Genomic DNA, 138,712 nt, shown 5'->3' with positions numbered 1-138,712 from the left:
CAATGAAGCCAGCCAAAATTATCAGAGCTATTTCACCCACACATCCAGCCCAGATGAATGTTTGAGCTGAGCAGAGTTATTGACATTACACTCCCATCTAGTGGACAAATTGAATTACTACACTGAAATTAATGTACATACTATATAGTTTATCTTTAGGAAGCTTTGGCTCAATCATTTTTTCACACTTAAAAGAATAAAAAGGTTGGAAGTAACAGTAGCAGTACTGATGAAAAATGAAGTATTCACAATAAAATGTGAAGTCAATAACACAAGGTACTGTTGCAAATTTCCCAGGCTTCCATTGTGTTCCAAACTCTAATATTGAACATTCTATGATTTTATACTTATCCCTGGTGAAGCTGCATGTTTTACAACCCCACAGGCTTAGTGTACACTCATCCTTTCTTGCTTATCTGATTATTGATTGCTTTAGATTGATGCTGAACTATCATCCACACATTTATCTGTATATCTACATACGTGATCACATTGCGCATAAATGTTTCTGTACATACAGATTTGCTTATATTTCCTGCTGCTTAGATAATGATTAACAATGCTAATTCTGTAATGTAATCATTTATTTGCCTCAGAACTTCCCCTCTTCTCGTCTCTACTCTCCCCTATAAGCTACTGTGAAGAAATGAGTTGTTATAAGCAGGGCGTTCTCTTCCATAGGGCACGATGGGCAGGTGCCCGGGGGCCCTGCAGCCCAGGGGGCCCGACAGAGGCAGCTAAAAAAAAAAAGTTCCTGAAAAAAAGAAGAAGAAAATACTTACCTTGCTCTCAGCTGGCGATCCGGCTCCCTCCCTGGTCCCCTCCCCTGTGCGGCGCTCGCAGTGCATGTCGGGCGTGACATCATCACGCCCGCCCGACATCCATTGCGGAGCGCAGCACGGAGGAGGGGACCTAAATAGGGCAAACCTGAATTTATCTAGCATAATAATGCCTAATACCCTTGCTGCTGTTTCGACCAGCCTATAAAAGGTTTGCTAGGTAAGTATTACATTTTACATCTTAGGTTGTAAGTTGAATGTACATGACTTTTATTGCGTTTCTATGATGTTTGAAGTACAGATGTGAAAGTATGGACAAGTACTGACAATAAGTCTTCTGTTTGTATAGATATTTATAGTCACACTAGCCTTTCTGAGCATTGCATTGATGCAGCCAGGGAATCGGGACATTCTGAAACGGAAGACACCTATGCAGGTGTTCCGCCACATGGAACGATGATCCTAAATAAGCATTTGCACAGTGTAAAGCTGTGTCTTGGTTCAAGATCAAGACTTTTCTGTGGCAACGCATACAATACATTGCAAGCATGGATCCAATAGCAGCCCTTCTCCATGACATTATTACCAAGCTGGTTGGTTGACTCCTGAGAGCTAAAACCTGCAGAGAAGTAACACAAAATGAAGTTTACTATAGGCAAAACCTAAAGGCAGAAAGGGACGGTAAAGATGTAACAACGGTTGTAGCAAATATATGTAGAGTGTGAGAGCATGTAAAAGGGATACAAACGAGAAAATGATACAAATAAATGAATAAGCAAATGAATAAACATACAAGCAATATTACTAAGTATACTGTCACTGGAGCAAGAATACGGATAAATAATGGTTGAGGTGAGGATTAGTGCGGTTAGTGTAAGCGGTGGTAATCTTACACCCGATGCTGGGAACTCCGACAAGAGTGACGACGACATCTTTAGTATGAATGTTGAGGAGCGCGGCCTATTGTTCAGAACGACTGTTTAGTATACAGATTCCAAGGAAATGTGATTAATGATTAATCCAAAAATGCTTGAAAACCATGTCTCAAATACATTTGTAATTCCAAAGTCCAGCTTGAATAGTCCAAAATAAATTGCAATTCCAAATGTCCGCTTGAAAAGTCCAAAATAATTTGTAATTCCAAAGTCCCTGCTTGTAAATATTTTCTGTTCTTGGCCAAAAAGGCCCCCTTGTTGCTTGCGGTTTTCTTTTCTTCAGCCCAGGAGGGGCCCCATATTTGTAATCCAAATCCGAAACATGATTGAGAAAAATAATAAATCCAGTTTACAGACAACGCAACTTCTACTTGTACACTATACAAGCAGACCGACGCTACTGAATAGAATCCAGCCGCAAGGTCTATTTATAGTCTATGGGGAATCCCCACGACAGTGTGGGAAATCCCACGCGGTGAGACAGTCAGACAGTGTAACAGTGATATGTTTAGTAATCACCCTGCTAGGATGCAGCATGTTGTATTTGGCGATTTTTAAAGCAAACTCAGGAGAGTTCGCTTAATCGCAGCTTCATACATTTGAGACTTGTATAGCTAGAGTGGCAAACATTCGGGACTTTGATCTCTATTGATTTTGGAGATAGCAATTTTGACAGAAACGAATCTATGGCGATTTTACATGAAATCTCAGCTTCATACATCAATGCTGACCACAGTATGTAAAGGCTGGTCTCCCAAAGAACCTATGTGTCCGTAGCCTAAGTAAAAACCCTACATCAGGGTTGTAAGATAGAATCACATTGTAACCTAGACCTAATACCTCTCTTTTGTGGACAGTCATACCCAGTAATCAGGCTGTTCTTTTTGCACCTGTATGCTTTTCAAGATAGCTGCCACAAACTGTTTATTTGACACATGAAGAGGAAAATGATATGTATCAGTGTGTATTTGAACTGTTAGGATTCCTACACAACCGTTCAGTTGAAAGCCTGGAAGAATAAGTCGTCAAGAGGAAGCTTTCGGCCAGTCTGTACTGAATATATAAAAGTCTGTTTATGTCTACAAAAAGACTACTTATCTGGTGGTCTAGTAGGGTCAGCGAAGGCACAACCCTGTTACCAAGCCCTGCCTTGCATCCAAGTCTGGGGATCAAAGAGTGCCAGCAGGAAGGTTCTAATGAATGGAGCCCAAGAAGGAAAATCACTGAAGATGAGCTGAGTGAGCTCCAGTTTCCGGCAATTCCAGGCTGCAGGTCTGGAGTCAAATTCAGCTCAAATGTGGCACTAGACGCTGGGGACAAAGCCATGAAGATAGGTCTGGGTGGGAGATCCGACTGTACATTCTCTACATCCGTAAACCTCTTCCCACCCCTGTTCCGTCCTTCAAGTTGTAGACCGTCGTAAGTGTCATTTGTATTCGGACATGAATTGCATGTTCATTGGCATAAGGTCCATTGTTGAGCATGTGCAGAGCTATTTCATGCAAGATACGACATGTAAATGAACTTACTTAAAGGGGCTGGGGGCTGGTGTACCCACCTATCTTCTTATGTAGCCCCATGTATCCTGTATTAAGTAAAAGATTATAAAAGAAGGGCTAAAATCCCCGAGAAACCTTCTAACACCTCTACCTCCTTGTGGTGTGTATATGTGCTTAAAGGAACAGCTGTGCCTAAATTAAGAGCTGGTTAAGCCAATAAATAAAATTGTCATTAATATCCTGCTTGTTCCTGTGATCAACAGATTACAGTGCACACTTTAATCAATCCCATGGTTGTCCTGTGTTGAGCACAATATCCTGTGACAGCCCTCTGCCAGCTACCTATCAGTGTTTAGGAGAAATTCAGCCAGAGCAAGCAATATAGAGCTACACGATGCCCATGAAGCATACTTGGTTCCAGGTACAGAGGAGGCCTGATGTGGAAGCAGTATATCCTCCTACAACTGGCTCATATTGTTGATTCTCCATTGCTGAGTAGGAGACTTGGCTAAATTGTACCAGTAGGAGTAGTCAGTGACAACTTGTTGCTGACAAGCAGAAAAACCCTATGAAATGTGGCAGAGTATTATTGTTGCGGAGTAAGCCCATACCCTAACAATATTATAGAAAATGGAAGTTGCACAATCAAATTACAAGTTGACAGTAGGTGCTAGAAAGGGAGGGAATATTTAGAAAAGAAACATGCACAGAAAATCCCCCAGTACACAGCCGAGACCAGTAAGAAAACCCTTCTATTCTATTTGTACATAAAATGCAGGAATCTTAGTTACACACATTTGCAATTATATAATAAGTCAGCAGTCATTTCATAGTGCTCTTGCTAATAAAGTGGCCCAATCGGAGTCCCTATGTCAGGTCACATATTCATGTATATTTAAATTGAGAGATAACTTACCTAGAGGTACCCCAGGACTCTCAAAATGGTAATAGAAGAACCAGCGCTCCCTGTCAGCTATTAATCTCTTGGGATGTGGTCATCCCATGACAGTCAGAATGTCGACAGGCTCAGCGAGTCTACGTGGTTAAAAAGGCCTAATTGTGATTGTCGACAGCTTCAGCATCAACAAATTGACTACATCCCACAATGTCGACATTCAAACGGCAATATCATCGACAGCTGGTGTCGAATGTCAACATTGTGACTGTCGACTTTACTACCTGTCGACAGTCACAATGTCACCATTTTAACCCCGTAGACATGCTGAACCAGTCAATATTCTGACTGCCGACAGGTTCAGTGTCGATAGATAGTACCCAACCCAATCCCATACATGCCTCATATCACAATACAGGGGGAAGAATGAACAATACCATTGGTGTTTCTTGAGTTGTGCTATACATTATACTGAGAGCCACCTCTTTTGGGGTCCCAAAACAATGGCACTCTGACACTTGGAGTACCAGTTTATAAAGCTAGACATAGTTTTATGCTATCCCTCTGCACTGGCTAAGAGCAGATTAAGAAGGTGTGTCAGCTGCTTTTTCATTTGCTATCTGTCATATCTTCAGGGTTAGACATGGTCCCAACTGATATCATACTTCACCCTAAAATATTTTATACCCCCACCCCCGCCTTTGCTGCTAGTTCCTGCACCAAACATTTGTACTGTGACAGGATTATCATACATCAATAAGACTGACCAGAGACCTCTTGCAGGGCATAAGAGGACTTTGCGACAAAGAAAAAGAACGGCATTCTGCTAGACGATGAGATCTGCAATCAAACTTAGTAACACTTTCAGGGGAAAAAAAGATAATGTGTATTAGAAGAGATAATATTATACATTCGTTGCTAAATATTTACATTTGAAAAATGCAAAGAAAACTTTCACAGTGGAAGTATCATGTCACAAGAAATAATATAACAGAATGGCAACTATAAATGTTGCTTTGTAAATTGATAAAGAATAGGGACTCTGCCTTTCTGCCCTGCACTAATAATAAGGCTAAATGAAAGTACTTACGAAATTGCTTTTATCAGTGATCTTATCTGCCACTGATAAATCAACATGACACTTAAAACCAGTGAAAAAAAAGAAGGCTGTTTTCTGTTCAGATTCAATCCCCCTCTATTTAACACTTGTGTCCTAAAAACATGTATTTTGTAATACAGGATATCTTTCGGTGCTTAGCGGTATTAAATGGAAATGCAGACTTTTCTTTTAATGCTGTTTAGAGATAATTCTTTTAAAATACGGAAGCAAATGAGCCAATTATTGCAGTTGCCTAACCTCTGTATACAACAGCTCATACATAAAAGATTTCGGCTGCTAGTTCATCCGTCACCTTCTCATGAGCACCTCGTCTATCATCTCAATGAAAACGTACCATTAGCCTTCCAGAGTCATCCAGCCCTTTTGTTTATGACAATCTCCGAAGAATATTAACCGTTTCCTGAAAGGAGAGCGTATGAAATGCGCGTGAATGTGCTTATTGTTTGGATTCTACAATATTTTATGCAAATTATTATTGATAATGGGTCTCCAAATTTTGCTCACACATCATACTACATTGTCTCCCCAATTAATTTTAATATTTAATACTTATCACATTTTTGCAGACATCTCTCCAACAAATAATTCAAAATATGTGCCTCTATGTAATCTGAAGGTCTAGCAGGGTGGTAAGGTAGATAGAGAACTCCAGAACATGTTAGGGTGAAAGATAATTTGTTTCAATTATATATTTTCTGCTGATGTAGAACATACCTTTTGGGGTAGGCTGCAGACAGTGTTCGAAATTTATTGCAGATACAATTATCTTGGTCTACAATTTTATGTTCATTCAGTAACTTCTAATATAATCAAGGTGGTGATATGCGCCATGTTACTTACAAACATCTCATCCAAATATTGATACAATTATGCAAACCTGCCATATATTGTTTTTGACACCACAACAAAAATAATATGTAATTACATCTATAACAAAAAAAAATAACTATATTACTCATAGGCATTGACAACATTGACAATCATTTCCATTCTGGGGTTTTTGTTTCTAATCATGGACTACCCTTTCTTGAGTTAATATCCAGAAAATGATATGCTATATCCTAATTGCAGACCCATAGGTAAGTGAATGTAGAATGCAATAAATAATATAGGCGAGTCAAAGCTGTAATTTATGCTGAACTACTTCCACTGGACATGAGCATAATAGAATGGTATTACACTATACAGACATAGGGCACTACACTTATGTAAACATACATGACCACTGGATATGAGCATAATAGAATGGTATTACACTATACAGACATAGGGCGCTACACTTACTGTAAACAGACATGACCACTGGATATGAGCATAATAGAATGGTATTACACTATACAGACATAGGGCACTACACTTATGTAAACAGACATGACCACTGGATATGAGCATAATAGAATGGTATTACACTATACAGACATAGGGCACTACACTACTGTAAACATACATGACCACTGGATATGAGCATAATAGAATGGTATTACACTATACAGACATAGTGCACTACACTTACTGTAAACATACATGACCACTGGATATGAGCATAATAGAATGATATTACACTATACAGACATAGGGCGCTACACTTACTGTAAACAGACATGACCACTGGATATGAGCATAATAGAATGGTATTACACTATACAGACATAGGGCACTACACTTACTGTAAACAGACATGACCACTGGACATGAGCATAATAGAATGGTATTACACTATACAGACATAGGGCACTACACTTACTGTAAACAGACATGACCACTGGATATGAGCATAATAGAATGGTATTACACTATACAGACATAGGGCACTACACTACTGTAAACATACATGACCACTGGATATGAGCATAATAGAATGGTATTACACTATACAGACATAGTGCACTACACTTACTGTAAACATACATGACCACTGGATATGAGCATAATAGAATGATATTACACTATACAGATATAGGGCACTACACTACTGTAAACAGACATGACCACTGAATATGAGCATAATAGAATGGTATTACACTATACAGACATAGGGCACTACACTGCTGTAAACATACATGACCACTGGATATGAGCATAATAGAATGGTATTACACTATACAGACATAGGGCGCTACACTTACTGTAAACAGACATGACCACTGGATATGAGCATAATAGAATGGTATTACACTATACAGACATAGGGCACTACACTTACTGTAAACATACATGACCACTGGATATGAGCATAATAGAATGGTATTACACTATACAGACATAGGGCACTACACTTACTGTAAACAGACATGACCACTGGATATGAGCATAATAGAATGGTATTACACTATACAGACATAGGGCACTACACTACTGTAAACTTACATGACCACTGGATATGAGCATAATAGAATGGTATTACACTATACAGACATAGTGCACTACACTTACTGTAAACATACATGACCACTGGATATGAGCATAATAGAATGATATTACACTATACAGATATAGGGCACTACACTACTGTAAACAGACATGACCACTGGATATGAGCATAATAGAATGGTATTACACTATACAGACATAGGGTACTACACTACTGTAAACATACATGACCACTGGATATGAGCATAATAGAATGGTATTACACTATACAGACATAGGGCACTACACTTACTGTAAACAGACATGACCACTGGATATGAGCATAATAGAATGGTATTACACTATACAGACATAGGGTACTACACTTACTGTAAACAGACATGACCACTGGATCTGACTTTGTACAATTATTTTGTATTCTATACAGATGCAGGAGATTACACCTACACAGCATGATCTGACCTCTGGTCATAATACAAATCTGTTAGACTCTATACAGACACCGGTCACTATAGACATGCCCAAAGTGGGCATGATTATAATACAATTTATTTCACAATAAGCAGATATAAGACCATACAGCTACCTGATCAGGGCCGGCACTACAATTAGGTGAACCTAGGCGGTCACCGATGGTTAGAAGGCGCTTAAAACACATAATGTCACTGATCCGGTGTTTTGAATGTCCCTGCAACGCAACCAAACGGAGCAACAGCTGCTCCTCACTCTCAGTGATACGCTGGGAGTGTGGGCAACACTGCTAGTCCGTGGAGCAGAAAATGCCATCATCATCATCTACCTGCTATGGTAGTTAACATCAACAACATTCCGGGGGGGGGGGGGGGGGGGTGTGCCTAGGGTGCTAACAAAGCTTCCATTGGCTCTGGGCATAACCTTAACACAATTCAATAGGAATTCCACTATATCCTTTTAGAGAGTCCCTCCCTACAGAGATGGTTGTGCTGAGCAGAAACTCCTGAACGGCACTGGTGAGCCATGGGTAAAATATGCGGTCCATGGGGGGGGCTTCAATTGCCCACAAAGTGACTCCGGATCGTCCGTGAGACACTCCGCAGCGGAGATTTGAAAGAAATCTCTGCTCATTTTCCTCACACCCCACAGAGGTGCGAGGAAAAATGAGCAGAGCTTCCTACTGTAATTGCCGGCAATGTGTGTGGCTCAATGTCTGCGCGTCACATCGCCGGCAATTGAATTACCCCCCATAGGTGGAAATTCCAAAACCTCACCAAGTAAAGAAATGAATCACAGGGCAGCTAAGTAAGAGGCAATCCCAAAAGTCTGATCATCTGAATAATAGTGTCTTATTTACATATTAGCTATCTGGGAGTAGCTTTAAGATTTCATCATCATCATTATCATCAGTTATTTATATAGCGCCATTAATTCCGCAGCGCTGTACAGAGAACTCACTCACATCAGTCCCTGCCCTATTGGGGCTTACAGTCTACATTCTCTAACATAGACACACACACAGACAAAGAGAGGGACAAACAAGGAGACTAGGGTCAATTTAAATAGCAGCCAATTAACCTACCAGTATGTTTTTGGGGAAGATTTCTCTAAATCTTCATTGTTTAAGTGACACAGTGCACAAATAGTGCTTTACCTTATTTTGGTATGATTGTTATGTGCCAGAGGTAAAGATTTAGGGCTAGATTTACTAAACTGCGGGTTTGAAAAAGTGGAGATGTTGTCTATAGCAACCAATCAGATTCGAGCTGTCATTCTGTAGAATGCACTAAATAAATGATAACTAGAATCTGATAACCTTCACTTTTTCAAAGCCGCCGTTTAGTAAATATACCCCTTAGAGTCAATGAAACCATACACATACAGCTATTGTCTATAAACAATCTGGAAGTCCTTTATTAAATCTATATCTGTATATAAATTTTAAATTCTGCACTTAGTGATTAGATACGAGCTCTACATGCGTCAATGCATTAAAACTGAAAACTGATTTCTAAATCTGAAAGTTAGCCTTCAACATTGTATTTTTACACTCAAAATAATTTCAGTGATTCATTTTGATAGTGGATGACTCAAAATCATTTTAGTGAGTCATTTCATAGTGGACAAATGTTTGCCAGAAAAAGGCAGAGTGCACAGAAATACCCCAGCAGAGGGCGCCAGTAATATACACATATTCCACTGAACACAGGCTGTGCAATATTTCTTTTTTTGCAGACACACCAGGAATGAACAGCTGGTAATGTAGAAGTCACTTCTCTTGTATTGAGACTGCTGGAGCTGTCAGTTTCACTGATGAGTTATGTCTGCTTTGCAGAAAAAATATTAAATCAGAATTAAATTCAAAATGCATTTTACTGTGCTGTTGTATATTATTTAAAATGGTATTTCAGAAATTTTGGTAATTTTTTATTATGTTTATATAGATGGTTCTATAGCTGTATGTAGCTGCAGAGATTCACAGGGCAAATTTACTTAATGGAGTGTTATAACAGGGACACCTCCAGGGTTATGAAAAACAGGCTTATCACATCTCCACTTCACCAGTTCTCCTGGTAGGGGTCATGGGGGCAGGCTAGCCCAGACTTCCCTCCTCCCAGCCATGGAATGTCGCTACTCCTGGGGGACTGCCAGACATTTCCAGGACAAATGAACTTCGGCGTGTCCTTCACCTTCCCCAGGGAATCCTCCCAGTTGGATGTGCCATTTGCAGCTCCAGTGGGAGTCAACCAGTGGACATCCTCACCTAGCTCCTCTCAATTTAAAGTGTCAGTCACTATACACTAAGTACTCCCATATTTACGAACTTCTCATGCAATGTGACTACAGCAACCTTTAATTTTTTGCATGTACACAAAACAGGATTTGTTATATCCATATTAGAGATGTTTTTCAAGCTTTATTGATGCTTAATAGTGAATCCGTATTTTGCCAACAAAACAAATGGATGGAATAACCAGAAGACACTGGTGTGAATGGAATAACCAAGAACACACTGCTTTGGATGGAATACCCAGGAGCACATTGGTGTGGATGAAATAACCAAGAACACACTGCTTTGGATGGAATACCCAGGAGCACATTGGTGTGGATGGAATAACCAGGAACACACTGCTTTGGATGGAATACCCAGGAGCACACTGGTGTGGATGGAATAACCAGGAACACACTGCTTTGGATGGAATACCCAGGAGCACATTGGTGTGGATGGAATAACCAGGAACACACTGCTTTGGATGGAATACCCAGGAGCACACTGGTGTGGATGGAATAACCAGGAACACACTGCTTTGGATGGAATAACCAGGAACACACAAGAATGGATGAAAATGAAGCAGATCACTGGAGCAGAATTTCCAGGAACACACTGAACTAACTAATCAGGACTATTGACTAAACATTCAGGCACCATCATGCTGCAAGAGTTGCCTTATATAGTGTGGATGCAATAGGGGGGTGAAGAGGCAAAGTCCAATAGGACAAGAGCAGATTTTATAAATAGACAGTGAGCGCGCTCTACTGCTCCTGCCTAAGAAAACCAAGATGTTGCCATCGGTAGTGTCGGAGGAGAAAGAGATCTCTGCACCGTCTCAACAAAGAAGAGGAGCTCGCTGGACCCTGGTCAGTGCATCCGAGAGTCCTGTGTGTAACACCTTGTATTTTGAGGCACAGTTTTGGGCACCACATTTTATAATAATAACGGGAAGTCAGAGTTAGTACTCGTCCCCATCAATCCCATTAAGATGTCTGATTGCTCTTCTACATATGAGAAAATTATAATTTCTGAAGTAGAGGCTGCACCAGATTACATTTCTTAGGATGTACAAATCAGTCTGTTGTTTTCCCTAGAAAATAATATATAGTTAGCTCATTGTACACTGACATTTCTGCAAAATGTGTACCTCATATTTTGCTCGCTCAGTTTAGAAAACTCACCTAATGTGCTTTAGGAGTTTACTTTTGTGAGCTGGAATTTTGTCTCATGATGTTTTGGGGCATACAATTGGCCTGTCTGGCACTGAAAAAAGGGTGTCTATCTACACATGGGTGTAAACAGCTTATATATTGGGTTTTAGGAGTAATTCTTCTTTGGAAGGCCACCACTGAGGATCCCAATGACAGCCTCCAAAGAGACAATGAAAGGTAATTTGTATACCACAACGGTGTAACACCTTAAAACAAAACTTTATTGTAACAAAACACTGCTTCTTTGCACAACAAGGGGAAGCTCATGGATTCATGTGCCAAGGTGGGTATGAAAGTTGACATTGACCAATCGGAGGAGCTGATCGATTAAGAGCATTCCTTGCTATATATTGTATATTTATGTATAAATTACCCTTTAGCTAACTTTGTCACTCAATATTTAGGGCCTGATTCATTAAGGCACGCAAAATGAACGTAGTGTGCATTGTTTTATTAACACTAATAATTGCCACTGACCAGTAGCTGGTGCAAGTGATATAACAAAAAAAACACGTACCCATATCACGTGAGATGCCCAAAGCTTGGATTGAATGTTGCTATGTGCATTCAAGCTTGGCACACCTTACTGTACCGTGACTACATGCATACGCTCAGTCCACCTCCCAGCTAATAATCTTCTTATGCTGTTTATTAATACACATTAATTTTATAATTTTCCAATTTTCAAAATGAGGATTAAACCACATTGATTGGCAGCACAAGCACCTACTTAAGCAGATAGAAGCCATCCCCCAGGGCCTGAGTAAGGGTTCTGGTAGCCCAAGGCTAATACACTTATAACACCCGTCGCCTTCCACACCAGGCTGATACACCGTAGGTAAAAACAAACTTGAAACTTGTCCTTAATTTAAAACCCTACTTCCTTCACCCCCTCCAATGTTTATGTGCCAGTGTTTTGACAGGGTCACGGTAATCCTTGTCACTCATTTTGTTTTCATTAAAATCACAACTATATAGCAGAGCGGAGGAATGAACGAATACTAATGAGAGTGAAGATGTGAAAGGGGAGGGTCTGTCATGTCTGCGCCTGTTACCATCCTGGTCTCTCCTACTTGCTTATCATCAAGTGCTCACATTGTCTTTATGCCATAGGAAGATGTCAAGATTAAAAACTTATTACATTATTTTTTAATTTGACTTTGGAGACCAACTTTTCTCTAATATTTTAAAATGAATTTAAGTTTACATCTTTCCCAGTCCCAATTTTGCACCCCCCAAAAAAACCTTGTGCCCTAGGCTGCAGCCTAGTCAGCCTATTGGATAATCAGGCATGCATACCCCTGATGTAGTTGTAGAATGAGATGCATATGGTGGCTTCCTCCAACACAGCTTCTTCCCACGGAGTCTAGGATAGGAAGAATGTTCAAAGCTTTTGATCATTTCTGGGTTGCTTTGCTGTGCACAGAGATCCAGGTGGTGTCTGCATCCTCCCTAATGATTTACTGTGCACCAGTAACATTTAGTCACATTCTTGTTATTTTACCTAATGTGTGAGTTTTTACCTCTGTTATATTAAAATATGTTTAAATACTTCACTGTGGGGTGGTGCTTTGATTGTTTCAAAGTCTGGTTCCTGAAAGTACCCATTGGGTTCCTGTGAAGCCCTAATTGTACAACAGAAAAACCAATCTACTCGTCTTTATATTGTATGCATCATAATCATTGAACCTACCATCCACCACATACAATATTACAATATTACACTCTTCTTTTTACTACTTTGTGTTAAATGGCTGGATCTCTTGCTGTGGTTGGATAATGAAGGGAACAGCAAACTCATACTGCAAAGTGTTTTATGTATTTATATGTGATTTTTTTTTTTTTTTTAAAGATGTATAGTATTATTGGTGATATCGATAGAATGTGCTGTGGATTATTATGGTACCTTATATACTTTTGTACCATTCACCCGTTTCTCCTCCAGGCTGTACATAGAAGTATTTTTCTTGCAAATGAAATATGACTTTCAATCACTGTATACTTGTATTTAACTGCATGTTGTTATATCAGTGTGGTAAATAGCAAACAATCCTCAACACTGGTCCGGCCCCTCCACGTGGAATGTTGCTTGTTTTGTCTAAGAACCATTTATTATCAACAGACGCTGCGTTCAAGGGGAACTCCTATTCTCCTCGCAACGCCTCCAGCTGTAACACTTTCTTCTCATGCACAGAAACTGCTTACAAAGTGAAACTGGCTGACTGCCTCAATGGAGCTTGTTTAGTTGTTGTATCTGAGCTATTCCCTTACAACATAACCATGACACCTGAAGAGTACAGGGACTTTAAAGGCCTTGAATAATACTTACTGCTAGTCAGTAAGTGTCAATTGTGCGCCTTATCGTCACTTAGCAAGAAACGCCCTTGATCCACCCAATTGTCCCATTAGCTGGTGCAAACGTTTGCACCCCCACAGACACATCTATCCCAGGCCTACAAACCTCTGCACCAACCTATAAAACGTAAAGTACTTGCACAAGTGACAATCACAAAAGAGCATTGTACATGGTGTTACATATTTATGTTTAGTAAATGACCCTTTCTGTAATTATACAAAGCAGCTATTGATTGGCACTCTATAAGGAACTCTAACACCCACCAATAAGACAGCATTAGCTTCTTCTATATCTTACTGTATATAATGACTAGGTTCTCCCTGCTGATCACAGTTATTTGTTTATTCCTACTGCTGAAAGATGCTTATTCACAAATTACACAGGAATCAGTGAATGTTTTATTTTAATGACAAGTGCACTGCTATATAATAGCCTATTGTTATTGTTGTCTAGGCAGCGCATTTGGTTGGTGAATAAGCCTTTTGGAAAAAGCAACAGTGTACAATCCAGTTTATTGAAGATAAAGGTTATAATACATAAATATAATAAAGTGTTGTTAACTAATAAAATTATTTTGCTGGTGGCTAAAAGTTCTAACTGAAAAAGAGTACATAAGCCTACTACTGGGCAGGCATCAAGGCATTACGTATTATTTAACTACATATAGTGCATTAAACAACTGTGTTCAGCAGTATAACTAATACCGGAGTAGCAGTAACGACCCTCATTGATGGGGGGGCCGACAATAGTGATCTATCTGGAGGCCCCCTGTTTGGACTTTCAATTCCAGAAAATAAAATCAACGGACCAAATTTTGCTGTGCAGCCTGTTTATTGTTACATCCCTGATTATTGTAGATTATAATCGTAAAGTTTCTATATCTAAGAGTAAACAAGACTTATGTACTGCCTATAAGCGAAACCTTCACTATTTGGAAACATATGTCTCCTGGAAGTCCCAGCTGAGTTCTCCTGCACCTTACCATGCAGTAAGCAATGCCACAAGCAATCTGCAGGGAAAACACAAGTAAACATAGTTTATGTGGGAAATTCCAGTTCAACTTCAATGACTGCGCCTATATGTAAATTATACATTGATGATATTCTATTCACAATCTGTTACAAACACAGGTGTTTTTGCCATTCTCTGTCACTAATGAGTCTCAGTTTCCTTTAAATAATATAATACATTTTGCTTCCTTTTTTTCATTTCCCACTATCAGATTCCTTTCTAGAAAACGAAATACGATTAAAACATTTAGGGGTAAATTTATGAAGTTGCGGGTTTGAAAAAGTGGAGATGTTGCCTATAGCAACCAATCAGATTCTAGTTATCATTTATTTAGTACATTCTACAAAATGACAGCTAGAATCTGATTGGTTGCTATAGGCAACAGCTCCACTTTTTCAAACCCGCAGCTTGATAAATTTACCCCTTAGAATCTGTCTTTGTATATCCAGATAACATGAGGTACTTTTTTTAACATTACATTATTACAGTATGATGTAAAGCATTATTTTTTTTCCAGTGTGGTGCACACATAGGGCAATTATCCTGGGGCTGAGCTTCAGAGAGTCTCCTTTGACCAGAATTTGACTATTTAAAATTAATACTCCCCCAATCGCTCATTCACCATATTATTGTACTCTTTATAACAAAGGGATCATCTTCTGTCACCTTTTTTTTCCATTTTAATCCATGGAGAGTAAAAAGAAAAACATATTAGTAATGTTGAACTGTTCCTTGTGCTGCACCAATGACTAGCCGGGACGCCTGTCTGCAACTCACCAGTCCTGAGCTGCTTTGCTCTGATTGGTTACTTAGACCCCACATGGGTCTCAATGAACTTTATTTTAACAATAAGGTTTATTGATAACATGTATCAATGATGAATGATACATTTGATCAATAATACAGTATGCTCTGGGATCCATGGATATGCTGGCACTTGTAGTTCCACAAGTGCACAAAAGCAGTTTGTGTCTGCCAGGGCTTGTTGGGACCAGTAGTGCCACATATATTAGACTTTTGCACTCTACTACCCCAATACCAACCACACAGAGGTGTTGTGACCAGCGCAGGTGTTTTCAGCACTGAGCTGTTTTTCCCATGGGTACCAAATTTTATTTTGCTGGCCCAATTCTCCTAGACAATTCAGCTCTGTACTAAACAAACTAAGGCTATGTCCCACCATAACCAGGGACCCCAAACGCTAGGTTTCCCTGCGACAAGCCCAGTCTGTTATAGCCCAGTTTTTTTTGCAGGGGGACCCCACCCTGGTGTGGCACCTCGCTTAAACACACACCAGACCAGGCTATTAGCCCTGGTGCCTAGGTCACTCTGGCAGGGAAGGGGGCATGCTTCTTTTTTATGTATTCCCCCCCAAAAATAAGGAAGCAAAAACTAATTACAAAAATGCAAAAGGTACACAAGACAAAGACTTTTGTTACAAGGACAAGGAGTGTGGTAATTTCTGGTACAGTTTCAATGTCCTGATTATGTAAGTTTACATTTACATATTGTACCTAAAGTATGCACATTATAAACTATAACTGAAAGAACTGTAAATATTTATTTATTCATCTACAACAATTTTTCGAATATTAGAGAGCACTATTCACATCAAAATCCAATATACAACCCCACATTCAATTAATATGCACCCCATAATTAAATTAAAGGTCCTGTCACCCCATCTTAAATTAATAAGCCCCACTATTAACTTAAACTGCCCCACCGTCACTTCACAAATAAAATAGCACCTATTAAATAATTAGCCCCCACCTAAACTCCACCATTAAATTAAAATCCTTGCTCCCACCCACATTATATTAATATCCCCCCTTTCACTTCCATCACACATTATATTAACACCCTCACCCCTTCCATCACAGATTTTATTAAACACCCCCCCTCCATTCCCTCAACTGACACTTTATATTAAGACCCCCTCATCTATTACATTAAGACCCCCTTTTACACATTATATTAACACCCCCCCCCCCACCTTCCCTCACACTTCCCTCAGCCGTGATGTGTTGGAGAGGCAGACAGAGGAGTATTGCAGCCTGGACACATTGGATGGCACCTGTCATGTGGTGCGTGTCCCATGTGACCCCAGCCTCTTAAGTTGATAGGATGAGTGCAAACAAAGGTTGGAGGGTGGGAGCGAGTTACAGGTTATAAGATCCATGACAATAGAAGGAAGATGGATGGTTCTGGAGGAGAGGACAGCCACCTAGTACCACACTGTCCCCGCACTGGCTCCAGGTCCGGGGAGTACCCTCGACAGTCGGGGGCCCGTGCACATACCCCCAATGCCCTCCCACCTTAATCCGGCCCTGTAGACGTGTGTTTTCTCTTACAAAGTATTTTTCGAAAATACAGTTAAACAACACAACCGCTAACCATCTTTCATCTCTCTTATTCCCAGGTATGTTCATCAACTGCTATTACTCTCATCGTCTCCTTTTTGAAGCTCATCTCATTAACTTGTATCTCTCATCTGTACAACAGTGGTTTTTAAGAGTAAGTTACAGAAATGTATTAACTATTATTTCAAGCTGTGTTGACTAGTGATCATTGATGCACAAATTATGATGGTGTTCTGGCCTCATCTAGCCTAATAAGACAAATAGTTGCTGGTTCTGTTTTTCATCACAGAAAATGCTCCACTCTCCCCTTACCTATCATAATAAATACTCAACCTCCCTTACCTATCATAATAAATGCTCCACTCCCCCCCTTACCTATCATAATAAATGCTCAATCCCCTCCTTACCTATCATAATAAATGCTCCACTTCCCCCCTTACCTATCATAATAAATGCTCAACCCCCCCCTTACCTATCATAATAAATGTTCCGCTCCCCCCCTTACCTATCATAATAAATGCTCCGCTCCCCCCCTTACTTATCATAATAAATGCTCCACCCGCCCTTACCTATCATAATAAATACTCAACCTCCCTTACCTATCATAATAAATGCTCCACCCCCCCTTATCTATCATAATAAATGCTCCACCCCCCCTTACCTATCATAATAAATGCTCAACCCCCCCCCTTACCTATCATAATAAATGTTCCGCTCCCCCCCTTACCTATCATAATAAATGCTCCGCTCCCCCCCTTACTTATCATAATAAATGCTCCACCCGCCCTTACCTATCATAATAAATGCTCCACCCCCCCTTACCTATCATAATAAATGCTCCACCCCCCCTTACCTATCATAATAAATGCTCCACCCCCCGTTATCTATCATAATAAATGCTCCACCCCCCCTTACCTAACATAATAAATGCTCCACCCCCCCTTATCTATCATAATAAATGCTCCACCCGCCCTTACCTATCATAATAAATGCTCCACCCCCCTTTACCTATCATAATAAATGCTCCACCCCCCCTTATCTATCATAATAAATGCTCCGCTCCCCCCCTTACTTATCATAATAAATGCTCCACCCGCCCTTACCTATCATAATAAATGCTCCAACCCCCTTATCTATCATAATAAATGCTCCACCCCCCCTTACCTATCATAATAAATGTTCCGCTCCCCCCCTTACTTATCATAATAAATGCTCCGCCCCCCCCCCCCTTACCCAGGGCCGGATTTACCGCTAGGCAACCTAGGCACCTGCCTAGGGCCTAGCGGCTCTCTGGGGGCCCAGATGGGCGAAACAAGGGAGGAGAAAAAGAATAATAATAAAAAAAATTGGCCCTCCCCCGATTCGCGGCACCCCCCTCCCCCTCCTCCCCGCGAGCCGCGAATCGGGAGCTAGGGTTAGAGGCTGTAGTGGCTATATCCCCTTCTGCCTAGGTACCTTGGCGCGGCAATATGACATCACGGGGTCATGTGATCGCAGTGGTCACATGGTACACTGTGTTAGGCGGGCTGCTGGAAGTCTATGGCAGTTGTGCAGGAACTTCATTTCTGTTCCTGTAAAAAAAGGTAAGAACAAGAAGGTGTGTGTGTGTGTGTCTGCAGGGCACAGGGGGGGGAGCATGTGTGTGTCTCTGCAGGGCACAGGGGGGGCTTTTGTGTGTTTCTCTGCAGGGCAAGGGGAGGGCATGTGTGTGGGAAGATGCAGGGCAAGGGGGGGCATGTGTGTGTGTGAAGCTGCAGGGCACAGGGGGGGGGCATGTGTGTGTGTGAAGCTGCAGGGCACAGGGGGGGGGGGCATGTGTGTGTGTGTGAAGCTGCAGGGCACAGGGGGGGAGGGGGCATGTGTGTGTGTGTGTGTGTGTGAAGCTGCTCTGGCACAGGGGGGGCATGTGTGATGGAAGCTGCTCTGGCACAGGGGGGGCATGTGTGATGGAAGCTGCTCTGGCACATGGGGGCATGCGTGATGGAAGCTGCTCTGGCACAGGGGGGGCATGTGTGATGGAAGCTGCTCTGGCACAGGGGGGGCATGTGTGATGGAAGCTGCTCTGGCACAGGGGGGCTTGTGTGATGGAAGCTGCTCTGGCACAGGGGGGGCATGTGTGATGGAAGCTGCTCTGGCACAGGGGGGGCATGTGTGATGGAAGCTGCTCTGGCACAGGGGGGGCATGTGTGATGGAAGCTGCTCTGGCACAGGGGGGGCATCTGTGATGGAAGCTGCTCTGGCATAGGGGGGCATGTGTGATGGAAACTGCTCTGGCACAGGGGGGAATGTGTGATGGAAGCTGCTCTGGCACAGGGGGGGCATGTGTGATGGAAGCTGCTCTGGCACAGGGGGGCATGTGTGATTGAAGCTGCTCTGGCACAGGGGGGGCATGTGTGATTGAAGCTGCTCTGGCACAGGGGGGGCATGTGTGATTGAAGCTGCTCTGGCAAAGTGGGGGAATGTGTGGCTAAAGGTGCTGGGCAGAGGGGGGGGCATGTGAATTAGAAGTCTGTTCCCCACATGGCCCCTCCTCAGCCAACAATACCCTTACAACACTCACCAGCTTTTCTTTGATATTCCCCATGACACGTGCTCATTATCTATTCCGTCACATGACCCGCTGCCTCAATCCTGACACCTCTCTTACCTCAAAATGAAAATAGGCACCCTTTATATTAATATAATATGTGTTTGTGAGGGGCCAGTGTATTTATATTATGTGTGTGTGAGGGGCCAGTGCATGTATATTATGTGTGTGTATGAGAGGCTGTTTGTGGGAGGGAAATAGGTTTATTTTTTAAATGTTAACACTATTAATTTAATGTTTTGTTTGGAAGGAGGTGTACTTATAAAATGTGGGTGCTATATTGATTTAACACTGGGGCTGGTTGAAGTTTACTAAATTTCGAGTACCCATATTTTTTTCCAAATAGGGCCTCCAACATTCCAGGATCCAGACAAGCAGCAGCTGATCTAAAGACACCAGCAGCCACAAGCCGTGAAAGTGATGAGAACAGGTAGGTGGGATTTATATTATGAGGAGGTCTGACTGCTTTAAATGTTGCACTATGGGATTCATGCAGAAGACTGACATATTAACATGATTATTACATTCCAGCACTTTTTCATGTTTCTGTAGGTAGAGGGCTGCAGTCAGTAACTGTAGTGGCGGACGGTCTGTGACGTGGTAGTGATAGGAGACTGCTGTTTTTTTATTACTGGGCTTGCTAACCATGAACTGCAGTTTCTTCACATGTTAATTATGATTAATACCTAAGATTAGTTAAAGATAAAGTGCAATTTGTGTGAATTGAAAGGTAAGCAGTGTTGGAAGTGGGGTGTATATGGTAGTATGCCATACTGCTACTTCTCGTACTGTCTTCATTGTAAAATAAAAAAATTCCATTCACTTGTTTACATTCTCATTACATTTCTCATACCGCCACTTCTAAACTTCCACTTCGACCACTGAGCTTAATATTCATCGTATGGAGTATAGGGCTAGTATAATTCCAAATTCTGCTAGATCCTTTGACAAAATATGGGGTCCATGGACATTATTCTTTAACTGCTGGGACCTCGTGGGGAGGGGGGTAGGGGGGGCCGGGGAAGGGGGGGGGGGGCGAACCAATATCTTGCCTAGGGCCCCATGAGGTATAAATCCGGCTCTGCCCTTACCTATCATAATAAATGCTCCGCTCCCCCCTTACCTATCATAATAAATGCTCCGCTCCCCCCTTACCTATCATAATAAATGTTCCGCTCCCCTCCTTACCTATCATAATAAATGTTCCGCTCCCCCCCTTACCTATCATAATAAATGCTCCACTCCCCCCTTACCTATCATAATAAATGTTCCGCTCCCCGCCCCCTCCCTTCTTATAATAAAGGTTCTGCTGTCCTCTCCTATCATAATAAATGCCCAATTAACTTACCTTGGGTTTGAAGCGATGCTGCTGCTCCTGGCCACTGATAGACTTGGAGACCGGAGCGCAGTGATGACGTCACCGTGCCGCACACTACCAGCCTATCGGTGCCTGGAAGCTGCAGCATCCCGAGGGACAGCAATCTGGTCAGTCAAACTAAGGGGCTGGACAGTCCAGGGGGCCCAGACAGACGGATGTGGCTGTTTGGGCCCGCCCGTACAGCTGTACTGGACGTACCCCCCTGATGACGGTTCTGGTTATGACCACACTGCCTGTTCCCTAGAGAAGATTTAATTCACTTTTGAATGTTTTTTTCTTACTTAATTTTATATATTTGCCTGTACAGTATATGTAGAATATATGCATACTGTATATATTATGTTTTAAAGAAGAGACTAGTCATGTAGTTAGCTTTTGGGCCTCAGAACCTATATTAATTCCTCTGACATAAGTTTTGTATTTTCTGAAGATGGAAATGTCATTTGTGGCCAGATATATATGAGTATTTTTATTGTTTTATTTGAATGTTTTGTTCCTAGACGTCCCAATTATCAGCAAACCACTGAGATTTTATTATGTTGTTATATCCTATCCAGCTGGATATATATATTATTTCTGGAAGTGATTTTGTTTTGTAAAGTCTTCCTAATTGATGCCCCTATTATGGTCACCAAATTTAATCCCAACCAACACAACATATAAATCATATTAATCTTGTGTAGATTTGACAGATTAGTGGAATGACTGCGAGTGTTCCCATCTGGAAGCTCTTCTATTATTGTTTGTATTCTGTGTAGTGTAGTAACGCATGTTGCACACAGCGAGCGGTGACTATATTTTACATGACTAATGTTCATTCAGAAAGTTTTTGGGAAATGAGTATTAATGAACAATCTATTATCAAAAAAATGGAACTGTCATTTTATTATTTGTTTTATATATATATATATATATATATATATATATACAGAGAGAGAGAGAGAGAGAGAGAGAGAGTTACTTTTTTTGCACTTTTTACATGTGCATTTCCTGTGTACCTGCAATACCACAGTAGTATACCCCTTACTGTAAATTATAGAGGACATCCAGTGGCTTCTAGTGGTAACTTTGATCTTATCAATTGGTAAGGATCAAATCAACATATACATTAGGCTTATAAAAAAATATTTATATACAATAGTCACAATTATTCAACTGCTAAATAAGATGTTGTTTTTGCATGTTGGTATAAAAGTGGGCTGACTCATTTTCCTAATCCACCCTCTAGCAAGGAATTCCCCCCTATTCATGCTCTTACCTTTACCTCACCATTGGACAAAAGTGTGTGATGTCATAAAACAGCGTTTGCACTGTTGTGTTGCACTTCTACATGGCTGTAAATTACTCTAGTCGACTGGTGTAAATATGATTCACACAACTGTTACGATATCATAAGTTGGGCCTGATTCATTAAGGCACGCAAAGCAAAAAAAAGAGTAAATTTGCTCCTGGACAAACCATGTTACAATGCAAGGAATGCAAAACAGTTTGTTATTTTGCACATAAGATAAACACTGGCTGCTTTTTCATGTAGTACACAAATGCTTGATAGCTTTATTTTTACACTGAAATTTAAAGTTGATCTAGAACATGCCCTATCCCAGCTATAAATCTGTCCCCACATTCTACATTTACCCCCCCCCCCCTCCAATGCAACATGGATTTCCCCAAGGTGCAAGCTACTCCTTTTTTTGCTTTCATTTCCTTAATGATTCAGGTCTTTTATGTTCTGGAACACTCATAATAAATATTCTGTATGAGAAAAAAAATATTTTCATTCTAACATTCAATTTAAGAGCATAATTAATCATTCACATTGCTACTGCACATACTTAACTAGATGTTGTTAATTGCAATTTTATGTCTATTTAACACCTTTTACAGGGATGTAACTGCTATGTTAGACACTGTAGCTAGTTCTATTGGTATTCTTAATGTTGTAGGCATCATTATTACTATTATTATTATTATTATTATTGTAGATTTGTAAGGCACCACAGTGCTCCGCAGTGCCGTACAGTAGGGAAAACAGTACATACATAAAACAGCTACATGCAAGGTAGACAAAATAAATGCAGACATGAAAACAAAGGGTATGGAGGACCCTGCTCATTAAAGAGCTTACATTCTAAGTGGAAGAGAGCAGAACTGAAACAAGAGGTGCAAATGTGGCTCAGAGTGTAGATTGGGACAGTTCTGGGGGTACATTAGTGTGAATAGTATTATAGGCATTATACAATTAAGTGACTACGGGCCTTATTCATTAAGGAAAGTAGGACAAAAAAGGAGTATGTTTTTTCATGGATAAACCATGTTACAATGCAAGGGGTGCATATTAGTTTATTATTTTGCACATAAATACTGGCTGCTTTTTCATGTAGCACACAAATACTTGATAGTTTTATTAGAACATGCCCTATCCAACTATAAATCTGCCATCACATTTTAAATTTACATACCCCTCCAAGGTAAAATGGTTTTGCCAAGGTGCAAAGTTACTCCTTTTTTTGCTTTTCTTTCCTTAATGAATAAGGATCTACCTGTCTATTGTCTTCTGGCCCTACCATAAGAACAGTAGATACTAATACGCCATACAGTCCCATACATACACCATATAGTCCCAATTTTCAGTGGCCAACTTGGTAGAACTGGTGTGTGGTTCTTTTTTCTTTTATTTGTTTCTTGGTACATTGGAAGGTTTATAACAAGTGATAGTGATAGGCGCATACAACATTGGTACTAGAATTATACTAAGTAGGAGACCTACTGATTGGCTAACAAGTATGGCACATGTAGTTCAGCAAATTGTAAAGTACTGTATGCCTAATCGTTGGGCTGCAGACAAAATGAACTAGAGAACTGTTGTTGGTTATCAGCAATAACATATGGTCTGCAGAGGGATTATTTTATGTGGTTGCAGTACCTATACAGTGCCTTAATAAGGAACACCAGCTTTAGAACCAGTATAACTTAATGTGTCCTCAAGAACGGCCTTACAGCTGGTTGCTCAGTACTCAGATGTGACCCTCTAAACCAGGGGTTAGGGAACTTTTTTACCTTTTACCCCCAAATATATTTAGATATGCCGATGTTACCCCTTGATTTGAAAGGAAGGAAATCATATATTATTAATTATTGGAATTCAAATTTTTATTGAATCTATTCAAAATTTCTTTGAAAGCTTCAACTTCAAAACTTCAGGTTTTGGAGAAATGATGTTGCTTCATTTTTGATACGAGAGCATCAATATTGGGGCATTTTGATGTCAGAACAATTTGGATACAGTCTTCAGCGTCCAATTGATTTCTCTGCTTTGTTTTTATGTTCGTTAGAGTGGAAAATCCTTGTTCGCAAAGGTTGGTTGTTGCAAAGGGCAGCAACTTTTTGACTGCCTCCTCATGTGCAATTTTGATGCCTTTGCAGCTGTTGACATCCAAAAATATGACAGATCTGTTTTGTTTTTAAATGCAATACGTGCTTCATTATTGGATCGAAGCTCATGAAGTGCCTCTGCCAACCCTTGAGGCTCTTCTGGTGCAACAGCAATTTCACATTTAAAGGGGTCTACAATCCAACTGACAGCATGTGAATCGGCAACATTACCCCCAGGAATTTCATTTGTACCCCATTTAGGGTAATTTACCCCTGTTCCCTGACCACTGTTCTAAACAAACTTTAACAGCAATGCGCTAAGGTATTTACAGTGGAGAGCTAGTATAGTATATCATGGAAACTACGGACTGCAGGAATAAAGTACTTAAATGGATACGTTTTCTTTGTGCCTAGTGTTGAAAGGACCTCAAACTTCGGCAAAATGATTTATTCTAAAATCTTACATGCATAGAGGCTTTGTCACTCTGATCAAAAAGCAAAACATTATTCTTTGTTAAATACACCAAAAAATTACACTAGAAAACCAAAAACATGTGTCATTTTAGAGTTTTCAAAGAGATCTGTAAGTTGGTTTATCAGGAAATGAGGTGAGAATATGCTCAAGGCCGGCTTTGATGGAGTGCCAGATGAAAATGCTTTAGCTAAGCTGCTGAGACTCAGGGAAGAAGAAAGTGGATCAAGATGAGCTGAGCATGGTTTTATTTTTCTGATTTGCAAGGTTACATGTCCTGGAGCTGACCTCCTATTTGGCTGACTGTAAAAAGATCTAAAAAGAAAAAAGGAAACCACATTTGTAATCAAAATAAAACAAAATGAGCTGTTTATTTTACACAAAATATGCGTTTGGTAAATCTGCCCAAAATGTTGTTGAAAATGATCATTTAACACATCATCAGCTCTACACTTGTTGCTTATTCAAATAGGCATCAGATTTGTGGGTCTGTAAGTCAGCATTGACTGTGTTTGAGATATTGGTGCAATTTTAATGGATGACTTTTGCATCTTCCAGTTGAACTTTGTGGAAAACATTTATCTGAAGATTTATTATAGCCATAAATTAGGCTAAACCAACCAGAAACACTTAATTCAATGACAGGGTTGGTTCTAAAGTGGTAACTGTTGTTTTCACTATGTGCATTGTCCAGAGTATTCACCAACCAGCATGTGTAGGGCGTTGACTAGTTTTACTGGGGTGTTTCTAAAGACTGGGAAGTGGGCGTGAACCTTGTAAATGAAATGTGCTCTGAGGTAATAGTGTGACTGAATTGATATGGTTCATAAAGAGCTTTACTGTGTTATCATTACTCTTCCTCATCATCATAACTAATTCTAGTTCTGAAGTTCATCTGTTCCCAGCACAAGGGTCAAAAAATATCATTACCGGATGTTAGATGGGCCTATAAAGGATAAACCTGCATTCAATGCTTGTTTAATAGAACAGAGATCTAGCGAGTCAACATGATTGTTGTCTGCAAGAACCTTAGGGCCCCATTTAGAGTTAGACATAAGTTTGTTTCAGTAGAGCAAATATATGCATGTACGTAATGTACATGAAACTTTATTCTAACCAATATACTGTAGTAATACATCAACTAATATTAATACAATGTGTCCCTTAAGAACTGTTAAGATGTCTCCCTATAATTTGACAGAAAAGTTGAAAGATTCAGTGTTTTAGGCTTCTCAGTAAATGGTTAACTATAATAAGGAAGCCTAGTAATACCAATGTAATGCAAATATGCATTCATTATTTTAAACATGATATTTCAATCCTCTATAGTATGTTTTGTGACTGGGGGATAGATTTACTAAGCTGCGGGTTTGAAAAAGTGGGGATGTTGCCTATAGCAACCAATCAGATTCTAGCTTTCATTCATTTAGTACCTTCTACAAAATGATAGCTAGAATCTGATTGGTTGCTATTGGCAACATCCCCACTTTTTCAAACCCGCAGCTTAGTAAATCTAGCCCTGGGTGTAAATTTACAGGTAATTGGCCCTCACTGCCTCTTATAGGAAAGTGTAGTAGTTGTGATTGCTCTTATAGAAAGTACTTGAACAATAAACCATCATTTGCAGAAAACTATTTGTTATCCTGTTTTTGTCCCTCATAAGCAGTGTCTAGTAAAGCGTGGATATAGATGAGATGAGAACTTCATCTGGTCAGGACATGTTATATTTATTAGGATTGTGAGTGGATAGTTATCTGAATTCAGCAATATCTTAAGATAGTTGAAGATGCTGGTAGTCTCTGGCATCGGATCATGTTAAGCTTGTTCTTACTGCAATGTAATGGAAATTCTGGCCTCAGGCATGGCACAGCTCCCCAAATTCCTTGCTGTTACTGACTTTAGCCCCCCAGAATCCTCGCTGTTACTGACTTTAGCCCCCCAGAATCCTCGCTGTTACTGGCTTTCACTCCCCAGAATCCTCGCTGTTACTGGCTTTCACCCCCCAGAATCCTCGCTGTTACTGGCTTTCACCCCCCAGAATCCTCGCTGTTACTGGCTTTCACCCCCCAGAATCCTCGCTGTTACTGGCTTTCACCCCCCAGAATCCTCGCTGTTACTGGCTTTCACCCTCCAGAATCCTCGCTGTTACTGGCTTTCACCCCCCAGAATCCTCGCTGTTACTGGCTTTCACCCCCCAGAATCCTCGCTGTTACTGGCTTTCACTCCCCAGAATCCTCGCTGTTACTGGCTTTCACCCCCCAGAATCCTCGCTGTTACTGGCTTTCACCCCCCAGAATCCTCGCTGTTACTGGCTTTCACCCTCCAGAATCCTCGCTGTTACTGGCTTTCACCCCCCAGAATCCTCGCTGTTACTGGCTTTCACCCCCCAGAATCCTCGCTGTTACTGGCTTTCACCCCCCAGAATCCTCGCTGTTACTGGCTTTCACCCCCCAGAATCCTCGCTGTTACTGGCTTTCACCCCCCAGAATCCTCGCTGTTACTGGCTTTCACCCCCCAGAATCCTCGCTGTTACTGGCTTTCACCCTCCAGAATCCTCGCTGTTACTGGCTTTCACTCCCCAGAATCCTCGCTGTTACTGGCTTTCATTCCTCAGAATCCTCGCTGTTACTGGCTTTCACTCCCTAGAATCCTCGCTGTTACTGGCTTTCACCCCCCAGAATCCTCGCTGTTACTGGCTTTCACTCCCCAGAATCCTCGCTGTTACTGGCTTTCACTCCCTAGAATCCTCGCTGTTACTAGCTTTCATTCCTCAGAATCCTCGCTGTTACTGGCTTTCACTCCACAGAATCCTCGCTGTTACTGGCTTTCGCCCCCCAGAATCCTCGCTGTTACTAGCTTTCACTCCCCAGAATCCTCGCTGTTACTGGCTTTCACTCTCATAATCACCTACCTTAATCTTCTCTCTTATTTTTTAACTGCCTTATGAAAGTCCCATATAATAAAGACAGTCACAATTTCCTCTCACTCTGATGATTATATATTATAGTTTATATTTAAATGATGCTAAATCGATCAGCGTTTTAGGAGAAAAACAGAAAAAAAAAATATTTAAAAGGGTGGTTCAAAAGTGAAAGAACTTTTTAACATTTACACTTTTGGTCATTGCACTTTTCCAGATTTCTCTGCACCTCCACCTACATACACACATTTCTAGTTTGCAGAGGCATCTCCTAAATGCAGAGAATAAGCGTGCAATATCTAGGTGCATGGGTGCAAAAGCCAAGGTATTTTGTACTGCGCATCTAGTACACATTCTAAATGATCTCATTTTTAGCATTTGAATAAGCTGCCTCATCATTTTTTTGTCTTATGTGAAAAGAATCTCTTTTGATTATTATGCATTATGTGCAGTTTTAGTATGTATATCTTTCTTTGTTATTTGAAAGCTAAGTTTTATATATATTTTTTTTTTTAAATCGTGTTCCTGTGTTCTTTATATAGTAAAAAAAAAAACTTAGTTTCTGAGCTTATTTTTAAATGTTGACCCTTTTTTTGAAAATGTAATTTATGCGCTGGATACTAATTGAAAGACTGATTTTTACTCCCCTATCAGCGATCCTGTTTAGTTCAAACATTTTAGAATCATCTATCACTTATGTTTCTGTCATTTTAGTGTGAATTTTTTTAATCATAGCTTTTTTAAATAAAAAAACCCATCTCTTTCTAGTGTAACCCTGGCACTGGGCACGGACCGCACATACCCCGAGGAAACAATTAATAGAGCCACATAGCCTAGTCCCAACATGACTGCAGAAGAAAATAACTATATCTCCCAGACTCCTTTGCTGCCAAACAGGATTCCTGAAACAAGGGGCATGGAAAAGGTGCTGTGGAGATCATCCCAGAGAGAGAGCTCTGAGGGGAAAGAGAGGAGATCTGTGAGGCAGAACAGAGACAGAATGTGTGAGAACCTGTCAGAGAGAAGAGAGCAGAGAGTTATTGGAGAAGTCAGTGTGTTACCTCCTGTTAAGAATTGAAGAGAACTGTACTGAGACCAACAAGCAGATGAGTATATGGAAACACATTCACCTACACAGCAAAGAAATCAAGTGAGGGCTGACAAGAGCTGGAGACAGGAGTTGCTGTGAGGCTACTAAGAGTAAGTGACATTAATTGAGGAGGAACAGTAAATGTACACTGAGATTAGCATTTTCACTGGGAAACTGATGCAGAGAACCCGTCATGGAAAAGTGACTGAGAGCCCTAAAGATTTTGAGGGAGAGATGTTAGGTGGTGAGTTTTGTTGAAGTAATAATTAACAAAAACCCTATATTACCAATTAGTTCAATAGAATGAACCAATGAACTTGAATTTTATGTGTCTGTGATTTTAAGAGAACGTAAAAAACACGTGTTGCACAATACAGAATAAAACAAGTTATATAATGGTCACATGATCTTCATTTCACAATATAAGACCAAAAGACATATTTGCTACAAATAAGATCAAGAAAACCCTTCCAAAAAACCTCTCCAAGAAAATGTCACTTTAATGAAGACTAATGATAAAGACTTAAGGCTATATTTACTAAGCTGCGGGTTTGAAAAAGTGGGGATGTTGCCTATAGCAACCAATCAGATTCTTGCTGTCATTTTGTAGAAGGTACTAAATAAATGAAAGCTAGAATCTGATTGGTTGCTATAGGCAACATCCCCACTTTTTCAAACCCGCATCTTAGTAAATCTAGCCCTTAGAGTGTCAGCAGTGATCTAAGCTGGAAAGGTGTGGTTCTGGCAATGATGAGTAACAAGTAACAACAATAAGCTTTATCTATGCATAATATATTTTTAATAAAAAATAGAAATATTATATTTTTAAAACCTGCTCATCTCATTCATTATTTAAAGAGAAGAATAGAAAAAGCTTATACAGTTTACCTCAGAATAGTTATCTGAGGTACCTCAAGGTAGAGGCAGTGTTAGTATAACATTACAAGTGTACTTGAATGTGAGGGAAAAAGCATTTCCTGTTAGATTTGTAAACTTCCATTGCCTTAAATACTGCAGATTTAACACTATATTTTGTAAATTATTATCTTTCCAAAAATTATATTTTTATAAAATAAGAGAATTATGAAAAGCAGTTAGTCTTTTTAATTCCAAACCCTATTTATTATAAACATACTGAAATGGCTTCTGCACCGGTTTCATATATTTGACATTTAAGTTTGGAGTACAGGCAGGGGGTCTCCCTAATCTCTCCCTGGAGTATGTGATCTTGGAAATTACCTGATTGCCACAAGTCAAGATTTGGGTGGAAGCACTGGAGTGATCTGGAATGTAAGAAGTAAATTACATTATACACACGTACCTTTCCCTTAAATTGTAAGGGAGTGTTATACTAGTATTTCAGTATTAGATTTAACTCTATTTTCATACCTTTCAAAATCTTTATGCTCCCTCTGAGCTGCAAGGGTCATTTTAATTTTTAACAATTTGTATTATATTTTATTCAATAATAATTTCATTTTCATAATCATTTAATTTCATTTTCCTAGGAAGTCTTCTACCAATTCCACCAATTCAAATTCTGCATTATTGACATTCATGTGAAATAAGCTTTTCTCTATTATGAGTCCTTCTAGAGTACTTTTCAAATAGAGGTAATTTGGAGATGCAGGGCCTGAGTCATTAAGGAAAGTAAGGCAAAAAAGGAGTAAATGTTCACTGGGACAAACCATGGGACAATGCAAGGGGTGCAAAATAGTTTATTATTTTGTATACAAGTTAAATACTGACTGTTTATTCATCTAGCACACAAATACGTGATAGATTTATTTTTACACTGAAATTTAAAGTTGATCTAGGACATGCCCTTTCCCAGCTATAAATCTGTCCTTACATTTTAAATTTACCTCCCCCTCCAATGCAACATGGTTTTGCCCAGGTGCAAAGTTACTCCTTTTTTATGCTTTGCTCTCCTTAATGACTCAGGCCCGCAGTCTCAAGTGTTTATTTAGTTTATTTAATCCAAAATGTTTCAAATTGTCTCAGTTGTGCTGATAACAAAGTGAATTGATTTTTTACAGATACCTCTTTTGTTTATTTTCCTTAATTTTCCTATTCCCTATTGTTTCCCTCAATTCCCATATGTTAGTGGATATATTCATAGTTGTCAGGTCAGTAAGTAACTTAGAAATGTATGAGAAAAAAATGTAACATTGACTAGCATAGATGTATCCAACTAATTATAAATTGCAAAAAATATTACAGTTGTCACAATAAATATCTACATTACCAAGTATTACACAACAGTGGAAATATGTTACTAATATATGTTAAAAAACAACCTACTGGACGTCAAATAGAGCATCTATGTTATCTGATAAAATACATATGATTTAAACAGAACTAATATACCAAGGATCGATTGCTTTTAAAAAAAAAATAGAAAATGTGCACAACAAAATGTGATTTTGTTGATATGAGCCAATAAGATCTGTGTAATGTTGGCTACTGTGGTGCAAATGGACAAAATACGGCTATTTGTTGCATAAAATATTCAGGCTGATCACTTCCGGTGTCACCGGTATCAGCCATCTTCTAGCTGCATAACCACCGTGCCCAATAATGATTCAATTGATTTTGACCTGATTGTTATCATGGGCAGCATGGTGGCGTAGCGGTTAGCACTTCTGCCTTACAGCACTGGGGTCATGAGTTCAATTCCCGACCATGGTCTTATCTGTGAGGAGTTTGTATGTTCTCCCCGTGTTTGCGTGGGTTTCCTCCGGGTGCTCTGGTTTCCTCCCACACTCCCAAAAACATACTGGTAGGTTAATTGGCTGCTAACAAATTGACCCTAGTCTGTGTGTATGTTAGGGAATTTAGACTATAAGCCCCAATGGGGCAGGGACTGATGTGAGTGAGTTCTCTGTACAGCGCTGCGGAATTAGTGGCGCTATATAAATAAATGGTGATGATGATGATGATGATGGAACAGGCTCACTTTAGAGTCTAATATGGTATGAGGGTAACAGCCTGACATTGCTGCCAATATATCACTATGTGATAACTTGATCCAAATTACACAAGGGCGCCACCTACATTCTTCTCTACAATAAGTTTAACAATTGATTTCAGGATGTTTTTATTCGCAATCTTTCTTGGCAAATAGCCCACCAAGCATATGTAGAAACTAGACAAACAAACTGCTTAGAAGTGACATCTTCAAGAAACACTAGTTATAATTAATGTTATCATCAAATTCAGTGCAATAAATGTCACACTCTAATATCAGTATAAGAATAATGAAATTCGGTACATCTTTTTTCAATTATAAAAAATTCAATTTGACTAACATTAGACTGAACTTTAACAGTAAATTATTTGAACAGCTGTACAAATATATCTTTGTCTCCTATCTCTAGTTCTACGTATTTTATCTGTACCCTGCTGGCACCATTAAAGGATCTTCAATCATTTTTTTTTTAAAAACTACAATATTTTCCAATTTTAACTAATAAACTATTATTCATTCGGGAGCTATAAAATGTGCAGTCTAAATTTGACGCATGCATCGCTTGGTGGGTAAATGCACTCAGCTATATCATTTCAAAAACATAATTAATTTCAGTATAGACACCTGAGAAGACATCAAGCACTCCATGTCCTGCAGCTAAATATCAAAGACTATGCCTGTTACCAAGGTTATATTAGAGTGGGATCTCAGAGGAACTCTCGAAATTCCAGCACAAAGATAATAAAACAATTGAGATTTAAATAAATCTGTTTTCAGCAATAATATTTATAACAATACAGAATATATTGTTATTGCAATTTAATAAAAAGGTTATATCATGATCACATTTTTATGTCTAAAACACATCCTCAGGTGGTGTAATTGTTTATTATAGTACATCATACTTCATGACATCTAGCTTTTTCTCTCTATTGTACAATGTTTTCCTCTTGTTATAGTACTTGGACAAGATTAAAGTACAACTTAAGCTCAGTGTTGGTAAGATTTAAATAGCTCTTTCTTGCTAACACCTCGATAGTAACACTGTATATAGAAATCCAAAAAACTGTATGTAACATTCATATGAATTTCTTAAATTTGGGACCTTAAAAATCAACCCTGATACAGATGCCAGGTTTTCCTTTGTTAAGAAAAAAGATGGCTCAGTCAGACTATGCATAGATTATCGACTTAGCGCCATTATCATCAAAAATTGATACTCTCTTCTCCTCATCTCCAAGCTCTTCGATCGGATACAGGGATCTAAGCTTTTCACCAAATTGGACCTCAAAGGAGCCTATAACATCATCATTATCTCTCAAGGAGATGATTGGAAACCAGACTTTAACACCCATGATGGCCAATATGAGTAAATTGTGATGCCATTCAGGCATTTGATGCCATTTTCTTTTTTTCTCAGGATCTGTCTTTCTACCACACTCATGCCATGGAGGTTCTTGGTCATCTTTGAACTCATTGGCTCTTCTGAATGCGAGAGAAATGGATCTTTGAGTAGGAAAAGATGCAGTTCCTTGGCTATATGGTTTCTGGCAAGACCTGCATATGAATCCAGAGAAGGATGTCTCAACCCTGCATTGGCCTTAACCCTTGGGCCAAAAGGCGATCAAGCGCTTTTTTTGCTGCGCCAATAATTATCGCCAGTTTATAAAGAACTTCTCCTCTCTTGTTGTACCCATCACTGCTCTTACTAAAAAGAATGTAAGACAATGTGTCACCCTTGGTTGGGCGTTGCGGATAATAGAGTAGGAGAGACAAGGATGGCAACAGGCGTGACAGTCCCTCCCCCTCGACATCTTAACCCTCACTGTTAATGTAAATGAAATGAGGGATAAAGATTGCTGTAACCTTTTTATAAAGCCAAGTGGAGCTGAGATTCAAAAACAATGGGGCATAAACAAGTTTGTTTTTAGACAGATGAGTTTGTTTTTACCTACCCACTTATTAGCCTGGCGTGAAAGGCGAGGGGGCGGGTATTAGCCTAGGGCGGCCTTAACCATTAATCAGGCCTTGTACACCTCTCTTAAACACAATATTCCCAAATGTGTATACCTTCAAACTATATAATTGCGCATGGCGATATTCTCATATATGTATTGACGACAACCAAGAACAAAACAATGCTGGTGATTTGTCTCTCAGTTTACCCACATGTACCCACATTTTTAGACAGGCTGTTTTTTTTTCACTGAAATCAATAATTCAGCTGCTGCAGATCCATTTATTTCACTATGATTTATTTTAATTGTGCCAGAAAATTGTTTGGTTTATTAATTGTTCATGCAAAATTTTAAAGACGTCTCTTAAATACTCACACTCAATAAATACAACATTTGTCATGGTAGACATTATTTTATTATACTTTATCATGATTGCACCAGAAAATGTCTTATAAATTCTTTTGTGCCTGGAAATACTGGAAATAATGCATTAGTTGTGGTACACTTATTATAATATACTATATTGTAATTGTTATACTAAATTTATCTGTTTTATAAATGCCTCTTTTTTCACTTATTTATAAGTACTGTGCAAGGGTCTGGGATGGAGAACGGATTCACTGCGTCTCTGGTGATTCATGCATGCTCATTTGGGGCACAAAATCTAATGGCAGGGGCGCACAGAGGATTGTCGGAGCACCGCCGCGGACGCTTCTTTGACAGCGCCGCGGCTGCTGTATAGGACAGTGGCCACTTAGTTAGCGCAGGGGGGGTTTCTAGATACTCAGAAACCCCCCCTGCGTGCGCCACTGAATGGCTCCCTCAGACTCCACCAGAGAACCCAGCAACAGGATGGAGTCAGATGCGAGGTGATAAATTAGCTCCAGTATTAGGCTGCTGACTACCGCAGAGCAAAGTTTAAAATCAAACAACAAAGGCAATCCAGGATATAAGCTGAAAGTCAAGGGCAGGCAACAATAACAAACAAAATCACATGAAGAAGCCGAGGTCAGGACCTGAAAACAGCAAGGGAAAGCTTAGCCACTTTTGCACAGCAAACAAACCTGTTGTAGACAAGGAGTAAATGGAATAGAAGTGTTATATAGAACGCGAATTACCCTGATTGGCCATGGGAGGGACACAGATGAAAGCAATGAGATCAGAACCAAGAAAGAGAGAAGAAGAATTACAAAGCGGAGAATCCCAGAACCAGTCCATGATGAACAGGGACATTTCTTGTTAACTTTTTAAATCCCATAGGAGGTAAGAAAAACTCTCAGCCACATGGGAACAAGGATTTATTTATTTATTATAATTCATTTATATAGCGCTGATCATATTAAGTAGCACTCTATAGAGACTATGCAATCATTGGAGCTTACACTCTAAATTCCCTAGGCATCCACTAGGAACCATTTTCTCAGAAAGAAAATTAACCTACCTTTATGTTTTTGGACTGTGGGAGGAAACAGAAGTATGTAGGGAAAATAAAGGACACGCCACATATATAGGGCCCTGGTTGAAACCCATGACCCCAGTGATGTGAGACAGCAATGCTAACCACCGTGCCACCATGCTGCAAGAGGATACGGAATAGAATAGAGGCCAGTATGTAATATACCACACTTAAATACTTTATTCTAATTGAGTCAGAAAAGGTTTGTCTTCCACCTCTGCATATACAGGCAAATGTGTAATGTACCATCTATGACACTATATTCACCATTTAGCAACAAATCTGTTATCAAACAAGTTAACTCTTAAGAGGCTGATAACTTTAAATGTTGTTTTGCATCCATAAGGCAGCAGAAAAATGGAAATAAATGTTTGCAGATCATTTTATTATCATCTAGGGGTTATAATTAAAAATTGAATGGTTATGGTACCTTTAACTGTTGTGTCAAAAATATTGTGGAACAATGCAAGGGACAGAGAACAATGCAAGGGACAGATCACAGGAAAAGTTTGTTTTCTGAAGTTAAAGTATTAATTATGATCATGTTTTTTCAGTAATGAAGTTAGTTACTTTTATGGAATGACAAAGCAAAACATCATCATGTAGGTGGAAGTGTCCTGTTACAATTATATGAAGTTTGCATTTGTTATCATGTTTTAAATTAGACACTTCTTAAAATGTTAATGTACTGAAACAAAATAGACAATTCACAGCAAAGCATTGAATCAGCTGGAGGCCCATTATCACCTCTTAGCAGCAAGCAGTATAATTATATAAAAAGCATAGTTCAGCGAAGGACGTTTAATTCAAACTAGGACAAGTCTGAGGACAGGAAGAAAGGACAAAAAATACATTACTAGATTAGTGTGTTTTCCATTCACGTTGTGTATAGCAAAATGGTAATTAAAAAAAGCTGCTAAAAGGTTGTTAATTATGCTATGGTCCAGCCTTAACATTGGACTTATTTATTAAATGCAATAGATAAATATGGCAAAATGCACAGTGCCTAGATGGTCTGCTCAGTGCCTGTCGGGGTGTATATGCCTATATACAAACTAGAAATGCCCTTATGTTTCCGCTGAGGCAGAACATTTTTAGGAGAAGCGCTGTGCAAAACTATAAGCATCACACAAAAATGCAACCACTTTAGAGTTACCCTATTGAATGAAACGTTCACATTTTTGTCCTGAAATAGTGCCCACTTTATCTGCATTCATTAAGCATGAGAGCATACTTGCCAACTCTCCCGGAATGTCCGGGAGACTCCCACATTTCGCGGGAGTCTCCTGGACTCCCGGGAGAGTGTGGCAATCTCCCTGATCTGCCCACTTCCTAGTGAAGGGGCAGAATTAGGTCCAAACCGCCGCGATTCAACGGGAATTGCGGCGTTTGGCCCCGCCCCCCCCGGTGTAAAATGACGTGAAACGGGCCAAAATTACGCGATTTTCAGAGCCCCACCCCCTGCACGCCCACCTTCCCCGGCAGGCTCCCGGATCATACTTGCCATAAGTTGGCAAGTATGCATGAGAGTGGGGACATCAGGATCGCCTGATTTTACATGTGGCACTATTGTATGTATTGAGCTTTGCTTTACACTAGTTCAAACTTAACCACTCTCCCAGAATATCCAGGAGACTCCAGAATTCTGGGTAGGTCTCCCACATTCCCGGGAGAACAGATCATTCTCCCGCATCCTGCCCATTTTCTGGTGAAGTGAGCAGGATGTGGGGCTCCATGACGCGACATGTGGAAAATTGCATCATATTGGTCACGACCCCCGCTGCAAAATTACGTCATTGCGTCCTGGAAGGGAGGGGGGGGGGGGGGGTTCAGGCCAAAAGGATACAATTCGCCATGCTCCTGTCCCCTCCTTCCTCACACTTCACCTCCCCTCCGTGAAGAGTGAAAAGTTGGCAAGTGTGCATTTTACAAAGCAACTGGAGATCTGAACTGGTGCCTAATTCAAGTGTTTGTGCAGAGTGCAAGTGACTGTGTGCCCTTCTACAAAGCAAGGAACGCTCCTAAAAATGTACCCACACCTTAAACAAGATTTTATGCTGCACCTTGGCCATTTAGTGCATCAGAAATGAGGCCTACTGTGTTTTGGATACATTCTAGTGCTAGATTTTAAATGAGATCCTGAATATATCTTAATGGTCTACTTGTCATTGTTTTTATATGTCTAGGGCAAATTTCTAATGCTGCCCCAATACCCACATTAGGGGGGCAGTTCGATATTAGTGGGCCCAAGATGTCTTTCTACGAAGTTTTTGTGAAGAAAGCAGTACAAGAAAAAGAAAAAAATTATATACACCCACCCGAATAGTAGTATATAATATATAGTAAAACATAGTGTGACACTCCATATATAGAGGGTGCACAGAGGATAATATAAAATCTGTAAAAAAAAACACTAAAAAGTGAATATTCAATTTCTAACTCTGTGTATGTGTGTTTGTATATATATATATATATATATATATATATATATATATATATATATATATATATATACATACACACATATACATACCTGTAATTTTCCGCTGAAGTATTTATATTTATGGCTATTAAATACAGGTGTGGGAAGCTGCACTTTTGATAAGCAGGTTCTCAGTGACTTGTAATAAGTTTTGTAGAATTATTTGGTGTTGACCGCTAATTGTGTGACCTGCAAATTGTACAAACTATCCCATCTTCAATTATCATTTCCTCAATATGCCTCTGATTACAGCATAAAATCTATTGATCTAAGGGTTGTGTTTCCAGCCATGAAGGGGAGACCCAAACTAGTTCTGGTAGTAGATTTTTAAGATTAGAAAATCTTCTGATTAATGAGATTAAACTCTGGTGGGATAACACCGGGCAGTATTTTCCCTGTATTGCATCTGCACCCTTTAGCTGGATTTGCTCCTAACTGTTAATGAGGCCCATAAGTCTCAAAGACAAACAGAGGATTTGACGTCTGATTCTCTAAGGCTCTTCCTTCACATTCCTATCCATGTTCCACCTGGACATTGTGAGAAGCAGAGGTGTCAGGACCTATTATGGGATAGGAGGTAAAACCGACCTTCTAGGATTTTTTTGAAGGTTTCCGTTGTTATGAAAACACATAACAACTTATTTAAAAATATTGTACAGATGTGCGTGTGTTAACAATCAGAAATTAGGTTTATAAAGATTTTAGATATAACACGTAAATTACTGTGTTGCTCTATTTGTTGTTCTTCTTCTGCCTGTCTAGCTCTCTCCATTCACAAATCTGCCACGTGTAATAAAGATGGTGCAGGACAAAGTCCTCTTTGGTGGCTCTGCGTGTAGACTTGTGCAGTAGAGTCTGGGCTGATGTGGTCTTTCCACAAATCCGGCCTACCCACAAGCGGAGCCTCTGTTAGTATGACCTGTATATGATCAAAAAACTAAAGCTGGGTACACACTACAGAAATTACGACCAACTTTTTATGCCAAACGATTTTACATACGATCTCTCGGTCCATGGACTGCATACACACTAGCCTTGTTTGGGACGATAAAGGGAAGAGCGGACGTCCCTTTAGCGACTTTTTACAGCCATGTTGTCGTGAGCAATTACTGTAATTTCGTACTCACTGTTGTGGATCGGTCGGAAGTTTATACACACTACACAGCGGAAACGAAAATATTCAACAGTACGACCAACCAAATGAGGCGATAATCATCCATTTGGGCAGACTTTTGACCATCGTGTCACTACACACACTGACCCGACTTTTGAACGAGCGGTCGTATGTCGGCTGATTTAGACGATTATTGGATGAAAACTGTGTAGTGTGTACCCAGCTTAACATTTGTACACTATTATAAAGCCTGTTACTGACAACTAGTGATGTCAATGTCTTTACTTGCCCAAATACTAGACACCAGGATTTCTTGTCAAGTGAACATGGCCGAATCCCTTGATCCTTTCTTATCTGACAATGTTTTGGGCTTTCATAGCTCATATAAAATGAATCGAGTGAAATTATTCATGTTTCTGCAAGGGATAAACCACTGAGTTTTTGAAGCTTGAACTACATCCTTTTCTAATTCCTTGTGAAGTAACTCAGTTCACAATTCCTTGTCCATTAAGGTATTCACCCCTGAAAGCCTGAGGCTGTTCTATGAACTCATGAACCACCAGAAAATTGTATCTGACATAATTTAGATATGTGAAGTTGACACAACTATCAATCACTCTGTGGATATGCTCCAGATGCTTCCTGCAATATTATCCCAGCTATAATAGGGCAGGTAGATTTATACATTTCTTACTTTCACAGCCACAGTTAAGGTTGCCAAAAGGATTTGAAAATAGCTGTCGGCTCCCAAGCAAAATAAAAAAAAAAGCCCATGTCTTGAGGGAGAGAAGGGGAGCGATGGTTTTGGCTGGGATTCCACCCACCTGAGATCACCTGCAGCTTCTTAAAAGAAAAAATATATCTGTAAAATAATGAACTGCATTCAAGCAGGCAAAATCTGGAGACATTTTTGAAACATTAGTCATTTGGCACAAAATTAACACTATGTAAAGTTAGACACATAAAATTGAATACCACTAATTCATTGAAAAATAAATACATTTTTGCATAATAGATGTGAATGTTTTCTACCCATGAAACCGTTTTTTTAAGTGGTGTCATGTACAGAGAAGTCCACTTACTTCTATCGCATAAAGGTTCCTCCTCCCCCTCCCCCCTGCCCACAATGGGTGCCAGACACTGCGCAGAGTTTTTTCTCTAGTGAAATATCAGCTCACTTCTGCTTGCGTCTCTATGGGTTACTTTTTACCATATAAACGTTAAAAATGCGCAGCCACGATGTTCCTTGGAACATTGTGGCTAATTGAATCTACCCCTTTGTGTTAGAAGATTGTATCACTATAAATTGTTCTGATTCATACCATAACATATATCCTAGATTAATGGACAAGGGGAGAATAAAGAGAGTGAGAGAGATGAATCTACTTGTCTAAAAATGTCCTCTTATTCCCCTCTGCCTCACTTTGTGGCGATGAAAACATTTTTGCCTTATAGATTGACAACAGGGAAACATTTCAACATGGTGAGACGAGCACCTACTCCTCTTAGGGTCTCATAAATCATCGCACAAAATGTAAATCTAAGAGTTGTGTGCCCAGTCTCTGTATTTGGTGTGACTCCATGGCGTATCTGTAGGATGGGGGTCCTGTGGGGTTCAGGTCTTCCATCGGCTGTATCCACGTCTTGCTGATCTGTGTTCTGTCATCGTAAGATCCATTCTGTTACCTGCCAGATATACCATCTGCTACAGCTGGGCACCATCCTGATATCCTAGTAGGGAACCAAAAGAAATCAGGAGTTTTGAATTCTCTCCTTTCTCCTACCAGTCGTCCTCCCCATCAGGTCTACTTGTGGAGTCTTCCTGGTGTTCTGCAATTGTATATTGTTCTTGTTGTTATACAGAGTAAAGCAAGGCATTCTTCTGGGAGTACTCATGTGTCCTCTCACATCTTCTCTGATGGATTATGACACCTCCAGTGTCTCCTTCTGGAACTTTAAGAAAAGTTATATTCTTCTCTCATAACTATATTATAGACTGTACTTCACATTAATTCAACCATTGGGTGTTATTTGTAAGCTCCAGACTGCTTTATCTTCTTACAATATTACCATAAAATCCTCCAAACTGTCCTTATATTTGGGAAATTATAGGTTAAAAATGGAATTATCGTGTTTTATTGTTATAGCTCTTCCCTTTCCTGGAGAAGAAAACATTATCACCCATCGGGGTTTCCTTTAATTTTTTTTATTCTACTCTTTGAACTCTAATCTTCCAAATGAGCAATGTTTTTGCAGGGATTTATGAGCACAAATGATGCACATTTGTGTCTGCTATCAACATGTATTACTTAATGCACTGGAATTTCTACATTACCCAATTAACTCTGTAGTATGAGCAATTTTGGGATTTGTTACGTGTTCTGTATATGATGCTGCAGCAGTTCTGAAGGCATTTATCACATCCTGTTTCACATAATATTGGGGATTTCCAAGTTATATTCCTGTATTGCCTACTCTGTAGTTTTTAGAACCCCAAAATTTTTTTCTGCAGGTTTTGTTAATTCTAATGTTACATGCAGTTAACTACCTCTCAAGTCTTGACATTTGAAATGATGGGATCTATAAAAGTGTGTGATGTTGGGAACATTACCAAGAGTCTTGTCCTGTCCATTTCCAGATTCCTGTGAATCTGATGAGGGGGCAGCAAGAAATACTTATTGTATACTTGTCGACTTTTGTTGTCTCTCCTGCTGGAGATTCCAGAGGGGAAGTCAGCTGACAAGTGTGCGGGATATTAGCACAGCCCCTGATCGTGATTTGCTGCGGTGCGTGCTGGCGGGGCTTAACAACGCAAATCGCGACATTAAGAGTTTCTGCTCTTCTGGGAGATCAGATGGACTCCCAACATTTTGGGATCCTCCTGGACATTTCCAGGAAAGTAGTCAAGTATGATTTGTGAGGGCATTTTTTTTAATGCTTATCATGTGCCTGTTTAATGGCAGCTGTATATAGATGTGTGAGTGTTTCCACTTTATCATCACTCTGATTTTTGTGCAGGCAAGCACATGTTATTTAATTCTGTGAAGATAAGTCAGCAGAATCTGCACACAGATTGTTTTGCATGCGCACAACTGACAAATGTTTGCTACCTATTCTATGTTTAAAATTGTAAATAAATTAGATGAGGATGCATTAGTACTATTTTTCACTTCTTCATTACCATGGACACAAGCATTGCTTTTTTTTTTCTTGTACTTAGCAATGTAGTTTGGTTTGAACACAATTGCCCTTTTTCACCTGTGCCATATTTAGGCTTATCGCTTCCATAGAGAATTTTATCCTCATCACGTGAGGATGACAATCATGTTCTAGTTCTACTGTCTCATCATGCTTATCCTCAAGTTCGAAAAGTCACTGGCAAATTCAGATGTACTTTGTTGTCACCATTGTGAAGACATGACACATTGTCCTCAAAGTCTGCAAAGTTACAAGTAAATAAAGAAAACTCTGTGTCACAATTTGAAAAAGCAGTTAAAATAGATTCACAAGTTTTATTTTCACCTGCCAACATGGATTAACCAGTCCATAATTTCACGTGTAACTTGAATCTACAAAACGAAGATGCTAACAAGTATTCATGTATGTTTCCCTAGAACAATCCAGGAGGAAAAAGTGCCACAGGGACTGTTAGCTCCTTTTAAAAATCTATAGACATTTGACATTTGTTTTTCCATGCTGATTTGCTGCTGTATGTTATATTTGTATTGACCTGATTCTCCAGTCATAAATTATTCAGAAATCTTGGGTGACTCGGGACCGATTTGCAAATAGTTTTGCGAATCAACGACTGTGACAGGATGTACCACCTATGCCACCCTGTCATCTTGCTGGGGGCCAGCTAGGCCTGCCGTGCCACCATTCCCTTTCTTTATCCCAAATGCACCCTCTCTAGGTGCTACAGGGGGCGCTCTGCTGCAACCACCAGACTCCTTCACCGTCACCTGGAACCGCTTCTGTCTGGGTAACTCTTGCTGCTAGTGTAACCCTTTTCTGTGTACCTGGATGGGTCCCCTGACCTCTTCCTTCAGATCTGATTACATTCAATGTTTAGCATCAGGATGCAGTATATTCTCTAAACTTGAATTTAATACAATTTTAAACTTAAGAAAATTAATCAATCTGTGATTTCTCAAATGACTTGCTGTTACATTGTTCGAATACCTTCCTTATCTCTTTTAAAGGACCCACAGTATAATGACCCCCTGCTGTGCATCCAGGCTAAAAAGATGTGTTGGTCACTCTCAGATGAAAAGTCTTAATTTGCATGGGATTTCTTTTCTTCAGAAAAGAAGCAAGTTTCCTCCAAAATCTCAAAATAAATCACTACACGAACAACATGAAAATAAATGCATTTGCACCCCCATGATGTGTGCCAGTTACTAATTGGTTACACAGCACCTATATTAAACATATACATTTAAATTAATAAACATTTCCTCTAATACATTTTTACATCCCCTAGCGCTGGGGTTTGAGCCATTTGCACAGCAGCATCGGGTATTAACCCATTCAATCCTGACCATGTGAGAGGTGTGGGGGAGCCGATCACAAGGACATTTGTCCAAATTTCAGAATTACCTGACTTTACTAACCCATCTTTAATCCTGAATGCTTCATATCAACATTTACGTTTTAGGATCTAGTTCTGCTTTATATAAACTAGATTATTGTTTTAGTTGCAACTTTATCAACCATCCATTAGGTACAAAAGTGACCACCCCACTTACCACCATATGCCCTTAGAATAGCCTGAATTTGTCAGAGCATGATCTCAGCAAGGTTTTACAGTGTAGTACAGAGAAGTGGGCCAATGTGGACTCAAATGTGACCCACAGCTGTTGTTCTGGATAGCTTGTTACTATTCATTCAACAGATGCTAGATTGGATGGTGATCTAGTGACTGGGAAGGTCTGCATTAAGCCACATTTACTCTCATGTTCACAGAGCAATTTGAATAAACATCTTGCACCATTACAACACTAACACCAACATACATTGTTGACACCAAGTGGAATGGATCCATTAAATTATATGGTTTTTTTTGCCAGATACAGGTATTTCCAATCAATGTAAAGAGTATAGTCATAGATCCCTACACAATCCTCCCAACAGTGAGCTGCCTGTTTATTAGTTTGACTCTCAAGGCCAGGAATACATGATGCTTTGCAGATCTTGGTGGTCTGTTCACCTGTTCAACCTGTTCACCTGCTAGCTAAATGCAGCATACACTTCTGGATAGAGGTGATTTATCCCTGTGGAGAAGTACAGACAGCATCACTGAATAGGTCATGATCAGATCTGTTGTACTTCGCCCTTTCGCCAGCAAAAACACTAAATTTGCTGTCAAAAGGGCTCTTCGCCCTTTGATAAATATACCCCATAGTCCTGCTCATATCTGATTGTTTAGGGCAGGGTTTCCCACACCCAGTCCTCAGGGCTCCCCAACAGTGCAGGTTTTCCGGATCACATGTGACATAATTAGTACCACCTGTGGATCTGTTACAATGTGTCAGTCAGTAATGAATACACCTGTGCTCCAGCAAGGAGATATTGAAAACCTGCACTGTTAGGGAGCCCTGAGGACTGGGTTTTGGAAACCCTGGTTTAGGGAGAATCTTATACCTATCAATGGAAGGAGCAGTGGTCTCCTGTTTAAATCTGACCATGTGCACCGTCATTAATAATTCTCGTCTCTCCTCCGCTGCATTTGAAGTTGATGGAAGATATGGTTAGGGTCTGTTTATGTTCTTTTGGGTCTGTTTATGTTCTTTTGGGTCTGTAATGTATAAAATTTCTAGCAAATACACAGGGCCTGATTATCCAACAGACAAACTAGGCTCCAGCCTAGGGTATTAGGGTTTTGGGGGTGCAAAATTGTGAAAGGGAGAGTTATAACCTGAAATTCATTTTAAAATATAAGAGATTAGTTGTTCTCCAAAAAATGTAGCAAGGTTTTAATCTTGATGTATTCCCATGGTAAAGGCTGAAGACAATGAGTCACCCCTGGGCGGGAGCTTGAGGATGAGCGAGTAGGAAAGACAAGGATGGAGACAGATCTGGGTGTGACAGCCCCCTCCACCTTCACCCTCAGTAGTTCTCCTCCAGGCCTTTGTCCAGCTCTAATTTGAATGAGAATGAAATGAATGACAAAGATTGTCCTGACCCTTTTAGAAAGCCAGGTGGAGTTGAGCTTCAAAAACACGGGAACATAAATATTGGTGTGGAGGGTAGGTGTGGAGGAAGACGGATTTTAAATGAAAGACTAGTTCGTTTTTACCTACAGTGTATTAGCCTGGTATGGAAGGTGAGGTGGTGCTACAAGTGTTTTAAGTGTCTTAATCCTGGACCCTAAAATATGTCTAGATAACAAGCAAAGCATACATTTGGGGTATCCCTGTACATAGTAGAAGTCTGGCGCGGGCTGGCAGGATTCAGCCCGGGTGGCGCACAGGCGGCCGCATCACATGTCATGTGATGCGGACGCCGGTTATTACGCCGCAATATTGCATTGGCGGGGGGAGGGGGGCTGGGAGGCCGGCCCTAACAGTGGTTAGACCGAGATGCCCCCTGCCCCCCGTCCCAGCCCGCCTCTGGTAGAAGTCACCAAAGAATATAGTACATTTCTCTAGCCTTGCATGTCGTGTGCAAAACGTAAAAAGAAATAATGAAAACAAAGCATTTTTTATTTTTCAGAGCCTACTTTCAGTTCAATCAATACCAGAATCTAAACATAGATTTAAAATTCTAAATAGACCCCTAGATGAAACTTATGGGGGAGAGGAACACGAATTAACAGATGGAGTTATTTGGGGGTGTTCCTGAACTGAGTTAAAAAGCTTTTATCGGTTTAGACAACACTTGTGACATTTGTTAAATGAGCCCTGTGGGGTTTTTTTTAAATGACATAATGTCAGTAAACTATACATTTAAATAAAGTAAATAGAATGATCATAAAATCATAAAAAAATCATAAAAAAGTAACACAGTTTACTTTTAATAGAAAACTAAGTACACATTAATAAAATACACTTTGAATCTAAGTCCTTATGTGGAGGGTGAAGTCATACATTATTTAGTGTAAATGAATATAGTATAGTAACACATGTTAAGAACTACTCACTTGCTCTGTTAAAATGACACAAGGATATGGAAAATTGTTCTAGCGAGGGCACAGCGGTGCTGATACGAAATTACTTCATCAGCAAAAAGAAAAAAATCAGGGCAGTCCATTGTTATGTGTGAGCAGAATATTTAATGCTGCAACCTCCCTGGAAAGATATTTAGTCCTGTCAATTTTTTATTTTTTTTTTGCTTACTGGCAAAAAATGTCAAAGTTATTCTGGCTGATAGTTGTCATGGAAACCGTGAGTTCACCTGAGACATCGTGATACATAAAAATTCAAATCACTAGGGACTGGTTGCTAGGAGATCGTACTAGGGAAATCATTGGGCAGACAGCCAAGGGAATAAAGTCTACATGAAACACACAGTGCGTTCATGTTGTACAAAAGAATGGAGATTACTTCACGACTCATCTTACAAAAAAAAAAAAAAAAAAAGTTTTACCATTGTTATGACAGGTTCACGAATCAGACTCGGAGCTTTTCCTTATTCCTTTGCTTGCAGCGTGTTTACCACAGGGCCACTTTAACATGCCAGCAGAAAACAAGTGTGCAGAAGTGATATAAGGATACATTTAAATTGTCTTTTTTTTAAAAAAAAAAAAAATTAGTTAATCCTTCTAAATACTTTTGTGGGTTAATATTTATACAAGATATTCATTTTTTTTTAACAATAAAATATTTTTTATTTGATTAAATTGGCAATTTTAAGTCTGATTGTTAGTACCTTTTTTTTTCTTTAGTAGTATAATTATAGAATTCTCTTTTATAAACTCAATCTGAAATAACCCTATTTTCCTGAAGACTGTACTGCAAACATGTAGTGAGAGACTCTGGCTGATGCGGTTTCCTCCTGCTGCCTCTTCTTTGCTGTCTTAATTTGGATATGGAGATTATTGACTGCAGCAATAATGTGTCTGCATGCTGGAAGTATCAAGTCAGTGATGGGCAGCCTGATACACTTCAAAGGGCACATGGACGGCCCTCTAACCTTCAAAATGGCCACAAATTACCCCTAATCTCACTAAAAAGTTAAGTAAGAATAAGTAAGAAAAAAATTAATCAAACAAACAGACCCCTATCTGCAGTGTCGGACTGGGGTCCATGAAATATCCTCAATGCGGGGGCACACAAGTAAAGGGGCAGGACAAGCCAGTAGAGGGGGCACAGTCAGGCAACACAATACATTTTATTTTATCTTTGGTACTTGTTAATTATATGGACTCTACTGTAGCTCCTCAACGCTGCACAGCTTTATCCTAGGGCCACCTACTGCCAATCAATGTTCTAAATATCCAGTGAAGAAGCTTTCAAGCTTTCAAGCCTACAAGCATTCAAATACTATTTTTCAACTCTTTCTTTAACACCATTGCTGTTAAGGGATTTCTGTAACCCTGTGCTGAACAGATATTGGCACTTTTGGGATTATCATATTCTGACTTCAATATCAGTCATCTTTCTGTGCCGTCCCAACACAATTTGCATTTTCAGGAAATACCATTGGTTTCTTTATAAACCAAGATTAGAATGCACAATAGTTTTCGGTTTTGTGGAAAGTGGGGCAATCCCTAGTAATACTACTCATATTAATTACTAAAAAAAGTTGGTCATACAAAAGTTGAGAAGATGGAATTGCTACAACATTTTCAAAAGGTCTCCATATAAGAATAGCCTCCTATTTATGTGGTTGACTTGGCATAAAGAGTTGCCAGGAGTACAAACTACATAAATATGTGTCTCTTTGTCTGGCGATCACGAGTATTGGACAGACCATAAATAAAAAAAAAATGGCTAGCTTGTTTGAAAGAGGGGCCTCTCCTTTATCAAATGTGACTGCCTTGCCATATTTCAGAAACGACTCCCCAGGGGTACTCCCTTTTTTTTAATCGTGGCAGGTCTAACAAAATGTCTGCTAAAACCCCATTTTGTTGTTTATACTTCCATGTGTGTAATACTTTAAGGCTTGCATAACCAAGTGATTTCACAATGCTTTTATAATCAAGGCTTTTCTAGAAAGATCTTCACATATTTTCTTTGGGCCTACTGCACATGCTCAAGCCTTCTTATTAGTAGCAAACCAATAGAATGTCTGAAAATCATGTTTGTACCTTATATGCAAATGATTTTAGGGTCCTGGTTAATAAAAGCAAGTGATTGCGGCATAACCCTCCTCAGCTTGGATCACTTAAGGGATGCCAAGAACCTGTTATTTTCAGTTCATTTTTCCTAGCTTTCGAGTTTATGTGCCTATATTAGAGGCATTCCCTTTCTCTGCTTAACAATGCAAAAGTTAATAGTTGCACTAAAATCCAGTTTTATGCTTTTCAGTAAACCCATAACCTTCACTAACTGTTTACATTCATCTGGGAAACTTTCGTAGCTTAAAAATTGTGGCAACAATCCAAAGACAGTTAGTTGCACTGGCATGTTTGGATAATTTGGCAGGAATTGATTCATGAATTGTTGCTTTACGGATAAACTATTTGGCTCAATTTAGGAATTATCTAGCCTCATCCGGAGCTTTTATTTTCCTTTAATAGACAACAATCTTCCACTTCGATACATCTTCACTGCTTACTCTCCATTAGAACTGCGTATGAATGTTTCATTAAACAGATATGCCATGTGTTTGTGTTAGGGATGTGGGATTACATTATTGCAATTTATTAGAAACTGTACCTACAGCAAGGGAGGCCTCCATGATGTTCCTTCATATCATAGAGGTCTGTCATGTAAAGCCGGGGTGAGCACTCTGTTATACAGGATAGGAGTGTTTACATAATTCTATAAATATACACTATCTATAATGTATAATACAGTCTGAATTTCCTTCCATCACTGCCTAATTAAAGAATGTAACTTGGTTTATGTTATGTGTAAATACTTGGATTATTTTTCCATCCAAAGGGGCCATTGTTTGGAGCCAAATATTTTATTAAAGTTAGAAGCATACTGTAATTGCCATAAGTGATTCTTTTGTTGCAGCCTAAAGCAGATGATACAAATTAATGAAATATATAGGGCCTCATTTAGAGTTGGACTACCAGGCATAAAAGGCCATTTTTATTTAGCTAGGAAAGTCCTGCATCATATAAACTGTTACTTTTTAACCCTTGGATTAGTTCAAGAAAGAAGAAAAGAAGATCCCAGGTTTTAGGGTTACAATAAAGATGGTAAAGAGGGAATTGGGGAGTATGTTCTTCTAATAAAGTATATTCTATAGGATGGTGTTCTTATTTATTATTAGTTTTCTCTTTAGAACTACAGAAACAGAAGAGCTCCATTGCTAATTGTCATTGCTGAAATAGATATAATAGGGCTGGCAGTGTTGTTCTAAATCTGCAGTCACATTGTACTGTGTTATAGAGCTAACACACAAACAGGAGCGCTACATTGCTTATTGTCATTGCTGAAATAGTAATAATAGGGCTGTTAGTGTTCTTCAAAATCTGCAGTCACATTTTACTCTCTTATCAAAATGGATTCACAGCAGTACACAGAAGACCAGGAGCACCAAGCAGCTGCTGCCACCAGTCATTATGGTAGTAATCCCTCTACGTCATCTACTAAAGCCTATGTTAAAGTGCATATTGTTTTTAAGTCAGGGAAACAAAAATGTAAACAAACACCTTTTACCTTTGTAAAGAAAAAAAGAGCTGTAAACCAGGCAAAGTTATCTGCAGAAAAAAATAAAATTGCCAGCATGCCATTCTACACACGCAGTTGCAAGGAAAGAATGAGGCCTTCATCTTTCTCTATGAGTGCTAGTTCTGCAACTGTCATTGAGGCATCTTCTTGTAAGGTCAGTCATGACCAAGCAAGACCTTGTCATTCGGACTCCAAAAGTGGTGTTCAACTTCCACAAGGAAGGCCTTTCCCGCCAATTACATCAAAATACAGAGACTTCTGTAATGGTAGATTCCAGCGGTGATGAATTAATAATGTGTGAGGATGAAGTACACACTGATGAGGGTGAGGATGAGGCTGAGGATGATGACATCAACATCTTGCCATAGTAGAGGTCATTAACAGCACTGTTACCTTAGGTGCCTTAAACCCATTGTTACCTTGTTTTGTGGAGGCCCAAACAAACCATGCACTTCAGTCACAAGGAGTAGCACTTTTGTGGCTGAAGTGCTTGGTTTGTTACAGTGTGCATGTCCATTTTAAGATCCAACATAAGGGTGGGTGGGAGGGCCCAAGGACAATTCCATCTTGCACCATTTTTCCTTTCAGCTACCGCTGTGTGCCAATGTTACCTACATGTGCTATATACTGTTCTGTTCTTTGCTAAAATCAAAGACACCCATTGATGATGCAGATGGCTCAGCCCAACATTCTGACATCTGGTCTTGTCTACTGCAAAAGAATTGACCAGAATTAGTGACACCTCTGCTGTAACTCCACCTGATTCTACTATCAACTATCAACATCTAAAGAATAGTAGAGGATTATTATTAATTTTGATCCGTATGAAGACAACAGTTTTATTAACAAAGAACAACGTTGCTTGAAGAAGTAATGTAAGCATGGATGTCTAAATAGACGTGTATATATATTGCTCAAACCCTGCACTTTGCTGCTGTTTCATCAGTATTGCACAAAGTGTTTGTAATATGCACTTTACATCAAAGGTACCTAACTATGTTAGAATGTTTTGGGAATTGGGGCTGATTAGAAGCTCAGTGATGACCTTGCTTTTTGCTGTGAATTTCAATGGCTCTTTTTAGTGCATTGTCTGGAACAAGATCCGATATACTCATGTTAGAGTGATCACAGCCAATTTTTGAACACCTGGCGGATTTACCCTTCTGAAGTTTGTTTTCAGTCACCCTTCCAATTGCTTCTCTCTCATACATGTGACCACATACTTTGTTTTTCACTGGGTTCACCATCTCCAATCAGCCAGAGAATCCTGGATTGGTTTTGTTCTGATAAATACACACATCCCGAGGGGGTCAATGCTCGTCGCCATGTATTAGCTGTAGAATTACTACAGTTATCCAAGGAACGGGTGAAGCAATCAAATGAACCATAACTGATTTCATGAGCCATTCTCAGTTTCACTGTACCGGCAGTGTGCTCAAGGTAATGGCGATCTCCTCGTCATCATCTTCCAAAGCTTAGTCTGCAGGGGCCGGTGACACACCCATTTATTTTCTCAGGTCTCTTAGCTGTTCTTTAAACTGGACATATTTATCATCCTGCCTCAGGGCCTCCTCTGTATTATTCTTCTGAAGTGCAGTGTATCTCTCGTGTACAAGCTCTCCTAAATCTGGGATCTCATCCGGTGGGTCACGTTTTAACTTAAGTACAGTCTCCTCAACTGCGATTATATATTGGTTTAAATCTCTGTTCAATGCACTGTATTCCAACATGACAGATTCCATGCTGCCCAGATGTTCAGTGTCACAGTCTGTCTGAAGCAGATGTAATGCCACTCCAGTTGTAATATCCATTCCTGTGTCTACATAAGTTTGGCAGTTCTTCAGGTATGAGAGGGAGGTATCCAGAGAGGAGAAGGAGATTAAAAATGCAGCACGCGCAGACATGGTTTCATAAACAGCACTGTTAGGCTTAAGGCAACTAAGCTATTGGTAGCTTGTTTTGTGGGGGCCTAAACAAACCAAGCACTTTAGCCATAAAAGTGGCACTCGTTGTCGCTGTAGTGCTTGGTTTGTTAAACTGTACATGTCCTTTTCAATAGCTTACATAAGGGTGGGTGGGAGGGCCCAAGGACAATTCCATCTTGCACCACTTTTGGGGCAGGGGCTGATGTGAGTGAGTTCTCTGTACAGCGCTGCGGAATCAGCGGTGCTATATAAATAAATGGTGATGATGATGATGCTGGTTTCCTAGCCCAACCATGTTATTGCTTTAACTCCTTTCATGGGCTTTTATATATATGTTGTTTTTGCTTTTACATGTTCCAGTCATTTATATATGGTAATATTTGAGCAATACCCCCCCCCACCCCTCTGCGAGGGGGTTCCCCTGATGCCTCCCTCATATTTGCTCCCTCCCTTTTTTTTCTGTACCCCAATAACTTGTAACCTTTTGTTCAATAAAAAATATTGATGGAAAAAAAAAGTCAATATTCCTGGTGATGCAGTTTTACTATTTGTATGTCTAGCGCTGTGTGTTTTCTATGTTTGCAAAAAAAGATTATCCTTTATCTTGGCATTACTCTAACATATCTTTGCACTTATAGATACACATTCAGCTTATGCAGCATGGGTATATATAATGTGCAGCTTAATTAACTCTATAAAAGCACATTGATTCTCTCTCTGTCTGGATAACTTGAACCCTCAATGAAGGTTCTGTCTCTTGGCTCGTTTCTTACTATGAATTCCCTTTACAATGTTCCCAGCGAAAGTAGAAGACACAAGGCCCCAACCTTCACAGCTGCAGACAATGCAACATGAATACAAGCCAACAATACCAGATAGCTATAAAGCTTTGGAATGGAAATTAGCAAGCGTTAATGTTAAAGCGGTGATTATTTATGTCAATAATGTCAACATCTAGTTGGCGGGTGGTCCAGTTTCTCAGCCGCACTATACGTTTCTTTGAAATGCTATGCAGAAGCTGTCTGGCTTTTTTTTGTTTTTAAATCTTTCTCGGGAGCTGAAACTGTAAATAAAAATTTGTGCATCAGCCAAGAGATTCAATAGAGATGATATACACTGCCTGTTCAATGCGGGCTATAACACAAAGCAACTGGAAATGTGAACGGATCGTAAAATAAATTGTGGTTATTTTCGCCACGTGTGAGGGAAAATATTTAAAGAAAAATAACTATTACATTAACAGGCTTTTTTTTTTTTTACCAAGGAAATGGATATTTTTTTACTCGGATTTCTTTGCTTTGTGATGGATCCATTTTTTTTAATTGCAATAGAGTTCTAGGATCTTAAATCTTGATTGTGCCCTTTTGAAACTTTCAAATTGGGACTTAAAGTTTCATTTAAGTCCCAACTACGTACCACCATTTTACATACTATTTTCATACCTGACCCCCTTTTCCCCCAAAAAAACACTTATAATTCTTTAATAAATCTACCCATAAGTGGTCAATGATGACATTTGAAAATGAAAGTGAGCGAATTTCCTGTGACTTAGTCTGACAAAATATTTAGTCTCCCAAAAAGTTTGGAATTCGGAATTGAGAAGTACACTGTAGTAGTACAGTGATATCTACACACAGACATTCCAGGAAGTGCTTGTTGCAGTCTGTCAAAATACAAGTGAGGACATTTTTTACATGAGGCTTCTAGATCATACATGCTGAAGGTGATTTACGGCAGGCTATCATTCATGTTCCTATCTGCAGTCAGTTTTCCCACCATTGACTTTGTGCTCATTTCCTCACATTCACATTGAGAAGTAGTCAGAACAGCCAGTCCAGGCCTTGAACACACTGAAAAATGTCGGACAAACATAATTTTCTGCAATAAACTACAGAGGAAAAGTTTAAATATATACTGTATCTACATATCAACTCCATGTAGCAACTCAATCTAAATATAAGAAAGTGTTAATGAGCACAGGCTAGCATGCATGCAAGAGCTTGTCCCGAGTAGCTTATTATGGGATATGAGCCAGATATAATCCTTCCCACATATATATTATATTCATCGCTATTGGTAGTCATGTAAACATCTATACTTCCAATTTGCTGTCAATTTGTGGACCAATACAAACCTCTCCTACTTATCATTTGTCATTATAACAGTCACTGCAAACAGTTGTAATTTTCAACTAACGGCACCCAGCAAATTACCTTTTAAACATAGTTATTTATTTTGTTTGTATGATCCTACCCACTAATCTGATGACATTATATTGACATTGTTTTAGGTATAACACAGTTTTATTAATTTGCTTATATGTAAGCAATTAATCACCACTCTCTGGGGTATAATATAAGGCCAGATGGTTCCTTTGTAGGTCTCCTGATGAAGTGGTTGCGAAAGATGTGTTACCTTTGCATCATTGCTTGTACAGGTACTGTATTCTAATTTATGTTGTTTCATTTGGCAAGATCCAGTTATAGTGATATGCAAGAGATATAGTCATCTGGATTTTTATTCTTCACACTTGTAGTGTTCAATACTTTCTGTGTTTTTAGCAAATATCAGACAGACCACTAACACTGCTTGGTGTGTTTTTGGGCTGTTATGTAATCTGTTCAGTATTTTCTAAGAGCTGTTGAAGCAATGCTAAATGGAGGGATCTGTGAGTAAATGACCTAGGGCTAGGTGCAAGAAGATAGAGTGTTTCCTCAAACTCTTCCTCCTTTCCTCTATCTTTGCTCCTACACCTTTTCTTGCAGCTTAAAGGAACTAAAATGTTTGTTTTTCTTTAATCAGTCTGTTAGTGTTCAAATACTATGCCAGTGATACTTATAGTAAAGCAACACAGATGGAAATTGCCACCCTCTACCTGCCCTCTCGATCCCATCCCCTCCCACCTCCTTCGCTCTCTCTCCCCAACGGCCTGCTCTTACCTAGCACACCTTTTCAACCTATCACTCTCCTCTGGTGTTGTACCCTCCTCTTTTAAACACGCTCTTATCTCTAGTATCCTCAAAAAACCCAATCTTGACCCCACCCCTCTTGCTAATTACCGCCCTATCTCTATTCTCCCCTATGCCTCCAAATTACTTGAACGGATTGTCTGCAGCCGCCTAACCAGGCACCTCGCGGACAATTCGCTCCTTGACCCTCTCCAATCTGGCTACCGTCCCCTCCATTCTACCGAAACTGCCCTGGCCAAGGTTACTAATGATCTCCTATCAGCCAAATCCATGGGTCACTTCTCCGTACTCATCCTCCTTGACCTCTCTGCTGCCTTTGACTCCGTGGACCACCCCCTCCTGCTGCAAACTCTTCTCTCTCTCGGCCTCTCTGGTTCTGTCCATGCCTGGTTCGCCTCATACCTCGCTAATTGCTCCTTCTCTGTATCCACATCTGGTTCTTCCTCCCCCCCACTACCCTCTCCCCATAGGAGTCCCGCAGGGCTCTGTTCTTGGCCCTCTACTCTTTTCGCTCTGTGCTTCCTCCCTTGGTGCTCTCATCTCCTCCTTCGGTCTTCAGTATCACCTTTATGCTGACGACATTCAACTCTATATCTCCTCTCCTGATCTTTCCTCCACCCTCCTCGCTCGGGTATCCGACTGCCTCTCCGCCATCTCCTCCTGGATGTCCGAGCGCTTTCTCAAAATCAATATCTCTAAAACTGAACTCATTGTCTTTCCTCCGCCCAGACTCCCATCCCATGATGACCTCTCTATTGTCGTCAACAACACCACCATCTCCTCTGTCACCCAACTTCGCTGCCTGGGTGTCACCCTCGACTCCTCTCTCTCTTTTGCCCCCCACATTCATTCCCTTGCCCAAGCCTGTCGCTTCCAACTACGCAACATCGCCCGCATCCGTCCTTTTCTCTCTCTCAGGATGCCACCAATACTATCATCCATGCACTCATCATCTCCCGCTTTGATTATTGTAACCACCTCCTCACTGGCCTCCCCCACTCCCATCTCTTCCCCCTCCGCTCTATACTCAATGCGGCCGCAAGACTCATCTTCCTCTCACGCTGCTCCTCCTCTGCCTCCCCTCTCTGCCTTGCCTTACACTGGCTTCCTTTCCCCTACAGAATCCTTTTCAAACTCCTCACCACCACTTACAAGGCTCTCTCCAACTCTACTGCCCCTTATATCTCTAACATCCTCTCCATTCACACTCCTGCCCGCTCCCTGCGCTCGGCCAACGACCGCCGCCTCTCCTCCACCCATATCACCTCTTCCCACTCCAGAATCCATCTCCTCCCTTTGCTCGTCCTCCCTTCTCTCCTCTTGCCTCAACTGGCTCCTCTTGTGCCTGGTCTGTTTACCCTCCCTTAGGATGTAAGCTCTTATGAGCAGGGCCCCCTCCCATCTTGTCTCTATACCTGTTCTTCCGCTCCGTTTTTACTGCATATGACTAGCCGGAGTTTCTGAAGTATTGGTACTTTTTGTTCATTGTTCTGTATGGTTTCACCCTGTATAGTCAACTCTTAGTACTGTGTGCGGCGCTGCGGATACCTTGTGGCGCCTAACAAATAAATGATAATAATAACAATAATAATAATAATAATAAAAGAAGGGGGCGGTTAATGATATCTGAGACTCTGGGATAAATACTTATAGTCTGATTACTTTTTTGCCTATATTTTTATGGGCAAGGGCAGAGGTTTCACCTGAAACCCATAGATTCTTGAAACAAGACAAATCATTTAGTTCACCTTTCTCAAGAATGAAGTACAACCCCACATTCAATCTATGATGAAATTACTTGCATTATTAACATTAGTATCCCCTTAAAAGTACTCTTGCAATATCTTCTCTATTAATTGAAAATAAATTCAAATCAGGAGCATGACAAATTAACATAACATTATAAAAGTCTCAACAGAGCACATGCTGAAAATAGAACTATCCAAGAGGGTTGGGTACTAATTTCCGACGGTGAAAATACAGACGGAAATAATACAGACATCAAAATCCCGATACTGTAAATACTGACATGTAGAAAATACCTAACAGTGTAAACACCGACATGGACAATATCCCAACCGGCGAAATACCTGCATCCCAACACATATAAAATATTGACAGTGTGATTGCCGACAGTGGAAATGCTGAAAGTCACACTACCGCCATTAAAACGTTAATGCAAGCTGGTGGAGAATACTACGCAACTGACAGTGTGGGAAAAGCGTCCCTGCCACTGACCCTGGGACGCTTTTCCCATGCTGTCAGACGCTGCCGGCTGGTTGATTTTCATTCTGTGTTGGGTTGCCTCTTTTGGCATTTTCGTGTCAGTCATATTTCCGTCTGTATTTTTACCGTCAGAAATATGACTACCACAGATCCAAAAATACATTCATATGTGGCCATTATTGGTCAATAAAAACAACTGCTCTACAGAGTAAATACTCATGGAATATATATGCTTCTGATTACTGCTTCCCCTGCAGTTGACAAATTAGAGACTGAGTGGAAGTTGGAGTGAGGCTGCAAGGAGGAAGGTGGTCGGAGATAAAGTAGGGAGGGAAGACAGGGATGGAACATTACATCACTAATCCCATATCAAAATTTGGAGTGTGGTCCTGGTGGTTCAGTATGTCCTTCCGTGGCCCCACTCTTCTTTTATGATTGTGCGTGGGGGCTACGTGTGTGTTCAGTGAAGCCCTTTTTTTGGCTAACTGTGCCAGGGCCAAGGTGATAATCAGTAAGTGACAGAACTACCACCGTTGAATGGTGTGTATTGGCTATGTAGCCGCTACAACCCCGCGATGGCTGTAGTTCCACCATTGGTTAGGAGGAGGGACAACACAGAGGTGGCCTTCACCTTTGAATACTTGCTTGCTGAGAGATTGATCATGATTTTATAAGGTTTAGGTACAAATTGGCTAAAAGTTGTTCCTTGCGGGTAGTGTGGTATTCTAAGGTCAATGGTTCATAAAAAGTGTGTGTGATGTGGAAATGGTCAATGTTGGTAAAGTCAAGAATGTGAATCTACTGTAGTTTTGTTCATATCTAGGAATAACATATTCATAACATTAAGCATTTGGATAGCAATACTGAAATGCGCACTTCCCATATGGAGAGAAAGCTAGAGGGAACGCACAAGGTTGAAGTCTTTAGTGGCAGTGTACATTTCACATGCTCAGTCTTGTTTGTGCTGAGTTTCTAATGAGTCAGATGTTTCCATTGGCAGCTTCTGTAGCAAAATATTGGCAAGTTTATATGGGAGCAGTTTTATAAGATTTACAAGACAGCATATAGGCTATGGATTACCTCTTAGAAAACGTACTTGAACAAATAAAAGGTTTCATTCAAAATGTTTTTTAGAGTACATATGATGATTTCATAAGCAATTTAATCCGTAGTAATGATTGCTGGCGCGGATCTGAATTACTTAAGAAATGTAAAATGTGCAATGAAAAATTGTGCTCTAGAGTCGAGTGGAGCCGAGAGTAGCTAGAAATAGTAAGTTTGTATATTTTTGTACAGTACAGTCCATTTATTATATAAGAAAAAATCTAAGTAAAAACACAAACTTTTGATTCCCATAACATAATTACATAATGAGAGTATGTGGAAGGCATAACTTAACATATACATTTCAGTAACAAGTAACTAAGCAGTGAATTACAAATGAGTCAGACTTATGCAAAGACCGAGCTCAAGAATCCCACCATTGGAGATCAAAGAACCTCAGACTTGATGGAATTTTGTGATGGTGCCTTTGTCCAGAGCAACAAAAATAATAGTGGACAATTTATTTATGTGTCTAACTATCCAGGGCCAGGAAACCTCATTGAATCTCCACCTGCAAGCTAACAGGAGTCTAATGTCTGTGCAAATTACCACGCAATCCGAGAAGGCAGTGAGGAGACGCTGTAACCAGACTAGCTGAGGTGAGAAAAGAAGCATCCATCAATTAACTATAGTTACAACTGCCAGGTATGTTGAACGCTAAAGCAGTTAGAATCCTAGAAACAGTGGGAATTTGGGTAAATGTTAGTTAAATATGCAGCATTCTCATCACCTGTTCATTCTGTTGTATGTTATAAATGACAGTACAGGTAAATGAGTTCCCACCTCACAGAGGTGCGAGCAAAAAAGTTTTCAGTACCTTATTAACTGGAGGTGTGCAGAGGAGCAGATCGCATGAGGGTCCCGCAACACTTTGCGGTTAATTGAATTGCCCCCAATTGTCAACCATTGTCTTAAATATCCCCTCCTTTCTTATTTCTCATATAAAATAATTATTGTTCTTTGGTGGATGTTTGATTCCATTATTGAGAGGATGGTATCTCAAGTCTGTTTTCTATCTATCACCTATCTTCTTCATTTTAGCCTAAAATATCAGCAGTTCCCAAAGTGTGCGCCGCGGCTCCCTGGGGTGCTGCGGCGCTGTCACAGGGGTGCCGCAATCGCCCTCGAACAAAAAGAAGAAAGAAAAAAAAAAAAATAACTTACCAATCCAGCACCGGATCCTCCTCCACACGTCGACAGTGTCAGTGAGGAGCAGCAGCAGAGGGGACATCAGGACAGAAGACAGCAGAACATGAGGAAAGAAGGTAAGTAAAGGAACGGAGAGTGAAGGGGAACAGAGTGAGATGCTGAAGGGGGAAGGGGGGGCAGAGAGATGCTGAGGGGGTGGGAGAGAGAGAGACACTGAAGGAGGGGGACAGAGAGAGATGCTGAAGGAGGGGGACAGAGAGAGATGCTGAAGGCGGTGGACAGAGAGAGATGCTGAAGGGGGGGACAGAAAGAGATGCTGAAGGGGGGGACAGAGAGAGATGCTGAAGGGGGTGACAGAGAGAGATGCTGAAGGGGAGGACAGAGAGAGATGCTGAAGGGGGGGACAGAGAGAGATGCTGAAGGGGTGGGGGGCAAATAGAGATGCTGAAGGGGGGGACAGAGAGAGATGCTGAAGGGGGGACAGAGAGAGATGCTGAAAGAGGGGGCAGAGTGAGATGCTGAAGGGGGTGCAGAGTGAGATGCTGAAGGGGGGCAGAGTGTGAGCTGATGAAGAGGGGGACAGAGTGAGAGCTGATGAAGAGGGGGACCCAGAGTGTGAGATGGCAAAGAGGGGGACCCATAGTTTGAGATGGCAAAGAGGGGGACAGAGAGTGTGAGTGGCGAAGAGGGGGACACAGTGTGATATGGTGAAGGGGCACAGTAATATGATGAAGAGGCACAATGTGATGGTGAAATAGTTTAAATACATCTTACGTCATTTTGACCCAACTACTTAAAGAACGGGACTACCCGGTAATTATTTTGGCTTAGGGGTGGCTTGGAAAAATTATGGTGACCCTAAGGGTGCCTCGAACTGAGAGTATTTGGGAACCACTGGACTAAATACTTTTAGATAGCTGGTATAGTGCAATGCAGTGCACTAGATATCTGTGCAAGCTCTCCATGGTAGCACTTCTGTATCAGTCATATAATTCATTCCTCTCTTGACCTCCCGTCTGGTGGAGTCCAGTTCTTTTGGGACAGAACACTTTTCTGTCTACAACTGGTCCTCTGTCTCAGACCTTCCTACAAAACACACCATAGCTCCTGCACTGAGATGTCTCCTGACCTCTCCTTACTAAGCTGTTTCTCAGTGTGGTCACACACATTTTCAATTCTAAAACATTTCACAGATTCTCAGTGGGATTGAAGTTCGGACTTTGACTAGGTCATGCCACAACATTTTGTTTGGTATTTAAGCCAATTCACTCTGGATTTTTCCTTTGAGTTATTGTCATGTTACCCCACACTGAACATACTGCTGCCTGTCAGGAATAACACAGGAACTTTTCTGAATTCAATAGCCAGTCCGATTTGGCAATACCTGTCGCAGTGCCTAATGATGGGTAGGTGTTCACCAGGGTCCCACACAAGGAGGTATGGGCTTGAATGCTATTCCCTCGCAGATGAAGTCCCTCCAAGCAGATATCAGACATGAGGTGGTAAGGAACAAGCGAGAATGATGTGGAACAAACAATTTACCGAATAGTCTGGAACTCACTGGCATATATGGAATAATCAGGACACACTGGTGTAGATGGAATAACCAGGACACTGTGGAATGGATGGAATAACCAGGGCACACAGGTGTGGATGTAATAACCAGGACACACTGGTGTAGATGGAATAGCCAGGACAATTTGGAATGAATGGAATAACCAGGATACATTGGTGTAGATGAAATAACCAGAATACACTAGTATACATGGAATAACCAGGACAATTTGGCATGGAAGTAATAACCAGGACACACTGATAAGCACAGGAATGCAATAAAGATGACACACAGGCGTGGATACAATAACCGTTACAAATGGAATAACCAGGACAAATAGGCATGGATGGACTAACCAGGACACATAGGCATGGATGGACTAACCAGGACACAAAGGCATGGATGAAACAACCATTACACACTGGCATGGATGAACCAACCAGGGCACAGGTAGGGAGAGGAGGAATGTACTGTGATGAGGGAGAGGGGGAATGTACTGTGATGAGGGAGAGGGGGAATGTACCGTGATGAGGGAGGGGGGAGTGTACCGTGATGAGGGAGAGGGGGAGTGTACCGTGATGAGGGAGAGGGGGAATGTACCGTGATGAGGGAGAGGGGGAGTGTACCGTGATGAGGGAGGGGGGAGTGTACCGTGATGAGGAAGAGGGGAATGTACCGTGATGAGGGAGAGGGGGAATGTACCGTGATGAGGGAGGGGGGAGTGTACCGTGATGAGGGAGGGGGGAGTGTACCGTGATGAGGGAGAGGGGGAGTGTACCGTGATGAGGGAGAGGGGGAATGTACCGTGATGAGGGAGGGGGGAGTGTACCGTGATGAGGGAGGGGGGAGTGTACCGTGATGAGGGAGGGGGGAGTATACCGTGATGAGGAAGAGGGGAATGTACCGTGATGAGGGAGAGGGGGAATGTACCGTGATGAGGGAGGGGGGAGTGTACCGTGATGAGGGAGGGGGGAGTGTACCGTGATGAGGGAGAGGGGGAGTGTACCGTGATGAGGGAGAGGGGGAATGTACCGTGATGAGGGAGGGGGGAGTGTACCGTGATGAGGGAGGGGGGAGTGTACCGTGATGAGGGAGGGGGGAGTGTACCGTGATGAGGAAGAGGGGAATGTACCGTGATGAGGGAGAGGGGGAATGTACCGTGATGAGGGAGGGGGGAGTGTACCGTGATGAGGAAGAGGGGAATGTACCGTGATGAGGGAGAGGGGGAATGTACCGTGATGAGGGAGGGGGGAGTGTACCGTGATGAGGGAGAGGGGGAGTGTACCGTGATGAGGGAGAGGGGGAATGTACCGTGATGAGGGAGAGGGGGAGTGTACCGTGATGAGGGAGGGGGGAGTGTACCGTGATGAGGAAGAGGGGAATGTACCGTGATGAGGGAGAGGGGGAATGTACCGTGATGAGGGAGGGGGGAGTGTACCGTGATGAGGGAGGGGGGAGTGTACCGTGATGAGGGAGAGGGGGAGTGTACCGTGATGAGGGAGAGGGGGAATGTACCGTGATGAGGGAGGGGGGAGTGTACCGTGATGAGGAAGAGGGGAATGTACCGTGATGAGGGAGACGGGGAATGTACCGTGATGAGGGAGGGGGGAGTGTACCGTGATGAGGGAGAGGGAGAATGTACCGTGATGAGGGAGAGGGGGGAATGTACCGCGATGAGGGAGAGGGAGAATGTACCGTGATGAGGGAGGGGGGAGTGTACCGTGATGAGGGAGAGGGGGAGTGTGCCGTGATGAGGGAGACGGGGAATGTACCGTGATGAGGGAGGGGGGAGTGTACCGTGATGAGGGAGAGGGGGAGTGTACCGTGATGAGGGAGAGAGGGGAATGTACCGTGATGAGGGAGAGGGAGAATGTACCGTGATGAGGGAGGGGGGAGTGTACCGTGATGAGGGAGAGGGGGAGTGTACCGTGATGAGGAAGAGGGGAATGTACCGTTATGAGGGAGACGGGGAATGTACCGTGATGAGGGAGGGGGGAGTGTACCGTGATGAGGGAGAGGGAGAATGTACCGTGATGAGGGAGAGGGGGGAATGTACCGTGATGAGGGAGAGGGAGAATGTACCGTGATGAGGGAAAGGGGAGTGTACCGTGATGAGGGAGAGGGGGAGTGTACCGTGATGAGGGAAACGGGGAATGTACCGTAATGAGGGAGGGGGGAGTGTACCGTGATGAGGGAGAGGGGGAGTGTACTTTGATGAGGGAGAGGGGGGAATGTACCGCGATGAGGGAGAGGGAGAATGTACCGTGATGAGGGGGAGTGTACCGTGATGAGGGGGAGTGTACCGTGATGAGGGAGACGGGGAATGTACCGTGATGAGGGAGGGGGGAGTGTACCGTGATGAGGGAGAGGGGGAGTATACCGTGATGAGGGAGAGGGGGGAATGTACCGCGATGAGGGAGAGGGAGAATGTACCGTGATGAGGAAGAGGGGAATGTACCGTGATGAGGGAGACGGGGAATATACCGTGATGAGGGAGGGGGGAGTGTACCGTGATGAGGGAGAGGGAGAATGTACCGTGATGAGGGAGAGGGGGGAATGTACCGCGATGAGGGAGAGGGAGAATGTACCGTGATGAGGAAGAGGGGAATGTACCGTGATGAGGGAGACAGGAGAGTGTACCGTGATGAGGGAGGGGGGAGTGTACCGTGATGAGGGAGAGGGGGAGTGTACCGTGATGAGGAAGAGGGGGAATGTACCGTGATGAGGGAGAGGGAGAATGTACCATGATGAGGGAGAGGGAGAATGTACCGTGATGAGGGAGAGGGGGGAATGTACCGTGATGAGGGAGAGGGGGATTGTACAGTGATGAGGGAGAGGGGGGAATGTACCGCGATGAGGGAGAGGGGGAATGTATTGTGATGAGGGAGAGGGGGAATGTACTGCGATGAGGGAGAGGGGGAATGTACCGCGATGAGGGAGAGGGGGAATGTACCGCGATGAGGGAGAGGGGGAATGTATTGTGATGAGGGAGAGGGGGAATGTACTGCGATGAGGGAGAGGGGGAATGTACCGCGATGAGGGAGAGGGGGAATGTACCGTGATGAGGGAAAGGGGAAATGTACTCTGATGAGGGAGGGGGCGTATGTATGATGAAGATGGAGGGGGCATATGTACGATGAAGAGGGAGGGGGCATGTATGGGGAGAGAGGGGGCCCTGCCAGATTAATTAGTACTGGGCCACACAGTTTCTGATGGCAGCCCTGTTGCCACGGTATTTGTTGAATAGGATTCTTCATGCACTCTGGGCCTGATTCAATAAGGCATGTAAAATAAACGTATTGTGTGTTGTTTTTTTAAATCGGACATATGCATATTCGGATTCAACTACAAGCGGATCTGAGGAAACGTTGCTTGTTAAATACGGTTCTAGTTACGCTCTGCATATACCGCACTTACCCAAGCGAGACAGATGCAACAAATTGCTGGATACGTACAAAACATATGTTGGATATAAAGTCCCAGCAGAACACACAGTAAACACATTTATTCACTTATTGTCACCTGTTAATAATATAGTCATTAAAGGAAAAACATTAAAAAATATATTTTTTTCCCTTTTTTTACCATTTATTACATTTATCAGGATATTATTAATGTCTCCTGTACATAAAATGCATATTTACAGTTGCTCTTGATTGCAAACACATGTTCTACCATCGATACATGATCCTCACCACTATCACTCTGCACTTATACCTGTAGCTGGTGCAGGTGATACGACTGAAAAGCACGTACCTTAGAGATGACCAAAGCTTGAATGGGACACTGCTGCGTGCGCTCGAGCTTACTGTTCATTGACTATTACTATGTGCATACGCCCATTCCCCTCCCCATTAACGCCATGAAATCATAGGCTGTCGAAAGGGTCCTTAGTGTTCGAAGATGAATTAGATGTTATTGCGTTCACTGGTGTATAGTTAATTTCTGAGCATGCACAGTGCAATTAAATGCAACATCCGACATGTATCAGCATTTACGTTTCTTAAGGAATCAGGCCGTCTATATATTAATAATTATAATATATGTAAAAATTTATATAATGTACATTACATTTGTGCTACTAGCATATTATATGTTCCTGTGCATGTTGCTTTTTATAAAAAGAAGATAAAGAATACTTTTATATATGGCATTGCAGGAATAAATATTTAGCAGTTCAGCTAACATAAATGTACCTTCTGAAAAGCGATATTTAATAAAATTTAAATTCTAATATATAGAATCACAATGTGTCATTATAACAATTTGTATCATAATAATTTTCCCATAAGTATTAACAGAAGTAGAACTGAGTGTTCTAACATTCAGTAAATAAAATAATTATGTCATTAAAGTTCCCAGACCAGTTCTTAGAACAGCCTGTAGGGGGCATTGTTGGATGAAAACTGTAGTTCGAAGCATGTTTCATATTCTCAAAACTACATGGAACTTCCTAAACAGTTATTCAGGCATGTTAACCTAGTACTACACCTGTATTCATTTAATAATACAGAAAAAAATAGATTTTAGTATGTTTGAATGAATAATAGATTTTAATATATTATAATAATGAGTAAAAAATACATATGGTGAAAAAATAGTGCAATTTACAAAGGTTTTTCTTTTATTCTTAAAAATAACCCTCTTGCATTTGTGATATGGGGCAAACGTTTTCAAAAATTAATTCGGCCTTGTTACATATTCATAACAAAATTAAGTTTAGTTTTATATCTCCCCAATTGTAATGAAATAATCATATGCAGGTTGTAGTATTTTAAACACTAAATAGCAATTATAAAATTTTAGATTACATACACCAAGTTTTACTAGTTTAATATTCCATTGTTGTCAAGTAAGTTGTGATATGCCAATTATATTATATGATCAGACCCACTCAGCAAGATCTAATACGTCGTTGATAATGCCCAGTAGGATGTAATATGTTAGCGGTAATGCCCAGACGGATAGAATGTACCAATGATAAAGTCCCCAAGTCTAATATGCCACAAAAAATTCTCCAACAACTAATCAGTAAGGTCTAATATGTTATCAATAATGCCCAGTGAGATCTAATATGCCAGTAATAATAACATTTAATAAGCAGTAAGATCTCTTTGAGTACTAATGTCCAGTGAGACGCATGTCGGAACCAATAATGCCCAGTAAGATTCCATTAGTAGTTGTAATACTAAGTAAAATATCTCTCAGTAACTGAAATGCCCATTAAGACAGCTGTTGAGATGTCCAGTAGTAGTATTGCGCAGTAGTGTGGATGCTCAGTAAGAAACCTATTAGTAGTCATTTCAGTAAGGTGTCCGGTTGTACAAACATGCAGTAAGCTATTTGTTAGTAGCAATACCCAGTATGTTCAGTACATTTCCCCCTGGCCACCTCCAGGTTCAGACCTTTGTGGGTGATATGATGTGATAGTCTGCATACAGAAGTCATTGCCAGCGGCCATTAGAAGTCCAAAGTGCACTCAGTTACATCCAGAAGGAGCAGGGAAAAGAAAAGAGAGTGTAGAGAAAACCCACACAGGGCCCCTTATACCTCAAGGCCCTACAGCTGGTACATTGTTGGCAATGTGGGAAGTTCCTTCCCTGATGGGATATTTTTAATGCTGTCTGTAATACTTAGAGCACTAAAAAAAATTTTAAAAAAAGTGCTGATATTTATTTATATATATTGATGAAATGAAAATAATAAACAATGGCTGAGATTGAGGCGGAAGAAGGGGGAGATCCTTCGAAGGAGCATCTGACCTTACTGGTGCTGCGGTCTTCACCCCCTATTTTTGTTATTACTTTTCAAAATGCTACATACTCAATATGATCTCTGAAATATTCTCCATTCTACCGACGCTGCGCTGCAGGCATGCATTGTAGGTGACAGGGTTATTTTAGCAGTAACTCAAAAATTTGCAAAATAGTTCTGTAGGCCATAATAATTAACTCGTGTCACATTTTGAGACCCATTTTTGAGTCTCTCATCTTTACTTTTTGAAAGGTGCATTATGTATTCAATGTAATCTACACATAAACCAAAGAAAAAGCTAAAGATCAATGTGCTGGGGTGAACTGTCCCCATTTGATATACTAATTATCTGAGCACCAATATTTACAGACTATTAAACATCTGACCTTTTCTACATTTCCCTGGTTACATTCTGGAAGGTTTGCATGCTTGTCATCATCATCATCATCATCATCATCATCATCACCACCATTTATTTATATAGCGCCACTGATTCTGCCGCGCTGTACAGAGAACTCATTCACATCAGTCCCTGCCCCATTGGAGCTTACAGTCTAAATTCCCTAACATACACACACAGAGAGTGAGAGAGAGAGATAGAGAAAGAGAGAGAGAGATAGACTAGGGTCAATTTGATGGCAGCCAATTATGGTATGGTTTTGGAGTGTGGGAGGAAACCGGAGCACCCGGAGGAAACCCACGCAAACACGGGGAGAACATACAAACTCCACACAGATAAGGCCATGGTCGGGAATTGAGCTCATGACCCCAGTGCTGTGAGGCAGAAGTGCTAACCACCAAAATATAGTTATACATGGAACACTGTGACCACCACAGTTACACAATACTCACAGCACATTTAATAAAAGCAAAACCTCTTGCCAGTTGTAACTCACGTTATCGCACCCTGCTGGCAGCGGAAGTGAGCAGGAGCTAGCAGAGGGGCGCCAGCTGCATAACACACGCATAAACCTTTGGGTTGGGGTACAACTTCTGCTATTACACAAACCTTTAATTTCAGTTAAAAGTTCAATGCAATCCATAGACACCATAGACATTTGCCAAGTAATCACATGCTTGCTCTGCTTAAACACAAATAACATATAAACAGCGAAATATAACCTACATTATTTTCAGAATGTCGATTTTAATTAATCTCTCCCGCAGTATATGACATTAAATTATAACTTTAGCCTATGCTGTCAGTGTTGCTGTATAAATATATATCTCATCACTTGATGTACATGTGCATATTATTGTTGTTTATTCACACATCCTAAATGACTCTATCAGATTGCTATGGTAGAGTCATGCATGAAGTATTTTAAACAGCTTTGCCATGCATGAAGGGGTTTTAAATGTTTTCTATTAACTCCTGTCATTTAATTGACAATGTGTCTGTCAGAAAAATGTAGCGGCTCACAGATTATGAAGTGGGCGACATTACTGCGCCGCTAGTAACTGTCCCAGGTAGAGCTATGTTTTAATTTTTTGGTTTAGTTACTTTTAAAGCAAATAACAGCACACTTAAGCCATTGCATTGTCTAGTAAATAAAGATTCAACTGAGGCATTTCCTAATTGTCAGTTTACAAGATGTGCTAGGCTGCCAAGAACAGGCCAAACCGTGTCATGTGTCCTTATCTCCCTCATATTTGTTGATCCTTCACTACGGATTTGTCCATTATTTGCTGTGTTTCATTCTTCTGACATAAATGCTGCAAGGTCGTTTTTTCATATTCTCTAACATTTACGTAAGTAAGTCCATTTGAATAACTGATGATGTTCTCAAACAAGGGGCCTCTGTGTTCGGAATATCAACACATGTCTAGAAATATAACTTGTAAAATGAGCCTGTCAAATGAGCAATAGTATTTGGACTATAATAAACAGTATTATAAATAAAAAGCTGGCTGGTGATTAGAAAGTATATATGTTGCTTACCATATTTTCTGATCCATCCTAAACGACTCTCAACCTGCCTAGGACACACCCATTAACTGTGAGACCACACCTCTTCTCCAGTAGGACACACCCCTTTTAATGTCCAAAACTCAAGGCTGCCATATGACAATAGGGACTGATATAAGCTAAACCAACGTTCATTAGAAGGCAACTGACACATCACTGAGTCATGAGGCCCAAACTGGGATGTGTATTTTGTGCCCAGATCCGGCGGAACACGGTAAGCCCAGTAACTGAGGCAGGAGGGTGCCACACTTACTAGGACACCCTCCCAGCCTTCCCCAAAGGGACTTCATTACGCATGCACAAACTCCAGCAGAGGGGTGCTGGAAATGCCAGCACTGGCCCTGTTTGTGCCCCCCACCCTTATAAATTCTATGCTTGTCCCCTTATGACTGTTAGAGAACAAACCTCCTGCAATAAAATGTTACATGTGGCTTTAACTATTTACATTTACTAAGCAAAGATATGTAAATAACTAAATCTAAAAACTAGCTTGTTCAGTAGTGAAGGATCAACAACTAGCTTGCTGGCAAGTACAAAGTACGTTTCTTATAAAGTTATGTGGGATTGAGAACTTCCTTCCTGCTCCATTACAGACAGGAACACACATTCCACAGCTCTATAAGGAGTGCCAATGGGGGTGCACAGCTCAAGTAGTCAATCAGTTTTTCCTTTTTAATTTTGAAGTGACGTCACTTGCCATGTGATAAATGGGTAGAAGGGGTATTTGCCTTAGAACTACAGAAGCTGGGTTAATAATCAGCATTCTGAGTAATGAAGATTGATTGGGGGGTCCTAAATAATCTCTACCTGAATCACCTGATATTCACTCACTTTTTACATAATCAATAATTTGACATCATCTACAAATGGCAAAAATGATAAGAAAGGTTTGTCATTGTAAAAAGTCAGTATTAGTGCTCATTCCATGTAACATTGGGGCCAGCTATTCATTCACCATGTTTTGAGCACAACAGAGCATGAGTGGGTTTCAAAATAACAATGAGTTCATAACCTCTAAGTCCTGACTTTCTTTTACTCTTGAACAAACATAGTGTTTATAAACTGCTGAATTTCTAAAAGGAATTGCGTCCCCATACTGCTTCTAGACAGAAGGATGGCTAGTACCACCCACTAAATGATTTACTGTTGGCATGTCCCTATGCTCTATTAAGTTGTCCATATTAATAAGATGATGCAGAAATAGGGTCTGTATTGATGATACAATACAATCCCTGTTCTCTGTCGGTGATATAATGCAGATCACAGCCAGATTACCGTTCCCGCTAATGTACTTATCACTCCTGCACTATCACACTGTCTCTCTGCCCTGCTGAAGAGGCTCCTGCCTTTTTAATGGATGGTGCCAGCACTTGACTAATCTTGGATGTGATAGCCAATAAAATGGCTCCCAAATTAGTGGATAATACCAGCCATCCACCAATCAGAGAGCCAGATAACCATTAGACAGCTGCCTGTATTATGATGCATAGCAGCGGACATTCATCAGTGAGAGTGACAGGAGCAGTCTAGGGGCTAAGGCAGTTTCCTGGTACAGCCAGCAGGCTTGCTAGAGCACACAAGACACTCAGACCTGGTGAGATCCGCCTGCAAATAGCCGTTGATGTAAACACTATACCTCTTGTATCTTATGCATTTTCAGTGGTGTAAAAATAATCTTGAATATTATTTTTTAAGTTATTGTAACTGACATTATGCAAGCACCCACAGCTTGGACACGGTCCAAAGCAAACATACACTATATCAAAAAGAACAATGTAAGACATAATATACAGTGGTTGGAATATTAATACTGCTTTGCACTTTGCATCTAGGCAACTTTAATATATCATCCCATATCAAAGAAAGAAAATCAATGATGTGCTGTGATATGGTAATAAAAATGTCTTTCCTTTCAACGTGTTGCTTGAGAATGTAGCAAACGCCTTGAAAATACATTATACGTCAAACAGACAAGTAGAAATCTCTTCTAAACACAGAAATTATTCCTTCTACCGTGTCTTTAAATTTTAATGAACTAGGCTTTCAAGAAATGAATTGCTGAGGCAGCCACTCTCCCTAGCATATGGAGCAGTTTGTTGCCCTTTGGCATGTTTCCAGTTGTTTGCTGATGGTGTGTTTAAGTGGCAGGCATTGATAGTAAATCACTACATATTTGACTGCTGTGATTGTACGCAAGACAGCTTAGGACAAAGTTCACATTCCCACACAGAAGATCTTTTTTATATTACACCAAAGAGCAAAGTGATTAAGAAATAGGTTCTGACAGCTTTGCTCATTCATCCCTTGGACACCACAATAATCTGTTTAAATTTTATTTGTTGCTGGCATACAGTGAAACTCATATAGCAAGCATACTTGATGCGCAATGTCAAATGCGTTAGTTGCACCATTGCACCTAGGCAGCCTGACCAGTACACTCCAAGGTGTACAGCATCAGCCTTGAGAAAGTCCCTACTCTGTAATGAAACGCGTCAGCAATCAAAATCATTTCCGCATCTAGCCACGTGCACTCCAGGATGGAACGCACGCCAGCTCGCTACAGAACAGCAGGACCTAGAACAAGCTTCCCCATACTGCTCAGAACGCGGTCTCTCCCTCTGCACTGCTGACCATCGACTCTCACTGGAGGGACACAAGCGGAAGTATCTGAGAAATGTATTGACTTTCTCCCTCCTGCATATGGTTCTTGGAATTGAATAAGGGATTCTTTCCACTCGGATGTTAGTGGATTGCAAAAGACCCATTCTTTTTCTTTTGTCTGTTTTATTTTTCTTACAAGATGTAAACAATTGTATAGCCAGACAATCTGGGATACCTTTTATATGGAATTAATGCAATATTTTACTAACCTAACCTAGTGCTAGTCACATTACATACAGAGCAGTAACCAACAGATTTGATTTTAGCGCTGGATTGCTAATTACACCCCAAGGTGCACGCCTGCTCTCTGCTCTTTAGAGGCACCTCTGCAAGCTAGAAGTGTGCTTAGATTTGCAGAATGGCAGAAAAATCTGTAGAGACTTTCTGTGCAAACATCAAAAGATCAAGTTTTGATATGTTTTACTGTAAGAATTGTTGCTATATATGTCAGTCCCTGTTTAAAAGCTTTCATTAATGAATGTTCCATTGTTCCATGTACAACTCTGGCTTCTGTCCAGTTCCTTCACATGTATTAATCAGATGTGTCACAGTTGTTGGGTACGTAGAGAGGATGGCTATGATTGGATAAGTAGGAGATAAGTACGTAACGTCACTATATAGTTACCTGTCCTGTGGGGAGGTCAGAGAATGCAGCTACATAACATTAGAACTGGCAAAACAGCAACAGTATGAAAAGAACATTATGTACTAGAACCAGGAGCTAGTTATTGCTTGGTATACGTTATCCGCTCTGTTCTGTGAAAGGAAGTGTGTTATTGCTTTGTTCTTTATGTATGGCTGTAGTACATTTGTCAGCACTAAAGAGCAAGCTAACGATTAGAAAAGCAAAACAATACATGCGTTGGGCAGTCACTACTACTGGAGGTTATTTAAAAACCCTCACACAGTTAGTTGTACATAGACTCCAGGGTGCCTGATTTATGACATTGTTTGTAAGCTGCTTGTGATTTGTCTTTCACCAGCTTAACTTGACGTCTTGGGGCAGAAAGTCCCGCTAGAGGTATTACAGATCACAGTGGCGGTGTCGTACAATAGTTATTCAGTTTATTTTAGCAGTGTGAGACTATGTGGTGTAGGAGTGTTGCGGAAAAACATAACATTGTTAATTTAAGAGAATATGTTATTCAAAACACACAAAAACAACTTGCCTTAAAGTGGACCTATTGCCATGAAAATAAAAGTTAACATCCTAATTTAACTGTACTACACAAGCTACATACAGTATTGTCACAGTTCAAGATATACCTCGGATCCTTGCGATCTGCTTAGTTTATCGCTATCGTACTGGGAGGTGCGGAGTCTAAAGAGGCGAAGGTGTTCACCAGGGATCCTCTCAAGGAGGTTTGGTCTTAGCTGCTTCTGCCCCGTAAGGTCGTGATTGTCCAAGTGGGTACCAAGTGAGACTAGTTGGAGATAACAAAGGAATCTAGAAGCAAGCAGGTATAAGGTGGTAAAGGTATGCTGGTGAAACGTGTGAGCTGGATACCAGGCAGTGCCGATAATCTGCAGGCACAAGTTGCCCGAATATCCAGGTAGAGCTGAGCAGCTTGTGTGATGGATACAAGGTGATAGTAATATTCTGCCGTCACAGGTAACACAGATGTCTAAGTAAGCTGGAAAGCTTGGAGCTGGATACCAGGTAGTAGTGATGGTCCAGAGTCATGGCATCAAACAAGGTGATGGGGAGGTATCTAGTTTGTAGATAGATATGATATCAAACATTTATTTAGCAAATTTCTATTTCTTTTTTATTTAGAGGAAAACTCAATATGTGATTTCAGAACATAAATATTTTAAGTGGAATTTCTAAACAAAATTGTCTATAGAAATGTAGTGAACAACAAATTTTCTAAAAATACAAGAACAACAATCTCAATAAATGTACATTGTAAATGACATTCAATGGGGTACTTCAGTCCCCCGCAATGAGCCACCATCACTGCGATGTCCAGCTGTGCTCCATTCCGTGTACTACAGTACCCGAGCATTGCTCATTTCTCTGCGCACCTCTATAAGACCTGTGACTTTACATCTCGGCGGAGTGCCTTCCTGACCGCTCCAGGGGCACTCTGCAGCACCTCACTGGAAACTGAATTCCACTCTGTATGCTTAAAATATCGCTTTAAACTTCTTTTTTTCTAACCAGTAATAAAAGTTTTATCAATCAATGTGCTAAATATAGAGATATTGGTACAATACCATGAAGCTTTCTGCAGAACATTCACCTCTAAGAGCAATTAATCCTGAAAATATAACTCAATATGCAGTTGTCTTTCTTTGAATGTTTGACCACCTTTCTTTGCTTAGAAAATCATTAAGGAGTTGTTGACTAAACAATGCCATTTTACTATGAAGTTCAATCTCACATTCTTATCACTGACACGGATCAATACGTACAATAATCTGCCCTGCCGGCCGCTATGTATTCTATGGAATGCTCTTGTTACTTTCTTTACATGGACTAAGCCATCCCATTACCATATTACCTTTCAACCTTCTCCTCTTGGAGATCCCGGAAGAGAGGTCATGTGACAGGGGTTAGGAGGGGGCATGGTGCCATGCATAACCATAGTCCCACCCACTGCTAGGAAATGCCAAAAATCAAAACATTTCATAGCAGGGGGCTGGGAGCAATGAGGCAAAATTGTGTCATTAAGCTCCGCCTCCACCACAGTCCGGGAGGATACCTACTATTACGGGAGTTTGTGAGGACTCCCCGAAATTCCGGGAGTGTAGGCAAGTATGTATAAAACACCAACATCTTCTACAGAATAAGCGGGAGACACAGGGCATTCTAAAACTTACATAATATTAAGAGACAATAAGCTGGTCACAAGAGCTGATCACTGAAATCTACAATGTGGGAACCCACGTGGCACACTCACTTGGGCACATTCATGACACCCTCAATATGCATTTAAGTGCTACCGTTTTGCACCAATGTGTCTAGATGGATTGCACTGCACACATCTAGGAGTACGCCTTCCTTCCTCTCTCAGGAGACACCATCGCAAACTAGAAGTGGAAGGGGAGAGGTGAAAAAGTCTGAAGAGACGCACTGTGCAAATGTGCATCATCACATCAAAGTCTGACCTCCTAACATTTTTGCATTTTTGCATTTTTCACTAAAATACTGTCCAGCTTAGTATCATTTTTTTACTTAAATTAATCATGATAGTGTGGGGACATCTGTGCTGTCTTTATCACATGTATGCACTTTTGTGTGTTTAATGTTTTGTTTTACACTGGGCAAAGTACACCTAGAAATGCCTTTCTCAGCAGAAGTGCTGGTGGAAGGTGTGGCATGTATTCTAGCCAGATCACAGTTAGTGCAGAGTGGAAATGGCCATGCTTCCTTCTGTGCAGCAGGGGACACTTCACCCCCTCCTCCCCTTTACCTTATTTAAATCATTTCTCTACACAATTAATTATCATGCTTGCCCTGTTGTACAAAGCTTGGTGCACTATATTCAACTACTGCCATTGGCAGGTGCAAATGTATGTTCATCTTACTCCATAAACCTATGCGCTTTGGCAGAAATCTAGGCAGGCTTTCTCATGTTGAGGTGTCCCATAATGGGCTACCTTGGGCTGGGTCCCTGGGCCACCTGCATTTTTTTCCCTTTAAAATGTTCCTAAGTCGAGTTTTGCCCCTCGGCTAAAATTTGCAAGCCCAACTCTGACGTAACTTGTGCATAGTTCCAACCAGCGGCGGAACTACCATTGGTGCAGCAGGTGTCACCAGAGCCCTTGAAGATAATGAGGCCCTCTGCATGGTAGATGCAGAGGGTCGGGAGCCCCGGTTCTCTCCTCTCCGTCTCCCTGCACCGGGGCCCACAGCTCGCTAAATCTGCCTCTGGTTCTAACAGTATTCAAATCAAGGCACATCTCTTTCGATTTGAATCTAGGCGTACATTCGCTCTACCTAAAGTTTACTTGCTGTATATGTAGACAGACAGAATAAACTGCAGCACACGCACAAGCGCATGTGTAAAATAAAAAAATGTTCTATTGTAAATCAAATTAACAACTCTTAATATTATAATCATTAATAAAAATGTGGATTGTTAAAAATAAATATATATTCTTTTTTTACTTTAAATACATAAATCAAGATGCATTTAATGCATACTGTACATACAATGTGTTTTTATAGTCTATCTTACTTGCATACACCTGTTCTGTGCTGGCTAGTGGCACATACAGTATATGTGTAATTTTCAAAACAAAGTCTATGTTATGTCAGTCATCACTATCAGTCGGCACTTACACCTGCCCTGTAGCTGGTGCAAATGATACAGCGGAACCAAGTGCACTTACAAAAACCCAGAACGTGAATCAGCTGCATCTGCCTCAGAACACCATTGGCATGCCCTTACTGTACATTGCCTACATTAGTCTTCACCTTTTCTGCCCCGTTCTAGGCAGTCGCAAGTGTCATTTGTGTTTGGACATGAACTGCTGGCGATTGCGTACATTGCTTTAAGGTCCATTTCTGAAAGATAAGTGTTATGAACATAGAGAACTTACTGTTATTTATAAGGGTTAACCCATCACATAATTGTGGGAAATAAGGGCTGAATCATAACTGCAGCGGAAATATGGTATATCAAATGAATCCATTGATAAATTGAGCTACTAAAGGGTAAAATGTGAAGTCAGAAAGTTTGTTGTGTGTGTATTCAGTGATTCTGCACATCCCTGTGTTAGAAGATAGCAGTGTCAACTGTGGCAGTTCCAAAAGCCCCTGTGGTGAACCATATCCTTGCCTGGGATGGAGTTTTGACACCTGAATAGACTTGTAGGAACCGCTCAGCATTGTGTCTGGCTCAGGGAGACCATGTTCTGACTGGCTGTATTTTATAAAGACAAAAAGAATTCAGTTTTAAAATATGTCACTTAAAATCAATAAAAGTAGTGATCAACCACATATTCATCAATAGTGTGTCATGAAGGACAGCTCATATGTCAAATTAAGAATTCTACCACATAGAGAAGTTTGGGAAATTAGTATAAGCTCAACTGATACCGTGTACCTAGGCCTGTTTGGTATCAATAGATGGGTAAATTCATATGGGATCTATTAATGATAAAATTGGGTCTGTGTGATGCTCCACAGAAAAGTTAGGTCACATAGTAGAATTGTGTAGTAAATCAGGCAACATGCATATGGTGATTGAAAAAGTGTCACAGACCACAACCCTTGGAGGTGGGGACAGGTGTAGAAGTGTCTTTAAAAAGCGGAGACCAGTTACAACAAATTGTCAGTCTTTTGGGAAATAAATCATTATTGATAAACTGTTCATCTTCACGCCAATTTCCCTTGGCCAGAATATATCACTTATCTGTAAGTTATACTCTGAATTTAATCCCTTTATTTTAAACTGTTTTGCTTGTGTATGTTATGTCAATTGTTTATTAATTGTTTTTTTATTAACCTATAAGCATTGTACTTTCTGTATATTAAATCTAAAAATGTAATAGGTCATGTCCTTATTGCTCTAAACAAATCCATTGCATGTTTAGAAGAGAGAGATTGCTTGGCTGGGGTTAACTCTTTAGAAACAAGAGTGTGACGGGTTAACTGTTTAGCTACAAGAGCACCTAGTGTGCAAATTGGGTGATTAAGTCATAAGTTTGATACGGGCCTTATACGTAGCTGGTGGCAGTTGTTGAGAGGTGTGGAAGCGGGTGTCTGTGTTGGAAAAGGGACCAGCGAAATCTGCAGCCTGAAAGAGAGGTGAGCGTGAGGTTTAGGCTGGAATTCTGTGTGTTCCCTTACAGTAAGCTTCCAAGTCACAAGTGCGCAGAGAGCAATTTGTGACAGATAAAAGGGGTTCAGGAGCGGTTTTCGAACAAAATAGAGGTGATATATTGTATGACTGTTGGAATATATGATAAGATATCTAATCAGGGAGTAGCCAAAGAGGGGCTTATCCCTGACACTAAGCTATTTCCCACAAGTTAGGCTACGCAAAGGCGGAATGTCTGAAAATGACTCAGACCAATATGAGCAATAGCGGTGTGTGAAAGAGCTCAAGAGAGTATATGCAGCACAAGAAAATTCCTGGAGGCCTGAGTGAGAAGAGGGGGTCATTGAGGAAGAGAGAAGGCGAACATATGCAGATCAGAGGTTCCATTTGGGGGAATACTTAGATATAATATAGGTGATGATAGAAGCTGTAATACTACTAAGCACTCTGTAGGTTAAGACTAGGATTTTGAATCATATACTTTTCTTGAATTCACAGTACTGAATGCAGCACACGACTCAATCCTTTAGTAATAGTGAAATATGAGTTTGAATTAATTGTGTGTGATTGTGCATACAGACTTTGTCATATCAGTTTGATCTCTAATGGGGATGGCAGTGCATGCTTAACCACATTCAAGCCTATCATGACCTCAGATTTCTGGGACATCTAAGCAAACATTCTGCATCATAAGCTACATCTAGATCTAGAATGAATGGGTTGAACGAGGGTGTTTGTTGTATTCCCAGCTGAGTTTAGTTGATTTATAACATCGAAGAACAATATAGGCAAAAGGCTTTTTTCTAAGTATAAATATTTCATAAAGACATTGATGAGAGCTGCAACTATAATAAATAAAAAAAATAAAAAATTGTCATTTATATTAAACTGATACACTAAACCACATAATGTTGGGATTCAATACCAAAATATTTATAGAACATTTGTTAAAACAAATTACTTTTTTATGCCTATCATTAAAACATATTTGCAAAGGCACACTTTTCTGAACAGACTTTCCCATTGTATTGTGAACAATGTTTATCTTGTCTACATGTCACATGTAGACAGGAATTCCACCCCTTCATTCAACTGTTATATATATATGCTGTGTGAATTAAGTAGAACTTGTTTCACTATATATATATATATATATATATATATATATATATATATATATATATATTAGAGATGCTCAGGTTCAGTTCCCCGGGAAACGAACACACCGGACTTTAACAGATCCGAGTACTCTGTACTTTTGCATCGGATCTCGGATATCGCGAGTTTTGGATTCTATAAGTACCACCCTCCACGGCGATCCAGCGCCATTTCACAGAGAGAGACACAGAAGGGGTAGCACAGTTCTTGGCAGTCTCTAGTGCAGTTGGGCAGCGTCATAGGTAGAATAGAAAGAGGAGGGGCAGCAGTGTTCTTTAAAGTCTACAGTGACATTCAGGAGAGCTCCATTGCTAACTGTCATTGCTGAAACAGAAATAATAGGTCTGGCAGGCTTGGTCTTCTAAATCTGCAATCACATTTTACTGTGTTATATAGGTAACTATACAGTTGCATTTTACTGTACCATAGCTCACCCAGAAACAGGAGAGGAGGCAGGGTTCAGTGCTGTAACATAAATTGTAATAATAGGGCTGTCAGTGTTCTTAAAAGTCTCCAGTGGCATTCTACTATGCCATAGCTCATACAGAAACAGGAGGGGTGGCATTGTTCTTGTCACTCTCCAGTCTCAGACATGATGATACTAATCACTCTACATCATGTGCTAAAGTCTATGTTCAAGTGCGTAGTGGATTTAAGTCATGGAACAAAAATGTAAATTAAAAGCTTGTACCTTTGTAAAGAAAAAAAGCACCTCTCTAATAAAGGTGAAAGTTTATTGTAGAAAAACATGAAATTGCCAACATGCCATTCTACCCTAAATATTACCAAGCATACCAGTATCAGCTAGCTCCTTTTCTCAGCTAGATCTCAGCACCTGCAATCTACACTGTCATCATATTCACCTTCATCAGTGTGTACATCATCCGAAAACAATACTAATTCAACCCCGCTGGAATCCACCATCACAGAAGTCTGTGTACTTTGATGTAATTGCTGGTAATGGCCTTCCTCATGGAATTTGTAGTTCATTTTATGGAAGAGCAGTCACGATTTTCGGGCAATTCTTTTAGACCAGACCAAATGTCAAAATGTTGTGTAGACTCATCTGCATCACCACTGAGTGTCTTGGCAAAGCTAAGTTTTTTCCTAGCAGCAATTTCCAGAGAAACTGAAGGAGGAGACGTCATTGTGTCATGTACCACTTGAGCTGTCAGCTTGCTGACCAGGAGCTCATTGCATCTCTTGAGATCTGGGTCAGTTGGAAAGAAAGAAAAGACATAGCTCTTAAACCTAGGATCAAGCACAGTTGCAAAATGCAATGATCCGATTTCAAGATGTTGATAACTCTTGGATCCTGGCGAAGCGAATAAAGTACTTAATAAACAGGTCCAACATAATTAGCAGAATTGCTTTGTTTCATTTCGTCCTTCAATTTTTCTTGCTGCTTTTCAAAAAGTCTAATTAAGGGAATCATTTGACTCAAGCTAACAGTGTCTGCATTCTCTTCACAGGTGACTACTTCGAGTGGTTTCAGCAGCTTGCACAACACGGAAAGTATTTTCCACTCGCTGGTCTAAAGTACATTCCCCCTAAATTCTATTATTCTTGCAGCTGCTGCTGCATTCTCCTACATGCTGTTGCAGAATCCCGAAAATGACCCTAAATATTTCGGGACACAGACAGCATCTCCTGCATGTCATTGTCATTTTTTTAAAAGTTCTGTATCAACAAGTTCATTGTGTTGCAAAACAGGGAATGTGATGGAATTCCCTCCGCTGTAATGCTCTTACAATATTGGTGGCAATATCAGAAATCACATCTCATCAGGAGAGTCCAAACTGGATAAGCCATGTTGCAATGATATCTCTTAGTTTTTCAAACAGGTTGTAAACAGTATTAGCTCTTACCTGCGCCTTGTCTCGTCTCTGATAACCACCTCTCACTACTGCCTTCTAGACTTCTCCCGTGCTGCTCCCCACTTATGAAATTCTCTACCACACTCAATCAGACTTTCCCACAGCCTTCAAATCTTTAGATGCTCTTTGAAAACCCATCTCTGTTTTAGAGGTGACCTTATCCTTGATAACACTATTCACACTAATGCACCCTCACAACTATCCCAATTTCTACTCTGAGCCACACTTGCTTCTCTTGTTTCAGCTGTGTCCTCTTCCCTTTAGAATGTAAGGTCTCTAATGAGTAGGGTCATCCATACCCTTTGTTTTCAAGTCTCCATTCATTTTGTCTGCCTTGTCTGTTCTTGTTTTACGTATATCTTGTTTTATGTATGTCCTTGTGTTCCCTACTGTACGGCACTGTGGAGGGAGTTGCTGTTGTTCCTAAACGCTTCCATCTTGCAAACTGAGCTCTTCAGAACGACCCATTTTGTATCACAAATGTTTGTAAATGGAGATTTCATGACTAGGTGCTTGATTTTATACACCTCTGGCAACAGGTGTGATTGAATCATCCCAATTCAATAATTAACAGGTGCGGGCAAATTATTTTGTCCATATAGTGTGTGTATATATATATATATATATATATATATATATATATATATATATATATATATATATATATCTATCTATCTATCTATATATATATATATATATATATATATATATATATATATATATATATATATATATACACACCATCACCCCAATAATCAGCATATTAGACAGTACTATACAATATAAATTGTGGAATTTGTTTACAAAATGAATGACATAAAATACATATAAAGCAGGCGTGCCTATTTAATGTAACAGGTCATCTAATTATTAACTATGTACTGAATCTGATTTAAATATATTCTCGACACCATTTTAATAAAAAGTTGTCTGGTTTTAAACCCTAAAACCATTTAACTCACCCTTAATATTGGAACCTTTTTGGCTATCTAAATACAAATTGTAAACATTAGAGAGGTATACAATAAAATGTTCTTGTAAGACATAATTGTATATAATATTCAGGAGCAATAGCTCTGTTTATAAGATATGTTTGAAATAACATTTTTGCAGCATTTTAGCATTGCATCATATATCCAGTAAATGATTATTCCTGCTTTCTGCCAGCATTACATCTCAAGAAAAGTGCCACACAAATGCTACCGCTGGTGAGAAAAATTGAAGTTGTCTCCAGCTGTTTGGTGCTTTCTAAACCTTACCCTAAATATTTTGCGGTTACTCTTTGTACTTCCTGCCTTTGACCACTAGGGTGTGCTGCATCGTTCTATATAGTATTGCAGTTGTAACTTTATCAAAAACTTGTCACATAATCAGAAGTGAAAAATATCTTTTAAGCCAAGAATGCTCAGAACACACACCCAAATAATATACAACGATGTCTGGTTTCAGCAGAGGAATTGCTCCACTTTCTTTTAGAGAACAACTGTAATTTGTAAATTTTTGAAGTCTTTAAGAAGAATTACCCTGCATTAGCAGGAAAAGAAACAGTGTTATGTAAATACTTGGACTGATAAACTTCCAACCCTGGCACAGACACATAGGAAAACGATCTAAACAGTTCATTATTTGTGTTTGCAAAAACTTGCAACAAATTATTTACACTTTAATCGTTGAACGACTGCAAATACAAGAACATTTCCAACCACTAAATATATCAAATTGCACAGATCCTGGTAAAAGCATAGGTAAAATAATGTTGTTTTCCATTACTTTAGGGTAGACAATACGTAGGCAGTAATACTAGCTATGTACAGAAGTATTTTAGCCAGATCCCAAATTTTGAACTTAATCAGCTTTGTGAACTATGTTGCCGTTTTTTCTTTATTAATAATACAATTATTTTTAATGAAATGACTGCTGTTTGCAAACTAAGTTCACCTATGTGAAAATATAACACATAAGAAATTGGGGACAAGCATCATCATCATCATTTATTTATATAGCGCCACTGATTCCGCAGCGCTGTACAGAGAACTCATTCACATCAGGCCCTGCCCCATTGGAGCTTACAGTCTAAATTCCCTAACATACACAGAGAGAGGGAGAGAGACTAGGGTCAATTTTGATAGCAGTCAATTAACCTACCAGTATGTTTTTGGAGTGTGGGAGGAAACCAGAGCACCCGGAGGAAACCCACGCAAACACGGGGTGAACATACAAACTCCTCACAGATAAGGCCATGGTCAGGAATTGAACTCATGACCCCAGTGCTGTGAGGTAGAAGTGCTAACCACTGAGCCACCGTGCTGCCCAACATTAATTTGAAACACACTACTGATGCAAACATACTAAGCACAATGACAACATATATGTATTAAAAACTCTCCAACATCTCTATATTGTATTCAATATATTCTCAGATGGTAAAGCATTAACCTAAAGGGCTACTAAACTGAAAACCTCTATGTTGCACTGATGAGCCCCAATACTGGTCAAACAGTTTATCTGTAGGTGGGACTTTGTCTCATCACTGGCCTGTGCCAGGTTCCAAACACCTAGTGAGTAAAACATTGAGCCAAAGGGCTGCCTGAGAAATTACATTTCCCAGAAGTCCAATACTAAAATGTAAGAGTTGCCAAAATTTGGAACAACAACGTCCAAGAACTGAGCTCTGTGGGGAGTATTTCTACAGCCGCGATTGTTTATTTTTATTATGATTTGCTGTAGCAGTATTAATGTCTGAATACATGGTAATTGTCTCTCTAACACTAGTACACTAGTATAGATGTCATAATACGGTGTGTCAACAGAGTTTACTGTCAGACATGAGAGATTATTTGTATCACATTCCAACTCAGTGATCAGTAACTGAAGGAATAACTCTTCACGTGGAACACATTCCCCTCTTTGACATTTAAAAACATGTTTGTTTTAAGCTTGTAAATGCGAGCAGACAACATATACATTTTCTCTGTTTAAATCTTTAACTGCTGCATGTTATACTATGTTTTGAAGAATGAACTTAATGTGAGAGCATTGGCATAGGAAATTTAGGGAAAAGAAAATACAGCAGGTTAAAGTAAAAACCCAAATGTGGTCTGGAGTGCACATTAGTTGAATAGCTGCAAGTAACCTGACACAGTACAGGAATTAGTCAATTTTAGAGCTTGAGTCTGCAGGCGGAAGCTGGTGCATCACCTATATTTACTAAACTGCAGGTTTGAAAAAGTGGAGATGTTGCCTATAGCAACCAATCAGTTTCTAGCTGTCATTTTGTAGAATGCACTAAATAAATGAAAGCTATAATCTCATTGGTTGCTATAGGCAACATCTCCACTTTTTCAATCCCGCCGTTTAGTAAATATACCCCTAAGCTTCTTTTGGACACTGTTCTATTTACTTGGTTTTAGTCAAGGGTTTCAGTATAGTGTTTCACATTAATCCACTTTTTCCCATACAGCACAATATGCTCACCAGTACTCACTTGTCCCAGGACTTATCAGATAGTCGTAGCGGCCTATACCATTTCTGTTGTAGGCACAAGATATATTGGAGACTGAAGTGACCGACAAATGTACACTACGTTGAGATAGGTAATAAGAACAGGACTTGCATCTATTCAATATCCAGATAGACTTCAGGCCAGACTGCTAAAAGAAGGTCAGTATCAAGGCAGATGCCAGGGCAGGCAGCTAGCAGACACACACTGGTCACACCAGAACATGAATGCAGGCTTTTGCAACACATAGCGTGGCTGCAACTACAACCGGCATAGGAGACAGGTCTTTATAGTGCAGGGATCCAATCAGAAGATGACTGCGAGACGAGCTCCCTCTCTCTGATTAGCTGCAGTGTAATCACATGGTCACACTGCGCTGAATACCTGGCTACTAGTGGGGTGCATAAGCAACTCGACAGCTGAAAAAAGAGCCAACAATCTCAGAGGCGTACGTCTACACCCACCACTCCTGACAAAGATCAAGTACTGGTTGCCACCACCTCTCACATGCAATTATATTTAGAAGGCAGTGGTAAATACAAGAATATTTTCTATATATTTATTTTGCCTTGGGCCTTCCACATTTCTGTCCAGCGTGCAATGCCTTTTTAACAGAATTCTCAGCCTTCAACCAGACAGAAAGGGTTAGTGTGAATATGTTGCTACAGTATAACAGTTTTGCTGTATTTGAAAATGCTTGAGCAGGGGCAGGCTGGATTAGGGGGCAGGGGGGCGTCTGCCCCCTGGGCCGGTCCTATAGTGTGCTACCTTTGGCTGGGTCAATGGGCCACCTGCTTTTTTTTCCCTTGAAAATAGGCTGCTGAGTCAAGTCTTGCTCCCTGGGCTAAAATTTGCCAGCCCTCCCCTGTGCATGAGGCAGAGCAATGGGTGCTTTAAAAGTGTGGCCCCACCAGTCTTCTGGTGTCTTTATTCTGAGTCAAATTATTTTTCTGTATTTTTGCTTCTGTCATTTTTAATTAGTTTTTTTTGTATTTCAATCGTCACATCCAGTGAAGTGTAAGTACATAAAGGATCGTATTTTTGTAATATATGTAAAGATTTATCTGTCGAGTGTGCATTTTTTTTTTTTTTTTATTATTTATATTATATTATTTATTATTATTATTATTATTATTATTTTTATTATTATTATTATTTATTATTTAGTACCACCATATTACAACAGCTCTGTGCAGAGGGTATGTTTTTGGAGTGTGGGAGAAAACCAGAGCACCCGCAGGAAACCAACATGAACACGAGGAGAACATACAAACTCCACACAGATAAGTCCATGGTTGGCCCCAGTGCTGGGAGGCAGCAATGCTAACCACTGTGTATGTCTATGTGCAATCTTGTCTGTCCTCCTATACATGTGTCAAGTGTGTCTATTTATCATTGAATATAAATGTATATTTCTGTGAATACATGTCAATGTAGTAAAGTGTATTTAGTTAAAAATGTCCTTGCTGTGTATTTATCTTAGTTTGTGTGTTCTATGATACATATGCTAATTGCTAATCTGGGCCACCCTCCCCTCCTGCATGTTACCACTCTCAATGCTCTAGATGTTAATGAGCGATGAGAGGGATGACATGCAGGAAAGTGGGGGGGGGGGGGACTCTGTACAGCAATGACTTTCATATGCTAATCACTTTTTCCTTGATGGTGGTACAGCTGTGTCTCTACAATGCTGCCTTCCCTCTGCACATTACTGGCCTCAGCACCTCTATCTGGCCTAGGCAGGGTTTGCCAAACCCAGTCCTCAGGGCTTCCCAACAGTGCAGGTTTTAAGGATCACATGTGACATAATTAGGACCACCTGTGGATCTGTTACAATGTATCAGTCAGTAAAGCTGGGTACACACTACAGAAATTTTGACCAACTTTTTATGCCGAGCGATTTTACATGCGATCGTTGTTCCGATCGCTCGGTCCATGGACTGCATACACACTAGCCTTGTTTAGGACGATAAAGGGAAGAGCGGACGTCCCTTAAGCGACTTTTTACAGCCATGTTGTCGTGAGCAATGACTGTCATTTCGTACTCACTGTTGTGGATCGGTCAGAAGTTTATACACACTACACAGCGGAAACGAGATTGGAACGGTACGACCAACCAAATGAGGCGACAATCGTCCATTTGGGCAGACTTTCGACCATCGTGTCACTACACACACTGACCCGACTTTTGAACGAGCGGTCGTATGTTGGCTGATTGAGCCGATTATTGGACGAAAACAGTGTAGTGTGTACCCAGCTTAATGAATACACCTGTGCTCCAGCAAGGAGATGGAAAACCTGCACTGTTGGGGAGCCCTGAGGACTGGGTTTGGGAAACCCTGGGCCATGGGGTGGTTACATGTAGGAGAGGTAGTGTGATCACTATTGCTCACTTTAGGACACGATACTGGATAAACAATGTGGATATGATTTTTTTTTATTCCACCCTGTACGTAAAAATACAATTAAAAAAACCCTGTTACTTTGATGTCAGGTCTTCTTTAAGTATTGTTTGTGTAACATGGAACATTGTACTACTCTAGGCAATAACTGGTATCTGATAGCTAAAGAAAAAACAATTAAAACAGGATATACGGTCTTGAGTTTTGCACGAAAACAAGAATTGTAGTGGTTAAAATCCACTTAATTTATCTATTTATCAGAATGGCAGTTGCTCTACATTTTGCAGAATGTAAACAATGTTTTCTTGCAGGCATTTGCAGCGTACATCTGACAAAACAGCTACAAGCCACAGAGCACCTGTTGAGTTCTTTAGACAGAAAGTTATTTTGAGCCTGGTAACCTTCTGCTTCCTTACTAATCATTTTTTTTGTTTTGTTCTTTTCTATATAGAAAACCTCTGAACAAAGAGAATTGTGAAATACTTCTGACAATTCATGTCAATGTTTTAAATGATGCTTGGCAACCAGGATGCTATATAGTTGTTAGGGATGTTAGTGGTGCATTTAGTTATAATGTGACCATTGTTAACCTAAAATCAGTGGTCAAAGTGGGCTGGTATATGGTGGTATGCTATATAGCCACTACAGCCTTCATTATAAAACTATCAAATTCCATTCACTAACATTTTCTATACGGTCACTTCTAAATTTCCACTTCGACTACTGCATTAAATGACAGCAAACTATACATGAATTTTGTAACTACCTTTTTAATTTATCTACTAAGGCACTAAAGTGGCTGGGGTATATTTCCATTAAACTTCTAAAATTTTGGCTGACTTTCATTTGTGTATTATGCTACTGCATACTTGCCTACTCTCCCGGAATTTCTGGGAGGCTTCCGAATTTCGGTTAGTCCTCCTGGACTATTATTATCGACAAATATTCCGTGAATATTCCATTCCATAGGCAAACCAAGGGGGGTTTCCTAGTGCCTGGAAACCCCCTCCAAGCCTGGGGCACTGTATAATTGAGGTGGCTGTACCCTGCCCCCGCTTTACACAGCTCTTCTTGAAAAGAAAGGCACCTAACAGCAGTGCGCGCAGCATTACCCCTGTATATTATGGGGATAGGACGAGTTGGATAGCAGCCAAGCACTCTCTAAAATTATAGCCACGCCCCCATGCATGTTGGTCACGCCCACTGGTGGCGTGGTGTGGAATACCCCCCTCTGCAAATCGTGCGTTTGCCCCTGCATTCCGTGAATTTCACACTTTTCACGTGACCTGTGCTCCAGGATCTCCCAGAGGACAGGTTTTAAAAGTTGGCAAGTAGGTGCTACTGGTGTTAGAAGAGAAACTGAAAGGGAAAGAGGCAGACAGTTAATTAAAGCACATAAAATGAGCGTATATTTCAAATTAGGAAGTGCGGTGTAAACACAGAACTATGTTATTTAAAAGTTTGTTTTGTCATTTCACTGCTTGCAATTTGGTTGATTTAGAGTTAGCAGCAAATCCAGCTACTGGGTGTACAATTTGCAACATAAAAAACATTGGGGCGTATTCAATTGTCAGCAAGATTGTTTTGTCCCCGCATCCTTAGAAAAAAAAAAAGTCCCACGCGGGTTTTTGCCAACAATAGCGACCATTTGGAGTTAGAGCAGCGGGAAAACTCGTGCAATTCAATTGCAAAAGAGGGAACGCTGACCCCGCGCGTTAAAAATTGTGTTTGCGAGATTTTAGGGGAGTGAAGGGGAGTTTTAGCGCTGTCATGTATAAGACAAAAAAAAGGTTTTGCATACATTTCCATACATTAGATTGCATTACACATTGATAATATCTACATTACAGTACTTTCTTTAGCATATTTTTAAATTGAACTATTTTTTACCATACAATCATCTATACCATGTCAAAACACATTACTACATTCATATTTGTACCAAAACATACATAAATATAATTAATTAGTGATTTCTTTTTATTTATATTTTTTTATTTTTATATTTCATTATTTTTTTGCAAGAAAATCAACTCACACAAGTTAGGCATTAGTGATAAACATAAGTTTAACTTTTTTCCACATATTTACATGATTTCAACTACTTTTCAGAGGTTTTTAATTTTTAACACACCCCAAGGAGGTGCGAGATAAAACAGCATATTTGCCTGTTTTACCCGCCGCGTTAAAAAAACAATTGAATCGCTTTTAACGCGGCTGCCTCTCGCACACCCTATACTTTCAATAGACCTTCTACTGGAGCGCCAGAGGACCGTTTCTTGAAAAAAAACGTAGCGTTAAGAATGGAATTGAATTGGCGGTTGAAAATGATGAAAAAAAAACCCAGAAAATGACTTAACACACTCTAAAAAAAATACTCGCTGACAATTGAATATGCCCCTGTGTGGACAGGTTTTAAAAGTTGGCAAGTAGGTGCTACTGGTGTTAGAAGAGAAACTGAAAGGGAAAGAGGCAGACAGTTAATTAAAGCACATAAAATGAGCGTATATTTCAAATTAGGAAGTGCGGTGTAAACACAGAACTATGTTATTTAAAAGTTTGTTTTGTCATTTCACTGCTTGCAATTTGGTTGATTTAGAGTTAGCAGCAAATCCAGCTACTGGGTGTACAATTTGCAACATAAAAAACATTGGGGCGTATTCAATTGTCAGCAAGATTGTTTTGTCCCCGCATCCTTAGAAAAAAAAAAAGTCCCACGCGGGTTTTTGCCAACAATAGCGACCATTTGGAGTTAGAGCAGCGGGAAAACTCGTGCAATTCAATTGCAAAAGAGGGAACGCTGACCCCGCGCGTTAAAAATTGTGTTTGCGAGATTTTAGGGGAGTGAAGGGGAGTTTTAGCGCTGTCATGTATAAGACAAAAAAAAGGTTTTGCATACATTTCCATACATTAGATTGCATTACACATTGATAATATCTACATTACAGTACTTTCTTTAGCATATTTTTAAATTGAACTATTTTTTACCATACAATCATCTATACCATGTCAAAACACATTACTACATTCATATTTGTACCAAAACATACATAAATATAATTAATTAGTGATTTCTTTTTATTTATATTTTTTTATTTTTATATTTCATTATTTTTTTGCAAGAAAATCAACTCACACAAGTTAGGCATTAGTGATAAACATAAGTTTAACTTTTTTCCACATATTTACATGATTTCAACTACTTTTCAGAGGTTTTTAATTTTTAACACACCCCAAGGAGGTGCGAGATAAAACAGCATATTTGCCTGTTTTACCCGCCGCGTTAAAAAAACAATTGAATCGCTTTTAACGCGGCTGCCTCTCGCACACCCTATACTTTCAATAGACCTTCTACTGGAGCGCCAGAGGACCGTTTCTTGAAAAAAAACGTAGCGTTAAGAATGGAATTGAATTGGCGGTTGAAAATGATGAAAAAAAAACCCAGAAAATGACTTAACACACTCTAAAAAAAATACTCGCTGACAATTGAATATGCCCCTGTGTGCCGAAAGGGGGAAAATATAAAATGCACAACTTAAATTAGAGTTGTGAGGGCATGGAGGCCTATCTCAACTCTAAAATACATTGTAAAAAATAAGTTGCCCAGCATGTGTATGCAGTATTTACTCTCCATGCAAAACAAACTTTTATTTGCACCCCTTACATTGCAACATGGTCTGTATTGCTTAGCTGGTGGCAGGATTCTTAGCTTGTCATTTATGAGTGTTGTCTATATAGTTTTTTGTTTATTTTTCTTTTGGATTAAAAACAGGAAGAAAGAAGAAGATCCCCATCATGGATTTAGGTGATAAATTGATAAATGCGCGTTTTGAGGAGTGTTTATTTTACTAAAATATTTTTCTTGTTGTATGTGTTTTATTTAACAGTATTGTATTTCATGTGCCGCTACAGGTCCCAGTGGCTACTTGATGCCAGGGTATGCTGGTACTTGTAGTACTAAAATCGCTAGCATGCTCTGGCAGGTATGGTTATGCTGGCACTTGTAGTTCTCAAGCAGTTCACGACTGCCAGGGCTTTGCTGGGAGCAGTAGTGCCACATACAAAAAGACTGCTTTCTTACATTTAACTTTTTAACAGCATGGGGCTGGGGTTTTTTTCAGAGCAATTTTTTGAGCACATTTGTTTGTCCACAGCAGAATGGCTGCAAAAGCCCAGGCAATGAGACCTGGTGCTTGGATCAGTTTTTAAATAAAAAATACATTTTTCCAGGGCCTTAACTAGACATTTTAGTGCCCTGGGCGAGACAGGGCACCGGCACCCCCCATCTTAGTGGGAGTGGCATTTGACAAGTGGGTGTGTCCAACCTAATGTGGGGGTGTGGCTAGCACTTTACTGAAAGAATTCTGTTACACATATTTGCAAATGCATGATTATATATATATATATATATATATATAAATATATATATATATATCAGTGGTGGGATTGAAAGAGAGAGAGAGAGAGAGAGTGTATTGCGTATTGTTATGATGTATCCCTTGTACTGTTCACCAATGGATGCCTTCACAGGGGCGACTTATGGCTTCTCCATGCAATATCATTTTATACAGTCCTTAGCTGCAGCAATATAGCTGCAAGCCAGGGTGATGCCATTTTAATTTATAGCGGCATCTTTTATTTATTTATGCTCTAATGAGTCTATCTTTCCCAATCTTAGCTGTAACATTGTGGCCGTTGCAAGGACTTCATTCTGTGGTTCTTGAAATGATGGTCGTATGGAAGAATCTATTTTTATTTCTTCAATACTGCCAAAACCTCTACTTCTAACACACACTATTACCTGTGGCTGTATTATCATCTATTAACAGATTGAGGCTATAGATGACTAATCATAGCAGGGAGGGAGGGAGGGACTTAGTGGAGAGTTTGTTTTTCTAACCCTTAAGTTCCGCAGTGGAATGCATGTGCGTTCCACTGACAGGAAGTTCGGCATTTGGAACGCAAGTTTGCGTTCCACTGCGGAACTTAAGGGATGAAGGTACAGAGGCAGGTAGCGGGTAGCTGCTGCGCCCCTTGGCCTTGCGCCCTGGGCGACGGCACAGCCCGCACATGCCTCGTTACGGCTCTGCATTTTTCATTGTAAGCACAAATCTTTGCTCCAAGGACTGAGCACCGTGTTATCTGCAATCTTAGAATTTTAGACTGAATTCTATAATTATGTATCCACTACAGGAAAATCGGGATGCAGATCTGGTTTGTTGCTACAACTTGTTAGTATTTATTGGAAAACGGAACCAAATTCTGAATTTGATATTGATGAGATGTTCTGACAGAACATGTTCTACGGCTTGGGCTTTTTAAACCAAGATAATAACTTCAGTCATCACACTCAGAACTTGGAGAGTCTTGCTGACAAGTCTGCTGATTTACAAGGACAACATCGAAGATGTCTTAAACACCCAGTGGTCCATCCTAGAATGCTGGAGGCTGTAAATTATCCGAGTGCATACATAACTTCTTTACAGACTTACCCTTAACATAAAGCATAATGTAGATCATGCTATGCAGAGCTTCATGACTGTTGTGCCCAGGGCCTAGTTACAAGTTAATAAAGTAAAAAAATCTAATCATTCCCAATGATGAGTAGCTCATAGTTGCCTACTTTCCCGGTATGTGTGAGAGACTCCTGAATTTTTGGGAGTCCTCCCGAACTCCTGGGAGAGCAGGCAAACCTCCCGGTTGCTGGCTGACCATTAGCTTAGTGGTGGGGAGTGGGGCCAATGACGCGATTTGCGTGTCATCATGGCCCCGCCCCCTATTGTAGTTGGTTAAAATGGTGTTAGGTAATTTAGGGGGCGGGGCCAATGACGCAGTTCTCAGAGCCCCCCCCCTCCACACGCCCATCTCCCAGATGTCAGCTTGCCCAAGTTGACAAGTATGGAGTAGCTTTTATCCTGTGATGTCACTGGATGTATGCAGATTAAGGGTTAAATGCCAACATCCATATCAAAGCCTGATGAACGTCCATTTGCAGAAATTTGGTGTCACTAAGAGTATATATCTGCCCAAAAAACAGGTGGGCATCCTGCTTATATTTATCTAACAATGGAGTCTCCAACTGTGATATTAAATTAGCCTAACTTAGAACTATGAACATAAGTTGGGATATAAAAAGTGCTGATTGAGGCATTCCAATACATCTTAGCCTATTTGCACTGTTTAGACTGCTTGCCTCGACATCACTTAACTTTCCTAACACGGAGGCGCTTAGCATAACTATCAGCATTGTAAGGGCTGGGCTGATTGACATATCGGGATTGGTTCCAGGTGGCTTTATAAGGCTGCCAGCAGCACACTCTCATTGCCAGTTATTGTGTAAGCCTGCTTAGGCAACTTGCTCTGTAGTTGTTTTGTTGTCTGTTGAGTTTTTGACCCTGCTTGTTACTGACCATTCTTGTCTATCACCTGCCCTGACCACTATTTGTGACCCTACTATTCTGCATGCTGCATGCTAATATTTTGGATTGTATATTTTCTGCCTTTTATATTCAGTTACCAATCTTCATCCTGTTTTCACTCTGTGTTGATTCGGGTTACTAGTCTTCAGTATATCCTTTGAATGCACTAGTTTATAAATAGTATATAAATATAAATCTATACTAATGCACAAGACCTGGGGGTAAATGTATCAAGCTGAGAGTTTTCCGGCAGGTTTGAAAAACCAATCATATTCTAGCTATCATTTATTTAGTACATTCTACAAACTGATAGCGAGAATCTGATTGGTTGCTATAGGCAACATCTCTACTTTTCAAACCCGCCGGAAAACTCTCAGCTTGATACATTTACCCCCTGGAGGCAACTGAGTACCAGTGAGCACATACTGCTTTATGTGGAAATAGGGGCTGCTCTTAAATAACTGGGGGCTTACATTAAAGCCTGGTAGGTAACACCACAGGGACCATTATATTTAAGGTCCCTTTGAAGTCACTAGCTGGAATGTACTTTATGTCTTATAAATTCATATAGGGAAGGAAATACATCAAATAAATAGTGTTCATAATTCATACTAGTTTAGATGTATTTATTTATAATCAGTGAAAATTGGCTCTTGACAGACAACAATCTTAAATGCTACCCCATAGAGTAGATATTGTGATAAAGTATTGTCCCAAATAATTTATCTTATATTGTCATATTTCAGATGTGTCTGTGTGTTAAATTGTGACTAGTTGATTGAATGTAAAACTATATTTCTATAATGTAGGGTAAAAAAAAATGTGTGTAGTGTTAATCATAAAATTCTGTTGTAAACTCCAATTAGCAAATACACAAGCCTCTTCTAGTGACCTCACAGGGAAGGAGTGTTAGAGGCTAAAGAAACATGTTTTGTGTTCAAACATTGTTCATTACCTGAGGATCAATGTTATATTGAGGATTTGTGCTATATCTTTCAGTTTGCGCAAGAAATAGTGTGAGGTTTTATTCTGCCTGTCTGTTTTATTTTGCATAATTTTTTACTGTATATAATTTTATACTATCTTTATGCCTTTAATGCTTCATAGCTGAAATACAGAGGTTTGCTTACTGATAATGCTGGTTGATTTAAGTTTAATCACGGTGAAATATTAGTCACAGAGAACTGAAGAACTGCCCCAAGGTGTAAGTTTTGGAATCAAATCTTGATGGTGATAGGTAAAAGGAAGTGTGAGGTATATTAATCATCTTAGACAGATAATGTGGTTTTGTTGTGCTTATTCCTTTGTCACACTCACACCACACAGGCTCAAGCGGGTGCTGGATGTGACAGTGACTGTGGCTGTGTTGGCACTCTGGAACTTGAAGGAAGTAGGAGGTACTAGGATAGCAGAAGTGACAGCAATGGATTCCAAAGGCAGTTATCTACAGATTGAGAGTAATAGATAACCAGGACAGTAGCTGAAAGATCAGAAGCAGGCATAAACCAAGTTGAAACCAGGGGACAGTGTAGTTTTGGATCAAGGTCAGGAAGCTGACTAATCAATTAAGTCATGTTAAATACCGTCTTGAGTACAGGGATCACCAATAGCTAGAAGAGAGAGGAGTGAAGTATAAGTGCTGAGCTTGCTCGGAATGTTTCACTAACGTCTATCTCAAAGTTACTCCAAACATGCTCATGTTAGACTGATTTCCAGACAGGCTGCTTGATTTACTGATTTTTTACACGGAATTCCTAGTGGCTTTCAAATTTACAAAGATCTTTTGCATGTTGCCCTAAGCATAGACCTCTGTGACCTTTGGGTCAAGGCTAGCAGCTGGGATGTCAACTCTACAAATGGAGCTTCCACTAACCTGACCAAAGTTCAAATGTAATGTTTGTTAAGCAAAGTCTCCAAGCTCTAGATGCTGGCTTACTGCTCCACACTGTCAAAGTCAAATAATTGGATGAAGTCATTTAAATTAATAAATATCGGTTGTTATAGATTCCTGTGTGATTGCGATTTGTACTCAATGACATACAAAGGTTAATTACGCAGTCTCATAGGAAAACACAGTAGATACACTCACACGTACACTTGTAAATAGTTCACTTTAAATAAACTTTTCAACTGACATTCTTTTATAAATAATATAAAGCGCTTAGAGATTTATTGCAATATGGTAAACCTACATTAAAGATATATAGTGTTCCGGACATAAGAAATGTATTGTGTTTGGTCTTATATTAAACCACATTACACCAGCAGGAATCTGGTATCATTGGAGAGGCGATTGCATATTGCTATCACTATTGATTAATATGAGATTGATACTCAGTAATGCTCTGTGCAGCATATGTTAATAGGTTAGTTTAAACTGGATTTTCGGCGGTTCCCTGAGGCAAAGCACATACACAACTGTTAAAGTCAGTTGTTGACCTGAAATGTACTGAACTATCCTGAACCTTGAACCAATGAAGAATGATCTTAGTGTTATCTTTGTGTACATTGTGACATCATCACTGTTTTTGTTTTGTTTTTTAAACTCAAAACTGTATAAAACAGGACACAGTATCAATCTCCTCACAGGCTTCAGGATTAATGACTGTTACTAAATCCAGTTTGCAGCATAATGTATCAGTTATACTTTGTTATATTTGGCAATTAAATCTATTTGTGCTTTGGAACCACATTAATTGCAGTGGACAATCTGTTACTTAACTAAAAGGATGCTACAAACCTTTATTGATCCATCTTGACCTACCCAATTTTGAAAGAAAAATCCCTCTAGGTCCCAACAGTCTCATCATCAACAAAATATATCCTGTCCATCACCACAACACCATGAGTCTCTGGACAGACCTATATCTTTAATCGCCCAGTTTTCACTGCTTAAAAAATTTGCTTATGTTGTACATTAGCTCACTCATGGACCAATTTTTCTTTGATACCTGAATAGGCAAATGATTTTTAGTGGTCTCAGGAATGATTATTGTATCTTTGCTTTCTTCGGTGGGGGCTCGTTTGATGGTGATTATGTTGCTTAAATTACTTTTCCCATTTGCTATGACTTCTTTCCTCTTTTTTTCTTCCCTCTGGTGCGTTAAACCTACAGGGGCATATTCAATTACAATTTGCGGTCGCAATTACACGTGGATGAGCGTATAAAGTTTCATTACGGTAGTGCACCAGAAATCCGCTATATTGCGGTACTGGGACCCGTGCGGCCGTGCGTATTCGCGGCCGCGAATCGTAAGTGAATATGCCCCACTGATTATATCTGTGTATCTCATATGATGGTTTATATGAGATGGCTTGCTTTTTATTTGCCCTATTTTTTAGCAGGGTTGGTTTACCCAAAAAGAAATTTACATTACAGTAAATGACATTTTGTATTTGATATTCACCAAAGATGTGATATATGACATAACATATATTACGCATGTTTTATACAGGTCATTATGCCTCCCCTACTATAAAGTGACTTCATATATGTCTAATAAATTAAAGAAGGGGTTATACTACAGGATTTTAATTTGAACGGTTGGAATGATGGGGATGATATGTTCTATATGTGCATAATGTGGATGCATATTCAATTATTAAGCATTTGACTTGTGCAAATGACCAAATTGCTTTGCCTGAAGGCAAAAAAAATACATGACAGTATCTTAAAGGTGAGTCGTCAGGTGAGTCTGAACCCTCTATCAAGTCCCATAGGGCCTAGAAGGACTGTTCTAGTTGTGTCCTTATTACGGTCATGGATAGCTTCTATGTTTGGTGTAATCTTTGGCATACCATTTAAAGCTTAAGATTCTGTCATACTCTTTGGAGAAACACCTACAAAGTTCAGAAACTCATTACTCACTCACTCATTACTTGTTAATTTATTTGTGTGGCTTCTCAGATAAGGATTTTCTACATTCTCTGATCAAAAGATCAAATACAAAATATGTAACAACCATAGATTAGCTATTGTAATATCCCACATCTCAGCTCTTTTGTTGACCTGATATCTATATAGCGATATTTTAAAAGTTTAGTAAAGATTTTTATAATTCGACACCCGCTTCCACCTTCCCCTACTGATCTGTTGCTTTCTGTTCATTTACTCCTTTGCTGGGTCATCTGCTATATGTGTTTAAAATTGGTATATACAATTTAATAATTACACAAACGTGCTAGCCACTAAATAATGCTGAGAGCTGGGCTTGTAATTCAGTAGTAGCCGATGAGTCACAGGTCAAAGTAAGCTTTAAATTGTTATGAAACTATACTAAACTACTGTAATTATGACCAAATGTTGTAGGCCAAGAAGTCCTGGAGACAATCAAGTATAAAGGACCACGCTCACCATGTTGCCCCACAGACAAATTGGAGTCAGTTTGTGACTCTAATTATTTTGTGTTGCCCCACACTAGGTCCTTAAAGGCCTTGGTGAATGACTTCCATTGCCATCAAACCATGGAGGGAAGTAATAGATTTACCTCCAGATGTGAGTCAATTTAACTTGTTAGTTGATCACAAGTGCCTGTTACACTATTACTATGCCCACTTCTTCGTTTTACAAAGAAAACAAGAAAATCACAATCTCTTCTGATTTTAATTTTTAAACTTAAACTAACTGCCCCCTTTCCTGGCCACCCCATTGCATTATCCAAAAAGCTCTAGAAGTGAGCTTAAACCTGCTGGAATCCTGCTGAGTGAGAGATTGATGCTGTTACACCTAACCAGGTCTGGGCTGCATACAGATTCTCAGGGAATACACATGCTACATCTCCAAAGTCAAGAAATGGAATGGAAATTACAATAATTTCTATGTGGATTGAACATAGTTGACTACATAAATCCTTATATTTTAAACACATGATAATAGTTCCACTTTCGAGAGTACCTTCTCTTCCTGATCATTGTGCCAATTGGAACTTCATTATTAGAAAGCAGGCAAATCTTATACAAATACTAACAGACACCTTGCTCCCTCCAGTACTACATCATGATCTCTCCTGTAAACATTACATCTTGTTAAAGGCGGGAAATAAAACCTCCTATCACTGCTATCATCATCATCGTCACCATTTATTTATATAGCACCACTAATTCCGCAACGCTGAACTACAGAGAACTCACATCAGTCCCTGCCCCATTGGGGCTTACAAAACTAAATTACTAAATTGCCTAACACACACACACACACACACACACACACAAACACACACAAACTAGGTTCAATTTGTTAGCAGCCAATTAACCTACTAGTATGTTTTTGGAGTGTGGGAGGAAACCGGAGCACCCGGAGGAAATCCACACAAACACAGGGAGAACATACAAACTCCTCACAGATAAGGCCATGGTTGGGAATTGAACTCATGACCCCAGTACTGTAAGACAGAAGTGCTAACCACTTAGACACCGTGCTGCAATTTAGCATAACATTTTTCCTGGGCCAGCTGGGTGATACTCAGATTTTTGGTGATACTGGCTGGCAGCGGTAAGAGGAGTTTTACCGCTTTGCCAGCCAGCATTGAGTCCATTTAAGCATGCATGACCCGGACTGCCTGCTCGCACATGGGCACTGAAAGTGGAATCCTGGATTTGGGCTTCCAGTTCCAATTTCATAAAAAAGAAATGTTTAACATTTACAGAAAATAATAATAATTTAATAGGAGCATTCCAATTCAAAGAAAGGCTTTATTCAAATAAATAAAGCCTTTCTTCAAGTATTCACCCCTGCTATCTTCATCCTAAGAGGGTGATAGCAATTGGAGGGTGGGCCAATTATTGTATGATGGTGCAATGGTAAATAGGCAGGGAAGGCTTCACCAGAGACCCCAGGGAAAGCTATTGCCGGCAATATCCGGCCATAGATAACACTGACACCTGGACTTTGGTAAATAGGGAGAACCCCTAAGTCCGGTGAAAATAGTCCCTGAATCTTTTACAAAACTTTACAGTCCTAGAGATTCTGCTGTTGCTCTCTTAAGAAAAAGAAAGCTAGATGTGTTTCCAGGTTGATATTTTACTGGAGGCAAAATGCTATTAACTCGCTTTACAGGTTTTGCTGTGCCAGACAATTATTCTTGTAATAATCGTTTCTTCACTAAAGTTTACATAACCTCTAGAAGTTGGACTCCTACCAGATGCTTTTTAAACTTTCATTTCTCTAATGAAGCGAATGGCTTATGAGACTGTCTAAATACAGGTACAAGATGGGCATTCTTGTTCCAGGCATATAGTCTGGATAATAGGAAAACGTGCAAACTATGAAAAGAAAACACTACTGTACTACATTTCCATACACTCTGTACTTTCATTAGGTGATTAAAGCTGCCATTTCCTATTTAACAAGCAGATTTAAAACACTGGCAGAGTGTATCAATGAGACATTCTTTTTATTTTATTAGTTGTGAGACTATAATTTTTACTGGTAATATTTTATTTAAAAACAGATAAACATTGTTAGTTTTTAAGAAACAAAAAGCATGAATCAGCACTAATAGCAAATGTCAACACATAATAGATTACTAATTAATACAGTAGGACTGTGTTACAAATGTTTGTTCTGGACTTATTTGTGCAGGTAAGTAATAATAATGTTACATTTTAAGTTACTCCTAGTTTTAATGTGCTGACATGTATAGGGACGTCCCAACTGGCGCAGGCAGCAGTTTTCTCTGCCCCTCTAATTTACTGGCAGACATAAGTTTTAGTACAATATGCATTTGTATTGCAGACTGTCATTGAAACGCACATGCGTGCATTTACATTAAATTATAAATAAATGATTAATCCTTACGCTCATGTTTTATTATCATAGTTATTATCATTTCATACTAACCCTGCTCATTAACCCCTTCTATGATGCTATATATGCTGTTTGTTTGATATTGCATGACATGTAAAAAGCATGTATGATGGTATTGGGAGAATGGCTGTGCTGCCATATACTGTGTGATTATAATGGTTGTGCTGCCATATACTGTGTGATTATAATGGTTGTGCTGCCATATACTGTGTGATTATAATGGTTGTGCTGCCATATACTGTGTGATTATAATCGTTGTGCTGCCATATACTGTGTGATTATATGGCTGTGCTGCCATATACTGTGTGATAATAATGGTTGTCCTGCCATATACTGTGCGGGGAAAGGAAACGATTATCAACCAGACACACTGTACCTCGATTTTCATACTAATAGGGGACTAGTTACTATACTTTAAAACGCTGCTCAACTCATAACATTTATTATGATTGAAAATGTGTTGGAGTTAATACCCAGTCAAAACGGACAAATGTATTTCATATATTCATGTTCCAAATGTCCCATAATTATGGTACAAATGTACTGCACATGACTACACATTTTCTTTACCCAAAAAACACACACACACCAAAATGTTTTAAACAAATAACATTTTTATAAATTACATTTTGGGGAAATATCTAAACAAAAGAAATATAACAATTTAAGATTTAAAATAATATTTTTCTAACAGTTTTAGATTTTTTTTAATTGTATTTTGACATTTTTTAATTTTTTGGATTAAAACATGGGCATGGAGAAAAAAACAAAAAAAATTTGGGAATCGCAATCTTAGAACATTTTTAAAACATATCTTAGCTCTAAACTTTCTGAAGACCATACTTTATGCTGGAAAACAAAATAATTAATATTAGACTACATTAACAAGATACTTACATTCTTTTGAATTAGCTTTCAGTGTGATTGGCTCCCTGCCTCCTCATTTTGGCCGCCTGGGCCTCCTCCACCTGGGCCTCCTCCATGGCCTCCTCCACCTGGGCCTCCTCCATCTGGACCTCCTCCATGGCCTCCTCCACCTGGGCCTCCTCCATAGCCTCCTTTACCTGGGCCTCCTCCACCTGGACCTCCTCCGTGGCCTCCTCCACCTGGACCTCCTCCATGGCCTCCTCCACCTGGACCTCCTCCATGGCCTCCTCCGCCTGGGCCTCCTTCATGGCCTCCTCCACCTGGGCCTCCTCCATGGCCTCCTCCACCTGTGCCTCCTCCATGGCCTCCTCCACCTGGGCCTCCTCCATGGCCCCCTCCACCTGGGCCTCCTCCAGTCTGGGTGAATGGAATGGGTGGTTTTGGGAGAAGAGGGTCCTCAGGGATGGGTGAAAATGAAACTAGGAAAAGGAACCCTTCTTCATCATCCTTCTGGCCCTCCTTCCTAGTCCCCTGATGACTTTGGCAAAGGCGACAGAGGCGTTCTGTTGGAATAAATATAACACATTAGTTTATTTATAAATGTTATATCTGTCTCACACATACATAGAGACATCCAGATAATGTTAAGTTGCAATGTGAAATATCCAATACCATACATGGACCATCATTGGGCAAATAAACACACATCTACACCAGTTTCATGTGGACTTGACCTGGGAGGTTTATATTAATCACATACTGATTCTGAAACACACTGTTACATAGCAGGTCTTGTTCTTTGTCCAATGAAGGTTGTTACAAGCCATATTACTTTGTAATGGGCCAGATATAACAGTAATCTTAGCTTGAAAGATATTAAAACTATTTAATATTAATTGTGAACTTACGCATCGCAATTTCACACTCGTTTTCACCCTGAAATCGGAGATGAGCTTTGGCTGCCTTTTCCTAAGATCGCTCCACCGTCTTTGCAACTGAACAATGAGATTTTTGCAGCAAAATTTGCGCCACAGACGCACCCTTTCTGCCATGTAGGCGTTATTTGTACCAAGCTGCAATAGTCCATTGTTGCAGTCAGTACCTGCAGTCTGCAACGGGAAAATGTAATAGCCCGCATGTCAATGAGACCTTTCAACATTCTCATTACTGATTGGTTCTCAGGACACCTATGGGCGTAGGCACGTCAGTTACGGATCCCTTCTATACCATATCTAAAATGGCTGACATTCAATCAGACAATTAATCTAAATAAGGTTCTGTATCCAGGAAATTAGGGGTATAACAATGCCTAACTGTTCATACACAGGTAATCGCAGGAAAATACACCTGTATACCCTATATAACAGCTGGAGGGACAAAATTAGTGCTATATTGGTGAGTTAGCGGCAGCATAGTGGATTAGTGGTTAGCACTTCTGCCTCACAGCACTGGGTAATTTGTATGTTCTCTCTGTGTTTGCTTGGTTTTCCTCCCACACTCCAAAAACACACTAATAGGTTAATTGGCTGCTATTAAATTGACCTTAGTCTTTCTCAGTCTGTGTCTGTGTGTTAGGGAATGTAGACTGATGTGAGTGGCGCTATATAAATAGATGATAAATAGATGATGATGAGTTGTCTATATGTGAGACAATTTAGAGGGCCTTTAATGCCTTTTACTAATGCCCTATTTGACCTCGAATCAGAGGCAGACACATTTTAATCAACTACAGGGTTGAAGTGGTGGAAGCTGGTGGCACAGAGGCTGCAGCTCTCCGCCCCAGCTTAAATGAGAATCTGGGAGGATATCACTATGCAGATCAATCCCATGGCTGCAATTTGAAGAATGGTGACTAAGGGAAAATATATATATATATTTTATTTTGGGACCCAAATTATTATATTGCGCTCTGCATATCTAGAACAGGTCGTTGTAAATTTTAGCATCCTTAAAATCATTGCCCAAGGTATGACAGACCAACATCTTTAATAAGTTTAAAAACTTGTACATTATCATTCCTACTTTGCCACAGGTTTTTTAAGTCTTCAAATAAAGTATTAGCGCTGGGTAGCTTTCTATTATTAGTATGTGATCTTTAGGGCCAATACGTCTCTATCTATATGTATGTCTGCACAAGTCTTTGGCAAATATTTTGGATGGTTTACATTATTTGAACATTTCACACAGATGGCAAACGTTGCCTGAAAAACAAACTGCGTGACCACTGCTGGCATGCTAGGGAAGGTAGCAGGTAGTGCCCCAGCTGTGTTGGACTTCAATCCCCTGGAGACCACAGCATTGTCCTGCAAAGATAATCAGTTGGTGCAGGGGGTGGGCAGAATCCACACCGGAGCTAGCAAACCCCTAACCACATCACTATCCCCAGATATAACTTTGAGCTCACAATACATGCATAAAAAATACCAATGACTAATGTTTTTTTAACAGAAATATAAAAGCACTCAACAGCAACAGCTGTTTTTAAAGAAAAATCAGACATTTCAAATTGTAAAGTGCTAAAATTTGAATGCAAATAAAACGCCTAAATCCTTTTTACTTATACTGCAACCTAGCCAGCCTTTGTAGAATAGTATTTTCAGAGAATATCACTTAGAGGTTTCAGAAGCATGCCTAGGTAACTGTTCACTCAAGACTCAGATATGCTGGTTGCTAAAATGTATATGTTACAATAATTTTTATGTAAATTTTATAAAAGATAACCCCACATATACTCACCGACTCACTTTAAAGACAATTTTTTTTAATGAAATCTAATAATATGATACAAAATCGTGGATGTTATTAAGTGAAATGCAAATGTTTATGTTTCTTTGTTCCTCCATTAAGATGCAGATACAGTTGAAGAAGAGGACCTGGCCGAGATGACCCGTGATGTGGAAGAGACTCAGATGGGAGAGGAAGCGGGGGGCAGTTGGCAGCCTGGTCACGTACAAGAATTTTACAATAGAATGTAACATTCTAATGATGTCCTAGAAAGCATCACTGATGACATCAACACAACCCAAACCCATATCCATCACACTTTCAAAAATAGTGACACTACCCTAACCCATATTCTACAAACTTTCAAAAACAATAACACTACCCTGACCCATCTCACCGGTCTCGTTGCACAACATTTCACCACTAACCCTCCTGAACCAATACAACATGCTACCACTCCTTCCGTTATGACACATGTATCCATTCCTTCCCCTATGGCACATTTTCTAACTCATGCCCATTTGCCAAATTTCTCTCTTCAGGCCTCTATGACCCAAGTTTTCCCTCGTTATCCTCCCCAACTTTACCCTCTTTACCATCACGAAGTTTACCCTCCTTAACCTCCACAGGTTTACCCTCATTATCTTCCCAAAGTTTACCCCATGATGCTGCCCCACTGCCCTCTATTGCCCCACTGCCATCTCCAGCCCCAATGCCCTCTGTTGCCCACCACCCTCTGTGGCTCTGCTGTCTCACTGCTGAACCACATCTCAGGTAACCACAAGTCAGGACAAGTCCAAAACCACTTCTAATGTTGTCGCAGGGAGAAAGCAGGCCGGGAAAAAAATAACAACCACATTTTATGGTTTGATTGGCACGAGTGGTTCGGCTTTTCACTTTTTGTTGTTTGTACTAACACACAATTTTGTTTCCTTGTGTTTTTGACCATTTTCTTTAAGCATTATATTTGAAGCAAAGCCCAAAAGGTACTTACATGTAAAGTATGATGAAATTCTATATTCTCTCTAGCTGGGAAAGGAATCCTATAAAGAGTAGCAAAAAAGGGAAAAAAATTGTACTACATAGGCAAACATAGTAGTTTGAAAGCTTTAATAGCACACAACAATGGATATGTATGCAATCATGTAGGAACTACAGTATATAACATGCGCATAACAATTAAAAACAGACAAGTATTGGTAATGTTTAAAGTCATATTTTAAACATGTAAAAAATTTATGAAAATAATTTGAAAAGTAGAGACTATTTCAACATTGGCACAAGTATACAGTGCTTGTAAAATATAAATTAATGCACCTACCCCTTTGCCCATCAATGCTGAAATCCTCAGCAAACACTCCTAGAAACAAACTTTATGATGAAATGGCACCATGGTCATCTCCTTCTGGTGGTGTTGTATAAGGAGATGAGTGTATGCAGGTGAATAGTCCATTCACCCATTAGTTTATGAGGATCTGTATGCAGTGTTTGGTCATGACTGTCATCTGTTAGACATAACCCCAAACAGGTGCAAACTTTACCTCTGAATACTTCTGTATGCACCAGAGTTCCAATTAGACGTATCTGCAGGGGAATACCTTTCCTGTACATTGCCTATGTGCATCCACTACTTCACACCACATTCCATCCCTGAAATCGTAGGATGTCGTAAGTGGCCTTTGTGCACTCGAAGATAATTTGGAAATTGTTGCGTTTTGTGGCGTATCATCCGCTTCTGGGTATGCGTAGAGTATTTATGCACATTATACGCTCCTTAACGGATAAAGCCCTCCATATTTACAATTGCTTTGTTCTGGAGACTTTCAATAACTCAACTTATATTTTCCTTCTTTTAAGAAAAACGCAGGAGATTACAATCAGAATATCACCTAAAGAAAATATCACAGCGGCAACTGTTAACCATACTTCTTATGGAATTTTTCATGAAAACAGACTATTAAAGGATATATTGAAATAGGATTATGCAATATGTTGTTGGTTCTAGTTCAGACAGTTAACTGCTATGGACTTGACTCATCCAGATGATATATCTGTCACGAGCCGCGGCGGCCGCGGGCACCGCCGCGACTCAGTTCCTGCTTCCTCTGACATCCCGGCTGTCGCTATGGCAACCGGGACGTCACTTCCAGAAATCCGGCCCGCCGTTGCCAGGGCAACGGCTGGACGCCGGGAGCTTTACCCAGGCGCTCTGGGCGCAATAAAACAGCTGGGCACATGCACAGTCTAGTGCAACCTATAGGAAATTAATCAGGCAGGGGCTGTGACTTGTTTCAGAGCTAGGCTCTGATTGGCTAGCAGGGGTATTTAGGGCAGTGAGGACTGAGCCTCACTGCCGGTTATAGCGTTCTGTCCTCAGTTCTGCTACCTGCTTGTGCTCCCTGTTTGGTTACCATTACCGTTGATTGACTACCCGTTTTGACCTCTGCTTGTTCCTGGACCTTTGAACCCTCGCTTCTGACCCTGACCATTTGCCTGAACTCCGGATTTTGCTTCTTTCGCTTGTGCACCTGACCTTTCGCCTGTCCCTGGATTTCGTACCTATGCTAGTGTCCTTTTGACCTTGGATCTCTTCCTCACTTCGGCCTGCCTATCACTCACTCCTGGGTTCTCCTTTAAGTCAGTACACGTTGCTTGACCCTCGGTCGGTCCGCAGCCAAATCTGTCCCCACCACTAGGGGCTCCAGCGAATACCGGGCCTTCAGAGTAGTTCCCGAGTTTCACTGTACTGGCTTGGGAGTTCCTAACAATATCAAGAAAAATTATATTAATACATAGCAAACAAAATATTGTGATAAGTATAGCTGATGATGGTTATTAAGAAAGCAACACATGTTGTGTTATAACATTATGTACCTATTTATTAAAGCAACAGTGCCCATTTATATGGGGTAGAGCCAGGGCCGGATTTCCCGCTAGGCAACCTTGGCAAGTGCCTAGGGCCCAGCGGTCCCCAGGGGACCCTACAAGACCGGCAGTGAGCAGGCTAAGTAAGGCGGGAGGGGTGCCAAGCCTGAGAAGCGCTCCCCTCCGCCTGCAATCCCCCACTGCCGGTTATCGAGGAAAAAAAATGCGGGCAGGGAGAAAAAAAAAATAACGTGACTCAATTTGACGGCACCCAAAATCTCCAGAAGAGTAAGGAGCAGTGTCATTTTTGACTTAAGGTAGTTTGTTTGAGTGCGTGGTTTGTGAAGGGTTTGAACTTTGGAATTTTAGTTACGATTAAGGTAAGGCTTTAAAAGCAGGAATCTTGCACTTCAAACCACCAGTTGCCGGGGAAGGTTTTATATATATATATATATATATATATATATATATATATATCCATTTGATGCATGCTTTGACCCATATCTGCGTTTACCCCTCAAAGCTGCGGGCTCCAGCTTATTAAGGAGAATTGAGCTGTATTGCAGATATTAAGTGTTTTTTCTGATCCTCCAAGGAGCAGTTTTTGTGGGCGTATAATGGAGCAGGTTTGTGTCTGTCATTGAAGGTGCACTATCCTGGAATCTGTCAGACACTGTTTCATGTTACTCATCTTTAGTTAGGTTCAAGTACTATGAGGGTGAAGGCACAGTGAACCTTTCATCTGGACTATGCAAGGGATTATTAGTTTTGTAACCTTACTGTACACTTTCATCTGTTTATCATGGCGTCCAGCAGGTAATGTGTAACACATTGTCAACATGACATTGGAAACAAAGGCATCTATTGATTAGATTCATACATTACGCATCAATGCAGGGTTTTTTCTATAGGAGGGCGGCCTAGCTCTTTTCACCTGCTAGGCATGCTTTCAACGACGCAAGCCACGCCCCAATGATATGGCCACGCCCCTTTGTCGGCGCGGCTGCACTTCTTTCTCCACTGCTCGACTATAGGGGTATATCATCTTCATCATCATCTATTTATTCATATAGCACCAGTAATTCCGCTGTGCTGTACAGAGAACTCACTCACATCAGTTCCTGACCTATTGGAGCTTACAATCTAAATCCCCTATCATACACACACACACACACACACACACACACACAGAGACTAAGGGCAATTTCATAGCAGCCAATTAACATACCAGTATGTTTTTGGAGAATATTAAAAAAATATAGTGCTGTGAATTGTTGGGGGGGGGGGGGGGGGGCTGAAACCAGTATCCTGCCTAGGGCCCCATGAGGTCTAAATCCGGCTCTGGGTAGAGCATGGATTGCCTTGTAGCAATGGCATCAAAACAAGTGTTCATGCTGCAGGAAGAGACATTTACATGCACTTCAAGGGGTGGAGATTGCAATTTTTAGGGAGAGTTGTCCAATTTGTGGGTGGTCACAGATCAGGGGTTGGCTAACAAATTTTAGTCCAGGGGGCGAGACATGGCTCAGCAGCCTATTAGGAACATTTTAAATTAAAAAAAAAATGCAGGTAGCCCAGAGACCCAGCCCAAGGTATCCCACTATTGGACAGATGCCCCCCTGCCCCCAACCCAGCCAGCCCCTGTCACAGAGCCACTTTGCCTCCATAAAAAAACTATATTTATACACAACCTCAGGAAGTGATAGTAGACAGGACTTTGAAATTCAGTTTTTACTTTTCCTACCATGCCCATTTCCATCTGGGTCCATAATTGTGCAAATAGTCACAAAAGTGTCTGCACTTCCAAAAGGGAAAAGAGGGTGGCCAGCCATGCATTCACATTTGGACAAAACTAAGTGCACTGTACATATGTTTTGGGGTTGCTGTGCTGCATCTGGCACTGGGAGTCTTGAACGTGTCATCTAAATCCCATAGAACACAGAACACCTGCGGAGAGATCTGAGAACAGCAGCTGAGAGAAAGCACTGATCAAATCTGGTAGAATCTGAGCAGTTTGTACAAAGAGAGTGGACCACACTGCCGGTAGCTCATCCATGGCTATAGGAAGCAGCTGATTGCAGTTATTGTGACCAAAAGGCTGTGCTGCCTCATATTAAATCTATGGTGTCAATAATCTTGTCAAAGAAAGATTTGTTGAGTAAACTAAAAAATAATTATATATATATATATATATATATATATATATATATATATATATATATATACTGTATATTTATAGTATATTCTTTGCAAAGGCTGCAAAACGTGGCTGAAAATGATTGCTGTAGTGTTCTTTAATGGGATTACTAACAGATTACTGTGTGTACTGAATGATCATAATATGTATATAATCTGTGAATGTTACTATAGATGTGCCCATGCTTTCCATGTTCTCTGCTGTGTAGAATACATCATTGTGGTAGACTGAAATATCACATTGTCAAACTGTGAGAACATTTTCTCATCTTCTGCAATTAATCCTTCCCTCCCAGTTCTTTTTCAGCTGTCTCCCAATCAGTGCCATTGTTTTTGTTGGCAAGAAAGTGCTTGCTATTTGGGTAGGACTCACCCATCTGCACGATGCTTGTTTGCTGAAATTAGACACTGCAAATGTCTTCAATTATGAAGCATTCAGGTCCAAGAAAGTTAATACAGTTGGTCCGTACAAGAATAATTCACATTATATCATAGAAACGGTAAACATTGAACCTAAATTGATCCAAAGTAATACGAAATAGCACATAGTCATGTATTGAATGTATTTTTCTTTTCCTACCCCAACCCCCTTTATTAATAAGAGGCATTGTGGTGTCCTTGATGTAATCTGTATAAACCGGTTCCCTGTGCTTCTTTTATATCTCTGATTATATCCAGAGGACTCCACAATTCAGGAAAGAAACTCTCCGACTCTCGAGAGAGCAGGCAATTGCCCTGACAGTGCTTACCTGCTGCAAGGGGGGCTGGGACATGATGCAAATCATGTCACCAAACTCCACCCACATCACTAAAAGCCTGTAAATGTGTCTAGTAAGGTGCGTGGGGCTTAATGACATGAGTGCGGCACTCACTTGTTGATGAAAATCACATTGTCAAGCCACGCCTACTCCTCTTTGCTTCCCGCATCTCCACATCTCTCAGGATGGAAGATAGGAAAAGTAGACAAGCTGTACAGCACATTAAAATCAGTATAGGTGTTACAGGAGCCCAACTTTTATCTTACTGCAAGGACTTGGGAGCAGAGCGAAGCCAGCAATGATAGCACTAACTGCTAGTTAGTGGTGATAAGGAAAGTATAGCTAGTTGCTTTGATTCATCATTATCAGCTATTACTATAGCGCTGCTAATTCTGCAGCACTGTACAGAGAACTCTCTCACTTCCATCCCTCACTCACATTCATCCCTCACTCACATTCATCCCTCACTCACATTCATCCCTCACTCACATCCATCCAGGGAACTGGGGAGTCTTTTATTCTATCATAGTTTCATTTATATTTGTGTGTGTGCATTTATTTATTTTTAATCTTTTGGTATAATGGCCAGAAGTCTTAAAGACCTATGTCCATTATATAACAAAATTGTTCCACATAGTCCGGGGGGGGGGGGGTCTGTTTTTGAGGTCCCACCATAGAGGCATATGGCCTGGAGGTGGTATTCAGTGTGGCAGGGGACCACATGATTGTGTTCTCCAAGTAGTCATGGAAGATAGCCAGGGCTGTCTACAGCTGTGGAGGGTGTAAGAGGGTGAATGCTCCCCTTTTCATTTATTTATTACTAGGGATTGCCACCCGTGTGAAATCAGATCCAGCATCGGTGCTGGGGAGAAGGGGGGGGGGGGATTTTCCATTTTTTAAAATTTTCGAATCAGGCTAAAAATGAACACAAGTCGCCACTTTTGAACTGTAATGTGTTTGAATTGCAGCAAACAGAATTTCTGGGGCTTAACACAACCATACTCCTGGCTAGAATGGACAGGGAACACAATGGAAAACTGTTCCTACACTTATTTTATTACAACTCATCAATCTGACACTAACAATGTTATATAACTACTCCAGTCACATGGTGTGTGTGTGTGTGTGTGTGTGTGTGTGTGTGTGTGTGTGTGTGTGTGTGTGTGTGTGTGTGTATGTGTGTGTGTGTGTGTGTGGGGGAGGGGGCAACATTCATTAATTTTTTTAAGTTTATTTTCTTTATTATATATAAATTACTTCTATAGAAAACCGTTTATACAGTATAGGAGTGTGTATACGCCCCTATATATAGACTTAATCTTTATTTAAAATGTTATAAAGGATTTCTTATGTTTTAACAGTTTCATAATGGTGTACTGATGACTACAGGTGTTTGGTATTTTCCAGTTCGACATCCGGAATTTCTCTTTAGACTTCCTTACTTGCGCAGTGCCAGGAAACATGTGTAGCTGAGGAATTGTAACTAGATGCAAACCTAAAATGAAGACAGATGTTTGTAGAAAAAATATTTTTTTACTGGACTGTACCAGGAAAAATCTGTAGGAAAATTTCAAGATAACTACCCGTGAGCTAGAACCAAACATAAGAGTACAGCACAATCCTTAAACAAACAACTACACCTAAAAGAGAATGTAGCTGAAATTTCACACATTGTAATGTCCATCCTTAAACTAAGCATCCTACAAACAGTCCAGAATTGTGTACCTCAAAGGGGTGGAGCTTACACAAATATGGGCTGAGTGCTCCACACTCCCAGCCCATCACTGACGTGGAGGCGCAGTAGGCTGAAGCGTCACAAATACACTAGCGTGCAAAAGTCTTTGGCCAAGGAAAATAATAGTTATTAAAAGACAATATGTAGTGAAATAATTAAAATATTTATTCACAATAATGTTTCACATAATATTGTAACTAAACATTATCAAAATTATTATTAACATTATTTATAATTGTATAGTATAACAAACTTCAGATTAAATTTGGCTTTCATCAGTGTGTCCTCCTTTTGCGCATACTTCACATCATTTGGGCATTCGAGACACCAACTTTTCTAAAGTTTCGTAAGTTATGTCTTTCAAGGCCTCGTTCAGACATTCCCATAAGTTTTTATAATTTGTTGGCGCCATTACACAAACTATTCTGTCTAATTCATCCCAGAGTTTCTCAATGGGATTGAGATCAGGTGACTGAGGCTATGTCATAATTTGTAGAACTTTCTGCTTTACTTTACTTTTCAAATAATTGATACAGAGTTTAGATGTGCGCTTAGGGTTGTTATCTTGTTGCATGATAAACCCCTTTCCAATATTTTGAGTTCCACTTGGTACAGCGTGATGTACTAATATACTGTGGTATAGTTTCTAATTCATTGTTGATGCTATTTGAACTAAATCTCCAACCTTTCCTCCACCAAAACCACCCCAAATCATGACATGACCACCACGTTTAACTGTAGGACTTATACAATCATCTAACACACGTTCTCGTTGAACATACTGACGTCTTCTTCAAAAGCTTCAAATTTGGACTCATAGGTCCAAAATACTTGTTTCCACTTATCCAGTGTCCAATACCAGTGTTCTTTGGCCCTTCAAAAGGGTTTCACTTTATTGACAGACCTCAACAATGGTTTTCTGCAAGCTATGCGACCTCTTAGGCCTACATTATGCAGATGTCTTTTAACTGTATCAGGTAATACTGGAGTTTGTCTAATTTTATTGAGTTCTTCTTTGATTGTAGTTACTGGGAGTCTTCAGTTTTGTTTAGTCATTAAGACTAATGTATTTATCTTCCCTTTTTGATGTACACCTGGGTCGTTTAGAAAGGTTTTTGTCACGTTTGTACCTGTTTCTTTGTATCAAACTAATGTGTACGTTACACTAAACAGTGTACTTTTTAGTTTTGTAGCAATTTGTCGATGAGTATAGCCTTCTTCAGAAAGAATTTGAATATTGTCACGCAATTCAAGTGTATATTCGCGTCTTTTCTTCATTTTGAAAAAGTTTTGGCTATTATTATTGATTTTAACTCGAAAAAAGGAAATGAAAATGAAAATAAAGTAAGATATAAAAAAATGTAATTACTAAAAATATATTTATATGAAAAATATAATTGAATAAAAATAATCAACATACATACCGGATTTATTAATAACCAGCTCAAAATTACGTACTTTAGCATATCAATTAACTCTTGAGACTGCGATGAATAAGAAATATGCTTGTGTTTACAAAAAATATGTTACATTAAGTATGGTACATTTGTAGTAAAGTCCTAAAGTCTCGATTCTAATCATGAAAATGATTTCAGGGAGCAATTAAAGTTGATATTCATTAAGATAGAGCAATATAAGTAAAAAAATTAGCTTTGGCCAAAGACTTTTGCACATTAGTGTAGCTGTTGTCTTTATTTCCTCTGTCAAAGGTGCATGATTTACAGTTGATCGCTAAAATGTGGCCACAAAGTAGCTGTCAGAATACATTTAGATATGTATAACTTTAAATATCGCAGACAGATGCATCCAGATCACAGATTTGACAGTCGTCATCATCAACATGTAACCTTGCACCAGGCCACTGGGATACACAAAGATAAGCCTCCTGAAAATTATATGTTGATTATACATGTTAGTCAAAATTGGACGCATGATATTCGGTTTGCAAGTCAACGGTTTGCAGTAAAACCACATCTTTTTAAAACTGCTACATATCAGGTGTGATTTTACGCAAACTGCAGACTCAGTCTGCACTTGCACCAGGTAGTTTAAATGAATGAAAATCATCATCATCATCATCATCATCACCATTTATTTATATAGCGCCACTGATTCCGCAGCGCTGTACAGAGAACTCATTCACATCAGTCCCTGCCCTATTGGAGCTTACAGTCTAAATCCCCTAACATACACACACAGACAGACAGAGACTAGGGTCAATTTTGATAGCAGCCAATTAACCTACCAGTATGTTTTTGAAGTGTGGGAGGAAACCGGAGCACCCGGAAGAAACCCACGCAAACACGGGGAGAACATACAAATTCCACACAGATAAGGCCATGGTCGGGAATTGAACTCATGACCCGAGTGCTGTGATGCAGAAGTGCTAACCACTGAGCCACCATACTGCCCGAAATCTTACATTCATCTGTTATTGATCAAAAAGAAGACAGAAGAGTAGGATATGCCATAAATGTTGCAAAATAGAAAAGTGCCTGAAGGCTGCAGACAGTAGACAATACAGGACCACGTAGCAGAATGACAAAACAAAAACACAATACCCAGAGCTGCGGAGATGTCCCTGTCTAAGTCTGTCTACAGTAGTTCTTTATTCTCCTAGCCTGGTATTTATGCAGCGAACGCTCTGCTCATGTGGAAGAGCCGGCAGATTCCTTTCTGTCATTGCAGGTGTTTCGTTAACAGAGACATTCATGCACCAGATTTGGTCAGATTCTCAGCACACTGAGCTTGACAGAGGCTGTTAGATGACTGTGTTAATTATCTCCCCCTCCCGCTGCTCGCTATGAATTGGCTGCTTTAATATATCGGGTACCCAACAGCTCCAAAGTAATAACTTAAGACCATGAATTTTTACCTCTTTCCACTCGGCTGTGCACTTAAAAGGCAATTATTCCTGATAACAAAGTGCTTATTACTATCCATGGCTTGCTTTGCTTGGGTTATGTACATCTGAATAACGTGGTTAAACCTCAAGAAAAATAATGATCAAATTAAACCCTCAGTGACTCGTTTCTTTCATTCCTTTTTTTGCCACAAGTGACCCCTTGTTTATTATCATAGATTGAGGAAGTGATCATTATGTAGGAGCGAGCTTTGGTTTCTCGGTGCCCCTACGGCAGGTTATGTGGATGTAGATTTATTGACTTATACAGATTAGTTGTCTGTGTGTACTTTATTGTGGTATCTGTTGGAAGGCATCAATCTTTGTACCATCCAGAAAGTATAGTTCTGTGGATGATCTTATACTTATAAATCATTGGATTTATTGCAAGTTGTCATCTCCTAATCATTTCCAATCTTCAAGGGAATTCTGTTCATGACAATAATTACTTACATATTATTATTACCATTTATTTATATAGCACCACTAATTCCTCAGCCCTGTACAGAGAACTCACATCAGTCCCTGCCCCATTGGGGCTTGCAGTCTAAATTCCCTAACACACACACACACACACACACACACACATACAGACACAGACTAGGGTCAATTTGATAGTAGCCAATTAACCTACCAGTATGTTTTTGGAGTGTGGGAGGAAACCGGAGCACCCGAAGGAAACCCACGCAAACACGGGGAGAACATACAAACTCCTCACAGATAAGGCCATGGTCGGGAACTGAACTCATGACCCCAGTGCTGTAAGGCAAAAGTGCTAACCACTAAGCCACCGTGCTGCCCACTTAGCCTCCGTGCTGCCCCTACATAGAAACATAGAATTTGACGGCAGATAAGAACTGCTTGGCCCATCTAGTCTGCCCATTGTTTTATTAACCTATGGTAGCTTCAAACCCTATTTTGTCCTTTAATCTTTGTAAGCATATCCTTATGTCTATCCCAAGCATATTCAAATTGCTCTACTGTATTAGCCTCTACCACCTCTGCTTGGAGGCTATTCAACTTATTCACTACCATTTCTGTGAAGTCCCTTTTTTTTCAAATTTCCTCAGAACCTACTTCCCTCCAGTCTCAGTGCATGTCCTCATGTTTATTCTTTTATTTTGAAGAATGTTTCCCTCCTGTACAATAACTGCAATAATTACAATAACTTTTTCCGCTACCTGTGCTGCAGCCCTCCATTAATACTTACACATAGCAATGCGTAATAATCTGGTGAAAAAGTAAACTTTCAAATAGGAATTCGATCAACTATTTAGTAAATATGAAAGTCTGAGTCTTGGGTACAGAAAAATAGTAATAAGTATAACTAAGAATAGATAAAAATATGGACATGCAGCGCATGTAATATTACTTCCTATTTTGTGACATTATGCACCTATTGCACCAGTTGTCATGGTAAGCAGAGGGTTTAACATATCAGGATAGCATCAGGAATATATATATATATATATATATATATATATATATATATATATATATATATATATGTATATATATATATATATATATAAATGCACTGTCAATACATAATGCCAAATACCCTGAATGCTTGACTATGAAACAGTGTTCATAGAGCACCAAAGTGTTCTGGATAATGGCAGTGTGTACTGACAATCCCATTTTCTATAGAGATCATTTATCTCTATTACACAAGTTGCTCAAGCTGCAGTGACTGTTATTGAACATAATGCACCACAGGTACATAATTAGTATCAGGTTGTATCAAGCATTAGAGTGTAATTAAATAAGCTTTACTGAACCAGCTCTTATCAGAGGGGGAGGAGATGGTACCAGAGGTTAACTGACGTAGTGGGCAAATTTCCTGGCAGTAGAGGGCAGTGTAACGCATCCTTGTGTGCTGAATACAGCCACTCTCTGCCACCTCAAGCTGTGAGGAGACAGGAAATGACATCAGAGTCTGACAAAAATCTTGATGATTTGGGGCAAAAATGACAGGAAGAGAAAGAGTCAGAGAGGAGAGCGGCCATAGTCTGGTCTGCAGACATACCAGGATAATCTACCTGCAGCCAGAAACAAGTGTTTGCATGTCTGCTGAGCTTGCAAGAGGGAGAGAAGCACACAGCAAGAGAACCTACTGCCTGGTTCGAAGTCCTGCATTCAGCCAGAGAAGCAGAGATTAGATCATACTTGTCCACTCTCCCGGAATGTCCAGGAGACTCCCGAATTCCGGGTAGTTCTCACAGGCTCCCAGGAGAGCAGGCAAGTCTCCTGCATCCTCCCCGTCGGGTGTCAAAATGAAGCGATTGGAGGGGAATCGCGTCATTTTGGTCCCACTGAGACAAAATTAAAATTTTACATAGGCCAAAATTATGCAAATTGTCCCACCCCACCCCTAATTAGAATCCTTAGAATCTCCTATATTAAGTATACATATATTTAGCATTACATTACTTGGTTTTATAGAATTAAGAATAAATGTTTAGTTTATTTTTATTAAAGCATTACCTTGCATTTGTACTCTGCAATTTCATAACACGTTAATTCAATTGATTTATGTGTTTTAATAATTATTTTTCATATTGCCTATTTTATACTAACTTTTAATTATTACTGCTGTTCATTTTTTGTCTTTTGCTGTAGCTGTGAATAGAGTGTACTTACCCTACTCAGTCAGCAACGTACTGTCCCTGCCACGTCTACCTCACACTAGGAGCGCCTGCACCTAATCACCTGGGGCCAGAGCCGTAACTTAGAATTCTAGCGCCTGGGGCGAGAAAGACAAATGCCGCCCCGCTAGCCCTCAATTTTAACCAAATTTACCTAAAATATTCCTAAATTGCGCTCCCCTTCAGCATTGCACCCTGGGCGGTTGCCCCAGTCACACAGCCCTAGTTACGGCCCTGCCTGGGGCAATAGATGCTAGACACTGATAGGCCGGGACCACGCCATGCCGTGCCATAGTGTCATCATGGCCCCGCCCCCGGTTATGAAATGGCAAAATTCACTGCCTAGATGATGCAAAATCGCATCATAAAGCCCCACCAGCACCAAGACCCGGGGGAATTCCTCCCCGAAATTTGGGAACGTCCTGGAAAAGTGGGCAAGTATGTTATATTATATGAACATTTGTTTTTATGGTTTACATTACATAGAGCTTTGTCACTGTTGCACCGATTGCCTGGTACATGGGAACTTCAAGACAACCATTTTAATATGTTGATTAATATAGAGCAATTATACAAAAAAAGTTTAAATGCTCTAATACACAGGGACATTATGTAACTAGTACTCTCAGAAACAACATCCTTGGAAGAACTGGATTAAGATGATGCATATTTACGTAATTCAAAAAGTAAAAATAGAGAGAGTTTCTAATTGCATAACAAAATATTTAAAGCAAACAGAAGCTATTGGGTAACCCAGCACATGAACAGGAAATGATTACAGAGCAACCACAAAAAAACTATTTTGGTATATAAATGTAGAAAATTGAGCAAGCATAAAAAGTGTAAACTGAGTCACAATGCTACATAACTAACCCCCAAAAAGTACATTTTCACACATGGACAGACTTTCCAATGTATCCTTATTTTAACATAATGTAAAGTATAATGGAGTACTTTCTCCAGAAACCCAATACACATCCCGCATTTCTTAGACAATGTGTGAAAGGATGCGGATTTAGTACAAATGGTATATATTAATGCAATAAAATTATTAGTAACACATATTTTATTTCAGTTATATTGCTGGGGATTTTCTACCTGCAAACTCATAATCTAGAAAGTTCTGAAGATCAGAAAGACAAACAAAGTTAATAATTGCTGTTGTTGGGTGAAAAGGTCATACACCAAGACATGATCACCAAGTACCTTCCCCTACAGTCTCTGTGTGTAGCACTGCTATGCAATTTAATGAGGAAGGGGCAGTGTGGGAAAAGACAGGGATTATTCTAATATTGGATGTCCTTTATTTTATGCATTTTGCTCCAAATTCAAGAAAAATACCTTATTCAGAAAACAACAAGTCCCAAGGATTCTGTATGATGTATCTCATACCCGTACAGTACCGTACAGATTCCCTTACTAACTCATCCACATGAGAATGAACCTGTTGTTACCCTTGTCATTTTTTTTATAACTAAGGCCCTATTTAAATTGTGACAAACACTGTGACAAATGTTCAATAAGATTTTCTGTACTGTGGGCCTCATGTCGAAAAAAAAAGTGCAAAATTATGGCTAAAAAATTGCATGTGTATTTTGAGTTGCACGTATCTTAATATACATGCAGCCTGCAGTCTAGTGTATATCATCTTCAACACCGAAAATTACACCATACATATGGGACGTCTAAGGATATGCGTTTTAAAAAGCGCATCTTAGCCATATGTGTAAATTAAAATCAGGTGTATCTTCAGGGGGTGTGGTTGAATTGCACTCAACTTACTCAACTCAACTCACTCGTGAAACACTTAACTCTAAATATTTGCAGTTTAATTACTTTAAAAATACCCCTTTGGATTAATTTCAAATTAATTATTATTTGCCGACTCCTTTTAAGTTATAATAAACAAACGGAAGTACCTCTTAAATCTTTCTGAGAATTCCCCTTGAGGCACATGTACCACAGTTATGCACCTAAGCCAGTGTGACATATCTTGTGATTTGGTTGAACAATCCGATCTATGCGCTTGTGGGAAGCTTTAATCTTTCAACTGAAATCAGACAACCGCCCTAGCTGTAAGTGTTGTTAGACACATTCTACCTGGCAGCTAATGTGGTCCCCTAAGCTTATTCTTTTGTCTAGACTTTGTAATTATAGCAATGCAAGATAATTACACACATTTATGCTCAATAGAAAACATACACATGTGGATTCACTAGTATAATTGGTTCCTTAACCTGTGAGTTATAAAGTGAAAACAAGAGAGCTGCCGTTTCAGTTAAAAAAAAAAGGGGAAAAAAAGCAGCTGGCCCTTAATCTTAAGAGACACAGACACATTAAAATATCTTTACTGATCATGCTTCAGAATATTTTTACTGATGAACTTCCACAGAGTTATTCTGCAAATAAATTACATATATCCAAAACACCCCAAATCTGGTGACGTATGAAATGAAAAAAAGTTTCACTTACCTGTACACTGTCTATCTCTACGTTTGGGGCAGCAATACCCCATACAAGACTACACTCTATAGTATGTCGATGGTGGTACAAGTTATTATTATTTATTATGATCTTTTATTTATATTGCTGATATCGCTGATGCTATAGAAACAATGTTACCAATTTATAACACTAACCTAACACTCTATAATGATCACCACATTATACTGAATAATAATATGCTGTAACCCACGAGTATGTATTTAGTCATCCACATGGGATCATTTTGATTATCATAACAGTTTGGTTGTCTTAACAATCGGACTGACTTAATACACTTTCACTTCTCATAAATAAGTATAAATATACTTTACTTCCTAGTGTTACTAAATTTGCTAGCACGTGTCAGTACTTGTGTGAAATCATAATAACCTTGTTGTTTAGTTGAAGTTTAAGGCCTTATACACACGAGTGTTAGAATCAGGAGCTCAATACATGTTCTTAAAGCCTGGTTTAATGCTGATTGTCCAAAAGATAATGTAAATCAATGCACCTGTGCACACAATTTGCATCAATTTCAAAGTCGTTTCAGCTTTCACAAGCGTTAACGCTCGGTACAATATAATGGAGATGTGTGCAGGGCCGGATTAAGGGAATGGAGGCCCCTGGGCTAAGGGGGCCTCCATTCCCTCGTGAGGGCCCCCCCCCCGTGATCCGAGCCGTCCCCCCCACCTCCCCCTTCATGATCCGAGCCGCCCCCAAGGCACTTACCTCCTTCTCCTGGCATTGCGGTCCTTCCCCCGCGCGCTGTATGCTCTTTACTGAGGAGATCTTGTGAGAGTGAGACTCACGAGATCTCCTCAGTAAGGAGACTACAGCACGCCGGGGAAGGACTGCAGTGAAAGTGCTCAGCAGCATTGATCGTGCCGGGGGCGCCCCCGCCCCCGACCGATCAATAATGCTGTTGAGCACTTTCAAGGGCCCCCTGGATGCCCGAGGCCCCTGGGCTGTAGCCCAGTTAGCCCTATGGTTAATCCGGCCCTGGATGTATGGGAGAACTTTGACAAGGGCATGCAGTGATCAAGTTATTAACTGACCATTCCTTATGTGGCTGTTTCAGTATCACTATAAGAAGCTCAAGCGAAGGGTAACAGGAAGGAGGCAAAGTGCGTGGGAGGGCTGGTTATCCACTTTCATTAACCAAATCTAAACCACTTAATTGAAATGTGAGCTGCCATTATTGAGAGGAGACCTCCCTTTACAAGGCAGCGCCGCTTTAAATTTAAGCGCTGAAGACGCTGAACTCGCCGGAGTTGAAGAATCTGGAGGTTCATACATTTATCCCCAGGTAACATAGCCCCAACCTGGGCAAAAAAATACAAAGATAATTTATGTAATTTAAAACTAAAATAAAATAAAATGAATCCCACCCTCCGGCCATCTGGTGTGTTATTTGTTGCAGTTATAAAGCAGATGACCTAGGCCAAAAACAGCTATTAAATGGAGTATTCTTATCTCAGCTCTGACCCACAAAGTCTAACTATGGGGCTGAACGTTCTGTATGTACTGTGGGACTCCATAGAGGATCAATAATGGCAAAATCTCACTTTCCAAATGAATAGTTTTGTGATGTTTAGATAATAAAAAGGACAATTATCAAGTGCGGTGATTGCGCTGTATCATCTTGCCCGCAGCATGACCGGTAGACTAATTTAATGGAGTTTGGACTTGGTTACTTTAATTATCCCTTTATAGACTTTTAATTAGTTAGAATTACATTCATTTAAACCATTCTTGTTCTGTACAGCAGCTGTTCTCACTGTACGCGCCTCTGAAGTGAAGCAACTGGCTATTATAACCGGTAGCAATAGCAGAAGCCTCATATACATGCAGTGAAGCTCTTTAGAGGGGATGTGCTTTTAGCAAAAAAATGCTTTTCAGTTAAGCACTGTATAATACAATGCAAGAACCAGATAGCGGTCCGTGCACACATATAAAACTGCTAACTTCAATTGTTCATTTGATTATGAGCAAAATTGATTGAAGTGGATAGATTAAATAAAATCAAATTACAATCAAAGATCCTAAAACCAGCTGCAGCATAATACTGTGATTTCTATTTTCACAGGTATGGCATCAATTATTCAGAGTGCTTAAAACTTGGGGTTTTCCAGATAAGGATTATTTTCTATAATTTGGATACCATGCTGAAAATCAGTTACCCTTATCATTACCCACTCTGTCTTTGGCATTCTTCTCTTTATCAAAATGTTTAGTAGTGTTCCTCTCAGTGGTAAGATATGACACTCGGGGGGAGAATCAATTTGTTACGATGTGCCCTAGAACAGTCCGCGGAGACACATGCCTGGATGTTCTGACTCAAATCTCCGCTCATTTTTCCTTGTGTCCCATAGAGGTGCGCAGAGAAGTAAACAGAGATTCATTACCGTAATGGGCAAAACCATGTTGCATTGGAGCCGGAGGTAAATGTAGAATGTGGGGACAGATTTATCATTGGGATAGAGCATGTCCTAGATCAACTTTAAATGTCAGTGTAAAAATAAAGCTATCAAGTATTTGTGTGCTACATGAAAAAAACAGCCAGTATTTAACTTATGTGCAAAATAATAAACTAATTTGCACCCCTTGTATTGTAACATGGTTTGTCCCAGAGAACAATTACTCCTATTTTTGCCTTACTTTCCTTAATGACTCAGGCCCCATGTGTGCATCCGAACATCTAGACATGGTTCACCTTGTATTTCTGTATACGTAGAGCTGAATCTCACCTCCATTTGCTATCATCATCATCATTTATTTTTATATAGCGCCACCAATTCCGCAATGATGTACAGAGAATGTTTGTCACTCACATCAGTCCCTGCCCCAGTGGAGCTTACAGTCTAAATCCCCTGACACACACAGACACACACACACACACACACACACACACACACTGGGGTTCATTTTGTCAGCAGCCAATTAACCTATTAGTATGTTGTTTTGAGTGTGGGGAAAAAACCAGAGCACCCCGGGGGAACCCCAGGCAAACATGGGGTTTCTGTGAGGCAGACGTGCTAACCACTGAGCCATGGTGCTATACCCCTGCAAGCCCAATCACTTCATTACCTCGGGTGTTTAAGACATGTGTGAATATATCTGTATTTTTCTCTGTGGTCGCATGCTCAGATCGCTAATGATAAATTATCTTACAATTGGGGTTGTGAGTTTCCTTATCTGAAGGAGCGCTATGTGATTCATATCGTAGGGCACACCTACCTCTCAGTCAATGCAATAACAAGATTTTGTTATAAATGGTAAATGACCATGAGGGTTTGCACATATTTGTGTTGCCAATGTACAACACATTTTGCAGTGAAAGTGTATTAATGACCCAAACAAACCTATCTAATAAAAATAAGTAATAATGACAGACCCTATAAGTGTACAGTCTTGACAGCAGATGTGATTTCACCATTCTCTTTAATTTTTAGGGACCTCTTTGTCAAGCCCTAACGTAGGTGGTATTTTTTCCCAGAGAAAGGGTCATTTTATTATCAGGGCTATTTATTAAATCTCTAAGGCTGGGGAAATCCCTGATCTCTCCGACATTAACATAGTTAATGCCAAATAACACCATCCCTAATTTTTCCGCTAAGCGTGACATTCTAATGCCATATATCAGGATGCTGTTAGGATGATCTTACCTGCTGTGCAGTCCCGCCAGAGAAAACCATTACGGCGCTGCATATGCATAGTATGAAGTTTAAGGGGCAGTACAGCTAAACTAGTCTTTTGCTGCTGCCTTAAGCAAGTGGTGAAATTGAATATACATAGGACACTTCTTCACAGCTTGTCCCAGATACCAACATCAATAAATAGCTCAAATAAATAGGAGCAACCAGCTGCGATAATAATCATTATTTACTGGGAAAACACTAATAATTAAAAAACACCCCCCTTAATGATATGCTGACTATGAGTATCATCACTTCAGAATGCCAGAAAATCGCAGTGCTCCAATTGCTTATGTGAACCTGCCCCATCTGTAGCTCTGGTACCTCTGGAAGTCTATTGACTCAGGTTTGTGTAACTAGTCATCTAATACACTAAAGAGATAGTGTAGGACCATGGACACAGACCAGCTACCAATAACAAGCAATCAAACACAAAAAGACTAACCTATACCTGTGTCACCCTAGGTCAGGGGTCAGGGAACTTTTTTACCTTTTACCCCAAAATATATTTAGATACGCCGACGTTACCCCCTTGATTTGAAAGGAAGGAAATCATATATTATTAATTATTGGAATTCTAAATTTTATTCAATCTATTCAAAATTTCTTTGAAAGCTTCAACTTCAAAACTTCAGGTTTTAGAGAAATGATGTTGCTTCATTTTTAATACAAGAGCATCAATATTGGGGCATTTTGATGTCAGAGCAATTTGGATACAGTCTTCAGCGTCCAATTGATTTCTCTGCTTTGTTTTTATGTTCCTTAGAGTGGAAAATCCTTGTTCGCAAAGGTTGGTTGTTGCAAAAGGCAGCAACTTTTTGACTGCCTCCTCATGTGCAATTTTGAATTCCTTTGCAGCTGTTGACATCCAAAAATTTGATAGATCTGCTTAGTTTTAAAATGCAATACGTGCGTCATTATTGCATCAAAACTCAAGAAGTGCCTCTGCCAACCCTTGAGGCTCTTCTGGTGCAACAGCAATTTCACATTTAAAGGGGTCTACAATCCAACTGACAGCATGTGAATCGGCAGCATTACCCCCAGGAATTTCATTTTTACCCCATTTGGGGTAATTTACCCCTGTTCCCTGACCACTGCCCTAGGTATATAAGCCAGACACAGCTCTGATACTAAATGTTAAAATAAGCAAAGCACCGTCATAACACATGCTTTATTAAATTATTGGCTTGTAAATATTTGTTATGTAAATATGCTTATTGCATGTGCTTAGCGGTCTGTCCATGTTATCCCCAACATAACACATGGTACAAGTAAACAAAGGGATTATAAATTGATTGGAACACATGGGATTACATTCAGTTCAGTCTCACAGTCTGCAGCTCAGGGCACATGGAGACGTCAGGGAGATGGCTGAGTGCCAGAAGCTGTTCAGGTTTTTGCTAGCCCGCAGGAAATATCTTTGACTGACGTTAAAGACAGCTGAACAACAGGCCACTGAAAGAGGCCAGGCTATATATAATTATGGAGGAAAACTAGGGCAGTCCCGGCTGAGGCAAGGGAGCTATCTATTAGAAAGTAGGTTACATCAGTCCAGAAGGATCAGTATATTAGAAATGCATACGAGTTCTCTCATATCACAGACTAAAGGGCCTAATTATCAACCCTTTCATGGTCGTAAATCCTGCGAAAACTGCAGTTTCTGCAGGATTAAGGCAAATGTAAGTATCCTGCCAATTCATCATCAGTCTGTGATATCCAGGACTAGTTCTCTATGAGGAGGTGGAATGTGGCAATTTATCAATCTGTTGTGTCCTTGGTTGTTGTCACCACCTGGGGATGACGTTAGCAGCTCTTTACAATGTAAAGGCCCGCTGAAGCGTGCACATTATAGACGGATGACTTCTGATCCATCCCGGCAGGCTGCACGCTCCTCCTTTCCTTAATGCAGCCCTTTAAAGCCCTATTCACATAAGCAGCAGTATCTTTCAAATTAGTTCTATTGCATTAAGTTCTGTTTACAAATTCTCTTCATCTTCATAAACTGTAGTGCCCTTGAACAGAGCCGTAACTTAGAATTCTAGCGCCCTGGGCGAGAAAGACAAATTGCGCCCCCCTAGCCCTCAATTTTAACCAAATTAACCTAAATATTCCTAAATTGCGCCCCCCTTCAGCGTTGCGCCCTGGGCGGTCGCCCCTGTCGCACAGCCCTAGTTACGGCCCTGCCCTTGAATATACTGACCCTTGGCTTTCAAGCCACTTCTGTAATGGGACTAATTCAGTCATATTACCACCACTTATTCTGTATAACAATATTAGTGTACAAAATGTTTGTTCACTTACATATTTATTAATTTGTAATTGCAAACTTGAGCATGTATAAAACTTTCCTGACGCCCCATATTACCTGCCCTTGTAACTGTATTTAAGACCCAGGACATTGCACTTGTTTTAATTAGACAATGCTTACTGACTGCTTTACAGATCATCATATTATATTATATAATATTATTTATAGATTTATAGGGATGCACTGCTCAGTCTAAGGAGTAGGCGCATACGATGACTTGTGGCCGTACCTGAGCAATGATTACAGCCAGGGAGTGAACTCGGAAGTGAAGTCTTTTGTCAGTGCAAAGAGCTTTGTTATGCTGTGTTTGGCAGGGCAGGCCTTTTTTCGAGGCAGTGTGCCGGCATGAGTCAATGTACAAATTACTCGGATAAATTGCCCGTTAACCATCATTTCTTATCAAAGTTTTCATAAATAGACCTCTAATTCTTTTCCCAATTTTACTGAAGTTCAGAGAAGTGTATGTGATGTTTTACTGCCCTAGGTCAGTAACCGGCCCCTCTTCAGTGGTGATAGAGCCTTTTGCCAACATTTAAGCAGGTATCTTAGCTTTTCACCACTTGTTAAATAGACCCCTAAGTGATATCTGCACTGGTGATATGTATTTTAGTTCAGCTTACTGTATTTTTGTTCAGCTTACTGCGCTAAATAATGAACAATTTGTCTATTCCATCCAATGAATTAGAAATGTATTCTCACAGGCTTTCTAGATTCATTCAGAATAATGCAGAAATCTCAGATGCCTCATTGAAAACTTAGCAGAGCAGAACATAATTTGCGTCTTTATTAGGGTTCACAGTTGTCCCCGTGTTCCCCAGATAGTCCAGTGTTTAATTGCAGAAGAATGTTGACTTCTCATAGAGCTGGATGAAGAGTGTGTGGGAATGAAATTTAATAACCCTATTTAACTCTGTTGATATACTCTAATTATCATTAGGATTTGTTTTCACTGTTTTGGTCTAGAAATATATATACTAAATATATTTAAACATATGTCAGTCTGCACAGTGAAACTATTTTCTTTCCATAATTAAATTCATTAACTTTATTCATACTTGCCCACTACTCCCGAATTCTGGGTATGTCTCCTGGACTCCCGGTAGAGCAGATCATTATCCCACATCCAGGATGGGAGTCTCCATGACGCAATCTGCGGTGAATCTCTTTAGCGTCATTGCGCCTTGGGGTGGGGCCAAAATGACGCAATTCTCCGTGTCCTGTCCCCTCCCAGCCTCACTCTTCACTTGGAAGGGAAGAGTCTAAAGTTGGCCAGTAGGACTTTATTGAGATGCAATCCATCCTAATCTGCAGAGGACAGAGTAGATGTTGCCCAACAAGATGTGGGTTTATAAGTATTCATTTTATAAAGTGGGTTCCCTGCTACCCTAGTCATTTTGTGTGATGAACCAACACTCATCAGAATGCATATGATCAATCCACTTGGAACATCGTGACTCATAAGTAATGTCATTGGTTCCTAGCAGACTGATGCATTCTTACAATTATTGATTTAGTCCATAAAACAGTTGGCTGTACAGTGTGTGGGTGTAATGGGCACTTTAAAATGTACCCACAAGTTGTTTACTTGGTGTAACACCAGTTTTAACTTGCAGGTGTGACTGTTGCCTGAGCACAGATGAAAAGGAGTTGAGCACATAATAAAGATCACTAACATTAAAACAATAAAAAGAAAAGTTACCATAATCAAGCACATATCATTTTAATTTATCATTGTATCTATATTTTAATGTATCATTTTAATTTATTCCTAAGTGTGGGACTGGTCCAGGCATTTAGATTGATGGCAGGAAAAGGATGATAAATGCCATTACCATGTTTGTTTGTTTTTTCCTGTTGCTGCATCCAGGAGTCTGGACAATGAAGCAGACACTATTTTACATGCTGTATTGTACATGTTATTGTGGTTTTACTCTAGAATAACATTCAACTAAACAGTGTTGCATATTCAGAACGTTTTAGGAGCATTTCTGAAGGCTGAATCGCTTCTAATACACTCCATAAAGTCCTTCTGGGCATAACCTAAATCATACTTAAGTCTGGGTCATATTTGTGTGTTTGCTCTTCAGAAAATGTTGCTTTGGGGATATAACTGTATCTCGGAATTTCAAATAAAAATAAGGATACAGCAAAGTGATATGTCATATATGTCATATGTGATACTTCATGAAGAACCCAACCCACTGTGTTATTTTCTGCTGCAGGCAGAACCTATACTGTTTGGTTTGCTAATATATATTTTTGTTTTAAAGTTTAACTAAAACGAATTAAAAATATGATATTAAACAGGCAAAAAATGCTGCTATAGCACTCATTACAGGTAAGGTCATGGTGTTATTGATCCATGTCGGTGACTTGGGAGTGGCTCAGACCTAATGTTTGTGACAGCTTCAAGTGAGCAAATTCTGAGATACTTTCCTTTCCAACTAAACAAAGCTCTAAATTAGAATATTTCATTTTTATATCAAGATCATCTGTCTTTCATGTGCAATGTAAAACATATATATAAACACATACTTTATGTTGCACATACTTCAATAATAGATCCTATATCTATTTGTGCTGAAGGCTATAATGACTTTAGAAAAATGCAGATTGGACTAGCACGTTACTGATACAAGAGCCACTAGTTGTAAAAAGCTAGAAGCAATTAAAAAAGATATTAGCACACATCCCAATGCAGTTTAATGCATATAAATATATATTCATATATATATATATATATATATAAATATATATACATACATATATATTGCTGTCATTATGACTGTTATACTTACATATAAATAATAGGCCATTTTAACCTTTACGCTTTTGTTGGGCAGTGGCTCTAAAAGGTGATATTAATGGGTGAAATTTGTTGATTTTGAAAAAATGTAATGTAATATTTTTGGCTAACGAAGTAGCTACTTAAAATTTAATTGTGGCTCCTGTGCAACCTCATTAATCTGCGTTCAGCTGCATTTACCGCATGCTAACAGAAGCTTGAATGGATCTGAACATATTGCAACCACACTGTCTGTACCCGTTGACATTTGTGTCATGTGCTAGAATACTAGCATTCAGGCAACAAAACAAATCAGAAAGTGTGTGGTTTGCAAGGATGGGGGGAATTTATAAAGCAACGGTTTTATATGCGGCCTTAAAACCGCCATATGTCAGATGCGGTTTTAAACATAAAGCAGTATTTATTAATGTCTGCTGACTTGTAATGTCCCAGACTGCAAGTGGTTTGTAGCAAACCATTGGTTTTCACACCAAGCCTCATTTAAAAACCATTTGTATTTGAAACATGCTTTTGGATTTTAATTTGCTTTCAATACTTCTATGACTGTGACCTCAGATCATTTATAAATAGCTTGTCACTTCCTGATTATCATTAATAAGGGCCAGTGGAGAGTGGGAATAGGGGAGAAGTTTTACAGTAAGAGAGAGGTAATAATTTGTTAATTAGTGATTTCTCAGAGTTGACTTGTGCTTTGTGTTTTCTTGTCATTGTATCTGTTTGCTTTTCTTACGGTTCGATTTGCTTTGTGTTATTTGAGTGTGAGCAGGGTCGGACTGGCCTGCCGTGGAGCCGGGGTATTCCCCGGTAGGCCCCGATGTCTGACGGCTCCGCCCCCTTTGTTGGTGAGGGGAGCAGGTTTGTTTTTAAAAAAATTTAAAAAATACCTTATTGCGGCGCTGGCGCCCCTCCTTCCTCCTGACTGTTCCCTTCGCATTGAATGTCGGGCGTGATGTCATCATGTCATGCCCGACATTCAGTGAGGAACGATGCAGAGAGGAGCCAGCACGCAAGAAAGAAAAAAAAGACAAGAAGAGAAGTAAAGAAATGAAAGAAGCCAATAGGAAGGAAAGTAAAGTAACGGAGGCAAGGGGAGGAAAGCAGAAAGGGACAGAGTGATGAAGAGGGGGGGGAGCAACATTGCACAGTGTGATGATGGGGGGTTAGGTGAAGGGGGGGAAAGCAGCATGGAGGGCACAGTGTGATCATAAGGGGGCACAACGTGGTGATGAAGGAGCACAGTAATATGTGTGTGATGGCACAGGAGGCTTGTGGCAATGTAGTGTGTGTGTGGTAGGTGGTGGCTAATTAATTGGTGTTTTTGTTTGTGGGGTGATGGTGGGGCAATTTAATTTTATAGTGGAAACTATTAATTTAAGATGGGGTGGTTTGGGGGGTATTAATTGAATGTGGGGCTGAGTTTGGTGAGAAAAAGGTCTATTTATTAAACGTGAATATGAATTATTTAATGCAAGCGATGGTTGCGGGAAACAGGTATATTTTTTAAATGTACATACTACTAATTTATTGCTGGGGCTGTTTGCAGGGAGGGAAATAGGTTTATTTATTAAATGTGACTACTATTATTTTAATGTTGGGGCTGGAGGAAGGCCTAATTATTAATCGTAGGTGCTAGTAATTTAACGCCAGGGCTGGTTGGCATTTTCTAAATGTGCCCATTTTTTTTCCAAATAGGGCCCCCAACATAACAGGTTACAGACAAGCCACAACTAAAGAAACCAGCAGCCACAGGTGGTGAAAGTGACAAGAACAGGTAGGAGAGAGCAGGAGAGTATGCCAACTGTTCTGATTCTAGTGGGACAATACGGATTTTTGGTGACTGTTTTGCCCAATCTAAGGGTCAGGCCAAGACTCTTTATATATACTATTAAAGTAATTCTATCGTTTTCCAATAAGCATTGTCTAAGCGATTTGTGTTTCCAAAGCAAAAAATAATTTATTTAGCAGATGCAAAATTTAGCAGTTCAATACATAATTATAATACAGTACAGCCGATACCAAATATATGCATACATACCGCCACGCCCTTCGCTGTGCTCCGGTAGTACCAGCTTACAGTACTTCACTCCAAAATACTGTGGTCAGAGTATGACTGAAGCCAGTGCCAGCAAAGCTGTATTATATACACTCAGTGTTACAAAGAAAACAATGCAGATGAGGTGGCTTGCTTCTATAGGTCCAGGCTTCAGGAGGGCCCAGTGTAAACAGGTCATAGGCTAGTTCAAACAACCCCCTCCAAGGGTGAGGGTCAACATTCCAGATGATTCTCCAGCCCAGAAACCAGTTTTAGGCTAGTCTATTCACAATACACAGTTAGTAGCAGTTTAAACATTTATTCCCTAACATCGCTTACTAGAGTATGCCATGTGCGATCTCTTCGGCGAATGAACCGGACAACTGCTGATGAATAGGGGATTAAAGTGATACTAAACATGACACAGTTCCTGCAACCTGAACCTTAAATATCACTAAAGTGTACATATAACCTTAATATATATATATATATATATATATATATATATATATATATATATATATAACTATAAACTAAATACCATCTGCTCATAAATCACTGGGGAATGGAACCATTATAATATGAAATATATAAATTACTAAATGTTAGAGTGCGTGTGTGTGCGTGCGTATTTTACCGCGTGATCATGCCATGCCACGTGTTACGGGGCATACTGATTGCAATCGCACGGTAAAACAATATTAACCAATATACTTTCGTTCATCCAATTATACGACTTCGACAATACACTGCATTGTTTATATGCTACACTATGGTGCTAGCTGTCCTTCGTGGGCTTGCCACACCCCCTCTAGTAGTTTGGTAACGCCTCTCTAGTGGCTGGCCTCACCTAAATAAGCACAATGTCAGTAACATGTGGCCAAAAATATTCCTTAAACACATGTTTACATTTCCAGGACCTGCAGAGGAAGATAAGGGCACCATGATCACCCTCCACGTCATCAACATTGGGTCATCACCACCTGCTCCACTCACACTGGTCTCAGCATGAAGCCTCTCTTCTCCCATCACAGTGCCCATAGGAGCCTGTTAGTGATCAGTGAGCTGCTGTTCACGATTCTCAGTGCACCCAAAGAGCCTTTACACATTGCATAAAATGTCCAGATTTGTCACATTAATGCCCATTTATAAAGGTGGTAACGATACAAGAGAGTGCAATCAAATGCTCAAAATCATATCTCCAGTACCCTTCAGTGAATAGATAAACATTTATTTTAGAATTGGTATTATAGTGCTTAGCAGGGTCTGCAGAGGGAACAGTTGTATAGCTGCTATTGCACAGTTGTGTGTGATGTGTTAGCGCGCCTGTTGTGCCTCCTTCCAATGAGAGTACTGGTTCCAGAACACCCTCTACATCTGTCATAGGCACATATACTCAACCAAGAGTTTGGCACCAGAGGTGGCAGAGATGGAGGCTAAAAAAGGGACAACCCAGGTGACCCGTCGTGTAAAGTGAAACATATAGAATTAAATTTTTTTAAATGAAAATTCCATAATATGTGTATTTGTTTCATTCACAGGTGACACGTATAAAAAGCACATTAACTTTTACTTATGAAGTATTGTTAAATGATTGTTTCTCTAACCTGCCACCCATCTGTGTTTTATCAACCTCACTTGCACTGGTAACAGCACCCCTGTTTGCTCACTGTCTACAACATTAGGACTATCCTAAAGTAAAGCCAGATTGTGTAGTAAGTCATTGTTATATCAGCCACATGTGCAGGGACCAGAGCCGGATTTAGACCTCATGGGGCCGTAGGCACGATACTGGTTTGGGGCCCCCTCCCTGAAAAAATCCATAGCACTATAGTTTTTTAGCATAACATATACCCCTATTCAGGGGCTGGCTGGCCCATTTTTAAAGGGCGGTCTCACCGCCGGCCCTGGGAGGGCCCTCTGAGGACCGCTGGGCCCTAGGCAATTGCCTAGGTTGCCTAGTGGTAAATTCAGCCCTGGCAGGGACATAAGGAAGCACACCTCCAGAACTATTAAGGCTCCTTTAACTACTCTTACAAAGTCCAAAGGTAATCTTTATAATAGAACAAGGGGTAATATGTGCATACTGCAATTAGCACATATGAACCATACAACACAAGCTATATGTACAAAGTAGTAAACTATCACAAAACAATGATTGCTGTTACATACTCTGTAGGCAGCCCGCAAGTATATCCCATGGCACACCTACTTGTGTAGGATATAGGAGTCATGACATGAACCAGGATAGCCTGCCACTACACACATACTATTATTATTATTATTATTATTACCATTTATTTATATAGCGCCACTAATTCCGCAGCACTGTACAGAGAACTCACTCACATCAGTCCCTGCTCCATTGGGGCTTACAGTCTAAATTCCCTAACATACACACACAGACAGAGACAGACAGACACACAGACTAGGGTCAATTTGTTGGCAGTCAATTAACCTACTAGTATGTTTTTGGAGTGTGGGAGGAAACCGGAGCACCCGGAGGAAACCCACGCAAACACAGAGAGAACATACAAATTCCTCACAGATAAGACCATGGTTGGGAATTGACCTCATGACCCCAGCACTGTAACGCAGAAGTGCTAACCACATGATAAGCATGTTTGCATCACAGACCATCTGCACATTGATAACATCATTGTGATGCCTGTTAATATACACCGATCAGTGACAGCATTAAAACTACTGACAAGTGAAGTGAATAACATTAATTATCTTATTACAATGGTACCTGTCAAGGGGTGGGATATATTAGGCAGACAGTGCACAGTCATGTCCCTGATAGCAGTGGCCTCTTTCAGCAGGATAATGCGCCCTGCCACACTGCAAACATTGTTCTGGAATGGTCTGAGGAACATGATAGATGAAGAGTTCAAGGTGTTGACCTCCAGGTTTTCTCAAGCCTATAGAGCATCTGTGCGATGTGCTGGAAAACAAGTCAGAGCCATGGAGGCCCCACCTCCCAACCTACAGGATGTAAAGAATCTGCTGCTAACGTCTTGGTGCTAGCAGGGGCGGATCTAGAAAATTGCTATACCGGGGCGATTTAGGTGGGGTGATTTAAGCCACGCCCCCTTTCTGAAATCTAAGGCTGCCGACGGCTGCACACTATGTGCAGGTACGCTCGGCAGTGACAGTGTGCTGCCCGGCTGCTCTGATTGTGTTTAAAACAATCAGAGCAGCCGGGCAGCACACTGTCACTGCCGAACGGACCTGCACATACTGTGCAGCCATTGGCAGCAAGTCCCTGCTAGGGGGGGCGATTGCCCCGATCGCACCCCCCCCCCCTGGATCCGCCACTGGGTGCTAGATACCACAGGACACCTTCAGAGGTCTTGTGGAGTCCATGCCTCGACAGGTCAGAGCTATTTTGGTGGCACCAAGGGGACCTACACAGAATTAGGCAGGTGGTATTAATGTTATGGCTGATCGGTGTATATCTCTGCTCCCTGGTACTAAATGTGAGCACGTACTCCTTTTATTATTGATATATACGATGGTATAGCAACAATAAAATGGATCCTTTCTTATAATAGAAGGGCTTTGAGATATGTTTTATTGGTGAGTGTGGTTATTTATCTTATCGTTACATCCGTTATTATGGTACACACCATGTTTGTTCTTATTTCATTTTTTTGAGCGCTTCCCACTGATGGGTATTATGGACCAGTATAGTATTATCAAAAAATTCTTAAGGAATGCTTCTCACCTTGATCAGATGAGCAAATATATCTAAGATTACATCATCACGCAGAGCACACATTTTCTGTGTTTTATGTTTTAGATTCCACACATCCCATGTGTAACACTGTGCATTGGAAGAAAGATTATTTCTTATACAGTATTTAAACACCTGTGATAGGCGAGTTCACCGGATGAAACACCATTGATCACATATTTTAACATATTGGTTTCTCCTGCATTTGGTCCTTCCGCGCTGGTTTCTTTGAAGCCTCTGCAAAACAGCCTGTTCTGCCCCAAAATGTGATTTGTGCAAAATTTTATTCAATTACTCCCAAGTCCCCCCTTGGTAAATGGAGTTTTGCAGCACTGGCATTCAAGAGATCAGGTGCCAAACGCGTCTCTCTCCCTCACGACTCGGCTCCACCAACACACCGACCAGTCGCACCGGTCCACATTGGGTCAGGGAATCACAGGGAGAAAAATACACAGTTGATCAGTAATTAAAATGATATTTTTCATCAGGATCAACGTGTTGTATACAGTTATAGCAAATGGCAGAATCACTATGGTAGTATGCGGGTTGGAATCACTCCCAGGGGGAACGTGTTTTTGTACATTATCAACATCTGCTCGTCAAACTAACATAATTAATGATATCTGAATATTTAAATGACTTCAAATATAATATAATTATATTATATATCAAATATAATAATAGTCAAAAACCAAACAACAAAATTGAGATACATTGTTGAATATAGGTGTAGTACATTTCTAGAACACTACAAAAATAATTTATACAAAAAAATCATCATTTAAGTCCAGTGTTTTTCATGTATTGATCCATCTGCCGTTCCTATGTGATAATCAGTTGACATAATCATCACCTCTAGGAGTATGTAAGCAACTTATTGCCTGAAAATTAGAACTAGTAAAGCAATCATTATATTGTAAATTATACTGTCTAACAACCCAGCTGGTCATATTACATGAATTATTTATCTAGATGACCAATTGTTTTACCAACATTTTCATGGCACAAAAACAAGTCAATAAATAAAATAACATCATGTATTGCAATGTGCAAACTTCTTTATATTTTTTACCATCTGCTCCCCTAAAATGTTTACTATGTTTAAGTGACAACAATAAGTATGTTCCCAATGATATGAACACTAGACAATGCTGTAATATTTTCCTCCGTACATAATCGCTGATATTTAGCATACACTAAAGTTTATGCTGTTTTGTGCCCTCCTTCAAACAGTACTAGGAAACAGTTTTCCTACAGCGGGCCGATTTCTCTGAGGTCTCCTACATTTCTCTGAAGCAATAGTGATAAACTAGGGCAGCACAGTGGCCTTGTGGTTAACACTTCTGCCTCACAGCACTGGGGTCATGAGTTCGATTCCTGACCATGGCCTTATCTGTGTGGAGTTTGTATGTTCTCCCTGTGTATGCGTGGGTTTCCTCTGGGTGCTCCGGTTTTCTCCCACACTCCAAAAACATACTAGTAGGTTAATTGGCTGCTATCAAAATTGACTCTAGTCTCTCCCTCTCTGTCTGTGTGTGAGTGTGTGTTTATATTAGGGAATTTAGACTGTAAGCACCAATGGGGCAGGGACTGATGTGAATGTGTTCTCTGTAAAGCGCTGCGGAATTAGTGGCACTATATAAATAAATGGTGATGATGATGATGAAACTAGTGAAGGGGGAGGGGGTCAATAACAAGCAGCAATCAAGAGATTGTGGTTTTTGATTGGTCCTCCTGCTCACATTTCCTCCCTCGACAGCCATTTAAAGATAGTTAACAAAATGAGTGTGCTGGTTCTTTTCTTATTTATTTTTTTTAAATCAATTTATTTATAACAGCAGACATAAAACATAGCTCATATTAAACATATTGGGCCTGATTCATTAAGGAAAGTAAGACACAAAAATGAATAAGTTTTCTCCTGGACAAAACCATGTTACAATGCAAGGGGTGCAAATTAGTTTATTATTTTGCACATAAGATAAATACTGGCTGTTTTTTTCATGTACCACACAGATACTTGATAGCTTATTTTTACACTGACATTACCCCAACTATAAATCTGTCCTCACATTTTATATTTACCTCCTCCTCCAATACAACATGGTTTTGCCAAGGTTCAAACTTACTCATCTTTTTTGCTTTACTTCCCTTAGTGAATCAGGCCCATAGTTTATAATAGTAGAGTTATATACAATCTGTTATAACAGAGAATACAAAAGTAATATGAAACTGTATTGATCCCCATGGCCAGCCTTCTGGGGTTGTGAAAAGGAAGTATAAGAACACATGTAACCTTTGGTTGGATCATTCAACATAAGGTAAGTGATAGAGAGCTGATGGGATTTTTGTTTTTTGTGTAGTGTTATTAGGTAAAGAAGGGGACTGATCGTGCACCTCTACCATCAGAAATAAAGATCCACTGCAAGATTGAGCACTCATAAAAAGAGAAGATAAGGGGGAGTCGGTGGTCATGATGTCTCTGCAACCATGAATGATAATCAGGACTCAGCAGTTTGGAGGGTTAGGCAATTAAAGGACGTTAAATTGAGGTCTAATTAGGGTAGTAGCAGTGGGGAGGTTATGATGCTCCTGGGAGGTTACTATCATGGTGGAAATACCAAGAGTTCCAAAGGAAGACTGGTGCTATACTCCATGGAGTCTACATGCCTCATTCTGTTGGCCACGGCATTTTTGTTGCTTGCAATGTTTTTTTTTCCAGTGAAATTTAGCAGCATTGTAAATGTGGCAGATCAGTTTATTGGATTCTTTATTTACTGATCTGATTGGTTGGCAGATCTGCTGCATTTAGGACCCCAGGGGGCTGTGGCTATGGGGGGGGGGGCAACTTAGGGAAACATTTACTTACATGGTAGTGCAACCTTTAGTAAATACCAGTGTTTTTGAAATATCTTGTAAACATAATCATGCTGTTCACTAGCCCTAATTATTAATCTACACACTTGAGATGCCTTAATGTTTTTTCCTTGTAGAGTAGCTCGTTTCTGTCTAAGGATCTGGTACATTTGTATGCTTCAGTGATCACCTTGAAGATCTGTGTTTCAAAATATTTGCTTCTCTCTGAAATGTTTCATTAGCACCTTCTTGTATGTACCAGGTACTAACTGTACGGAGTACTTGTTTTGGTATGATGGCTGGTGGCATGTCAAGTGTTATTAACCTGACAAAAGTATAACCAAAAAAAACCCCACTAGAACTGACTATAATTGACTAAATCAAAAATTGTAGTTGTTGTTCATCATATGCCAAAGTGAATTTCAAATCATTTCTTTCTGATTCTATTTGTGTACAAATTCAATTAAAAAATTAAACTAGTGATAGGACCAGTCCCATGTGGCACAAATACATAGACAACACCTCATTATTCTACAACGGGTATATCCAGTACCCTAGGTACAGAGAGGGAAATGAATGCCAACCATATAGATCAGTATAATTTTTTTTAGTTACAAACTTTTTCAATCAGGCATTGTATACCAGACACTGCAGAGTGAGTGGGGGGGTCCCTGGTCGGTTTGTGTATTTAGGAATAGCATTACAAGTGATTATATTGGAGATCAACACTTTCAAATGATATATTCATCCGCTATTCGATATTCACCGCTGTATGCTATAAATAATAGAACCCATTCCTTTGTATGTTTGTCCAAATAAGTGAAGAGAACCTTTCTTGCAGCATTCTATGTTGGTATTGTCATACATGTAACCTTTATCCAGCTTTTTGACAGTAATAGAGCAACTACTTTTAACGCTACTGAAGCTTGTCTCTCTGTTGTAGTCAAATTATATTGTATTATTGTGGAAAGCAGTCAGGTTCACATGCATATCTGTAAATGATTTGTTTGTATACATTCCATTTATAGATAAAAGATAATCATTTATAATATATCTTTGTCATAAGCAGTGTTTATTGTCCCTCTAAAGGAGCTTGCCATATTACATACATATTTTAACACCCACTTTCCTCTTACTACTCAGATCAGAATTACAGGCAGAGACCGTGGCCCTTGCCCTGGGGACCACACTACAACAGGGCCCCCCAACAATTTCCACAGTCACATGACACCCTCCGCATGGTCTAGTAGCCCTATATGCTGGAAAGCTATGCATGCCTGATGCTCAGACTAGGCTAGACAGCATTACCTTCAAGCATTCAGTGCCCGACCTGCACACACATGGGCTGGATGGGCACAGACACCTTACCTGCACCAATTGGGCAAAAACTTCAGACAATGAAGTTTTAGTTGAAGGAGCCCTCACAAGTCCCTTGCCTTGGAGCACCAACAAATCTGATCCTGTCCTTACACTGCTACTTTGGTGTAGATCCTTCCCTTGAACCCCCACCTGCCAGTAACAGACTGTGATCCATACAATTAATAACCAACTATCATTTCCCACCTTATGTTGGCTCCTCCAGCACTTAGAAATTATTACAAACACTGGCCAGCAGAGGTCCTTAGCAATTGTAAGATACTGGACCTTGCTGATCTAAGTACAACTCTCAGGGGACAGACCCTCACTGATCCAGTAATCTGGGGAAAGGTGAGTTAAAAAAAATGTTACCAAAATGGAAACCCCCTTTCAGTCTGTGTTGCTGTCATGGGTGTACAGTATCACTCTTTAAAATGTAAGTTTTGTTAGAAGATAAGTCAACTCCTAAAATTGTAAATAGGATGCACTTTCCCTAAAAGTAAAGATTATTTAATCCGTGATATAACTTTGATAAGCCTGAATTGACAGCACACATGCCTGAAAAGATCAAGGATTTCCTGTGAAACAATTAGGCACGGTCAGATGACTACCTTTCCAGATCAGACGAAAAGCCCGGCTTATTTTATAATAAATGCTTTATTTGTTATGATATACCAAGTAACGGACAAAGCGCTGATTGTTCGAAAATTGTTTTGCTAAGCAGAGAACATTCATTTGCTTGTAACACTGGCAGCTCCACTTGGCAACTAAAGGGTCATTAGCAAAGTCACAACACATCACCCTCAGTTATACTTCATAGTATTGTAATGGGGACTTCAGTGTAAGTTTAAAGCTACACAGAGATGACTACACTGGATAAATAAATCTACAGATCATAGGTTTAAGTTTAACTGAAGCAACTTTTGTGGCATTACTTAGGGCCAGGAATAAAGTGTTTTAACATGTAATCAAGTAATTTTCCTCTGAGAAAGTCAATTGTGTAAGAGCTTGATTGCATATTTATTTTTAATTATCAAACTAATTACATATGTGAGTATTTAAAATGTATCCATTCATGCTATATATTTGAAGAAAATTGCTTTCAGGGTTGATTTAGGAAGTTCACCAAACACAGAAGGCATTTAAATCTGGAAACAGAGCAAAGCAGAGTAAGAAAGATTAGACTTGAAAATATTACATTATGTGGGAAATGTCAGCATTGTCCACATTTCTGACAATGCCTATAGGCGTGCAGATATACATTTAATCACTATTCATGCTAAACAATTTTCGTTTTCAATTTGACCTATTTGTAAAATACATTCAGCATTTTCAGTATTAATATGACGGGTCTAAGATATTTGACTATCATCGACACAGAGGTTACATTATAAGGGTAATATCAACATTATGCACATTTGTGGCTATGTCGGTATGTATGTACAGTAGATATGTATTTAGTCACTATTCATACTAAATAATCATTTTGGTTATCATTTGAATTATCTGTAAACTACACACATTCAGTGTTAAGATGATGGGACTAAGATATTGGACTATCATTGACACAGAGGTTACATTATATGGGTAATGTCAACATTATCCACATTTCTGGCTATG

The 138,712-nt window shown here is 40.1% G+C and overlaps 1 long non-coding RNA gene across 2 annotated transcripts; it reads left to right on the top strand.

The window, feature by feature from the left end:
- The first annotated feature begins 17,056 nt into the window (after window positions 1-17,056).
- On the top strand, window positions 17,057-102,927 carry LOC142157657 (uncharacterized). Of its 2 annotated transcripts, none has more exons than XR_012692555.1 (3): window positions 17,057-17,344; window positions 28,783-29,214; window positions 102,842-102,927. It is a non-coding gene; the product is annotated as an uncharacterized LOC142157657 (long non-coding RNA). The 2 variants fall into 2 exon arrangements; XR_012692554.1 differs by lacking the exon at window positions 102,842-102,927 and adding an exon at window positions 84,663-85,162.
- Window positions 102,928-138,712: the final 35,785 nt, after the last annotated feature.

Source organism: Mixophyes fleayi, chromosome 5 (assembly GCF_038048845.1).
Source record: "Mixophyes fleayi isolate aMixFle1 chromosome 5, aMixFle1.hap1, whole genome shotgun sequence".
Lineage (NCBI taxonomy): Eukaryota > Metazoa > Chordata > Amphibia > Anura > Limnodynastidae > Mixophyes > Mixophyes fleayi.
Note: the sequence above shows the minus strand (reverse complement) of the source record. Positions and strands in the feature narration are given on the sequence as shown.